This window comes from Silurus meridionalis, chromosome 7 (genome assembly GCF_014805685.1).
Source record: "Silurus meridionalis isolate SWU-2019-XX chromosome 7, ASM1480568v1, whole genome shotgun sequence".
Classification (NCBI taxonomy): domain Eukaryota; kingdom Metazoa; phylum Chordata; class Actinopteri; order Siluriformes; family Siluridae; genus Silurus; species Silurus meridionalis.
This window is the reverse complement of record NC_060890.1, coordinates 5,625,631-5,750,654: the sequence shown is the minus strand read 5'-3', so window position 1 is coordinate 5,750,654 and position 125,024 is coordinate 5,625,631. Positions and strand designations below refer to the sequence as shown.

The following is a 125,024-nucleotide window of genomic DNA, read 5'->3' as shown; positions in this document are numbered from 1 at the left end:
TACCACTCTGAAGAACAGAGGTTCAATGAAGTGTTTTCAATCAGGTATTGAAAACACCTGTGGATATCAGGGAGCAGCAATAAAGCCTAATAAGCACCAATTAGGCAGCTTTAAAATGACTGTGATACTCAGCTCCTTCTAGACATTTACTGGTGTGGTTACAAACATGGTGAGGTCAAGAGAATGGTCCAGGAAGACAAGAGAACAGGTGATTACTCTTCACAGGAAGGGCAATGGCTATAAGAAGATTGCAAAGATGTTAAACATACCAAGAGACACCATAGGAAGCATCATTCGCAAATTCAAGGCAAAGGGCACTGTTGAAACGCTACCTGGTCGTGGCAGAAAGAAGATGCTGACTTGACTGCTGTGCGCTACCTGAAGCGTAGAGTGGAGAAAAGTCCCTGTGTGACTGCTGAGGAACTGAGAAAAGATTTGTCAGATGTGGGTACTGAAGTTTCTGCTCAGACATTGCGCACCCTGCGTAATGAAGGCCCCCATGCCAGAACTCCCAGGCGCACCTTGCTGTCCCCAAAGAATAAGAAGAGTCGACTGCAGTATGCCAAAAGTCACGTGGACAAACCACAGAAGTTTTGGGATAGTGTTCTGTGGACTGATGAAACAAAATTAGAACTGTTTGGGCCCATGGATCAACGCTATGTTTGGAGGAGGAAGAACAAGGCCTATGAAGAAAAGAACACCTTGCCTACTGTGAAGCATGGCGGGGGGTCAATCATGCTTTGGGGCTGTTTTGCTTCTGCAGGTACTGGGAAGCTTCAGCGTGTGCAAGGTACCATGAATTCTCTTCAGTACCAGGAGATATTGGATGACAATGTGATGCAGTCCGTCACAAACCTGAGGCTTGGAAGACGTTGGACCTTTCAACAGGACAATGATCCCAAGCATACCTCCAAGTCCACTAGAGCATGGTTGCAGATTAAAGGCTGGAACATTTTGAAGTGGCCATCGCAGTCACCAGACTTAAATCCGATTGAGAACCTCTGGTGGGACTTAAAGAAAGCAGTTGCAGTGCGCAAGCCTAAGAATGTGACTGAACTGGAGGCCTTTGCCCATGATGAATGGGCGAAGATACCCGTAGATCGCTGCAAGACACTTGTGTCAAGCTATGCTTCACGTTTAAAAGCTGTTATAACTGTAAAAGGATGTTGTACTAAGTACTAAGATTGAATGTCACTTGGGGGTTGAATAAAACTGATAATGATGTGAGCTCAGAAAAGACATTTGTGGTTATTTCATTATAAATGTTGTTATATTTGTCTGACCTACACGTGCCTCTTTGATTTAATTGTAAGCAGGATGACTGAATGATCATAATCAATGTCAAACCGACCAAAACAATCAATTTCAGTGGGGGTTGAATAATTTTGAACACAACTGTGTGTGTGTGTGTGTGTGTGTGTGTGTGTGTGTGTGTGTGTGTGTGTATATATATAATATATACACACAGTACAGACCAAAAGTTTGGACACACCTTCTCATTCAAAGAGTTTTCTTTATTTTCATGACTATGAAAATTGTAGATTCACACTGAAAGCATCAAAACTATGAATTAACACATGGAATTATATACATAACAAAAAAAGTGTGAAACAACTGAAAATAAGTCATATTGTAGGTTTTTCAAAGTAGCCACCTTTTGCTTTGATTACTGCTTTGCACACTCTTGGCATTCTCTTGATGAGCTTCAAGAGGTAGTCACCTGAAATGGTCTTCCAACAGTCTTGAAGGAGTTCCCAGAGATGCTTGGCACTTGTTGGCCCTTTTGCCTTCACTCTGCGGTCCAGCTCACCCCAAACCATCTCGATTGGGTTCAGGTCCGGTGACTGTGGAGGCCAGGTCATCTGGCGCAGCACCCCATCACTCTCCTTCTTGGTCAAATAGCCCTTACACAGCCTGGAGGTGTGTTTGGGGTCATTGTCCTGTTGAAAAATAAATGATGGTCCAGCTAAACGCAAACCGGATGGAATAGCATGACGCTGCAAGATGCTGTGGTAGCCATGCTGGTTCAGTATGCCTTCAATTTTGAATAAATCCCCAACAGTGTCACCAGCAAAGCACCCCCACACCATCACACCTCCTCCTCCATGCTTCACGGTGGGAACCAGGCGTTTTCCCAATTTTTCGGACTGACTGACCTTCATTTCTTAAAGTAACGATGGCCACTCGTTTTTCTGTACTTTTTTCTTGCCATAATACAAATTCTAACAGTCTATTCAGTAGGACTATCATCTGTGTATCCACCTGACTTCTGCACAACACAACTGATGGTCCCAACCCCATTTATAAGGCAAGAAATCACACTTATTAAACCTGACAGGGCACACCTGTGAAGTGAAAACTATTTCAGGTGACTACCTCTTGAAGCTCATCAAGAGAATGCCAAAAGTGTGCAAAGCAGTAATCAAAGCAAAAGGTGGCTACTTTGAAGAACCTACAATATGACATTTTCAGTTGTTTCACACTTTTTTTGTTATGTATACAATTCCACGTGTTAATTCATAGTTTTGATGCCTTCAGTGTGACTCTACAATTTTCATAGTCATGAAAATAAAGAAAACTCTTTGAATGAGAAGGTGTGTCCAAACTTTTGGTCTGTACTGTATATACACACACATACATACATACATACATACATACATACATACATACATACATACAGTGGGGCAAAAAAGTATTTAGTTAGCCAGCAATTGTGCAAGTTCTCCCACTTAAAAAGATGAGAGAAGCCTGTAATTTTTATCATAGGTACACTTCAACTATGAGAGACAAAATGAGAAAAAAAATCCTGAAAATTACATTGTCTGATTTTTAAAGAATTTATTTGCAAATTATGGTGGAAAATAAGAATTTGGTCACCTACAAAAAAGCAAGATTTCTGGCTCTCACAGACCTGTAACAACTTCTGTAAGAGGCTCCTCTGTCCTCCACTTGTTACCTGTATTAATGGCACCTGTTTGAACTTATCAGTATAAAAGACACCTGTCCACAACCTCAAACAGTCAGACTCCAAACTCCACTATGGCCAAGACCAAAGACCTGTCAAAGGACACCAGAAACAAAATTGTAGACCTGCACCAGGCTGGGAAGACTGAATCTGCAATAGGTAAGCAGCTTGGTGTGAAGAAATCAACTGTGGAAGCAATTATTTGAAAATGGAAGACATACAAGTCTACTGATAATCTCCCTCGATCTGGGGCTCCACACAAGATCTCACCTCGTGGGGTCAAAATGATCACAAGAACGGTGAGCAAAAATCCCAGAAACACACAGGGGGACCCCTGTGTTTTGCTAGAGAGCATTTGAATGATCCAGAAGAGGATTGGGAGAATGTCATATGGTCAGATGAAACCAAAATAGAACTTTTTGTTAAAACTGTTTGGAGGAGAAAGAATGCCATACCGACTGTGAAGCATGGGGGTGGAAACATCATGCTTTGGAGCTGTTTTTCTGCAAAGGGACCAGGACTGTGCAAAGGAAAGAATGAATCGGGCCATGTAGATTTTGAGTAATTTTGTAATTTTTTTGTCATTTTGTCTCATAGTTGAAGTGTACCTATGATGAAAATTACAGGCGCCTCTCATCATTTTAAGTGGGAGAACTTGCACAATTGGTGGCTCACTAAATACTTTTTTTGCCCCACGGGGTGTGTGTGTGTGTATGTATGTGTGTGTATATACCACATACAAGTGGTCATAATGTTATGGCTGATTTGGTATATTTGTGTGCCACAATTATTTGGCACCCTTTTGAATTCATGTGTTTAAATTCTTTGTTAAAGTTCCATCATTGTTCAGGTTATCAGCTGTTTCCTGATGGACACTTCAGTGTGGAACTTTTTTAGGTTACAATTATCATGGAACCATTATCGCAATTAATTAGTCTAAATCCATTTTCATGGTTTCTTGAGTTTAACCATCTAGGAACCTCATAGATCTGTAAACTGTTCAGGTTGAACCATCATCAGCTGCAGGGAGAAAATGAAGATAGATCAATCCAGAGTCTGAAATGGTCTCAGGGAGTTTTTCACATTAAGATGTTAAATATGTCAATGTCTAGAAATGACATATTTCTGTCAAGCTGCTTTGTCCTTGATTCAACATGCTCTTCAAAGTCAAATAGATCTGAACTTAATTAAGAACAATCTAGAACTTTATCATCATTATGAAAAAAAAAAGAAATCACTTAAATCCAAAGCTCAATCTTTTTGGACATTTTGTTTATTTGTTGGTGTTTATTGAAGTTTTATTAGTACAGTGGTGGAGACATACTGAGACGGTTTACATTGGAAAGCTGTTTCAGTGGCCAAGCAGTACAAAAGCTTTTTGTCGCATCTATATAGTTCTTCCCCAGGAGAAAAAAAAAAGACAAAAACGGAACGAAGTTCAATTTCCTCATCAAAATAGAACACTCGTGTGCTCTGGCGAGATGCTATGGAATGGTGGGAATTCCTTCTCAGTCGTCTGGTTGGTTAGAAGTAGTGTATGTGTTGTAAGACTGAAAATGTGAATTTAGTACTGTAGAACATTAGGCAAAATAAAGTGGTCGGTCTTTTCGAGTTCACATGATAGGGATGTTCCTTTGGAATACATTGGATGGACATCTACGCTATATGGTCAAAAGCATCTGGTTTTGCCAGCTATATATGGTTCTTCCCCAAACTGTTGCCACACAGCTGGAGGCACACAATTGTATACAATGTCTTTGGATGCAGTAGCATTACATTTTTCCTTGAACTAGGAGACCCAAAGTTTTTCCAGCATGGCAGTGCCTCTGCACACAAAGCCAGCTCCATGAAGATATGCTTTACATGGGTTGGAGTGGAAGATATTGAGTGGCCTGTTATAGAGCTCTGATCTCGACCCTACTGGGATGGGCTGGAATGCTGACTGCACCCCAGGTCTTCTCGCCTTCACCTACCTGGCTTTTCTAAATCTCCACAAAGAAGAGTGGAGGTTATAACAGCAAATGAGGACTAAATGTGGAATGGGATGTTTAAAAAGCACATAAGAATCTTATGGTCAGTTATTCATATTGTGTTTTTTTTGTATTTATTTTTTGTATTTTTTTTTTTAATCCCATTCAGCAGGAAGATTTGGATCATGCCTAAACTGACCACAAAAGCAAAAATGATCCTAGTTCTGCTTTTTATTATTTTTTTTATTTTTTTAATCCCTGATGATAAGTAATTTGGATCTGTGAAACCAAATTAAATACACTACCATGAGGCCACAGTGTGAATACATTCAAACTTATCACTGTGCTGTCCAACTACATTCAAACATTGAAGAGATTATTTGGACAAGAAGAAAAATGAAGATATTGTGCAGCAATATAAATGGTGGAAATAGAGAACGTAGTGATCGTTGCTGTCTTAAGTCGTCCACCGATCCAATATATGACAAAAAATATCTATTTCAACGTCTTTGTACTCTGTTCACAGTTTAAAATGTTAGTGAACTCGTTTTTTTTTCCCCCTCCCACTAATCAGATAAACAAGGTTTTGAAAATAGTTTTTTGTGCACACACAAAATCCTGCTAAATTTAATAAAAAAGAAAAATGTCCACAGGTGTCTCGTCTCGGTTCAGCCCGCTGTGGGTGCAAATATTCACAGTAAAACAATACACAGTATATTACAATTAGTTCTGCACAACTGCTGGGAAAAATGGGCCATTTCTATGAACATTGTTGATGTATAAAAAAAGATATAAAAAAAAATCCATTTGTCAATGAGTTGCTTGAAATTGAATTTTAGTTTTGCAAAAAAAAAAAAAAAGTACAAAATGTTTTAACCGAACAAAACTGAAATTGTGCTGTTAGTGCAATCAAGGCAACTTGCTACATCACTGACGTAACCATGGAAGAGTAAATAAAGGGAAAAAAGAAACAAGTGACTCATTTTATCTATAGTGTATCTGTATGAAGCTTAAGTCTGGATGGAGAGGATCTGAAACTGAATGGAATATTTTTTTTTTTTTACAAATGAATTGTCAGCTGTATAGTCAATAAAAGTAAAAGAATAATAGTACAATATTAGAAAATATATTTTATGTATAAATATTATAAAATGCCTTTGGAATACATTGGATGGACATCTACGCTATATGGTCAAAAGCATCTGGTTTTGCCAGCTATATATGGTTCTTCCCCAAACTGTTGCCACACAGCTGGAGGCACACAATTGTATACAATGTCTTTGGATGCAGTAGCATTACATTTTTCCTTGAACTAGGAGACCCAAAGTTTTTCCAGCATGGCAGTGCCTCTGCACACAAAGCCAGCTCCATGAAGATATGCTTTACATGGGTTGGAGTGGAAGATATTGAGTGGCCTGTTATAGAGCTCTGATCTCGACCCTACTGGGATGGGCTGGAATGCTGACTGCACCCCAGGTCTTCTCGCCTTCACCTACCTGGCTTTTCTAAATCTCCACAAAGAAGAGTGGAGGTTATAACAGCAAATGAGGACTAAATGTGGAATGGGATGTTTAAAAAGCACATAAGAATCTTATGGTCAGTTATTCATATTGTGGTTTTTTTGTATTTATTTTTTGTATTTTTTATTTTTTTATCCCATTCAGCAGGAAGATTTGGATCATGCTCAAACTGACCACAAAAGCAAAAATGATCCTAGTTCTGCTTTTTTTTTTTTTTTTTTTTCTTTAATCCCTGATGATAAGTAATTTGGATCTGTGAAACCAAATTAAATACACTACCATGAGGCCACAGTGTGAATACATTCAAACTTATCACTGTGCTGTCCAACTACATTCAAACATTGAAGAGATTATTTGGACAAGAAGAAAAATGAAGATATTGTGCAGCAATATAAATGGTGGAAATAGAGAACGTAGTGATCGTTGCTGTCTTAAGTCGTCCACCGATCCAATATATGACAAAAAATATCTATTTCAACGTCTTTGTACTCTGTTCACAGTTTAAAATGTTAGTGAACTCGTTTTTTTTTCCCCCTCCCACTAATCAGATAAACAAGGTTTTGAAAATAGTTTTTGTGCACACAAAATCCTGCTAAATTTAATAAAAAGAAAAATGTCCACAGGTGTCTCGTCTCGGTTCAGCCCGCTGTGGGTGCAAATATTCACAGTAAAACAATACACAGTATATTACAATTAGTTCTGCACAACTGCTGGGAAAAATGGGCCATTTCTATGAACATTGTTGATGTATAAAAAAAGATATAAAAAAAAATCCATTTGTCAATGAGTTGCTTGAAATTGAATTTTAGTTTTGCAAAAAAAAAAAAAAAGTACAAAAATGTTTTAACCGAACAAAACTGAAATTGTGCTGTTAGTGCAATCAAGGCAACTTGCTACATCACTGACGTAACCATGGAAGAGTAAATAAAGGGGAAAAAAAGAAACAAGTGACTCATTTTTATCTATAGTGTATCTGTATGAAGCTTAAGTCTGGATGGAGAGGATCTGAAACTGAATGGAATATTTTTTTTTTTTTACAAATGAATTGTCAGCTGTATAGTCAATAAAAGTAAAAAGAATAATAGTACAATATTAGAAAATATATTTTATGTATAAATATTATAAAATGCCATTAGAAAAGAAGTTGTGCCATTCTAACTTCCGTTTTATTTGCCAATTAAAGCAATGCATTAAGGCATTTTGTGTGTGTGTGTGTGTGTGTGTGTGTGCTTTTGTTCCCACAAAACTAAAGCTGATCCATCACTTGAGCTCAAACTTCAGCATCATAATTTCACCATCGTATAAGGATTGTATGTCGCACCAGTATGACGTAGTGTCTTTTTTTTTTTTCTTTTCCCAAATATTTTCTTGCATAAAATATGTCCGGATCATTTTTAAGACACGGAAAATCTAAAGAGACGCGACGTAGTTATAAAGTATTGCAATTCTATAAAAAATAAAACCTCTGGATTGTAATTTTCCTAGGCTCAACCTTGATTTTCATGTGCCTCTTTCGGGCGGAAGGATATGCGTCTCCTTTATCCCTGTTCCTAAACAAAGGAATGTCTCATAAATATCTTCTGTATAAATACGTCTACGCAAATATTCAAATGTCCAAATAAATACATCTGCAATGTGACATCTTTGAAAGAAAGCAAAACGGGTCACGTGTCAATATTGTTAGTAGTATTCGGGGACAAAAATAAAACAGCCATGAAGATGGAAATTTTCATATAGGGGGCAGCAGTGAGTCAATTGTAAACTGAACAAATTTTTACACAGGGAAAGTATGTTGAATTATGCGCACCACATGACTATACATTTTTGTGGTCATTCGTTAAGGAAATAAAAAAGCAATGGTGACATGCTGAGACCTAAACTGAATGTAAAATTGTTTAGTAATTTAATTCATGGACTTGCAGCTAAGACATACTCTCACATTATAGACAATGATATATTCTGATACAACATTGTATCTTGATGGTCTAAATAAATTAAAATGTTTCTTTAAATAAAATGGGGATGAAAAACAGAACAATATGGTAAAAAAAAAAAAAAAGAGTAGAACAAAAGGCACTTGCATGCAGTCCAAAAAATATATATATATGGCAAGCCAAAGGTGACAAAACTATACTACTCAAGATGCTGTGTGAGCATTTATAAATATTTACAATAGCACATTTAGATACTATGACAGAGTTTTAGTGCCACGTGAAAAAAAAAAAAAATAACGAGGATAAAGTCGTCGCAGTACAAGAATAAAATATTTTGAGAATTAAGTCAAAATTACAAGCGTATAATATGAATCCATAAACCACAGCATGTTGGGATCTCAGACATTCGAGTGAGCCCATGTTTAACTCCTTCAGGGTTGATTTCACGTGAGAAACATCTCTTCGAATTTAATGTAGATGTAACCATCGATATTCTTGGAGTCAACCACTGGTCACCATACAAGTCTGCACAAAAGGCAATTTCCTCAATGTCTGTCTGATTTTTTACTTCTGAATAAATTAAGTTTCGCTCTGTTCACTAATTATAACTCCGAGCTCATGCGCCAAAAGACAAAGAATTTCCTAAAGTAGGATCTAACCAAATCCTCCACATCCAGTTAATGCGAAACGTTTCTCACAATTCTGTGATTTTTCTCAAAATATTACCACTTTAATATCGTAATGCTGCAACTTTATACTCAAAAATATTTCGGATTTATTTTTGCAATTTAGATTTTAGACTAAATTGCAAATTGCAAAAATTTGCAATTTAGACTTTATTCTCGTATAGCTACGGCTTTGTTCTCGTAATTTCAGCTTTATTCTCATATAACTACGGCTTTGTTCTCGTAATTTCAGCTTTATTCTCGTATAACTACGGCTTTGTTTTCGTAATTTCAGCTTTATTCTCGTATAACTACGTTTTTGTTCTCGTAATTTCAGCTTTATTCTCGGATAGCTACGGCTTTGTTCTCGTAATTTCAGCTTTATTCTCGTAATTTTGACGTTATTCTCAAAATATTTCGCCATTATTCTTGTATTGCTACGACTTTATTCTCATAAAAGATTTGTCTTTTTTTTTTTCTTTTTTTTACGTGGCACAATAAAACGCCGTCATGTGGTGGGGAGGTTTTTTGTGCGTGTGTGAGCACTTCAAGAGTGTTCACACCACGTGCTGAAAAGACATTTTTCTAAACAGTAGTGTAATATTTACAATTGAATTCGCTGTTGGATTTATTTTAGATGTTTCGTTTGAATGGATTCGGTTAGTTTGGTATCGGTTATTTCCAGTAATTCCTTCCCACATTCCTTCCCACGACATAAAGTTTCAAGTTTTGGACCAGAACAAGCATTTTTTTTTTTTTACTGTAGGAAGAACATATTGAGTGTTATTTGAGGAAGTCATCTTGGAGTTTTATTTGATCCTGTTGGCTGTGCGTCTTGTGGAAAACCACATCGTAGATAATTTTGGATGTGAAGTGCTTCATGTTCTTGCTCAATCTATACCTGGCTGTATGGTTTATCTAATAGGGCTCCCTGGTCAGCTTCACCAGTGCTCAAGGTGGAGGTCCATGGCTGAATTCAGTCCAATGTCACTCACATCCAGGAACTCTGTGTTGAAGATACTGGGTGCTGATGGAGCCATGCTGCTGCTGAATGCCGTGGCTGAGCTTGGAGGAGTTAAGTCCAACCACTCCATGCTTTCCCATGGTGATTCTGAGAACGTCATGCCGAGCCCTTGGTTGTCCGTGGGCACTGGTGAGACTTTGGTCGCCATAGGAGACAGAGGCGTGCCCATCATGTCCCTGTTGCTGAGCAACTTGTCGTCATGGTGATGACCTGCAAAGGAGTCTCCTATCTTCTCCAGCTGGCCCTCCTCTGTGCTCAACTTGACAGGCATAATGTCCCCATGGCGTATCAAGGGGCTCAGAAGCACCTCCAGGTGGCACTCGGTATGCCCCGTAGCATGCCCATATTGCACATCAGAGGGCGGAAGGTGGCTGAAGTGGCGATGAAACTTTGGAATGGGCGTTGCACTGGTGGCAGTGTTGCTGGCCGAAACTGTAAGGTGAGGCACAACTTTGGTTACAGGGGACCTCTCCTCTTTGGCGTTAGCTGGAATTTCTTGATGGGGGAGGGGAGATGGGGGCAGTGCGGGAAGAGGGGAAGGACATTACAGCATTTATCAGAGTAGGTTCGATTATGGATTGGGAGTAGGGAACTATAAGGGGCATTGTACTTTTATACATTGGATACTTACCTCCACTTTCAATTAGGACATCAAGGAGTTCGTCCATTTGCTGACTTCTGGTCATCTGCTGGAATAAAATAGTGCCCTGATGTAACTAATTAATCATGCAAACATTTGGTTTTAGGTTCTGTCATTTGGCACTTATAATTCATTATACACAGTTGGACACAGCTGTTATGCTAAGCCACAAAAATTTCGATTTTGAATATCTTTTTTTATTCTCATGGCAAGAATATTGTTAAATGAGGGGTGTTCAAGTCAAACCGGGACTTCAAAGAGTGGAAACTGCTTTTATTTTTCAACATACTCCTCTGCTAGATTTATACACTTATCCCAGCGTTTAGCTGACGTCTGGAACCTAAAACACCTAAACCATCCCAGGACAGCCTGCTTTACTTCATCATCCGGGAATATGGGCAGCCCTCTCATTTAGAACGACCCTCTGAACAATGCCAGAGACATATTTTTAAAATGTAGTTTTAAAAATGTTTTACTCATATCATATCTGTATTTGATATTTGGCTTTCAAATTCATACTTCCCTTAGTTATTAATAGAGGTCGAGGTAGGATTGGGTAGTGTTTGGAAAGGGGGGAGGTCAGCGACTACCCCATCGCCTGTGAGTAGTTCAGAGGGTTCAGTTTTAGTGGAATGTGGAGCGTCACGTTTTTGCCATCGACACTTCCGTTGTTACACAACATTTTAGTGATGTCTCTTCGCCCCAGATTTGTCTGTCTGCAATTTCTTTCTTTGGGGTTCTCCCTCAAATCAAAAGTCTACGTTCGAAAACCTTGTTCAGTAGACAAGCTGAAAGTTGGTTTTCGCGAAGAAATTGCAACTGTCCCAGAAGAATTGTTGGTAAGTGCGATGCAGAACTTTGAGGAGAGGCTCCGGTTGTGTGTACAGCAAGGATGTCATCTTTCTGATATATTCTTCTGTAATTAAATAATAAATGTATACCTATCAAAACTGGATTTATTACAGATTGTTTTGGTGGTTATAAAACATTTTTATGTTGAAAATCAACCGAGTTACACTTATTTAAAAAGCATGCGTTATTTTTTGCACCACCCTGTACCATAACCATACTGTTTTTCCGGCTTACGGCCCCCTGTAATTACGACAGTGGCCTCTAGAGGCGAATCTAATCCAAACTCATTTATAAATATATTTATTAATTCCTAGATGCATATTTATTTCCATTAGCAGATTGTCATGATTTAGTACTGGGTATTTTTTCATTATTTTTGTAATTAATTAAGTGTTATGATCTTTTTTTTTCAGTATTCATTTAAAAAAAAAAACTTTTGATTAATCTGGTTTCAGCAAGAACGATGCAACCAAGCTATCTATATCGATAAAATCCACTATTTGTCGACCTCAACTTATTAACATAGCCTAATTATTTGTAATTATTTTGATTTCAATTGCAATGTATATGACAAAATGTCATTATGATTGTAAGAATGCTCTTTCAATAGGCTATATATCTCATAACAAACAAATTTAGCATTAGGAGGCATAATAAATTCATATTAATTCCTAATAAAATCTCCACAATAATACTGGTAGTCACTCTGGCCTATGTAATTTTCTGTTACTGACTGACCGGGCCCCTGGGAACCCCTGTTTACGTCATTCAAATTTCTTACTGCGGCCGAGTGTCTCATCACCGTACTCTACTTGAATTCTTCTATATGTATCAGTGGGTTTTACGCCTATGTTCACAAGAAACACCACACGCTGTTCCCTGTATGCACTTTTGTCAGCTATTCTGATTAACAGTCTCTAGACTGCCCCACTGACATGTACGCTGCCTATCAGTAATAGGACACACTAGCTACTTACTTCTGTGTGTAGTACCTTCAAAGTAGCATAAATTTTTATACCTGTAAAATTAAAGGTCCCGGTGTGACTTAAGCGCCCCTCATAGTTTAAATCAAATTGCTTTTTTTTTTGACAATAGGTATACACTTTTTGGGTGTCATTTCTCTTGGTTGTTATTTTTAAGGCAAATACCAGCCAGGAAGCTCTCTAATCATACAGCACAGATGTTTCTGTATTAGGGTGCTGTTCATGCAATGTGAAAGAAGAGGAGTGTGCGATCGTGGGGGTGGCATAGAAGAGAAAAAAGTGTTTGTGATTTCTTTGTGGATGAGCAATGCCAGAAGCTGGAGTGATGTAGAAGGCATGAGGCTCAGCTGGTCTTGGGACTCCTTTACCTGCTTCACTGCATCCTCATAGCATGGGGGCTGTTTAATGGCAGATGCAGTAGAGTCTGAGCTACAGAAGGTAGTGGTGGAGGTGGCGCACGTTTGGTCAATGTGCCTGGGAGAGTGTAATATTGCCATCTATATGAGGAGATAGGGTGAAACGTTATACCTCAAATGTGGAAGAGGGACCAGATAAAGGCTGAGAAGTTTTCACAAGATCACGCTCGGGCGGAGCAGGCATTAAATGTGTTTGGCCATGAGAAGGGGTAAAAGGATCAATTGTTCAATGCTTTCCTCGCTTTCTGTCCTGGAATCATTCGTCAACATTGAATAATAGCAGGTAGCTGTGATTTGTCCTTTTATTTTGTGTGAGTTTGGCATGTGATATGACCACATGATCAGGTTCATGCACATGTGACTTGTAATGATCATTCAGTTCACTGATGTAAACATGTGACCAGTGTATTCACTGATGATTGTGGATACTTTTAAAAGTTACTGTATATATATGTATATATATATATATATATATATATATATATATATATATATATATATATATATATGTATATATATATATATATATATATATATATATATATATATATATATATATATATATATATATATATATATATATATACAGTGAGAAAAATAAGTATTTGAACACCCTGCTATTTTGCAATTTCTGCCACTTAGAAATCATGGAGGGGTCTGAAATTGTCATCGTAGGTGCATGTCCACTGTGAGAGACATAATCTAAAAAAGAAAATCCAGAAATCACAATATATGATTTTTAAACTATTTATTTGTATGATACAGCTGCAAATAAGTATTTGAACACCTGTCTATCAGCTAGAATTCTGACCCTGAAAGACCTGTTAGTCTGCCTTTAAAATGTCCACCTCTACTACATTTATTATCCTAAATTAGATGCACCAGTTTGAGGTCGTTAGCTGCATAAAGACACCTGTCCACCCCATACAATCAGTAAGAATCCAACTACTAACATGGCCAAGGCTGTCCAAAGACACTAGAGACAAAATTGTACACCTCCACAAGGCTGGAAAGGGCTACGGGAAATTGCCAAGCAGCTTGGTGAAAAAAGGTCCACTGTTGGAGCAATCATTAGAAAATGGAAGAAGCTAAACATGACTTTCAATCTCCCTTGGACTGGGGCTCCATGCAAGATCTCACCTCGTGGGGTCTCAATGATCCTAAGGAAGGTGAGAAATCAGCCCAGAACTACATGGGAGGAGCTGGTCAATGACCTGAAAAGAGCTGGGACCACCGTTTCCAAGGTTGGTAATACACTAAGACGTCATGGTTTAAAATCATGCATGGCACGGAAGGTTCCCCTGCTTAAACCAGCACATGTCCAGGCACGTCTTAAGTTTGCCAATGACCATTTGGATGATCCAGAGGAGTCATGGGAGAAAGTCATGTGGTCAGATGAGACCAAAATAGAACTTTTGGGTCATAATTCCACTAAACGTGTTTGGAGGAAGAAGAATGATGAGTACCATCCCAAGAACACCATCCCTACTGTGAAGCATGGGGTGGTAGCATCATGCTTTGGGGTGTTTTTCTGCACATGGGACAGGCGACTGCACTGTATTAAGGAGAGGATGACCGGGGCCATGTATTGCGAGATTTTGGGGAACAACCTCCTTCACTCAGTTAGAGCATTGAAGATGGGTCGAGGCTGGGTCTTCCAACATGACAATGACCCGAAGCACACACCCAGGATAACCAATGAGTGGCTCTGTAAGAAGCATATCAAGGTTCTGGCGTGGCCTAGCCAGTGTGCAGACCTAAACCCAATAGAGAATCTTTGGAGGGAGCTCAAACTCTGTGTTTCTCAGCGACAGGCCAGAAACCTGACTGATCTAGAGAAGATCTGTGTGGAGGAGGGCCAAAATCCCTCCTGCAGTGTGTGCAAACCTGGTGAAAAGCTACAGGAAACGTTTGACCTCTGCAATTGCAAACAAATGCTACTGTACCAAATATTAACATTGACTTTCTCAGGTGTTCAAATACTCATTTGCAGCTGTATCATACAAATAAATAGTTAAAAAAATCATACATTGTGATTTCTAAATTTTTTTTTTTTAGATTATGTCTCTCACAGTGGACATGCACCTACGATGACAATTTCAGACCCTCCATGATTTCTAAGTGTTCAAATACTTATTTTCCTCACTATATATATATATATATATATATATATATATATATATATATATATATATATATATATATATATATATAGTATCTTAAAAAAGTGAGTACACACCTCACATTTCAGCAAACATTGTAGTATATCTTCTGTGGGGACAATACTATAGAATTTACTGTCTTCTAAAAATAACTTAATATACAGCCATTATTGTCTGAATAACTTGCAACACCCTAAGTGATAACAGATGTACATCATGTAACCATGCAAAGCCACATGTCCTATTCATCATGTCCATGTTTTTGCATGCTTTACAGTACCATACATGTTTGTGTATCTTGTATTAGAGCAGTTACAGTACAGTGGCCAGGTGCATAAAGAGGTTTTTCCATAAGGGGTTCCACTTGAAACAGACCTCACAATGGTCGATTAAAGTAAATGAGTCCTCGTGCTGTGCATCAGGTGCAGAAGCTGGCTTAAAAAAAAAAAAAAGACGCATGAGTGCTGCCAGCATTACTGGATTACTAGAACTATGTCCTGTGGTCTGATGAGACTTAGATAAACTTGTTTGGTGTCCAGCATGTGTGGCAATGCCCTGGTGAGAAGGACCAAGAAAATTCTGTCTTGCCTAAAGTCAAGCATGGTCTGGGGCTGCATGAGTGCTGCTGGTACTGGGGAGCTGCAGTTCATTTAAGGAAACATTGATTCCAACATGTACTGTCCCATTTTGAAGCTTAACATACCCTCCCATCAGAAACTGGGCCGAACTTCAGTTTTCTAACATAATAATGACCCTCAGCAGACTGCTAAGATGACAACTGCCTTGCTGAGGAAGCAGAAGGTGATTAAGTTGTCAAGTACATCTTCAGACCTATACCCCTACTGTGCACCTGTGGGGCATCCTCAAGTGGAAGGTGGAGAAGCTATTTGTCTAACATGCAGCAGCTTCGTGATGTCATTATGGAGGAGTGGAAGAGGATCCCAGCAACAAACAATGCAGCTCTGGTGAATTCCATGCCCAGGAGAATTAAGGCAGTGCTAGAAACCAATGGTGCTCACACAAAACATGTTTTGACATGTTTTGACATGTTCACCTAGGGTGTACTCACTTTTGCTGCCAGTTATTTAGACAATAATGGCTGTAGGTTGAGTTAAATCTAGGACAGTAAATCTATACTGCTACACAAGCTGCACATTGGCTACTGTAAAATATATCCAATTTTCATTTCTATAGTATTTTTCCCTTGAAAGATGGTTGCTGAAATGTAATGTATGCTCACTTTTGTGAGATACTGTATAAATTACTGTAGAAAGATTGGCTTTGTGAGAAGAACAGTATTTGTGAAGGCCTTTTCAGGTAGGTCTTTTGCATGACTATAGTTAAGACTGGGATATAGTGGACTAATCTGGTCTCCTTACAAACCTTTTGCTGAATGTTTGGAGTTTTTCCCTTAGAAGACCCTCTGGGGTTTAGGTTGTTCTCGTTGCTTGAATAGACTTGCTGCAAACTTCTTTGGTCAGCTGAATAGGTGCAGCTCACAGATTGAGCAACATTTTTCCGCTGGAGCTGTCATAAGGGGCAACATTTTTAAAGTTAAAAGTCTTATAAATCTATAAATTTAACAGTTATATTCCATGTGCCTTGATGCCTTCATCAGAAAAAGATTTGTACAATGCATGTACCTGCATGGGATGTGATCTGGCGCCATTGTGGGGGCAGCTGTCCCTACCCAAGGGAGGTGTGAGCAGAAATGGATTACTAGGAGAGGAGGGAATGCTGTTGGGCTGTGGGCTGCTTGAGTTCTTGGTCACGGGTGAGTCTTGAGGAGAGCACTGAGGGCTTAGATAGGACGGGAGACCAGAAGGACTTCGAGACGAGGGTATGTCCAGGTTTTGAAGGCCACCACCTAGGCTACAGTGTCCCATTGGCTCCATGCAGCTGTTTGAAGGCCCATTCTTTGGCTGCTTGGAGGCCATTGGACAGCTGGAGGCCACATGCTCTTGCTTGATGGACACACCGAAGAAGTGCTGCATTTGGCTCGGGGGCTGCAAGTGTATTGGCTCCTGCAAGCCATGACTGTGCTTCCGTTTATGCAATTGCATCCGCAGCTCCTCCACCTGCCGTTGCTCCTGGTGTAACTTCCATGTCAGCTCCTCGATCACCTTCTGCTTCTCCACCAACATCTTGTCCTTCTCAGTGTCCAGGCCTGATTCACCATGCAGGCAGTTCCCCAAGTTCGGGTTGTCCTCTGCACTCAGTTGAGCCGGTGATGGCTGCAGGCCGAACTGCGGAGAAGACATAGTGACGTCGCTGAAACTGTCAGGAAGAGAGCCACTGACTGACAGATCAGAGGAGGCAGGAGAGATGGGTGGGGTGGATGTATTACTGCAAAATGGGTAATACCCCCCTACATGGGACAAAGTACCGGAAGAACTTGGGGATTGGTAGGAGGAGAGCGAGCCAGTGGGAGTCACTGGGAAAGTAACGGTTGTGATATCACCGGAGCTAGAGGGAGAAGCAGAGGTAGAGTCTTTATAGGGCCTCAGCCTTTCTATAAGGGCAGTCTTGGTGCCTGATACTGGAAGACCTCGTATTCTTAGCTGCTGCCGAAGCTCAGACACCTGTTGGCAGGAGAAAAAAAACACTGTATCACTGGTTTCAAGTTTTTTTTACTTTCTATTTACATCTGTAAAAACTGCACATAATAATGTCACATAGATTTGCAAATCTCTGTCACTTGTCTCCTGACAAATACCTTTAGGTCATCAAGGTTAGAGGGCAAAGGCCCTGGTCTGACTGAAGTTATGTTGGATGTGCTGCAGTATGTGGTCTTCACAGGAGATGAGGAGCTGATGCTGTCTGTACTGTTGGCACCACTGGAACTGCATTGCGTTTGCTGCTCGCCGGTCTGCCTAAGGAACATTTACTAAATCAGCTCAGACAAACCTTTAATTCCTAGCTAGAAGTCTGCATTTCGAATATCCTAAACCATATACATATTCTAAAGTGTCAAAAATATTTACGGTATAAGACTCACTTGGTTGACAAATGCTGGTGTACAGGCTGGTAGCTAAAGCTCTGGCTTTGTGGACACTGGGACTGGTGTGAATGGTTTTGCTGCTGATGCTTCTGCTGGCTGAGAATTTGCAGCTGCAGGAAGAGCTGCTGCTGCTGCAGTAGCCGGGCGTAGGCTGAGTCCATTGGAGGAGGAGACTTTTCCGCTTTCTGGTCTGGCGGAATGTACTGGTGGTACTTCAGCTTTTTCACTTTTGGCTTAACATCTTTGGGCTTCTTATTGCGATTTTTGTCTGTTGTTTTCGACTAGTTCATGGTCAAAGAGGGCAAATGAAATATACTGAGGTTTGTGGTTATTATAATTATGGTATCATTACATTTGTGTTTATAGGCATTAAATAATGACTATATTGAATAATTGTATATATACACTAATTACTGATATAACAGTTTTACTGGTATAATTGTTTGGCAGTAAAATGTAAACAATATTTTTTATTAATTATACAATGATGTATTTGCAGACAATATTTGGAGGAAAGGTTTGCCCTACCTTAATTATTGCAGGGACTGGAATGGGTGGAGCTGTCTGGTTGTTTGCCACAGGTAGACCTTCTTCTTTGTTTTGAACAGTTGACTCTCTGGTTTGTGACCCCTTAACAGCAAAGCTTGAGAACTTAGCAAGAGAACTGACAGTAATTAAAACATGTAAAAGCCATTACATTTATTTAATTGCCACAGAGGGCAGATTTCTTAATGTTATTTCAGACACTTAAGATGTATTGTGTGAATTTTTGTATTGGTGATTTGCAGTCTTATCCTAATAGTTTAATCAGTGTAGTGTGTATTATAGTATGTAAGTGTAATTTATCACCTGTGTAGGGCCTGTGGTCAGTGAGGGGGATGGAATACCACTGCTGGCCTTGCTCTCTGCCAAAGGCCCGGCTGAGCTCTGGGACTCGTCACTTAGGGGCTGTTCAGGAGACAGGCTCTCGCTGTTGCTGTCCTCCTCAAATGCATATGAGTCCTCCTGCTTCGGAAACTTCCCATGATTTACTAGAAACATAACACATGGACAAAACTGTACCAAAACACTGCAACTCATAAGAAGCAATAGAAAACGGTGAAATCAGGCCCACAAAATAAAAGCTAATTAAAGACAGAAAAACTAGCAAATAATTCTTAGATTGAAGTTATGACTGATATACTGTAAATCAAAACAAACGTTACTAAGAGGACTCTAAAGCATGTGTCTGTGTGAATATTTGGGAAAATGTCTTTTTCCATGTTTGGACCCAAAATCCTATTGTGCCTCATTTTTGTTCAATCATTGCTCAATAGTGCTATTTGTTTTTAATTTGCACCTAGTCAAAGCATTTGGCTGCCATAGTGCCATGATGTAGATGGAGCAGTTGGAGAGGACCACTTCATCCTAAAGGGGTACCTTGATAGTACTGAGCATCTCTTTCGTATCAAGAGAGGTCAGCCTTGGGGCTATGAGAGGGACAGTGTGTAGTGCCAGGGTGCTCTGAGATGGGTAATGGTGTGTGTGTGTGTGTGTGTGTGTGTGTGTGTGTGTGTGCTGACGCTTGTGACTCGTTCAGTATCTAAGCATGTGACCTGCCAAGAGTGTGGGCCCTGGTTTCAATCATGACAGACACTCTGCCTGCAGTGTGCTGGGTGCAAACACTTTGTACCCTCCCCCAAGACTAACTGCTGTCCAGCAACAGCCGAGAAAAGTGTCAGTGTTTTGTTTTCCTTTCACCTGTTGATGTTAGACCTGACTGGACATTGCAAATAGAGACGGCTGACCTCTATCTGTCTGCTTTGACCAAAGTGTTCAAAGTATTCTGCCCCATCTGATAAAAAAAAAAATATACGAGGGGATAAATGTACCAAATGTTGCTCCAAGAAATAGATAAATTGCACCAGAGTGTGTATATATACAAATACTGGAGACTTTTCAGATTACAGAGAGCTTGGGTTTACCCTACGGGGGAACATTGTAAAATCTCAGCGCTCCTTTGCTTATTTAAAAAGCCTGCAGGTCTAATAATCAAACCCGGAGAGTAGGTCACGCGAGTGTTACAGGATGGGGGTCTTAGTACTGTGGACAGCTGCAGAGCGGCACAGTCCCCCCTTAGACACCTTTGTAGGTGGCTTGGTGGAGCCACATAAATCATGATGAGTCAAAACAGTGCAGTGAAAGGCCACGTTCATTTGATCTTTAGAGAAAAGGGTGGGTCCAAATACAGCTGCTGTTTGTCTCAATAAAACATGCTCAACTATCCTGCAGAGGTAATGTAAACTAAAGGTCCTCTGCCTTATGGTCAGCTTATGCAATACATTTACAGACAAGTCAGAGAAGAAAACAGAGTGTTTACTGGGTATGTCTAAAAACACTGGCTGTAGCAGAGTCTGAACGGACAAAGTGCGGTTACGCTGCATAGTAAACACAACACCGAGTTAATGCTCGTGCGTTGGAGCCGATGGCCTCCTAAATCAAGTAGTGTTTGGTGAGGATTGTCAGGAATCTTGCTAAATATCGCTCGGTGGGAGTATTTTTTTTGGGGTCAGTGTGTCATCGCCAGAGCATGAAAATGGCTTGAAAATATTTTCCTTCACATTTCCTTTAGATTTCAGATAGAACGTGTGAACTGAATGCAAGGACTAGTTTGTAATATCCGCTAGTGTCAACCTAACACTTTTTGATACCTTTTAAAGCGGCCTCTTTAACTGTTGAATCGACGGGTATTATGTTCTTCTCGACCAATTCCAATGGACCTGGTCTCAGGGCGATTTTCTCGTTAAGGTTGTCAGCCAGTCGGGCACGCTTAAGTTTGCTCTGCGAGTCTTGAGCAGGACTTTCGCTGGCCATGTCTGCATGGTAACACAGCAATCATAAGCAGCGTTAATCTCGATACAAACCTTCCACTTGCATGCATACACCATGTAGCAAATGGTAGCGTTTTCTAGATAAACAGTTATTGTCTGGCCGTCCAAGTCAGGCCTCACCCATGATACTCATCGGTCATTGTGGATCAAGCAGCCGAAAAAGCATTGTTGTAGGAAGAGGACTGCCTATACAAACCATTGTGTTGTTTTTAAATAGTGTAAATAAGAATGGGGTAAACAATAAAGGTCCTACCTTGTAGAATGTGCATGTTAACCAGCTCTGACTTCTCCGGTCTACTTCGGATTTTATGCTTTAAATAATCTCCAGTCTGCGAAATAATCAACAATTAGTGCGTGAAGGAGAACAGAACTGATGCCATTATTTATTTAATTTGTGCACAACACCAGGCAATTTCTCTATTATCCTTATTTGTTCTCCAAATAGCATAGGAGTCTCCTCCTGGCAGACATGGCACGTGCCAAGGAGTAATGTTTAATTTTGCTTCCGAAAGATAAAGTAGCATTTTTTTTTCCTGACCTTGGAGCGTTCAAGACTTTTCCTCTGTTCATGGAATGCAGCTGGACTCTTCAGGGCTGGAAAAATAAATGAGAAAGAACTAAATAAATGAGTAGGAACTAGCTGCCTATGTCAGCAAGCCTGCCTGTGTCCTTGTTGTCAATAAATCTTAGATAAATAAGCTCTGTTTCCTCATCTGTCTACCTTTTGGACAAATTCATCGCCCTCAGTTACAGTGTTGATTGAAATGACTTGCCTGATCAACACTATTGAACAAATTATTGTAAATAGACTGATTCGTTCTTGCTAAAATGCTCAGGCAAAGCAATATGATGTCAGGATTTCCAGCCATATACAGTTGGAGAAGATACACCACAGGTATACTCCCAATGTTAACATATTGTTTCCCACCCATGTTATCTAATGGATGGACTCTGGAGAAGATAACTGCAATGTGGTTAAAGTGTTTAAACCTATTGTTAGAGCCCTGCCTGATTATGTAGCACTAACGATGCTGATTAGATTAGAATTGTTAGATTTCTGCTAAGCCTCACTCTAAGAGATCATCCAGACTTCTTGGCTTCTTAGGTTTTAAAGAATGAGGCCATAAAATGATCTTGTGAAATGCCAGTTATACAAAGTGGATTAATATTGGTTGAAGCTTGGTGGGCTTCGATATATTTAGACCAGTTCCATATAGCCAGGTAATATGTTTATTTATTTGTTTGTTTGTTTGTTACTATTATTATTATTATTATTCGGGGTTCATTTATTTATTTATTTGTTTATTTTTTACACATAATCAAGTTAGTATATTAAGTGGTCCAAGCACCAAAATCAGCTCAAACCTAATGTGATTATTTTTGTATTTAATTTACAGTTAAAGAGGTCCATGGCTACAAAACAAGTCAAATTGTCATTTCCTTTTGTATGTGCTTTTAACCATATGCAAAAAATGTTTCCCTGTGAAATTTGGTACAGCTGCAAATGCTTAGTTAAGCTCTAAAGTCAATACCCTGTTAATTTTGTATTTAATCTGTTAGATATAATGATTATAATTTACCAGTAATCCTTCTACCAGTAGAAAAAAAGCCACAATGATGTCATTTTAATGAAAGTTGATCATTTAAATGCATAATCAGGACCATTACTCTTGTCTTGTATTTTCTGGTTTGGAATTGGACTTTGTTTCCAGATTGTACTCACTATATCAAAATATGTATTTTGCAAAGTTGCCCATAGAAAAACTGCAGTTCATCTGAAATTGTTCATTGCCTTGGACCTAAATTGTAGGCAGTTATATGTTTATTTTTCCTCCTAATTTAAAGCGAGGCCTTTAAATTAAACTGCTGAGATTTCCGCTGAATGTAAAGCCATATTCCTGGACAGTTAGTTAAGATAGGGTGAAATAAGACTCATAAAAAGGCCGCAAGCTCCTCCCGGCCACACGCCAAACAGCCTCGAGAGGCCTGACTGCTGCTTTCAAGTGCCTAATAAACACCAGATGTTCACGGGAGATATATATATATATATATATATATATATATATATATATATATATATATATATATATATATATGGTCAGTATGTGTGTGTGTATGGGGTACATACTGACCATCCTTCCAGACAACCAAAGAGTATCTGAAATATTCTGTCCATAAAAGAATGTAGCAGATTTAGTCATTTCAGCCTCACTTATGCTCTGTGAAACATTAAGGTGCACTTTGGCAAGCTGGAACACACATGTGGAAAATTGTAATGCGGAGACGTTGTAAAGAGAAACCAACTTGGAAGAACGCTGACATTCTACAGTCAGATACTTATGATAAGAGTCGTCTATAGCTATATTGTTTAGCTACATTATTAATTGTAATTATATATATTTATAGATAGATAGATAGATAGATAGATAGATAGATAGATAGATAGATAGATGCCCATTTCACCTGGTTGCCTTGTTGATAGCAGCTGTGGTAAATGTCCAGCTACATTCACTTCTGGCCCGTAATCAATTGATAAACAGCCGCTGAAAATTCTTTTTAAAGGACTGCAGGCTGGCCAATTGTGATTTTGGGGGCATTTATCTTTGGCAGTCGCCCAGAGATTGATAGGGCTGGGCAGGCCTCTGGATTCCTTTCCTGTGCGCACTTACGCCAGTTATCTCCCCACTGGAGCCTTTCTGCCTGCTATACCATTCAGCAACATGTCTCTGTATATCAACATCAAGAGCAAAATACACTGCGAGCAAGCCGGGACTCCAGACTCTAACTGCGCTGCATGTGCCTGTATGTGTTTGCAGGTTATAAGAGTGTGACTAAGTAGGGATAGAGTTGACACATGAGGGGCAATTTTTATCCTTTTTGAGATTTACTTCATATCATTATTCTGATATACAAATAACCTGTACCTAATGCATGAAGGACGTCTGAACAGAGCGTAAATGTCAGCAAGCTCACTGACGCCTTACTGATATATATATTAAAGTCTGAAAATCTGATGAGCACGGGTGGCAAAACCCAGGCATGATTTCCACATAGCTGGTACACTCCTCAGCACTGCTCGTGGCCCCAGTGCTTCTTGAGCAAAGAGCATTCCACCGAAGTCAGCCTGTACCACAGAACGTGCACGAAAAAAATATGATTTATTTATTATAGCACTAAGATGTTTATCACTTGCACAGGCTGTAACTTTTTCATTCTTCCCTGGAAGACCTGGATGCCAAACATTGCTCTACATCCTCTGAAAAGCCTGACACTTCTGGCCAGGTGCACTCTTAACATCTGAGCTGTTTTTGATTCTCCACATTTATGGCATAATCTTCCACTTTTTTGTTTTTAACCACTTCTCTGTTTGCTTCCCAGTTAGAATGACGCATCTCAGGAATGGCACTTGGAAGAATGGAGTAGACAAGGGGGGGGTTGTGGCTTAGTGATGAGTGTGAAAAAAGAGGTGTTACTCACGAGGCATGATGCCCTGGTCTGCTAACTGCTCTCGCGTCCTCCTCTGCTGGAGCCTCAACTGCAGGACTGCGAGTAGAGGAAGGGTGGGAAAAACAAGAGAAGAGGCAGAGAGAAAAAGAGAGGCAGAGAGAGAGAGAGAGAGATATTGAACGTTTGACTAACCATGAAGCAAAACTAAAGAATGAACTGTAAATCTGTGTCTGGCCAAGGGAACACATCATTCCCTGCAGGCATGCAGAGATAGTGGAGTGTCTTTCCTCTGTCCTGCTCAAAGACCGGCATCACACACATACACAAAGCAGCAAACGAGCTAAGCGAGCAGTTCATGCGTTTACGACCCTCCTCTTCACTGGCCATCACGCCCACGAGGACCACACACTGTAGGGAGAGTTGTTTAAAAGCCAGGAGCCGTGTTTATCATAGACCTACATCCTGTTTTAAGAAATATTTGTGGCTCTGTTGCTTTCTTTGTTTTGGGTGGCGTGTCTCACATCGGGATAGCGGATTGTCAGCGTGTCAACTCCGGGTCACTACACAAGAAGTCAATATGAGATTATCGGTCGAGTAATATTAATATATTACTGTACAAAATGAAATTTATGCACTCGTGGATCACACGGTTGGCATCTTTTCATATTTGATTGTGGAGGACATGCTAAAACCACAGACACACTCACACACTCACACACATGAAAACAGTCTCCGTGCAGCACATCTGCTTCTCTTCTGAACACATTTTGGGCAAGATGAAACTAGGGCCCACTGCCAAGCACAGAAGAGTGGACTGTTAATGGGCAAAGAGGTGGACAGTGCAGGCTAAGCCTGGCTGATTTTTGGCACCAGAAATGATCCTCTCTCACCCAGAACATCCCTGGCAGTTCTCACAAGTCCAATACCTAGAAGCAGTTTTGGGCAGCTTTTTTTTTCTTTGTTACAAGCTTGTTTTGGAAGTCGTTTCAATGAATCTGGGTCATGAAATAAACATTTACGTTACAATCCACAACTCTCTTTTCCGAGGTCTGAAAAAAATTAGGGCAGCCTTACAATGAGTGCAACAGGTGAATTATATAAATATATAAATATACTGTGTATATATATATATATATATATATATATATATATATATATATATATATATATATATATATATATGCAGAGGTAGAAATATAGCTTTGAGCCTGCATCTGAGATTGCTTCCTGGCAGCATCAGGACTATTTGGCGATCTTTGTGTTTGGGGATTAGGGGTGGAGGAGAGGCTTGATGAAAAATGCCAAACCCCTTGATTGCCCTAAATAATTATACTCTACTCTATAAGAACCATCACAGGTTCACAGACACTCTGGATCGAATAACCTCAGCAATAAGAACCATATGAGCTGACTTAATAGCCAAAAATAGCTGCACCAGTTGTCTTGAGGGCATATATCTAAAATAAAAAAATAAAGATAACGCTCATTCCTAACTAACAGTTTTGCATAGGCATCTGTTGTTGAATTAATCATGTCCTGAAATCTTTCCCTGGTTTGTTACATGTTGTAGAATAATAAAAAAATTTTCCCAGTGCTGGGAAACACGGTGCAGTTCATCTGAGGAAGAATAAACAAATCCCGAGGCCTTTGATGTGAAACGCTCTTTCGGTAAATAGCAATAAGTTAGTAATCTTGACATGATGCAGATGGCTTGAAGATATTTGTATCCATATGATCAGCGTGCTTCTGTAGTGGATGACGTATCCCAGCCGTATAGTTCATGACACCGGTAACAACATACTTGGGTATGGGCAAGCCCAGCTGTTTGGCTTTTTGCATCAAGTCACGGTTGTCTTGTGGGCCACTGGCATCTTCTTCGCTCTCTCTTGTAGACCGAGAGCATTTCTATACGGTAGACTCGAGGTCAAATCAAGACCAAACCCCAGATAAGAGACTCAAGGTAAATGCAGTAGCTTGCAATAATCATGTTATTTATGCAAGTTAGGGGGGAAAAAGATCAGGGTGGGAGGATATGATAAACTCGCTTTGACTCACCAGAAGGCTCATGGAGTTATTAAGCTGTCAGTAATTTGAGAATACCACACACATGGCCAAGCACACAACCAACACATGCAGTTGAGCACAGTTTAACCCGGTGAAGGCTTTTTGTGGTCTTAATACTTAGTCTAATCCAAGTAGCGTAATTACTAATGGCAGTGCTTGTTTACTAGGAGCTGAAACCACACTGGAAACTATATATGGTCTACCTGATAAGTTCGCTTTCAATCAAATACCCAATATTTTCGATTGTAGATACAATGTCTACAGGAATCTATATAAAATTATAAAATGCTGTCTCAAAGAAGTCGAGCCAGTTAAAGAAGTCCACCGGTTAAAGGGACGCATGTATACTATCAGCTGATACGGACGATTAAACACCTTGAGAACCTACAAAAGAACCTAGTCACGTGACTGCACCCGGATAGTTTTCAGCTGGCCACCAATTCCTGCACCATTCACCTTTTAATCTCTCAGCATTTGGTACAGCACAGTGAATGTAATGGACAGTTATGTAATTAGGCAATTCCGCCCATCCCGTACAGCCACTAATGAAGTTCCTCAAAGGGGACCTCATTTGGACCACAAGGGACTCACTGGTCGATCTCTATCTACCCTGCTTTCTCTCACGCACACACACTCGCGCAAAACTAATGGCAGCCAGTGTGCATTTTGGAAGCAAAGAGCAAAAAACCTATATCTTCTTGTAAACAGTGCAACATCTGTATAGCATTATAGCACTAATACAAGCTGGTCAAAATAAGCCTTTTTTTGCCACTCTGTAAACCCAAGATATTACATCTACCCTTCCTCTGGACTCAAGGGTCATTTCCTTTGTGTCACTGCTTTAAACAACAGGAGGGAAACGCTCAATTTTGGCTGTAATTTTGGGTGAGCAAAAAATGTAAAGCAGGCTGTTGAAAAAAAAACAAAACAATAAAAAGCCTCAGAAAGCGAAGTGCAATTGACCCTTCAGTTGCTTTTGTCAACAAGTTGTCTATGTAGCGTCTTTTAATATTTGTCACAGACAAAACTATGCCTGTGTCAGTAACATTGATGTCAGAGAGGTGGCAGTATTGTTCACAACAGATGCGTTTTCTAGACCAGATTCCAGGATTCTTCCGAGAGAAGTGCTGCAAGCCGACTACTATATAAACACGAGTGCAAAAGAGAAACTTCTCAGTTCTTGAAAAGAATGACAAGGGAGGCAGATATAAATGGAATACCGAGCAAAAAACAATACAAAAATATGGTCTGCATTTTCAGCAGCACTTCAACCAGCCCTTGAGACATGGTAAGGTCATGTCAAACTGCCATCTTTGTCATTTGGATAACCTTTGACCCCGGTCTCACATCACTTCATACTACTGGAAGGCAACCATCACCATCAACCACAATCTGCAGTACTAAAAACTACATACATAAAACGCATAATTACGGAAAAAAAATAAAAATAAAATCTTTTTACGTTTTACAAATTCATAGCTTTTAATATTTTTTTTTAAAAAGAATTCCATTCTCAAATGTTATCAATATTTAATGTGTATAAATGTAATGAACAACAACATTTTAGACTTCCAAAGAAAGCAACGGGCTGGAAATGTCTTACCTGATCTAAATTTGCTGCGAATCAGTACGGAGTGTTCAGATCCCAGCAGGGTCATTCTGGTCACAGTAAGATTCCAGTGTCAGCGCATTAACCGAGCAGTAAGCTTACTTCTGTCCAGTTGGAGAGAGTGTCATTAACGGTGTGCCCCCCCCCCCTTTCCCGACAGACCGAGCAAGCAGAGAAGTGTCAAACTTGTAACACGTGTAAAAGCTGAGCGCAAGATGACCGCAAAGTGTCAGCCAGGCTGCTTGACTCTTCAGAGTGGCTACGGTTCCATGTAGCAGTGGGGGCTCCACTCCATGAGAGAGGAACTGATAGGACTGTGCTGCTGGGAGGGTCTTAAACCAGAGGAGAGTGCACTGAGCCCTCCTCCAGCTCCACTACTGAGTTCTTCCTCGGCATGGACAGGGCTGCCCCTACTGTTCATCAGCATGCAAGACCACCACACACACATAAACATACACACATCAAAACACATACACCCACAGGGATCAGCAGGTGTCGATGCTGAGAATTAAGATGTTCCTCAGTAAAACCGCCTTCTTTTTGTTCAAATCGGCTCTGAAATGCGCGCCATCCTGCCGTCTGGGATTCGTTTGAAATTAATGTCATAATACATTTTCCTCCTCAGAAAATCATCACAACCAATACAAAAATATAAACCCTGTGTCTGGCGCTGAAACCCGAGGCAGTCGGTGTGTATTATGTCTTATCTAAAGCCTCTGCACTCTGACAGCCTTCCCTCCAGCTCCCACGATCCACAACAAATGTCAGGCTCTCCTGGAGTCCGACTTTTACTTGTCCCGGTAGACCTGCCGTTTCACTCCAAGCAAAGCGCATGAAAGCAGTGGGAGACGGCTACAATTAGAGCCTTGTGCATTAAATATATATTAAGTAAACGCTTGCAAACCCAAGCAGCTGATCGTTTACTGATTGCTTACACCTTGTAGGAATCCTCATCATGGATAAGAATTTAGAAAATATTCAGTACTGTAGTGATGTCATTGCAGAGCGTCGCTCCCACTTCTGTGTTCCTCACATCTCTTTTTCAAAGCTTTTGTTTCTTTTTTTCCCTCCCTCAGACGAGGCACTTGGCCCGCCGTTTTAAAGCACTTTAGATTTTAAATGAATCCAAAGGGCTTAAACTCGCTAATGGCACCCAAACAATCTGTCCACTCCCTTCGCCACGCGTAACGCTCTGCAGTCCAATATACAAGCGCAGTCAAATATTTACATTAGTACATCTTGAGTTGTAAGCGGGCTGTTTTTTTTTTTGTTTTTTTTTCTTTTTGGTAGGGGGATGGTGTGGGGGGCGTCTGGCCGCACACAGTTCCCCTTGACTGGAGCTTGGAAGGCTTAATTAGCAGGTGAAAGTGCTTAAAGGGAGGTTGTGGCAGCAGCCGAGTCTGAGCATCCTTGTGAAATTCCTCAGAGGGTCACTGAGTCCTGTCCTAATCCCTCCCTTTAATTGGGCCTTGTGTCTCTCGAGGAGACATGTTTCATTTGAGCAGGCTCCTCGATTGCGCCTCAGTGTGACACTTCATGACTCACACAGACACGAATCACAGCTCTGTGTTTATGATAAATGGATGTTTACAATCATATAGAATCTTCCTGAGCAGACACACACATACACACACACACATGTTCCACAGCATAGAATCTGACTCCAGGCTATGTTATGGCTGTGCAGTAATATAGCTTTATGACCTCTGGAGTTGTAAGTGCTTCTTGGAAAACCTGCGCTTAACACCATATTGAATTCATCAGTAATATTACCATCGTCCGAGATGTGTTTATTGGCAGCCTGAAAGGAGGTCTTTATTAAAAACCTTTGCTTCGAGAGTATCGTTAACATTTGCGTTCGAGTTTTATTAGCACCAATATGGTGCACTTTGTATAATTCGGTGTGTTCATGAATCACAAATAGCATTTATCAGTTTTGCACTGGGAAAACAGGCCTTAAAATTGAAGGATCCTTCATATTTTTTTTCCGGTTACTGTAGTATAATACCTGACAATGTTTCTACAACGTTCACGCCACTGCCTAAAGACAGAAGACGTGAATTTATTCAGGATTGCAAACAGACCCCCACCTGTTTCATGTTCAGTGATCAATGCGAATGTACGTCGTGCAGTAATGTGCACGGCTCGGCTCAATGTAATGTAAGTATCTCTGTCACTACTGATTTAGACAGTCTGAAGGCAGAGCCGAAAAAAAAAAAAAAAAAACGGGGAACGGAGGAGTGGAGCTTGTCATGCTCTTGGCTGTATCTCAGAACACATCAGACAGACAGCGTCTCGCACACGCAGACGGTCAGGGGAGGAGCCGCAGCCTGCCGAGTTTTGAGTGGAGCCAGCAGGACTGAAGAGTGAAAAGACAGAGAGACATAGGGAGAGAGATGAAATACATCGAAGAGACAGAATGAGTGAGTTAGAATAGAGAGTTAGGGTTAAGACGGAGTTGGAGTATAAAAAATAATGCGGGCAAGTGAAGGCAGAGAAAGAGTCGGCTGAAAAAAACCTGAAGCAGCACACACAGCTGGCTCTTATCTGTCCAAAACTCACTGGTCTCCTTTTCAACATTGCTTTAATGACAATTCTCTGCTTACTGTCGCTGCTGCCTTTGCCTTAGAGCGATGACTACGGCTGCAGGTAAACACTCCCAAATGGGACGCCCAGAGAGTCCGTCTCCTGAGAAACAGCCAAAAGATCGTGCAGATTTGTCCACTTTCGGGAATGTGCAAGAGCCCTTTATTTCATTTGTTTAGATCCCTCGACATTCTTCTGGGTTATGATTATCCTTTGTGCTCGTAGTTTTTCAAAGAGTACAGCCAGTTTTCCTCAGATCCACTTTTTTAAAACATAGATCACAATGAAATAGAACAGAACAGAAGATCCAGGTGTGAACAAATGTCTTTTTGCATTTTATTCACACAGCCTTGATTTTAAGGGTTAAATGGGGAGAAGAAAAGCCTATCGAGAGCGGTCCAATAAGCCCGTACTGGGATCGTATTAGATAGGTAAACGCGAAAGAAGAGCTAGGGCCAAAGCCTACTGAATCTGAGAAGACGTGAGAAGTATTTTCTTTGGTGTCAATGAATAAGGGATCAGCAGTGTTGGCAAGAGACGACGTACCTGGAAAAAAAGAAAAGATTATGCTGGACCTGAGCTCTGAGCATCAGCACTTAATCTGGACCGCATTTTGTTCAGAGCTCTTTCTAATGAATTCGGTGAGAAAAGAAAGAAAATGTGCATGAATGATTGCAGCGCGAGGGCACGTGGAGCTTGCGCATCGCTTCGGATTAATGCTAACTCCCTGTTATTAGTTCGATTGAGAGCAACCTCTAAGCAAGTATGGACCTGACTGCGCTTTTAAAATCCAGTTTGACTTTCTCTAAGTTTGATTTTTCGCTTAATCGAAAAGCCATGATGAACACCATGTTAAGAGCACGTATCAAAAATAACGTTCGAAAGATTTTTCTTTGCTCTGAAACAACAGAACGGATTGGTTTCTGTCAGGTAAACTAGGATCTGTTTTCCTAGTTTGATTTATGCGTGGAACGGAATGTTTGCGTATGTTTTGATCAAATGTCTCTGAACTACACGTAACACTCATCACTGTTTAGTCTAAGGACTACTGTGTATGTTGAAGAGCATGTTGGGTGTATAAGTCATTGTCATTGTAGTCTCGTGAGCCTAAAGTAAAGCATTTTGGCCCAGTTTTACAGTGTGGAGTGCGCACTATTTGCAAGGCTGTGTATTGTGAAAATGTCAAAAAGACGCTGAACAGTAAAACAGCAGGATTTCCAGCTGCTCAGAAATTAAATACCAATAGGTATAGCCTATTGTATAACAACAACAATGATGAAATTACAATGAAAAGATATTTGATATTACCCAGATGAAGATGGATTCCCTTTTGAGACTTCTTTCTTTCAATGGTTCTTTTTGATATCATTTCAGGGTTTTTTTCCTCACCATCTTTACCATTGGCTTGTTCATTACAGATAAAAGATATTTATAAATATCAGTATTGTAAAAGTGCTATACAAATAAAATGGAACTGAATTGAATTCAAAATGGTGACTCAGATGCTTCAATGATGAGCCTATTACACCAATAAACCTTGATCCAGTTTTCCAGTTTAGGTTTTTCCAGTTTAAGTTTAACAGGTTGTTTCCATGGGTTATCTATCTATCTATCTATCTATCTATCTATCTATCTATCTATCTATCTATCTATCTATCTATCTATCTATCTATCTATCTATCTATCTATACTATAATATAATATACTGTACTATTCTATACTTCTATTCTCTTATATACAGCACTGTTTTCTCACAGTAAGTTGGCCAGCTACATCAACCTGAACCTGCATGTCTAACTTTCAGTCTCCTGCCATGTCTATGACCTACCAGTCATTAAAATCTACCCCCCAGCCTGCTACCAATGCACCAAAAAGGGTATCTCATGACGTGTGCTAATATTTGTCTTGACGTGTTGAACCACTGAACCAAATACTTTCATGCTGGTTGGCTGAAACATGCTGTCAGAGAGCACATTTCCCTTCCAGATGGGGAAAGCCGAAAGTCCGTGTTTTTGTTGGTGTAAGCCAGTTGATGTTAGACCACACATCATAATCGGCCTCGTGTTGGCTTAATGAAGATGAAATGTATTTGATCAGGGTCTTCTCTGGATAACACACATTTATCTCTAGTACTTTTTCCCACTTTTTCCCCCACAAGTGTTAATTAGAAATCATAGCACGATAGCACTTTTCGCCGTTCAACCTAAACACCACACACGGCATCCACGTAGAAATGTTGTAAAACCAAGGCCTCGTCACTCTGCAGGGCGGCTGTGCTACACTGCGTTTGCAGTATTTCTGTTGCGACTGGTGATTTGTTACAGAAAGATGTGCTTTCTTTACCGAATAAAAAGTTAGAAAAACACTTAGAGGCAAATGCTTGATTTTTAGCACATATGAGAAAATTCATACGAGGCACATCCAACAAGCACTGCTAAATAATTTACTCACATTGGCAGCTGTTAAGCGCAAGAAAAAGGGGAGAGTAAGCGGTTGGTCATGATTTTCAACTGCTACTACTGGGCCCTTGAGCAAGGCCTTTATCTTTTCAAGTGCTCTTTTTTCCGGTTACTATAGTATAATGTCAGTGTAAGAGGTAGAGATTCCTGTCACTGTCAATCATGTTGAACTGGGAGAAACGATACATGATGTAGTAGTAAAAATCAGAATAATGGTATATGCAACACTGGAGCGTTTCATAGATGATATACATCTACATCTGTTTCTGAATTCTACTCAATCTAGGACTGGGGACGTTATCCAAGAAAAAGTTAAACAAATGGAATCAGACATGGCATGCTGGATTTTTGCAGACTATAAAGGTCAACTCTAGATAATCTGAACTGTAGATTATCCTGCACCACAAGTCTCAGACATAGGCATTGATTTTTAACTCCAGTTGTTACAAAACTCAGACCGAGACAAATTATCTTTATTTGTAGATCTTTTTATCTGATGCAGTTGAAATTGACTTGCTATAAACATCATGAAAGTCCTAGCCAGTATGGAAATGGGATTTATTCTTTCATACTGTTCATTATCCATTCCTTCAAAACCTTTACATCAGTTTATGTAGGACAGATCTGTCTTACCTCTGTTTCATATGTGACTATTATATACACTACATTTCCAAAAGTATTGGGTCACCTGGTGATTTTTGAGCGTTGCATTCCACATTTAGTCCCAATTTGCTCTTATATTTCGCTCCACTCTTCTAGGAAGATGTTCCACTAGACTTTGGAGTGTGCCTATGGATATTTGTGTTATTCAGCCACAAGCGTATTATGAAAGGTAGGTATTGATGTAGGTGAGGAGTCCTGGGGTGCAGTCAGCATTCCAATTCATCCCAAAGGTGTTCAGTAGGGATGAGATCAGAGCTCTATAGCAGGCCACTGGAGATCTTCCTGTCCAAAGCATCTAAACCATATCTTCAAGGAGCTCATTTTGAGCACACATAAATACATCCTATATATTTGAGTGCCTCCAGCTTTGTGGTAACAGTTTGGAAAAGAGCCACATATAGCAGGAAAGGGCAGGTGACCCAATACTTTTGGAAATATAGTGTATGTTCATCCCTATGATGATTAAAACTTTCAATTCCCTTATGAAATATCAAAGATTTCTTGATGTTATTGACTTTTTAAATTGATGTTATTGACTTTTTAAACCTAAAATCCATTGAAATAGACATAGAGAGAGAAATTTGTGAATCTTACTGCCATATTTTCTACTGCTCAATATTGGAGGGTGAGTATGCGGTATGCTGTAAAACCCTGTGTGGTGACAAATTAATCACATGTGAAACACATAAAAATACAATAATGATCATGTTTTTTGTCTTTATTAAGTCAGGAGCCTAACACGTCCTTTCTGTCTCTTAGTTACTCATCATGGTTGCTATCTCAGGACGTTCTACTTTTGTTCTGTGGGCCATGAAAGTCTATTGCTCAGTAAACTTTACTGTTGGACATACAATATATAAAAATCTAAAATCATGTAGCATGAACACAAGGTCACGCTATGGATCTTACTTTACACAATTGTGGATATGAAACATGATGATCAGATTACTGCCATCCAGTATATATTATATTTACTCTATCTATCTATCTATCTATCTATCTATCTATCTATCTATCTATCTATCTATCTATCTATCTATCTATCTATCTATCTATCTATCTATCTATGTGCACTTAAAATAAGTTGTATAGTACTACAAATCTCTACAAACTCTCAAACCAAAATACTTAATATCAAATGTAATCTTGGCTTTGTTATAAAGAAGCAAAGTCTTGGGCAGTGACTGAAAAAAAAGACTGGTTTGGTTTGTGGTTTGCAAGGAATACAAGACTTGGCTTAGCTTTTGGGTCAATTACCACAATGCAGTCATACTTATCGTAACTTCCACACAAGAGCACAAATCATATTCAAGGCATCCTGGCTGGAATGTTCTGAAAGGAGATGTTTTTTGGCAGGCAGTGCAGCTCCAATGTTTGGCCTCATGTGTTCTTGGGTTAGTCAGGTAGCCAGAAGACCATGAATACCAGAAGTACCAAAACATTGCTGGGTCACAGCTATTTTTAAGGTACTCAAGGTTGGTAAATTGAAAAGCAATTCCACAAATCATGCTCACTAAATCTGCGATCTGAGTCTTTTTTAAATGCACCTCGTGTTAGTAATTGAAGACACGGTCTGTGTACGTTGCAAACCCTTTCGGGAGCGCCGCACGTTCTCAGATAGGCTTGGCGAAGGTGGTCACTGTGGTGAAATTTCAATATTAAGAGGTATTACGTTGTTTGTGTTTGAGCTGATTCCCAGAGCTGCTGGTATGTCAGCTGAAACCTTTAAAAAAATATGACCCCATCCTTCAGTGTTTTACTTGGCCTTTGGGAACGACAGCTTTCAAAAGAAATTTTGAGCACCATTTGATTGATTCCCCAGCATTACACTTTAATGAATACCACATCCCAGTACAGAGAGTGCAGCTTCCTGCTTATCTTATGACTTTTAGCACTATTTGAGTTGATAGAAATTGCTCGCTGATTAGCTCTGCCTTATGTCGACAAATAGGTTGACAGATATGACATACATAGCAACATGATATACAGCATGGAGGCTTAGGAGTTAGAAGAGCTTCCTGAACTGTGTGATGGCACCCGTGGTTAGTTTTTGCTGTTGTATCTTTTTAAATGATGACTAATATGAACAATTTTAGAAATGACAAGAAATCACTAAGATTAATGCTATATCACTAAGTGCCTCCACATAGTACAGTTAGCTAATGAGCTGTCATTCATCTCACCTCATACCACACTATCAGCAATGTCAGATTTTATATTTTGTACATGATTGGAGGCCAATAGCCAGAAACCTCACCTGGGCATTGTCTTTTTCCAAACTGCCAAAATGTTCTTTAAAGCACATTTATTAGATAATTACAGGCACTGTTGTAATTAACTAAATGGAGCTCTACCAAAACATTCACCAAGGTAACATTATGTTCTGCCAGGTATGTGTGATGCCAAATGAGCATATAAATATAGCACAAAAAACTTTGCCCACAATTTTGGAAACTTCCATGGAGACTATATTGACCATAATACTATTACTCCAGTTTCCAAAAAAAATATACACTCACTGTCCACTTGCCTGAAACAAAAATTTACCTCACACAAAAATCCATATCTAACTAAAAGATATACTTCATGCAAATTGGCCAGACAGAATGCACAAATTCATGAAAATACTGGTTAAGGACTTCAGATAATGTTCAAGTTAAACTTGTTTGAGCTGACAGGCAGGCTAAGTTACCTCAGAAAACCACTCTTTACAATTGGACTGAGTAGAACAGCATCTCAGAAGGCACCAAAAACAACTATCTGAGGCAGAAAGGTTAGAGTAGAAAACCATGCCAGGTTCTATTCATGTCAACCCTAAATTGAAATAGAGTCTGAGGTAACAGCGGGATATAGTTAATCATGGAAAAAATGAATAAGACAATACTTTAATTTTCTTATTCGGTTATTTCATTATTGTATTACAAAATTAGGATAAAAGTATTGAGTAAATATGAAAAATAAGTTCAATCTGTGTTACACATCTAAAAGTCAACAGTGTTTAATTTTAATTTAATTTGCATTTACTCAAAAAGACTACCCTACATCTACTGCTTTTCCATTTTACTTGTTAATGCCCTAAAATGTAACCCAAATCACAGGTCAAATGCGTGTTATTAACCCATGTGTTTGCTGAAACAAACAAAAAAAACATTTTAGACAAACTTTAGACATAGAATCAACAACCTGAGGACAAAATAAAGAGTAGACAATATAACTTTTATAGTCTGCAGTTACAGGATGTTAGAAAAGATATATAGTTATCATGCTAGCAATGTCATCAAATCTGGAATTTTATGTAAGTTTGTGTTTGTGTGTTTGTGTGCATTTTAAATGGTTCAAATCCCTGACCCTAATGACATGCTCTCACACAACAAAATTGGTAAGAAATGCTGAAAAAGACAGCAGTGGACTCCTTCCAACCAAGTAATTAGACACATAATTCCAGTTTGAGAACCTTAGGAATCCTCTACACTGATTGTGGAATTACTTTAATGTGCAACTGTTGGATTGAAAAAGTCTTGCCAATTATGCAAACTGCATAGTGTATTTGTAATAATATACTGACAAAAGTATTGGAACATTTTTCCAGCTATACAGTATGTGGTTCCTCCCCAAATGTTGGGGGCACACAAATGTATGTTTATATGTTTAATTTCATTCACTTAAACTAGAAGACCCAGACTTGTCCCAGCATGCAGTGGTGGACAGTAACTAAGTAAAAATAATTAGTTACTGTAAGTAAGTAGTTTTTTCGCGTATCTGTACTTTAAGTATTTCCATTTGAGGAGACTTTTACTTTAACTTCACTACATTTCAAAGTCAAATATTTTTGACTACATTTGGTAAAATCAGTAGTTCCTTTTTTTTATTTATGAGTGGATAAAAACTTAACTGCTCAAGCACGCAGCAAGTCACCAATCAGGGAAGAGCACGTGCTCTGTTTGGAACTTGTTTTGATTGCCGCTTGGCAGAGGTGGATTTAATGCTGTGTGTAGTGTTTACTTTTCTAGAAAAAAATTATTATTTAATAATTACAATTTTAGGTCACCCAGATAAGGAATGGTTCCCTTTTGTGTCTCTTTCCTCTCAAGGTTTCCTGTTTATCCAATTAAATTTTATTTGTATATGTTTAATTGTATTTGTGTATGTTTGAATTTTTTTTGAGAATTTGTGATGCTTTTCTGCTTAACACAGGATTAAATTAGAAACCTGGAAAATACTAGTATTTTTTTTAAATAAATGTTTTATAAATGCATTAAATACAGCACAGTATTTATTTTTTATTAATACATTAAAATAAATGTTTATTTGAATAGCTTATTTTTCATGTAAATATATAGTATTTTCAAATACATTTTCCAATAATGTTTAATTAGGCAATTCAATTTGTTAATATATACTGTGTAATATATACAGTATATAGTGTAATTGCCTGAAATGGACAAAGAAACTTTATCAGAATCAGAATACTTTATTGATCTCATATGGAAATTGTTTGGTTGCAGTTGCACACAGTAAAAAAAAATTTTAAATATTAAAGTAATAATAAAAATAAGAAATATGAATAAATATACATATTAAGGTATATGATAAGACATATGAAATGTGTAGCAGCATGAAATGGAAAGCCTGGATGACTAAAGCACTGCATTACTAGATGTCTCACCTGACCCCAGAAAAGCAGTCCTGGTAATACAAAAAAATGTCTAATTAACAATGTTGGAAATAGAAAAGGAAAAAAACAATAGACTTTAAGTTCTACCTATCACAGTTAATTTCAGTGAGAAGACACACATCACCTTTGCATCATAGGAATTCATAAATACTTACATCATCAAGCTGGTTCACTAGACATACCGTCCATTAGCCAGTCCAAACTATGTCATGACATACCGAATGCATTACAGGCAGTGGGTATTTATAGCGCTGATTTAAGTGTTCTGTTTATCAGGAGTGTTCTGTGATAGGGTTTCAGGGCTTGTGTAAGAGAGAGCTTCAAATGAAGCGTCGAGCCATTTTTCTTTTATTAAAACTAGAACCTTTGGCTCGAAGAGGTGAAAACATCTCTGGCTGTGACTACTGGACTTAATTAATCAAAAACATGGCTTCAGGGTAGAAATAAAATGATCCAGGCAGGTAAAATAAAGATGACATTTGCTTGTTTTTTGTTGTGCAGGAAACTGTAAAAAAAAAAAAAAAAGAAAAAAAGATTATATTGTTCTTTTATTGAATAATAAAGTCGGCCATTGTTTGGAGAATGCGAGCTGGCAGGGAGATGAATTAGGATGTTGAGTAAAACAACTCTGCAAGTGTTGCACCGAAAGCATATGGTATTATGACGTGAACCTGTTCTGTATTAATGTTCCGAGTTGTTGTTTTTTGCTTTAAACGAGTATGTTTTTCTACCTGGCTCACCATGTTTGGGCGCATTCCTGTCGTCAATGTTAAGCGAGCCTCTAATCACAGCCAGGTGCTTTCTACTGAAATTAACATGTGGTTCTAACTTACCTCCTCTGCACAATGACACATACCTGAGTTGCTAGTGCGAATAACTTCAAATGAATTCTCTGCTGCTTTTTTTACATTTTATTTCCCAGAACATGCAAAAGGTCAGAGAAGGTCAAAAGCAAATGTTAAGTAATATCACTTACAATGGTATCCTTCAGCTGAGGTGAGAAAAGTGAAAGCAGTCGTTTCCCACTGGTTTTAACGTCATCACTGAGTTTTTTTTTTCCTCAAGGAACTTGTTTGCTATTATTACCAAAGCTTAATACTAGACTGAAATGGCACTTGCTTGATGAATGATGCACATTCTGACCCTTTCATCTCTAGTCGGCAGATCCAGACTTCCTTTTTCTTTCAGTAAGTACATCCCTGCCCTATTAGTTTTAATAGAGACGTTTGGTAGTTTAAAAAAATATGCTTGGAAATTAACTAAGAAATAACCGAGGCTCTAACACAGAGTTCCCAAACTTTTTTTGGCCAAAACTACTTCAAACGGACATAATACATTTTCTGTGACTTCAATCTTTGGCATTTAGAATTCTCCTCCTTATTTACCATCACGCTTCTGAGTCCATATTTAGTCAGTCTTCTTGCATTCATTTTCTTGACTTCTGTTTTTCCACTGAGTCACTTGATGTTGTCAATGTTTCGAGGAACTAGAATAATTAGATAAAGATCTAATTATAAAAAAAAAGGTTAAGGAAGAAGAATAAGAAATTAGTCCAGCATTTTTAAATTGATGAACTCCTCTGTTAATGCAGTGTGTTGTATAATAAACAATGGGCTTAAATGATTAAAGTTAATAGTGTACAGCCCCAATTTCTAAAAAGTTGAGACACTGTGCAAAATGTAAATAAAAACAAAATGCAATGATGTCATGCTAATCTGATGAGTCCATATACTATTCACAATAAAACAAAAAAAATGTTTAAACTACGAATATATACCACTTTAAAAATTCATTTTGAATTTGATGGCTGTAACAGGTCTCAAAAAAGTTGTAAGGTGGCCATGTATACCACTGTTTAGTGTCCGTATACATCTGCGAACTGATGGCATCAGTCGCTGAAGTTTTTGGAGAGAAATGTTGTCCCATACTATATGTGTCTGAATAAGGATTCTAGCTGCACCATTCTGGGTGTCATTTGTTGTATTTTTTGTTTCATGATGCACCAAATGTTTTCAAAAGGTGAAAGGTCTAGACTGCAGGCAGGCCAGTTCAGTACCCGGACTCTTTTACTATGAAGTCATGCTACTGTAATAGATTCAGTATGCAGTTAGCATTGTCTTGTTGAAATATGCAAGGCGTTCCCTATCAAAGACATTTTCTGGATGTTAGCATTTATTTACCGTTCAACATTAATGGAGCCTTCCCGAATGTGTAAGCTGCCTATTCCACAGTCTAAGTGCTGATAACAAGCCAAATAGTCCCTCTCCTCTTTAGTCCAGAGGTCATGGTGTCAGTGGCTTTTGTTTTATTAATTAGCCCATGCAGTAATTTCCATTACAGAATCAGGACTGCTTTAAATGCAGGATGTCTTGAAGATCACCTGCATCCAATATTAATTTTCGTCCTTGTTCTTTGCGCACAGAGATTTTTCCAGATTGTTTGAAACTTTCGATGAAATGTACTGTAAATGAATTGATATTAAACTGTTCAGCAATTTAATGTTGAGGAAGTTCATTTTGAAATTGTTCCACAATTTTTAGACACAGTCTTTCACTAATTGGTGAAGCTCTGCCCATCTTTACTTCTAAAAGGTCGGGAACCGGGAGTAAAACAAGGTGGCGTTTATTGATCTTAAATAGGCAAAACACAAGAGAGTAAGAAACGGCAATGCAGGAAACGATAAACTTAACTGAGGCGCTTCACCTTGAAGTGTAGCTAGGAGCGTAGGCAACTATAGTATGATAGTATGTTAACTGTAGATCGGACGGCGAGTGAAGGGGAAGCGGGACCTTATATAGGGGATGAGTAAATGGCGGACAGGTGTAGGTGATTAGTAGGAGGGAGAGGCTGAGCGAGAGTGTTGAGCATTGGAAGGAGGCGTGTCTGGTGGCCCTTTGACAGGTACACTGTTTATACACAATTATCTTACTGACCTGTTGTCAATTAACCTAATGTTTCTCCAACTGTTTAATGTAATAACACTTACCGGTACTTTTTCCAGACATTTGTTGCTGCATCCCAATGTGTTTAAAACGTGGTGCAGTCATCCAATTTAAAATTACCTTATTTTTATTTTCCATAAAATGGAATTATTAAAATGATTGATTTAAATTGATTAAAAATTTCCTTAGTTTATTTATATTAGGTTAAACATTTGATGTTTTTTATGTTTTCTCTGACCATCCAATCAAAGGACGTGAAAATGCCTACGGATTCTATGTGGCCTCAGAGACTCCAGCTTGCAATCTTCGTTCTTAAAACCGCAGCTCTAAGCAACTTAGATTTTGAAGGATGACAGATTTTGATGCGTGATGTGACGAATGAAATATGAAAGAATAGAAACTCATCTATAAACAGACACTACAGAAAGCAGCGCAAGAGAGAGAAACACTATAAAGAGAATAGACTACTGGGAATAATTTATTATGTATTTATGGAAAATAATTATTAAATGTAAGTCAGAATCAAATAGATTTTGAGCCAGCTGAGAAGGGCTTGCTGGCCCTAATGGCCTGCCAGTGGATGGATTTTGGAATTACGCTTTAAGGTTGAAATTTTCAAAATGACTTTTCGAAGTAGAATTGCTCAGCACTTCGTTTTTTTCTTTTTCTTCAGCTGTACTGGATCAGGCCGCTATATTGTGTTTCTGTTTTCATTTCCAAAGCAAGGATTTCTTGCTTGGTAAAATTCAAGGACCAAATCTCTTGTATCCACAGTACAACACCTGGAAAAAGAATGCTTTCATTAATCTTTGCTCCTCAGGCACATGCATCACCGATCTCGACTCCACGACACGACTCTTCTGTTGTTTCAGAAAAACTGTGTGGGCTGCTTTTCAGGTCACTGTGGCCGAGTGCTTTCTTAATTGACTCTCTGTACACTTTTGTTTAATACGCAGCCGTTAAATCGAGTGCTATAAATAGAGCGCTGCATGTAATGAGCTCATGGTTTCACTCCTGAGAGTCCCGGCAGGATGTTTCATAGCCGATGCGCCTTATCATGCTCTGTTTTGAGTGATAAATGAATTAAGATAGGCTATGTCTTTACAGTTTAGTGTGGATGTCACCGATATAAAGTAAATATTGTTACTCAGATGGTTCGAGTCACACTGGTACACGTAGAGTACAAAGCATTTGAAGTAAAGTGAGCCTGGTGCTCGTCCAAATGCGCAATAAGTGTAGCATGTGTCATTGTATTTACCCTCTTATATACTAATATACACTGGCTGTCAATGTTTTAGACACATTAGATTACACAATTAAATATACTGTATAGGTTTCACTGTCTTATAGTTTGAAGACAAATATAAATAGTGAAGTTAATGGCCATGTACATGTTGATTTCTGTACGAATTTATTTATAATTAAATTATATTTCTATATACTTTTAATGTTTTGGAATATATGGAAAAAGTATTTGAACATATTTTCCAGTCATATGCAGTTCGTCCCCAATCTGTTACCATAAAATTGGAGGCACACAACTGTACAGGACGTCTTTGGATGCGATAACATGAAATCTTCCCTTCACTTGAACTAGGAGACCAAACCTGTTCCAGCATGACATGTCCTCGTGCACAAAGCCAGCTCTATTAAGATAGGGGTTGGATTGGAAGATCTTGATTGGCTTGCTATAGATCTCTGACCTCACCCTATTGATCAGCTTTGGGATAAATTGGAATGCAGACTGCACCCCAGGGTTCCAAGATATTACACATGTTAGAGTTCATATGAATTATGCTATAACATGCTATAACAATGAATAAATACAATGAATTTCAGTTCAATTTCATATTCATATGGATATTGTCACAAAGCAGCTTTACAGAAATAAATAGATTAAGAATATACATTTAAAATTCATAAACTTGCCCCTTAAGAAGTTTTAGGTGACAGTGGTGAGAAAAAACTCCCTGATATGATCTTAGAAAGAAACCCTGAGAACAAGCAGACTGAAAAGGAAACCCATCTGCCATTTAATTGTAGTTCTATCATTAGTGACGTTATTAGCTGTTTACTGAAGGGCACTTGAGAGCAAAACTGTCCTAAGCCACTGTCATTCATTTATTTTTTTTATTGTATAGCACTTTAAACAATAGACACTGACTCAAAGGACAGAGTTAAAACGGTAATAAATGTATAAAAAAATACGTACGTTTATTGCTTATAAGTTTGTTCCTTATAATTGTAAGTTTATCCATAGTGAGCGAGTCAGTGGCGACTGTGGCAAGGAAAAACTCCCTGAGATGGCATGAGGAGGAAACTGTGAGAGGAACCAGACTCAAAAGGAAACCCATCCACATTTAAGTGTCAGAAAATGTCCATTCAATACTGCAACAAACTATTTATATTAATTACAACCCAAATCCTTTTTTTATTCTTCCTACGTTCTATAGACTTATAGCAAAGCACTGCACAACTTTATAGTGTAAAAGCAAATTGTTTCTATCAACTGTGAACCTATTTCAACTGTAAATTCCTACTAGGTGAACAGCTCCTTGGCCATGGAAATGAATATTTTGAGCTTACCATGAAATCACCTATCAATGTTCAGTCAACAGAACATATGCCATATGCGCTGCAACGAAAGTAATGATGCCTTATTTATGCTTTTGAGCTCATAACTTTGCAATTTTAAATAACATTCTACCATAACACAGCCCAATATGAGACCAATTATAATGTTCCCAGGAGGCAGCAGAAATGTGGCCTTCAACATTTTTCACTCACTTTTAAAATTCAGAGTTTGTTTGTTTTCTCCCCCCCACCGTCTTCGTTTCATTTCATTTCCCAATGTTCTGGGCCATAAATACCTATTTATATTTACAGACCTGAGGGTTAGGTACCGATACCCCGAATACACGATCCATCAACTAATCCTCATTACCAGCTCGCTTCAAAGCCTCGAATCAGAACGTTGGATGTACATGTGAGTAATTTCATGGATGAACTGAAACTGCAGAACAACAGCAAGCATAATACATTACTGCACATTCCACCTGTTGCTTAATGAGAAAACCCTGGACTTGAGATTTTGTTTTGATTTTTGTTCTGCTGATTGTATCTACAGTGTGCTTTGGCAAAGTATCGCTCCCTCTTTCTTTCGCCTTTTCCTTTTTTTTTTTTTATCTTTTCTTTTCCATAGCTGATAAATGATGCGAGACTTTTTTCGGCGTAAACAAAGGCGATTTTGGAACGTCAACTAGATTCAATGCGCATATATCAGGTATCAACTCCAAACATTTATAAATGTTAGAAAATGAGATCAAAAGGAACCACGCGAGGATTTTCACCTGCGGTCCACCGATGACGTTTGCCGAGCTCGAACGAGAACTTAAAAAGATCTCGTCGTCCCAAACAGCTCGTTGAAATTTATACCAATGACTTTATCTCCCGTCTTGGTTTCAACAGCTTGTATCACACATACTCCATTCAGACTAGATGTAGTTTTGTTTCTCCATAACCCTGGAGATCAAGTGATCCTTTTTTTTGCCTGCCTCACTAAACAATTTTAAACACATGGGTGCAATCTCTCACCCAGAGTCACCGAAAAAACCAGCATGGACTTCACACAAAGGAGCCCAGAGCAGAATCGGCCTTTGCCAGGCAGTAAAGGGTTTTCATGGCAGGTGTTGGTTTGAATGGACGAGCCAAAGATTGTTTTGTCACAGCCTCCTTTTGTTAGCACTATTTCCCTTTTCACGATAGGATCAGGTAACAATTTAGTTTGAAATGGCAATAAAACAAAGTGGGGGAAAAAAAAAGGCAAATTATATTAGTTCCATGTGGGAGCCTTATCACAGTTAAAATATAAATATTCAAGATCTTTTGAGGTCTACCCAGCTGTATTGTCTGCATGTTCATTGGTGAACATTACTGCATAATGGAATTAATCAAATCCGGCCGTTTTTTTTATACAATCTTGAAAAATAAAATAAAATATGACACTGCCTTCAAAAAGAAAGACCTCAAAATATACTGACTATAATGGACAAAGGTTTGTGGACACCTGATCATCAGATTCATATCCTTAATCCATGAGCCATATATTCTTTCCTGTTCTAAGAAGGATTTCCACCTGATTTTGTAATGTTACTATTAGATTGTGTGATACAAGAGCACAAGGAGGTGGTTGTCATAACATTGGATTTTGCCTCATAAGTTTTTAATTGTGAATTTAAATCCCAGCATCACCAAGCTCCACTGCTGGGCCATTTAAACCCCTCAATTTTAATTCTCTGAATTATATCATCCATTTAAACAATGGCTGTAAAGTATTGTTGAGATGAGAAGGTTCTGATGTTGAGAATCCTGAGTGTGCTACACTGACTCAGGACTACAGTTTGCATTTGATCACCATCACTGCACACCTCAACATCATTTAGTTGTAATACATGGACATTCGGTGCCACCCAGCTGAGGATGGGTTACCTCTTGAGTTAGGTTCCTCTCGAGGTTTCTTCCTTATGCAAAAAAAAAAAAATCTTATTCATTCTTTCTTTTCTTTTCTTTTCTTTTCTTGAGCTATTTTATGAGTTGCTCAGTAGCTCCTGGTTCCACAACATCAACCGATTGCATAAGACTGTAAAAAGGACAATACTCATAATTACATTCCAGTACTCATGGAAGTTCTCACTCTCCAGTTTTTGTATTGTTTGAAGATTTATAATCACACCCTTGATATCCAAATGATGATGGGTTTCCTTTTTGAGTTTGGTTCCTCTCAAGGTTTCTTCCTCATTTATCTAGGAAGTTTTTCCTTGCTACAGTCACGCCAGTCTCCCCAGGCTACTCATCAGGGATAAATACACACAATTCACTTTAATTCTTAAGTTCTGTAAAGCTGCTGTGAGACAATATCCATTGTGAAAAGTGCTATACAACTAAAAACGAATGAATTGAATGAAATTCATCCCAAAAATTTTCACAGGATCGGTTTCTGTAAAGAGAAAGCTTAATGTTACAACATATGAAGATATCCTCCATCTTTTAGTGTCGGTTTGATGGTCCTACTTTTAGTGTAGGTGATGGCAGCAGAGTTCCTCCAGCAGACAGAAACCATCTATTTAAGCTTATTGTTCTTATCCAGAGCAATTAATGTGGCCTTCATCATTCTGTACATTCAGAATCCCCACCTTGGTTTACAGTTGCTTAACAACCTCATCCCACTGACGATAATGCGAACAAATAATTGAGCTCTGCAGGTCTGAAATCTGCTTGGAAAAACTGCAAATCACTCGAAAGTCAGGGGCATTTAGTTCTGATCTGAAACACATGTTTGCTGTGCGATGAACTGAATCGGAATCGAAACAGAATTTGAATTAGATGAAAGGGCTAAAACGAAATGCCATGCGCGTGGAATCAGTCAAAGAATTATCTCATTTTACAGGCAGGTGCATGTTTGCAGCAAAAAATGACACAATGTCACACAAATGCAGGCATGAATGAATGGTGGTCTCTGTTGTGTGAATGATGCCATCATGTGGACTCTTTAAACACCATCAGGTAACAAATACTTCTCACGCTTAGTGTAGCACTTGTAAAATCACAACAAATCACTAATTTACCTCAGATCAGTAGGCTGGGGTTTGTATGGACTGTCACAATATAACCCTATTGAGAGCCCTGTCGAATTCTCGATTCTGATTGGTCGAAAGGTGTTGATTAAAACAGCAGCCCTTTCAATTGTTTTGTCCATAAGGCAAATCATAGATTTGCATTCATTTGAATAACAATTTGGTGAAATGCTCATCATAAACAGTGGATTTCATTTTGTAATTGTCAGTGTGGTACAGTTTTCAGTGAGGATTGGTTCATATTGAAGTTTCGGAAGGCGTCTCCAGTGTCAGGTAACAGTCAGAGGTGAAGCTGTTTTGTGACATGGGGGAAATCTTTCTGAGGGGCGTTGTGGGTCAATCAGAACATACAGATTTTCATTGTTTACATTTTCATGAATCACTGGTTCAACTGCATATCCACAAACAAGGTAAATAAATATATCATAAATGAAGGCCTTTAAATTCAATCCTGGTTTTACTGAGAATGTACAGATTTTCAAGTCAAGTCAAGAAGCTTTTATTGTCATTTCTACCGTATATTGCTGACCCAGTACACAGTGAAATGAGACATTGTTCTTCCAGAACCCTGGTGCTACATTTAACAACATAGAGCTACATCACACAACATAAAGCTACATAACAGAACACTGAGCAAGGACTAAAGTAAATCAAATTTTCTATCATTTCTATAGATTATAGATTATAAAGGATTTTCTGAACTTTTAGACCATTTGTAATGTCTTTTACTCCTATTGTTTTATTTTTTTAAACTATATCAACACACCAATTCAAAGTCAAATTGTGTATGTAGGCCAGTAGGACGAGAGCCGAGCCACTTTTCTTCACAATACAAGAAAAGAAGTTCCTTCAATTACCAGACAGTTTACATAACATGAACCGAGCAAGACTGTGACTGCGAAGGGCCTTATCTTCAATTTACGTTGAGGCTTTAGAGTTTTGGCAACAGCACAAACTACATGGTCAAAGTCTTGACCGATTAGGCTCATTTGCAGAGATAAAAATAATATATATAAAAAAAAAAACCTGAATGAAAAGAACATTGAGGCTTGTATTCATTCTTCTCCTTAGTTCCTTTCACCCAAGCACCACACATGACATCATGGAAAACTGAGGCAGCTTTTAAAGTGAAGTGGGAAATGTTGTATTTCTCACAGTGTTAGGTCGAGAGTCAGGAGAGCCTTCACTCTAGAAGTACAATTCGCATCACCGGATTCCACAAATACCTTCAACCTCATAAAAACCTTGTGATTTGAGTGGCATTTAGGTGGAGTCGATTTTAAATTCATGATAGACTGAGACTTTAGCATGGATTACTTTATCAGATGGTTCTAATAAAATACCATTAAAACCATTTTTTTATTTGGGCTACTCACCTAGTTTGTATGTCTGGAAAATATAGTTAATTTAAAAAAATAAATAAATAAAAACAAGAGTAATTTTAGTCTGCTACAGAAAAACAATCACAAGATTTTAATCATCTGAATACAGACTAAAGCTCGAAATCTCATCTCTTTGGAACACTATTTGTTCTTAAAGGAAAGCAAGTATTACCAGTCATTGCCCTTACACGTGTGTGTAAAACAGCTTTGATAAGCTACTAGTTTTCTGGTGAACTATTAAAGCAACGCTAAGTGCTTTTAGTCGTTCTTGCTAACTCTTGCTAACTCCAGCCAAACATCCACTAAAAGAATCCAATTCCTTGCTGCTATTCAAAGCCATTCGTCCAAACCTCACTCCGAAACACTTTTCTCCCGAATCCCGACCCTAAAGACATGCTCGCACACAACAAATTGGTAAGAAACGATGGAAAAACAGCAGCAGTGGGCTTGTTCCAACCAAGTTATTAGACGCATAATTCCAGATTGAGAACCTTAGCAGTCCTCTACACTGATTGTGGAAATTAGTTCAGTGTGCAGCTGCTTGGTTGGAAAAATCTGGCTAATTATGCAAACTGTATAGTGTATTTATGGGCTATATTTCAAGCAAACCAAGTGTTGTTTACGAACAAAAGTATTAGGACACCTGACTTTTCCAGACAGATGTGGTTCTTCCCCAAACTGCTAACACAAATTCAAAGGGACACAAATATCATGTAAAGGTAATAGAGGTTTTTTTACTTAAACTAAGAAACCCAAACCTGCTACCGCATGACAATGCCCATGTGCACAAAGTCAGCTCCATAAAGATATGCTTTACATGGGTTGGCATGGAAGATCTCGAGTGGCCCGCTCTAGAGATCAGACCTCAACCCTACTGAACAACTTTGGGATGAATGGAACGCACCCCAGGCCTCCTCACCTCACTACATTAGTACTTGACTTCACAAACACCCTTGTTGCTGAATGAGCAACCGTCTCCACAAGCGCACTCCAAAATCTAGTGAAACATCAGACGATGTTATCAAGGGTACAGCTTTCGTGCATTTAGACCTTTATTAAAACGAATTCAAATGCTGTAAATGCTAAGAAAAAATACAACACACTCCTTCCCAGGTGCAACTTACATTACTAAAGGTACCAAAATTGATAGTACATTGATAGTACTACCCGAGCAATGAGGGAAAGTTAACCCTTAAGTTTTACCCTTATTTCTGTACAAATCTTTCCTGTAGAGATTTATCTATCAGCAGAAGCACTGTAGAAAACTAATAGAAATCTGTCCTGCATTGAAACTGAAAAAGATGAGCTTTTTTCAATCTGTTGTGAGATACTAGCGCCTCTACTCACCATTGTTGTTCTGAGCTTGAACCGACGCTTTGGGCCCGACCTGCCTGGTGGAATTACCCACGCTTGTTGAGCTCTTCTCTGCACTGGGGTTGGGATTCAAAATGCTTTTGGACCCTCGTTCAGCACCAGAGTTCTGGCTTCCTGTGTTCCTTGAGCCCCTCTCAGTATTAGTGTTGCAGTTGCTGCCCATGTGCTTGGAACCCCTTTGAGCACTGCTGTTTGACTTGCCCAGGAGCCTAGAGCTGGGATTGGTGCTGTTGTTGGGGTTTAATGTGCTCCTGGAGCTTAAAGTACTGGTTTTGCAGTTGGAAGTGTTCCTGGAGCCACACTGGGTATTGGCAATTGGGTTTCCAATGTTCCTGAAACCAGGCTCAGTGCTGGAACGGCTCTGTCCGAGCCTCGGCTCAGTGCTCTTCACGGCATTCATTGCCTTAGTCCCGTGCTCCTCTTCTCTTCAGATCACCCACAGCTTGTCCCCCTGCCAAAACACACTTGTCAGCATAGTCGCAAAAGCAGCAGTGTGTCATTTCACATTTGCTTGATGACAGCATGACAGTAAATCATACCTGATGTACAGTATTTTCCACTGAATCAACATTAAATCGATGTCAGATTAAGGCTAAACCTTAAAACTCTTGTACATAGACCTTCATTTCCAAGCGCATCGGAGAACATGGCTTAGCTATAGGCGAGCGCTTTGTTGATTTTGATTAAAATCCACTTAAGCCGGAAGACATTCAGCAGCAACTAGAGTGTCTCTGTTTATTTATGAAGCATAAGCTCACTTCGAGTCCACAAACGTTTCGCCCCACTAGTGCACCAGCCAATTTATTAATTTACAAAATGTACAGAGTACAGACCTTGCTAAAGGCCTCCTCTTTTGGATAGAACCCCTTACACACACACACACACACACACACACACACACACACACACACACACGCACAAACACAGGATTCAGTAGCTTTGAGAGCCCCCTCAATGTGTCCCGGTGAAAAACGAGGCCCTCTCTCTGTCTCTCTTGGTCTTTCTCTTCCACAAGCCAAGAACTCTGCATGTATAGTAGATCATCTACAGAATCGAACAGCACGAGGCATTACAAACAGACGCCTCTGTTTTCTTTAATATGCTGTATTTTGGAAGCCATTTACATGACTGAAAATCATTCATTCACCCCGACAAAAATGGCGCAGACTGTAAATATATTCATGCAAGCAAAGTGAATTTATGGCACATCCGGGAAGCTCAATTCACTTCAATTCATTTTTAACAATGAACATAATCTCAAAGCAGCTTTACACAGATAATGTGGTGATAAAAATGACTAAGATGTTCTTTATAAGTGTAAGTTTGTCTCTGATAAGCAAACCGGTGGTGACTGTGGCAAGGAAAAATTCCCAGAAGCTCAGTAACCTAATGATAATGTAGAAGATAGGGATTCTGGTGAATAATGGAAGAATCAAACTAGAAACTAATTTCAATGAATGTATGTATCCGCATAAGCAGCGTTCTTTCACCATCCAGTATGTTTTCCATCTAAGTCAATATTTTCGGATTATTACCACAGGAACAATTGAAATAAGTACTATATGTATGCTGAGTGTATACTTTAATTACACTTATAATAAAATGAATGTAAACACTAAGCCGTGGAGATATGTTCAATCTGGCAATAGTGCGATAAGGACAAGACAAAGGCACACCTTTGGTATGAATTTGAATGTTGATAACACCTCACCCTACATTAGTACCTGACTTTACAAACACCCTGATTGTTAGAAGAGCACAAATCACAACAAGCACTTATTCGATTAGATTAGATTGCATTAGATTTAACTTTATTGTGATTGTGCAAAGTGCATGTACAGAGGCAATGAAATGCAGTTAGCATCTAACCAGAAGTGCATAAATGACTTATTTACAATAAATAGCAATATGGTAAATGAGGGTATGGGGCCATATATACAAGGGTGAGAGTAATTAATGTACAGAAGGTGCAGTAAATAATAAGATATGGCCAGGGGTCGACGAAGCAATTTTGAGACACAAGTTAAAATATTAGTTCAGTAAAAGTGCTTCCTTTGCACTTTTACTTGAGTAAAAGTACAAAACTTTTTGCGGTGAAATTGACTTAATTATTCAAAGTACTATGATTTTTTATGGCTATAATGGTCCTATTATTATTTTTCTCTACAAAGACTCTAATGTTACTCTCAGCACACCAATATATTACTAGAATGATATTGATAAACCAAACACTGATTGCTATTTATTCAAACTATCATGAGCCCTAAACTTTCTTTTCAACTATTTAAAAAATAATTGTGTAAATTAAGCCACTGTTGTTGTGACGAGTTCGAGTCAGGAGTTTCTTCCATCATTTATTCCTCTCTAAATCTTCTGCTTGCTGTTGAACTGATGCCGAACTGTATGCTAATGCTAATTAGATGCCACAGAGTGGCAGGTTTTGAACTTGTTTTGATTAAAAATTTGATTGGCAGCATCCTGAGTGCTTGACCAGTTAGGTATTTATACACTCATAAATGAAAACAAAATCGACTGATTTTACTAAATGTATTGGCTAAAAAGATAAAGAGCTATTTGACTTTGAAATGTAGTGAAGTTAAAGTAAAAGTCTCTCCCAATGTAAATACTTGAGTAAAGCACAGATTAGGGCTGTAAAGATTCCTCGAGTAACTTCAGTAATTCGAGTTAAAAACATTTATTTGTCTCGATGCTTCATTTAGCCACACACGAAACATTGTGTTTCCCACAGACCATTATTACTGATGATTTTCTCTCTCTTATTTAGTATTGCTCTTTAATAAAGAAAAAAACAAATGACATTTGCTTTGTCAAGATGTCAAGAAGATAACATGCCCAAATAACATTATATATATATATCTCAGAAAAGTAAGTACACCTCTCACATTTCAGCAACCGTTTTAGTTTTTCTTCTCAAGGGACAACACTATAGAAATGAAACTTGGATATATTTTAGAGTACTCAATGTGCAGCAGACCTCCACTTCTGCAATGTTTATCTGTCTGTTTTTTTTAAGTTGAGCTTCTGTACTTGACACACAGCACGAGAACTTCTTTGATGGACCCTTGCAAGGCCTGTTCTGAGGGAACCTGTCTTTAAAAAACTCTGTATAACCCTGGCCACTGTACTGTAACTCAGTTTCAGGGTGTTACCAATCTTCAGATAGCCTCTGCATCTTTGTGTGGGGAAAACATTTTTAATTCTCAAATCCTCAGAGAGGATGTTATACATCCAGTGGTCAGTATGAGAGAATTGTCCCCAAAGCACCACATTTTAACTGCTTTAATACAAGATACACAATTTTGTATGGTCCTTTGAAGCAGACAAAAACATAAACATGATGAATAGGACATGTGGCTTTGAATGGTTACATGACATACAGCTGTTATCACTGAGGGGGTACTCACTTTGTTTACCAGGTTTATTAAAATTTTTCCAGAAGACAAATCTATACTGCTACACAATCTGCTTATCGACTACTCTAAAAGTTCCATTTCTATAGTATTGTCCCTTCAGAAGATATACTACAATAGTTGCTGAAATGTGACGGGTGTACTCACTTTTGGGCGATCCTGTATATGAATGTCTGTATGAATTTATTAGATTAGATTCAGCTTTATTGTGCAATGCCTTGAATGAAATGAAATGATAGTATACTATATATATACTGTATAATATATAGTATACTATATATTATACAGTATATACAAAATAAATATGGGTTGAATATACAGTACTGCAAAGATAAACATAACTAATGGTTGGTGCCAAGATGCATAGTGGATGAAGCAGTGCAATATAGACAGAAAGTGACAGTACAGTACAGCTGTTCAGCTGTTCAGTGCAGTAACAGCCACAGGATAAAAGCTATTTTTAATATCTGTTCATACCTTCAGGCTTTGAGGCACCTGAATGCCTCTTGCCCTTTGCAGACAGCATCTCATCCACTGATCATTCCACTGATCACAGACCAGTAATAAAACAACCCAGTATAGGTACAGTAAACTAATTTTTGTTCCATGGAGGCCCCTGCCACTATAGAGACAACAAGATTAGAATCAGATGACAAACCTTGTCTTTTTGTTTCTGGAACGAGTCTTTAATGAGGCCTTAACTGATGGGCAGGACTTGAAAAAAAAAACCTTTCTCAGATGGAATCCTGGCAATTTATATTCTAGCAACAAGTTAGGACTTTGTCGATTAAGCGTACCAGATGAATGGCAAAGCGTGGAACATGTCAGATCTGTGGGCTAAGACATGATGCCATTCCGATTACTTGCAGCAGAGGAGGCATCTTCAAAGCCTGGATAGATAACATCAATATAATATGCGCTCGTGCACATAATTTGCGATTTAGGATGGAACGGTTCAATGGAATTCATGAGTAAGCTTATTACAGTATCCATAATGTCATCACTGTAGATTGTGGTCGGGAAAAAAAAAAAAAAACGCAGATCTCAACTTGTGGCTTTTGTTTGAGCGAGCAACTGATTTAATCACGCTTCAACTTTCCAGGGTGGTCTGCTCCAGAACGGAATAGTAAAAAGTAATTAGGTTTACAACAAAGCCGCTCCAAGCGGCCGTTGTCAGCAGGAGGCCGCTTTCATTGATAAATTATTTCGGTGGGCAGGCTCATGTGCTGTGTTTTCTTTCCTCCTGTCAGTTTTAATCATCTTTCCTTTCTCTCACTTTGCACATTTTTTTCCTTTTCTCCCCTCTTGGTCTTGCTGACCACCAGTTGAGTTGAGCCATGGCCAAAGTTATGGGAGGTTTTCATTGCTTTCCTTATTTATGTTGGGGTTATTCCAGGACTTCCAGGATAACTTACACTACTAACAAGGAATTAACACCAGGAACTTTTCACCAATTATTACAAAGCCATCCTGAACTGCCACCCACAGCAGCAACAATTTTTTATATGGTCATGGTGCATACAAAAAAAAAATGATGCCATGTCTTAAACATGAAGAACATTTAGTTTGAAAGAAACGTCTCCGGGAAAAAACAAAGGAGCGGGTTGAACCGAGCTCGACGACAGGTGATAATCAAGCGGAATGTAAACGTGAAAATTTGCTCGGCGACGTCTTTAACAAATGAGGTGCAAATGCACTAATCAAAGGTTTTTACGAAGAGCAGAGGTGAAATGTAAAAGCACGCCGGCGATGGTTTGTGCGATAAGTTCCAACAGTCATGCATCACCGTGTTTTAGCATCTAACATACAGTAAATAGACCCCCGCGTGAGCAAAAAAGGTGCCGGCAGTACAAAACAGCGCACGTCGCTCCACGACAAGCTGTTATTCAAATGACATTTATTTAAATCGAAAAATAGGATTTGGCAAGATTTAAAGCTTTTGCCATTCTATAATAAACAATGGCATGGCTATATTGAAAATATTTACTTAATTCTCTAAAGTGACTTATGGCAACATTGGCTACTAAACAGAATGTCATGAGTGTTATGGCGTCAGGTGCCATAGACTGTATAAATATTCCCTGTACACTTGTTTATAAGAAAACCCCATCTGGTTTTGGCGAGCAGAGGCAGACATAGCGGTGACCCCAGGTTTTTCTAATGGAAAATATAACACAAGTGTTTGCTAAGCTGGGGCTAAGCCGAGAGAACTACAGCAGTCAACTGTCAAGTGACAGACAAGACAACGTTGTAAAAGACTACAGGCTTCAGATTTAAAGGTCAGCATTTTTTTTATGCGTTGTAAATAGCATGTTGATACCTGCAACTTTTTAACTATGGTTCCTTGCATAACCGAGCTGGACTTGATGCACCTGATATCCATGGCTGTATCTATGATTGGGGTATATTTGGAAAAATAAAAGGAATGAAATAAAAATTTAATTTTTAAAATCGATTTTGTTTTTTTTTCAGAAAAAAATAATTGAAGGAAAATTTTATATATATAATACGTTTGTTGACAGCGGAACATCCCATTCAACTCTTCAGGGGAAGACGTTCCACTAGATTTTGAAGAGTCATAGAGATTTGTGCTTATTCAGCCACAAGTGTGTTTGTAAATTCAGATACAGATGTAGGTGAGGTAAGGAGGCCTGGGGTGCAGGCAGCGTTCCACTTTATCCCAAATGTGTTCAGTTGGGTTGAGTTCGGAGCTCAATAGCAGGCCACTTAAGATCTACCACACACTTCCAACCCATAATATGTATATGTAACATTGTATGGACAAATGTATTGGGACACCTGAATTTTCCAGCCATATGTAATTATATGTAGGCTATAAGAAGTTCAGTAACACCCTGAAACTCAGTTACAGTACAGTGGAAAGGGTCATACAGAGGTTTTCCAGGACGGTTCCATTTGGAACAGGCCTCACAAGGGTCGATCAAAGAGTCATGAGTGCTGCCTGCATTGCTTTAAAGGTTGCAGAAGCAGAAGGTCTGCTTGTCAGTGCTCAGACCATATGCCACACTGCAAGAAGTCAGATTGCATATCCATCATCCCAAAAGGAAGCCTTGTTTTAAGCTGGCTCACAAGAAATCTGGCTCAGATGGTGTCCAGCTTGTGTGGTGACACCCTGGTGAGAAGTCCAAGTATGTCTCCAGATCAAAACCCTATTGCGCACCTATGGGGTATCCTCAAGGGGAAGGTGGAGAAATGTCATGTGCTTAACATCCAGCAGCTCTATGATGTCATTATGGAGAAGTGGAAGAGAATCCCAGCAACAACCTGCGCAGCTCTGGTGAATTCCATACTGAGAAGGCAGTGCTGGATAAACAGTGGTGCTCACACAAAATATTGTCACTTTGGACACAGTTTTGACATGTTTACTAAGGGCATACTCACTTTTGTTGCCAGCTATTTTAAAAATAATGGCTGTATGTTGAATTATTTTCAAAAGAGAGTAAACCTGTACTGCTGTACAAACTGCACATCACGCTTACAATCTAATCTAACTTTAATATACAGACATATTTTCACTATTGGCAACACCATCTGCTATTCCAAATCTCATCACTTTACCCAATACCATCATCTGTCATACTTCTAACCTTCTGCACCACACGCAGACGCTTTTTTTTAGGACATGTACCCTATTTATAATTAATATGATTTCGTTTGCTGAGCTTCTATCAGCCGTGGATGACGAATGCAGACAGATTAAAGCTGATGTGTGGAAGATTAGTTATGTAAACGGATGTCTAATAGATGATTGGATATGCGTCTAAACAAATACAAAGAAAAAGGCAGGGAGGGTGTTCCATGTTCATGAATTTGTTTAATAACTTTTGATGATTGTTTGATTTTTGGACTTTTGTTTAATCACACTTTCAAAGTTTGGGCTGAAAAAGCATAAGGCATTCTTCATTTCTTGACACCCTGATAAACCCCAAACAAATGAAACACCAAACTAAAGCAAACCAAAGCAAAGTGCATCCAACCAAAACAACCCACACCACATCAAACCACATTACACCAACCTAAACAATGCCAAACCAAACTCTCCAGAGTCCCATTAGAAAATTAATTATTCAGCAGTGCAAGCAGCCATTCACCGAAACTGAGGTGATTGTAAAGGATAAGTGACTTGATCCTATTTTATGAATTCTTTTAATACTAGTGTTGTATTAAGATGATCAGAAGTTAAAGAGGCTAAGAGAAAGCTAAAGAGAAAATTTTCTAACCCTAACCCTAACCCTTTTCTGCTATTCATTGTACAAACAAAACAGCGTTCTCTCTCTCAGTCATATATCTTGGGTGGATCAGTCAAAAAGTTAAACAAACTCAAGGGGAAAAATGTCAACATTCACTTGTTCCTTTAGAAAAACCTAGGAAGGTTAAAACATGAGGTAACAGTTGAAGTACAGTTTATATGACAATATATTTTGTCACAAACGTCCTATTTTAACCTATTCAATATTAAGTATGATGGCTTTCTTTCAAAAATACTGGTACCAGTATTGGACAAAAGTTGTTTTCTCGTGATCACGAATTAATTTTCTCATGATTTTGACACGTTTTCTTGACATACCAAAAGTTGATTTCTCGCTATTACAACTTAATTTTCCCGTGATCTCAACATAAACATTGTTTTTTTTCTGATCAGTGCTTATTTTTTCAGTGTATTCGACATATGAGACTGTATTAGAGCAGGGTTCATCAACATGGTGCCCGCAAGGACCACATGAGTAGCCCGCGGGCCTTTTCTAAAAATAGCTGTTTCCTACTTTGTTAAATCATTGTTGATAATTATTGTGAGACATCATTAACATGATCAGTGTCTTCACATAGATGAATATCATTAGTTATTAATAATAACATATAATAAAAGGTAAATTGAGCAAATTTGTTATTTCAGATCCAACTGACAACTGTGTGTATCAAACTGGTAGCACTTCACATTAATGGGTACCCAAAAAGTAGCTTTCAGTTTCAAAAAAGTTGGTGACCCCTGTTCTAGAGGCATCATTGCAGCATCATGGATGACCGAATTCGCTTTTACTTTGATCAGGGACTCGCACCAACTAGAGATAAAGTCCAAATTTGCTGCAGGAAATTATTAACTTTAGCATAGAGTTTTAGACGTTAACCTGTTTTCCATGATATCCACCAAAAACATTTACAAGGCGCAAGATTCTCTTGCGATACAATGAGAAGACGGGTTTTTACGTTGTGATCACTAGAAAACTAAGTCGTGATAATGAGAAAACATCTGTAATGCCAAGGTCACAAGAAAATTAAGTCATGATAATATGAAAACTAATTTTATAGCAAGTAAATTATTATCATGATCACAAAAAACAAGATTGAAAAAAAAATAATTACAAAGCATGGCCTCTTAGGACTTCCGTAACATTTTTATAACCAACTACTAAAAGTACTTGATAAGAAAATATGTGATATCACAAGGCCCTAGTAATACCAAGGTTATATTTTATAGGTTAAAATCTCCTTTTATCTTTTTTTTAATAACAGATACATAATGCATACAAAATGCATTGAGAACACACCTTTATTTTTATTCTCTATTAAATTCAGTAACTATATAAATCCATTCAAAGTGAACTGACCTGACTGTAAGCATCATAAACTGCCAAGCGTTCCAGTTTTCTTCTTTGATTGACGTCATGCGGACATTACAGTCCTCTTTAGCCAACACACATTTAAAAACACAGCTGAACTACTTGTGCAGGAGGAAAATATTTAACACTATTTAATAATCAGCACCCACATCCTTTGGAAAGAGTCATTGAACTTGGACACTTCCTCGATTCTTGGTTCGGAAAGAAAGAAAAAAAGAATGAAGAAAATTTTGAGTCTACTTGTGCTTACTTTCGTCAGAAAAATAGCTCCAGTTCCCCAGATTTGAAAGAAAAAAAAAACAGCAGAGCAGAGATGCCAAGAAAGATTTGAATATTAGCTGAAAGAAGAATCAGGGAGTTTCAAGCAGCTCACCAGATCCAGGGGTCCAAATCCAAAAAGACATCAAGTTTGAATGCTCTGTGCTGTAGCCAGTCTGTAGATATTAATGTTGGTGATTCACAAAGGATGGATTGATGGTGAGTGAGCCAGCAGGTCTGCCTTTTGAAGATATATGAAGACGTCAATACAAGGTTTCATTTTCAGCATTGGATTATTTGATCTTAATAAATGTATGAATGCAGGGTATTTGGGGACTTTTGTGGACCCTGGTGGCTCAGTGCCTCCAATGGATGTCTGATAAACAGTAATGGCAGGTAATGAAGTACAAATACTTTGTTACTGTACTGTAGATTTTTCTGGTATCGGTACTTCATTTCACTCTTTCTTTTTCAGACAACTTTTTACTTTCGCTGATTACATTTTTTTACACAAATATCTGTACTTTCTACTTCTTACATTTGAAAAAACAGCCTAGTTACTTTATTTTTAATCTTTTTGGTGAGATGATCAATATTTTTTCTTCTCATTGAACGCGGTTTTCAGCCCATCAACCTGTTTCCTGTCAATGTGTGGCTTTTTCAACCGACCACTTGTAAATCATTTCCTGGATTTCACACACCACAGACGTTCTGATCACCTGATCATCATCTCTGCTTGTGTTCCATATGGTGGATGTTCAGCCTGGATACATTCATTCGGTAAAAAAAATTGAGATTTTTTTGCATTCAAATATTATTATAATGTGAGGTCCAGTTACCAGCGTAAAACTAAAACAGGTTGTAGTAAAGGCTACTTTTAACTTAAGACATGTCAGACCCAAATTTCTTTACTTTAACTTGAGTAAAAAGTCAGTTTTTTCTAAAGTCTTTTAAAACACGAGTGAAGGATGTGTGTACTTTTGCAATCTCTGCTGATAAATACATTTATGGCATTTCGGCAGATGCCCTTATTCAGAGCAACTCACGTTTATCTCATTCATACAACAGAGCAGATATGGGGTTAAGGGCCTTGCAGAGGGGCCTTGAAGGGGCAGCTTGGTGTAGCTGGGATTTGAACTTCTGATTTGACATTCAGGTCCAAAGTCCAATGTCTTGACCGCTAAGCTACCATCTCCTTGTAATAAACAGCAAGGTATGGAAAATTGAGATTTTTCTGTGTAATGAACATGAATAAAGTGGATTATTCACATGCATGAATACAGAGCTAGCATAACAAGCCTAACTAGCTTGAGTTGTGTGCAATAGTTTGCCCTGCATCATTCTTATTACATCATCAGTAAGATCGTATAATATAACATATTGCTCAACTCGAATCGTTTCATTACCAAACTATTTAGGGATATCAGATTTTCCGATTCCTATCCGATATCACCAGCATTCATCACTGGACCCAATGGAATGCCGAAGCGTTCCTCATTAATCAATAAAGACTTCAGTGCTAGTATAAATAGATGTAAGGACACCGAGGTCTGGACCTCAGTAGTTTTTGGAAGGTTTTGGATTTTTTTGGCACATACACTGTATACAGCGTGACCACTTTCAGGAAATAAACTGCCGCTTGTCTGTTTTAGTTAAAGCATAGACACTAAAACAGTTTATATGCACACGTTCTTATTAATTACTGTATGTAACACTTTTTTTTTTTCCCTGGAATAGAATGTTTGTTTGCTTGACAAAAAACATGATCTCAGTTCAATAATATATTAACATGTTGAAACTGGATAAAATAGATAAGTTGTTGATGGTAAGATGTTTTTTATGGTGTTTATTTTGGAAAAATGTGCAAGGTTAAAATAAGAACTAGCCTACTTTATATGGACAAAAGTATCGGGACACCTGACTTTTCCAGCCATATGTGGTTCTTTCTAAAAACTGATACCACAAAGTTGAAGGCCCACAATTGTAGAAGATGTCTTTGGATGCTTTAGCATGAAATGTTCTGTTCACTTGCAATAGAAGACTCAAATTTGTTCCAGCATCGCAATGGTTTGCATAGGTTGGAAGTTTGCAGGAAATTCTTGAGTGGCCTGCTATAGAGTTCTGACCTCAACCCCATTATACAACTGTGGGATGAAATGAAAAGATGATTGCAGCCCACCGTTTGTCTCCCCACCCTACATCAATGTTTACCAATACCCTTTGTAGCTGAATTAACCCCAAATCTCCACAAGAACACCCTGAAAATGTAGTGGAAGATCTTTCCAGAAGTGTAGAGGTCATTAAAACAGTAAATGTGAACTAAATATGGAATAAGATGTTCACAAAGCAAACAAATTTTATTGTCAGGTGTACACAATACACAGTGGGGCAAACAAGTATTTAGTCAGCCACCAATTGTGCAAGTTCTCCCACTTAAAAAGATGAGAGAGGCCTGTAATTTTCATCATAGGTACACTTCAACTATGAGAGACAAAATGCACATTGTCTGATTTTTAAAGAATTTATTTGCAAATTATGGTGGAAAATAAGTATTTGGTCATCTACAAAAAAAGCTCACAGACCTGTAACAACTTCTGTAAGAGGCTCCTCTGTCCTCCACTTGTTACCTGTATTAATGGCACCTGTTTGAACTCATTATCAGTATAAAAGACACCTGTCCACAACCTCAAACAGTCAGACTCCAAATGCCACTATGGCCAAGACCAAAGAGCTGTCAAAGGACACCAGAAACAAAATTGTAGACCTGCACCAGGCTGGGAAGACTGAATCTGCAATAGGTAAGCATCTTGGTGTGAAGAAATCAACTGTGGGAGCTTATTAGAAAATGGAAGACATACAAGATAATCTCCCTCGATCTGGGTGTGATTTTCTGGATTTGTTTTTTTTAATTTTATAGTTGAAGTTGAAGTGTACCTATGATGAAAATTACAGGCCTCTCTCATCGTTTTAAGTGGGAGAACTTGCACAATTAGTGGCTGACTAAATACTTTTTTGCCCCACTGTATGTATGGAGGTTTATGGAGGAAATTAATTATACCATACTGGGGATGAAAAATGAGCACTGGATGTGCCAGATATGAGGGGTAAAACATGATCATTTTGTAGTAGTATGTAGGCATTTCTAATGAATCTGGACTTCACAAACTCTACATTAGTTAACTCAAGTAAGCCCGGAAATCTGTGAGTCTAACATTACTAACAGTACTTCTATTTGGTTTATAAAGCAGGTTTTGTACACTTTAGCAGTGAAATCAGTAAGCTGCCCGAGAGTGCTGCCATTGTGTACATTTTGTTCTTTAGCATTTCCAGTTTCCATTTTAATCCTGAGGAAATGTCTCTCAGCACTTTACCTAAGCAGCGGGAAAAACGCAAGTGCTGAGTGTCAATTAATTCGAGCACTCAGTTCAACAAGGTTCTAAAGGCCATGCCAGCAAGCGCATCAAGCCTGGAATGTTTGTCCTCAATCTGTGCCAGTCCAATCAGTTATGCTTTTTTTTTTTTTTAACAACACTGGGAGGTGTGCTCAGTTCCTCACGCTGTGTGGTGAGATCAACATGAAATTGTGCTTGTGACCATGGCCTCAGCTACCTTGTGCTTCACATTGAGAAATATACGTCAATATACATCAATATACCGTCTCGATTTGTCCCATAAGAAATGTAAATGTCACACTACAGTGTTTTGTCCGATTTTAACCCCGAAGTGGCACAGCCGTCGTCACACGCTACCTCTGAATGTCTACCAATCATCCTGGTACACTACAGGTTCCCCTCCTTGGCCATGAATAATACTGTGTGTGTTTAACTTGGAAAATAAAGAGAAGGCTGTGTAATCTAAATACATAAGGTAATATAAATACAAAGAAACCATATAATCTCCAGCGAGGCTGGTGAGCAGCATGCGAGCGGGTGCGCGTATGTGCTTGACATTTTTCGCTGAAGCTCCCTGGTCCGGCTCTAGCTCTCTGGGCTGGCACAGGCAGTGTTTAAAAAGCTCCTGGAAAGTTTATAGTGGGTGTACTTCTCCTCAGGTTTGTGTGACAACCTTTAACGCACCATACCCGTCACAAGCAAAACACAGGGGACCTCCCTGGAATCTTTCGCATGAATTTCCATTCATGCATTTCCACACGTTTGCTAGGCTTCCGTTCCTTTCCTCTCGACACGTCGTTCATCGATTGTTGTTGTTTTTTTTTTTTTTTAAGTGTAAATCCTCTTGTAAAAACTGTATTTTGCATGTTGTGTATCATTTGATAAAAACTTTCATTTTTCAGCAGCAGTTAAGCCACAGTCCACTGATGACCACTGACTTAGAGATTCAACTCAGTTTTTTTATTTTTTTTTTATTATTATTTGGAGCAATACAATCAACACAAAGTTAAACAATACACGAGTATGCATTTTTGTAAACATTTTTATTTACGGCTATGTGCCTTGTCTTATTACAGGAAGTACTCAGGGCTGCCTCAATCTTAGCGTTAGACCAGGATTTTTGACAGAGCACACCTGCGGAGGCTTGGACAAATCCAAACACCTGCCTAAAACATTTAGGCCATTGAAGGTTTTTTTTTTTTTTTTTTTTGAGGAAGGGCTGATGGTAGGAGTTTAGACATTTGTCGGAGCCAAAGAAAAATTACACTTTGCTAGGTTTAGAGACAGCTTGATCCTTTAGATATAGTTAGTGTTCTCTAGTTTCATTCATCCCCCTCATTTATCTCCGGTAGCTGCTTAATACTGGTCAAGGTTGCAGTGAATCCGGAGCCTATTTCATGAATAAGGATTGTGCTTGTAAAGCAAGAATACCCTCTGTCTAACACACCAGTCCAATGCAGAATACCAGAGAGGCTTAGCCTATGTAATGGGAGGCTTGGTGGAAATCTTAATTTACACCATTTGGCAGAAGCCATTATCTCTACTTACTATTATCTTATTTTTACTTTAATGAGCAGATAATGGTTAAGGGCCTTGCTCAAGAGCCCAAAAATAGCTACTTGGTGGTATTGGGACTTGAACTCATGACCTTCCAATCCAAAATCCAGCATTTTGAAGAGTGAGTATCCACTTCAAGAAAAGCACATGGACAGAGCATTTGCTTTTTGACAAACTACGTGCGACGAGTTCCATCCTGATAGTGTAAAAGTGTAAATGGCTGGAAGTTTGGCATTGGTGATGCACTATGCCGTCTTCATTTCCCTCTGCAACACTCTTTTAGTCAGATGTTGAGCAGTTTCCATTCCAGATAGTGATAAATACGCAAACCATGTACTTAAGTTAAAGTAGAGATACACTGGGCAAAATATTACTCCAGTAAAAGTGCTTCCTTTAAACTTTCACTTGAGTAAAAGTACAAAAGTGTTTGCTTTCAAAGTTCTAGAATTTATTATGACTATAATGTTCCTAGGATCCTAGTAGCCACAAGACTCTTTGCTTATCAACTCAATTTATGTTACTCTCAGCACACCGATCTATTAAAAGAATATGAGTTAAATTAAGATCGATATCCATTAAAATGATCATGACCCCAAAACATTGAAACTACTTCAAAAAAATTCCACAAATAAGGCCACGGTGTTGTTGCACGTTAGTCAGGAGTTCAATCATTTCATTGCTTATAAAAAATTCTGCTTGTTGTTGAACTGATGCTGAACTGTATATTCGTACAAAGTAGATACCACAAAGCAGGGATCAAAACTTCTTTTTTGCCTTTTGGCTGCTCCCATTAGGGGTCGCCACAGCAGATCATCAGTCTCCATACTGCTCTGTCCTTTGCATCTGCCTCTCTTAAACCAACTACCTGCATGTCTTCCCTCACCACATCCATTAACCTCCTTCTTGGCTTTCCACTTTTCCTCCTTCCTGGTGGCTCCATCCTCAGCATTCTTCTACTGATATACCCCATGTTACTCCTCTGCACATGCCCGCGCATAACAAAATGGTTTCTAATCCTGTCCATTGTCGTTACTCCCAGTGAAAATCTCAACATCTTCAGCTCTGCTACCTCCAGCTCCACCTCCTGTCTTTTATTCTATGCTACTGTCTCTAATCCATACAACATCGCAGGTCTCACCAAAGTCCTATAAACTTTCCCTTTCACTCCTGCAGATACTCTTCTATCACAAATCACTTCTGCCACTCTTCTCCACACACTCCACCCTGCCTGCACTCTTCTTCACTTCTCTAACACACTTTCCATTACTTTGCACTGTTGACCCCAGGTACCTGAACTCCTTCATCCTTTTCACCTCTTCTCCCTGCAACCGCACCACTCCACTGCCCTCCCTCTCAATCAGACACATGTACTCTGTCTTACTTCTACTGACTTTCATTCCTCTTCTCTCCAGCATATTCCTCCACCTCTCCAGGCTCTTCTGAACATGCTTCCTACTCTCACCACAAATAACAATATCATCCGCAAACATCATAGTCCACAGAGAATCCTGTCTGACCTTGTCAACCTGTCCATCACCACTGCAAACAGGATAGGGCTCATAGGCGATCCTTGATGCAGTCCAACCTCCACCTTAAACCAGTCTGTCATTCCTACTGCACACTTCACTGCTGTTACACTGTCCTGATACACCACCCTCACAAACTTCTCTCTCACACCTAACTTCCTAATACAATACCACAGCTCCTCTCTCGGCACCCTGTTGTACGCTTTCTCTAAATCCCTGATTGGTGGCTTCCTGCGTTCTTGACCTGTTAAGTTTTTAATCCACTCATAAATTGAAAGGAACGACTGATTTTGATAGTTAAGTAACAATGAAGATTTTTGACTTTGAAATGTCAGTAAAGTACAGATACGTGAAGAAGTACAGTAACAAATTAAGTTTTCTTTGTTAATGTCCACCACTGCTGGTAAATCGGCTCTTAATGACACATCTGTAGAAACCAGTGAGGATGGAAGGGGTCATGCTGTCTCTCTTCATCCTCAAGAAAGCAGTGTTTAGTGACTATGTCAGGCCATTGGAGATGTGCAGGCTGAAGAAGTTCTGTATTTTAACATCTGCTGCATTAGAAATGTCTTGACATTTAATGAGGGATCAGTATCTAGAAAGATATTTTTTAATACCACTGTTTGAGATGGAAATGTGATTGTGCATCATAGCTTTCGTGCTAAGCTATAGTTTCATAGCCTTATAACTCGAACATAGCTGAAAGCTTATGAAGGGAACCCGGTATCCTTATGTTTACTTGCCTGTATTAGCTTTGGCTTATTTACAGTAGGAGCTCAAGAAGGGAGTTACGCTAGTAAATTTGGACAGCCTCGCTGGTCGTGGCTGCAAGCCTGTCGAACTGACCTTTTATTGAAGATAATAATTTATCCTCTTTGTAAGGCAAATGATAAATATTACGCTACAAAAGAGCCTGTAAGTGCATGACTCATGTGCGTCCGCCGTCTTGTGAGTCACCGAGCCCTCAGCCTTGCGTCTCTCGCCTGATGAACTAATCTACCTTTGCTTCTAATGTACTTGGAATCAGTAGAGTGGAACGGTTTAAGGAAATGGCAGCAGCGTGAGCGTAATGGCAAGCGGCACCGAATACATTCCCTGTCCTTAAAGGCTCACTTCTCCTGTGTATCTGACGTCGCTCCAAGCCTTCCTGCATGACCTCAGCTTGAAACTGGTTACTAAACTCTGGGTCGTTCTAGAAAAGTGACTGTAACAAGCCTTGAATAAGCTAAGCACAAAAATATCCCTGATGCTAATCGGTTCATTCATTCAACATCGATTTATGGAGGGGGTTGGAACATGCGTGGATTTACTAGCATGAGGAGAGGGAAAGGTTTGAAGCGAGAAGAAATTTTTCAAAAAATTTTAAAGCATTGGGAACCTATGTTTGACAGACACTAAAACAGTTAATTAAAACTTTCTATTAGAGAGTAAAACTTGGCTGCATTGTGTAAGTGAGTGCGGCGAGAGAGAGAAAAAGAGAGAGAGAAAGATACTGTGTGTGCCCGTGTGTGATTAAGCTGTATACACAAACACTTTCCATGAGCAAGGTAATTAGCCAGATGAAGCATCAGTGAGAAATAGCACACTTCAGATGACCTTTCGCAAGCGGCAAAAATGGAAAAGCACAGGCGATGCGCTGATGCACAGCAGCACATTCCAGCAGACAAACATTTATATGACACAATACAGGAGTGCATTTCTGAAGACTTCAGCTAGGCCTGTGACAAGGACCATGACTGGAAACATCAGTGTAATTTCACTATCGGCTTCCCCATGTAAATAACAATAGCCGGAGTAAAGAATCACGAACCTGAGACCAAAGACGCCGCTGACCTTTGAAGACTCTCGAATTCTGGCGTCTTTGTCAGTTCTGAAGGCCGCTGCGAAATGTGACTTGTGCATGCTTATCTTAGAAAAAGATTCATTGGATGTGTTTGTTTATAACACCCTGCTTCTACACACACACCGTATGGATGTGGCTGTCTGGAAAACTTTTCACATGGTCAAGATTTGATATTTTGTTCTGTCGGTTCTTGTTTCTGAACTGAAATGCATTTCTCTTGTTCATGCAATTCAACCACAAAGAAAAATCTCGCATTTTAAAGTCTGGTTCCTCTGAAGGGAAAAAAAAATAATTTAAAGATTTTGTTCCGCTGAAAGAACAAATGCCATTATCAATTACTTGGCTGCTTAATTTGCAAGTTAGCACAAGATGGCAGCAGGGAAAAGTGTGTCCCAAGTCATCGTGGCATGAGAGCATTTTATATTTAACGCAACAAAGAAAACTGTACCTGCAAGTTATGCAACGTGGAGCTTGTGTGAGATGGAAGTACCACAGTGATGCACAAGCATGTGAAAAGCAAACACGCTGGTGTCACGGATGAAAGCGAAACATCAGTATGGTGAGCAAAAACTGTATAATCCCCATCATGTGAAAATGGTAGAGTTTAATGAAATGCTAGTTGTTGGGTTTTTTTTTTTTCACACGTTAGCTTGCTTTGTTTCTCTGTTCCATTCTCTTTATATAGTATTTGTCTACTACAACAGTAACTTCTGTTTTCAAACGCGATTTACTGCGGCTTTAAGTTTAAATGCTTGTTTTAATGTGTTTATATTTAATGTATGCATATATATAATTTAATTATTCTACAAAATGACAATTATATCTATTCTAGATGCTTAAATATTTAAAATTAACCAAAATGTCTGAATTTCTTTAAACAAAAATTGTCAAAAAAATGTGGTATTATATTTTAGATTACTTTTTTTTAAGCATAATTGTCCACTTGCCATCTGCACAATACAATAAAAATAATAATAAAAACCTTTTTATATTCAAATGATGTTTTTTTTTGGGGGGGGGTTTCCCCCAGAAAGAAACAAACCAGCATGAGGGTATTGTTCAAGGAGAAATCCCTTATGCACTTCACAACAAGCAGCCTCTATAAGCTTTATGTCTAAATGAAAGATGATTAAACTCACTTTTGCATTTTTTTTAAATATGCTTTTATACATAAAAACCCTGAATTATGGTTTAATATAATTATAATAGGCAAAACATCTAATTAAAAAAATCTTAATCGATATCCGACTAAGAAAATAAAATTGTCTGATTAATTTAATTATTAAAAAAATCATTAATTGCAGCCCTACACTATATGGACAAAAGTATTAGGCCACCTGACTTTTCCAGCCATTTGGTTCTTCTACAAACTGTTACCACACATTGAAGGCAGACAATAGTGTAGGGTGTCTTTGGATTCTTTCTCACTCAATTTTGCTGTTCCAGCATGACAATGCCCCTGTGCAGAAAGCCAGCTCCATGAAGATTTACTATACATAGGTTGGAGTAAAAGCTCTAGAGTGAGCTGCTATAGATCGGTCAACGTTTAATGGAAAAGAGAACTTTTTACACATCATCCACATCAGACCCCGTTTCATTTAATTTCATCTTATAATTGTCCTGCATCCTATTCAACACATGGTTGAAGGGAACCTATGCCATGGGATTTAAGCACTGCAATAACCATCACACATCATTTTACGGGAATGCCAATCAGCCTGCATTGCAAATCTTTGAGGAAGTGTTTCCGGAGGAAACCCCAGAAGCACTGGAACATAACCGTAAGTAATTTCTCTTTTCTTTTCTCTATTTAAACACCTTGTAAAAGACTGTGTAAAAGATTTTCAAAATTTTATTAATAAGGGCACAAGATATAAAATTAGATATTTAAAACGGAGACAATTAGAACTAGACCAAATCGGGCCTTTTGTTTCAATGGGTTCCTTTGTTGGTAGATGTCAATGCAAGTTTCTAAGGTGGCTTTTGAGTTTTAAAAAGAAAAAAGTGTGCTGAAATTCTTTTTTTCATCACTTCTAGTCAGATCGATCACCTAATTCCAAATCTGAGCATAATCATAACATCATATATCAGATGTCTCTGTAAGTAGTTTTTTTTCCTGAAATGCATGCAAACAAATTTGAAACGTAATCCAAATGTGAAAGTCTAATGAGTTAAACAACACCAAGTTTCCAATCAGGAAAACAACGTATTCCGGGGAATCGAGAGACAAGAAGCAATGAACATTGCAAAAAATATAGATGCAAACTCAAAAACAAGGCTGTGTGTGTGTTTAGGGGAAATGTACAGTAGTCCATGGTAGCTATGTCTGTATGCTGTGTGGGTTGCTGGGAGTCCTCCATAGATGTCTCACTTAATCTCAGCAATAGTTTAAACAAAAACAAAACACAACTTTTAAAATAAGCATTTTACTTGACCAGGTCCTGACAAAGTAGATCACAATGTTTTCCTGTAAAGCCAGAACAATTTGGTCTTAACTAGTCACAAAAACAAATAAACACACACACACACAAATTCACAAAATGGTCTTAGTTACCTCCTGAGGACCTCTTATTAACATAGCAGTTAATTTCTATTTAAAAATTCATTATTTATTTATTTATTATTATTGCACATATAAAGCAAAATGTCCCCTCTATTATAGTGAGGAATTGTGCTCCCCGTTATTGTATAAAAACACGTCCCACCACACACACTTTTCAACTATGACCCTTATATCTGGGTTTGTTTAGAATTCTTCACCGTTGTACACATTAAAACGTTTGCCCAAGTCTGTAATGCTCGATTTTTCACAGAACTCTTTGTGTTTGCACGTTAAATATTCTTCATTCATTATATACCTCATTTTCGCTGATTGTTGGTTGAAATGTTTTGCTTGTGTGCTGATAGACTTCGCTGAAGTTTGAAGGGTCGTGATAATTCGAGCGTGTTGTTCCAAGCATATCGTACTGACCGAATGGAGCAATTTCAAAAAAGACTAAATATCCCACTGATATGGTCGGTTTGTTTTGTTCAAATTGGCAAAAAGGTTGTGATTAGTAAACAGTAAAAAAATAAACGAAATAACTAAAAAAATCCAAAGATCATTGTTGTCTTTATTTTGTTTAAACACTGAGGTAAAAGTGCCTTTAAACTCGAGATTATTCCACGTTTGATAGCAAGCAGGCTAGTTCCACAACAACACTCGTGAAAATGTGCACTTCCTTATAAGCATAAAGCCTTATAGATTTACGTAAGTTCCAAAACGCTTATCGTTTCAGTCAAGTCAAACAAATAGAGAACACTGAGTACAAGCGTGACCCAGGAACACAACTTAGATTGTATTTTGTGGATGTGTGGAGTTATAGACACACAGACCTCAGGAAAGAGGTTGTCACACATGGTTCAGCGTCTCGGTGTGGAAATGAAAAGAACATTCTGACGTGTGTAGAGTCATCTTATCTGCCCTGGTCTTCTTGCTTGATTTGTGCTCAACCTCCAACACAAGCAAAACTCTCGCCAGTGGAATTCGGTTGGACTCCGAGCCTCGTGGGGATTTAGCACCCTAGAACCTTTTGCAGCTTTGAGAAGCTGGAGTTCTGCATGTCAGACTGAGGACAAAGTGCTCTGCAAAACAACAAAACACAGCGGGGCCTTTGGCAAACCTAACGCTCTGACTAGCAGACTAGCATGTGCTTTACACGTTAGCCTGACTTTATTGTGGTAAAGCTAAGAACCCATAAGAACTGTTTGACTGGTAGTTAATTTACACGATATAAAATTAGATATTTAAACGGAGACAATTAGAACTAGACCAAATCGGGCCTTTTGTTTCAATGGGTTCCTTTGTTGGTAGATGTCAATGCAAGTTTCTAAGGTGGCTTTTGAGTTTTAAAAAGAAAAAAGTGTGCTGAAATTCTTTTTTTCATCACTTCTAGTCAGATCGATCACCTAATTCCAAATCTGAGCATAATCATAACATCATATATCAGATGTCTCTGTAAGTAGTTTTTTTTCCTGAAATGCATGCAAACAAATTTGAAACGTAATCCAAATGTGAAAGTCTAATGAGTTAAACAACACCAAGTTTCCAATCAGGAAAACAACGTATTCCGGGGAATCGAGAGACAAGAAGCAATGAACATTGCAAAAAATATAGATGCAAACTCAAAAACAAGGCTGTGTGTGTGTTTAGGGGAAATGTACAGTAGTCCATGGTAGCTATGTCTGTATGCTGTGTGGGTTGCTGGGAGTCCTCCATAGATGTCTCACTTAATCTCAGCAATAGTTTAAACAAAAACAAAACACAACTTTTAAAATAAGCATTTTACTTGACCAGGTCCTGACAAAGTAGATCACAATGTTTTCCTGTAAAGCCAGAACAATTTGGTCTTAACTAGTCACAAAAACAAATAAACACACACACACACAAATTCACAAAATGGTCTTAGTTACCTCCTGAGGACCTCTTATTAACATAGCAGTTAATTTCTATTTAAAAATTCATTATTTATTTATTTATTATTATTGCACATATAAAGCAAAATGTCCCCTCTATTATAGTGAGGAATTGTGCTCCCCGTTATTGTATAAAAACACGTCCCACCACACACACTTTTCAACTATGACCCTTATATCTGGGTTTGTTTAGAATTCTTCACCGTTGTACACATTAAAACGTTTCGGCCCAAGTCTGTAATGCTCGATTTTTCACAGAACTCTTTGTGTTTGCACGTTAAATATTCTTCATTCATTATATACCTCATTTTCGCTGATTGTTGGTTGAAATGTTTTGCTTGTGTGCTGATAGACTTCGCTGAAGTTTGAAGGGTCGTGATAATTCGAGCGTGTTGTTCCAAGCATATCGTACTGACCGAATGGAGCAATTTCAAAAAAGACTAAATATCCCACTGATATGGTCGGTTTGTTTTGTTCAAATTGGCAAAAAGGTTGTGATTAGTAAACAGTAAAAAAATAAACGAAATAACTAAAAAAATCCAAAGATCATTGTTGTCTTTATTTTGTTTAAACACTGAGGTAAAAGTGCCTTTAAACTCGAGATTATTCCACGTTTGATAGCAAGCAGGCTAGTTCCACAACAACACTCATGAAAATGTGCACTTCCTTATAAGCATAAAGCCTTATAGATTTACGTAAGTTCCAAAACGCTTATCGTTTCAGTCAAGTCAAACAAATAGAGAACACTGAGTACAAGCGTGACCCAGGAACACAACTTAGATTGTATTTTGTGGATGTGTGGAGTTATAGACACACAGACCTCAGGAAAGAGGTTGTCACACATGGTTCAGCGTCTCGGTGTGGAAATGAAAAGAACATTCTGACGTGTGTAGAGTCATCTTATCTGCCCTGGTCTTCTTGCTTGATTTGTGCTCAACCTCCAACACAAGCAAAACTCTCGCCAGTGGAATTCGGTTGGACTCCGAGCCTCGTGGGGATTTAGCACCCTAGAACCTTTTGCAGCTTTGAGAAGCTGGAGTTCTGCATGTCAGACTGAGGACAAAGTGCTCTGCAAAACAACAAAACACAGCGGGGCCTTTGGCAAACCTAACGCTCTGACTAGCAGACTAGCATGTGCTTTACACGTTAGCCTGACTTTATTGTGGTAAAGCTAAGAACCCATAAGAACTGTTTGACTGGTAGTTAATTTACACGATATAAACAGAAATTTGTGAACCCTGACCATAAGATTTGTGCTTTTTGAGTTAGTGTTTGTAGTCTAAATAACTTCATTTCTTCTAGGAAGATGCTCCACTAGATTTAGCCACAAGGGTGTCGGGTACTTATGTACTGGGTGAGGAGACCTTAAATGTAATCAGTGTTACAATTCATCCCAAGTGTTTAAACCATTCAAGATCTTCCACACCAACCAATGTAAACTACAGCATATTTTCATTGTGCTTTGTGCACAGGGGCATTGTCATGCTGGAACAGGTTTGGGTCTTCAAGTTCATGTAAAGGGAAATTTTAATGATATCATATCCAAAGACATTCTGTACAATTGTGTCTCCAACTTTGTGGTAACAGTTTGGGGAAGAACCACATATTGCTGGAAAAGTCGAGTGTTCCAAAACTTTTTCCATATAGTATGTATTTTCTTAGACAAAATAGTTTGAAAAAGTGTCTAAATCTAAAATACATTTGTATACAAAAGTTTAGGAACCCCCTGACAATGTCCATGATTTTCATTTTTAAATATTTGGCTGTTTGGATCAGCAATTTCTTTTTGATCTATCAAATAACTGAAGGACACAATAATATTTCAGTAGTGAAATGAGGTTTATTGGATTAACAGAAAATGCGCAATATGCACCAAAAGGAAATTAGACCGGTGCGTAAATTTGGGCACCCTTGTCATTTTCTTGATTTGAATACCTGTAACTACTTAGCACTGATTAATTGAAACACACAATTGGTTTGGTGAGGTCATTATGCCTTGAACTTCAGACAGGTAAATCCCATCATGAGAAAAGGTATTTGAGGTGGCCAATTGCAAGTTGTCGTTCTCTTTGACTCTCCTCTGAAGATTGGCAACATGGGGGTCTCAAAACAACTCTCAAATGACCTGGAAACAAAGATTGTTCAACATTATAGTTTAGGGGAAGGCTACAAAAAGTTAGTGCAGAGATATAAGCTGTTAGTGTCCACTGTGAGGAACAAAGTGAGGAAATGGAAGACCACAGGCACAGTTCTTGTTAAGGCCAGAAGTGGCAGGCCACATAAAATATTGGAGAGGCAAAGGCGAAGGATGGGGAGAATGGTCAAAAACAGCCCACAGACCTCCTCTAAACGGAGTCGCTTGAGGTATGCAAACGCACATTTGGACAATCCAGCTTCATTTTAGAATAAGGTGCTGTGGACTGATGAAACAAAGATTGAGTTATTTGGTCATAACAAGGGGCGTTATGCATGGCGGCAAAAGAACACAGCATTCCAAGAAAAACACTTTTACCCACAGTAAATTTGGGTGAGGTTCCATCATGCTGTGGGGCTGTGTGGCCAGTGCCGGTACTGGGAATCTGGTTAAAGTTAAGGGGCTCATGAATTCCACTCAATATCAGCAGATTCTTGAAAATAATGTTGAGGAATCAGTCACAAAGTTGAAGTTATGCCAGTAACCCAAAACACTGCTCAAAATCTACTCCGGCATTTATGCAGAGGAACAAGAACAATGTTCTGGAATAGCCATCCCAGTCCCCAGACCTGAATGTCATTGAACATCTGTGGGGTGATTTGAAGCGGGCTGTCCATGCTCGCCAACCATCAAGGTGGAATGGTCCCAAATACATTCATCCAGAATCCAGACACTCATTACATGCTATAGGAAGCATCTATAGGCTGTTATTTTTGCTAAAGGAGGCTCTACTAAATTTTGATGTAAATTTTCTGTTGGGGTGCCCAAATTTATGCACCTGTCTAATTCAATTTTGATGCATATTGCGCATTTTCTGTTAATCCAATAAACCTCATTTCACTACTGAAATATTACTGTGTCCTTCAATTATTTGATGGATCAAAATGAAATTGCTGATCCAAACAGCCAAATATTTATAAATGAAAATCATGGACATTGTCAGGGGTTCCTAAACTTTTGCATACAACTGTAATTGTGGTTTGTTTTAAACTACTCCATATAACTGTTTTCTGAGTTTATACGTACAGTATTGACACGATGCAAATTGACAATGTTTGCCAAGTAGTATGTTTCTGCAGGACAGTGTGGAACATCATTGTGACAGTGAGAAATTTACATGTTTTGATATGTATGTACATAAGAAATTTTTATACTTGATCTATTTAGATTGATATATATTTCTCATTTGTGTTAAGCAATGCAATGAGGAAAAGCAATATTGTTAACCCAGTTACCACACCTAAATCTTAGTGAACTGCTCTGGGATGAACTGGAGATCACAAGGTCAGAAAGAAATGTTCAACTAGCGAAGAACACCTTTGGCATGGCATTGCCGATGAACATTTGGAGAAATGGCCTGTCCAGAGGCAAAGTGTGTGTAAAGCTGTGATTTTTTTTCAATAAAAATAAAGTTCTACGTTTATGGAAATTTGTATATTTTTTGGTCGAAGTAGATCTTTATACTAGTAAATGACCTAGTTTGTGGCATAAAAACAAAAGTTACATACTAGCTGTTTCCAAACTTTTGACAGACACTGTACCTTATGAAAAATGGTATCATAGAAATGTGAGAAACGTTTCCCAAAAAAGGTATTAAGTCTGTTTAAATTGTTTATTACAGTTACATTTGTAGTGTTTGGTAGGCACACTTATCTGGAACGACTTATAGAAGTACTCTATCTCTAGCAATAAATATATCTTGACACTAGGTCACAGACTAGGAATACTATCAGTTAAAAAAATCTGTTGAGGAGGTAATATAGTTAAAAAAGCAAAGACAATTGTTCTCATCTTAAATTTGCAATGTGTAAAAACAAAGGCAGGATGTCTGGTATGAAATAATCTGTACAGTGACTATATTAGAATTGCCCTTATTTTCAGGTCTTCTTTGTGTAATTGGTGGCCTTGTTACATAAACCAACCTGGTGCATGTTAAAGCACTTGAAAAAAAACGCTTTAATTCCTTTTAACTGCTTTACACAGTTTTGGTATACTGTGCCAGATTTGCAGTGGTAGATCAGGTCAGAGAATTCCCACTCACGTTACATATGCTGCAATGTAGGTATTAGACGTACTGCCCGAGGTTCGTTATTATAAAAAGCAGGTGTGTGTGTGTGTGCAGCCAGACCCGCTGATCCATATCACATCATATCGGAACAGAAACATGAGATGCTGTACACAGTGTTTCCACCAACCAAACAAATATAGCTTCGACCAAATCACTGTGGCTTTAGCAAACAGTGACATTTCTGGCAATACCAACATAATAAATACTGCAGGATCTTGAAGGTTGCAGTCTGATTGGCTCTTGGCATTTCTAGTGTATGTGTACTTCCAGGTACAACCCTTATTCAAAAAAGTTGGGATGCTATGTAAAATGCTATTAAAATCAGAATGCAATGATTTGCAAATCTCGTATACCCGTATATTATTCAAAATAGTTTAAAGAAAACATAAGAAATGTGGGATTCATCGGGAAACTAGCGGATGATACGGCGTCGAAAACCACCATCAGAACGTTTCCCAACTAGAAGCCGTGGGTGGATAAAACCATCCACGACGCTCTGAGATCCCGCTCCGCTGCCTACAACACGGGGCTCGCCATTGGGGACATGGACGATTACAAGGCTGCGTCTTCCAGTGTTCGCAGAGCGGTAAGGGATGCAAAGCAGAGCTACGGGAGGAAACTAGAGTCACAGTTCCAGGCTTTAGGAGCCTGTGGCATTCTCTGGCAGACAAGCTAAACATCTTTTATGCTCGCTTCGAGGCTGCAGCTAACCACGCTAGCGGCGCTAGCAACACAAACAGCATGCATGTTGGAAGAGAGCCGGAGAGGTAAACACGTTCACTATCTCGGAGCATGACGTGAGGAGGGCATTCAAGAGAGTGAATATCAGGAAGTATTCTGGACTAAAGAGGAGTGGGACCATCTGAAAAGTCCAGGTGCTGAACTGGCTTGCCTGCAGTCTAGACCTTTCACCATTTGAAAACATTTGACGCATCATGAAAAGAGAATACAACAAAGGCCGCCCAGAACTGTTGAGCAACATATAATTATTATGCAGACACATATGGGACAACATTCCTCTCCCAAAACTTTAGCAACTGCTCTCCTCAGCTCTCAGATGTATATGGTCAGAAGACACGATGCTACACAGTTGTAAACAATGCCCTGTTCCATTTTTTTTAAAACCTGTTGTAGACCTTAAATTCTAAATTACCTTCTTTCCTTAAAATAGTATATATTCTAATTTTAAACATTTTGTTTTATTGTGAATAAAATATGGTATTATGAAATTTGCAAACCATTGCATCCTTTTTTTTTTTACACTTTACTTTTTATTATACTTTTTTGGAACTGGGTTGCAATCTTCTGAACATTGTTTAAAAACTTTACAATCTAACTTTCCTGAAGGGTAATAGAGCATATTGTATAAAGCAATTAGCATCACAAAACTCCAATTTTGTCTATAAGAAAAGTGTTTGGTTGTAATTTAACATGTGGCTTTTAACTGTAAAAGTAGGTGCTTCTTGTCTGCATTTAGTGCCGAAAAGTACCAGACACTCTGGTTTCTGTGACTCTAATGTGGATTCAAAGCTGAGCTAGTCTGCAGTTTGATGGCAAGCAGGCGGTTTTAGCACCATTTGTAAGACAACACTTCCTTATAAGCATAAGGCGTTATAGATTTCTGTATTCTTCTTATCTCAGAGAAGAACTGTGATCTCATTATTGACTCCTCTTCTGAAGAACTCCAGTGACAGATAAACATGTAAAAAAATAGAGGCTAAACTAGTACAATGCACTGCTGTGTTAGAAAAAGGCTATGGTAGCTGATGAATGCAAAACACATGAATAGTAAATCCAAAATACATGACAGCAAAACGTAACACGAAAATTTAAAACGGTTATTACTGAACATCAGCTTGTTGCTGATTGGTTTAGAGGATCCGTGTGAGGAACTATGAGTCTACACCGATCAGGCATTACATGACATTATAACATTATGATAAACATTATCTCTTCATCATAGCAACTGTTAGTTGGTGAAATATATTAGGCATCAAGTGAATATTTTGTCCTCGAATTTGATGTGTTAGAAGCAGAAAAATAGGCAAGCGTAAGGACGAGTTTGACAAGGACCAAATTGTGATGGCTGGACGACTGGGTCAGAGCATCGCCAAAACTGCAGAACTCTTGTTGGGTGTTCCCGGTGGTCAGTATCTATCAAAAGTGGTCCAAGGTGCTCTCATAAAAGGGTCATGGTCGGCTAAGGAACATTGATGCATGTGGGGAGCAAAGGCTGGCCTGTGTGGTCCGATCCAACAGACAAGCAACTGTAGCTCAAATTGCTGAAGAAGTTAATGTTTTTCAAGATCTCCAGGTCAATATCTCTGAAAAACTATTTGTGTCCACACACAGGTGCCCAGGTGCTTGTTCAGACTGACTACTGCAACTGGTACCACCTTCTCTCAGGATAAGAGGTAAGTATACTTCAGTTTGGCAGATTTGTTTTAAGTTTGTAATCTAGAGTACTAGTGAAGATTTATTCATTTCTAGAGACTCAAAGCACTTTTGTTTGTCGTTTTGAACATGGGCGTTTCCTAAATACCACAAATGTAAATGTAATGCTTGATGGGTCAGAGGTGTTTTGGCAGCAAAAGGGGACCAACACAATATTAGGCAGGTGGTCATAATGTTATGTCTGGTTGGCGTACTACATTTACCAAAGTTTTTTTGTGCGTATTTTCATTCAGGCCTTTCATATGATATTTTATAGTATACAACAATCAGCAAATCAACTTTTTATATTGTGAAGGTGCCACAAAAACTGCTCTGACCCACGGACTCCACAAGACATCTTAAGGTTTACCGTCCGTGAAACAAACCTATTTGTTCAAAACATTCCACAGAAGTATGAACATAAAATGTTAGCATTTCTACAGAAAGTGTTCGCAAATTTGGATTCTCTGGATTATCTGGATAATCTAGTTGGAGAACCAACTGACCAAGGATTGTGACAGTCCATATGACAATTGAATTGTCCCATTCTCTGTGAACTTTGACTCCTGCTGTTTTGGAGATGCTCTGACCCATTCTGTAGCCATCCAGTTTTGGTTTTCATCTCCAAGTGACTTCTACTTATTCACAAAGAAACATCTAGAACTTAAATATTCAACTTCTAGGTCACTATACACTACCAGTTTTATCACTTCTACTGGAAGATATGTTGTTTTGAACAGAAGCATTTTCACTTGTGACCTAAAACTTTTAGTTTGACCATACTCATTTAATTTATACGTAATATTGCTAGTGTTGCTGAGGCTACACTAATCCAGATACATTTCAAAATGGTCCACACTATTGTTTCAAATCATTTATCATAAGTTGCTCATCCACACTGAAACGTCTGAAAATGCTTTCGTCCCTGTACTGCACAAGAACAAAATGTAAGACGCTTAAAACTGGGTCATTTCCATCTGGCATTTACTTTCCGGCTCATTGAAACCGTGTTTTACAGCTTATTAGCCACGCTGACACTATGCTACGATGCGAAGAATAGTGCATACTGAGCCGTTTCTCGAATGTTGTTCTTCGCCTGATTGTGCACCGACCGTGCTATTGTTTATGACAACCGTTTTTTTTTCTTTCCTTTGTGACTTATCGGACTTGTTTGCCTCATGGATTGCTTTCATTGTGTCCTGGAATATCGCATATAGTGTGTGACCATGATACCATGTAGCATAAGAAGCATATCACAGGTTCTTATTCACCTGTTATGTTTATTTGGTAATTGGAAAAAAAAAACAGTTATGAATTCCCTGTGGTCTGGAACGAAGGCCAGAATTAACACTATATACCCATTTACTGCTTTCAACACCAAGTTCTGTATTGACCTAACACCTTATACAGTACTCCACCAGATCTGCTCAAATCTACTAGAAAAGAAGCCAGTGGTTTTGTGTGGCCTAGCATAGGTTTACACAGGGCACATAATTTAAACAAATGTAAGGCGGAGAAGGAAGGATCATTATTTTCATTCGGATCACTGCTGGCAAACTTGTAAAATGAGATGTTGTGGATTTTACGGGCTTTCCATACACGAGCTAAAAGGCCGGCTATAGACCACTCATGCGCTGATTTATTACGTTGTTCCACGTTCAACAAACAGAGGAGGTGACAGCTGACCTACGATGTCCTCCTGAAGCCTCCTATCAAAGTCTGTTTTCATTACAAGTTTCGTTTGTATACACCGTTTTGTGTCACGACTTTCACGGCTGAACTTCGCTGTGTAACCTGGCTATTAAAGTGATTTTATACCTCACCTTATGATTTACATAAAAAATAACACACTCGCGCACGCACACACACACCAAAACAGCATTCTGGAAAGAGGTCTTGTTTTCTTATAAATATTAGTTTTGACATGTTTTCAATTGAATTTTGAGTCAATCGTGTGAGCTGCTGTGATTCACTGGAACCTGTATAAAGCATTCTTTCATTGTAAGCCATATTGGTTTCCCTACTCTTTTGTGTTTGCTCCTAATTCATGTCGTTTCTAGTGCTGGCTCACCAAATGCCTATACCGTTTATTACAGGATTCTTTCTCCTGTGGGCTAACGAATCCCCTAGGACCTCGTATTATCTGCTGAGAGTCTGTAGGCTGAAGGGATATGGGACACTGACTGCAAAACATAGTTATTTTTCCTTGGTAAATTCTTTGTCATTCATTTTCTTTGATTCGGCAGAACTGAACTAACACAATTACTATATTTTTGGCCCGAGAGAAACGTGAGTCCAAAATAAAGATTAATCACAGCGCTGGCTCGGCTGCAGATGCGATAATGTGGTACATCTGTATTTGATCACAAAAGCGATCTGGAATATTCCAGAAGCTTTTTGAATGACTACATCATTGCTAAAAACCTAAACAATAGCTCTAAATACTACTTCAATTTTTTTTTTTGTTTTTACAAATTAAATCTTTGAAAATTGCTCTGATAAGACAATTAGGATTAGATTGACTATAATAATGTGATTGAAATACAGAATATATATAAATAAATAAAATAAAATAAAACAGACTTTTTGGAGTTTCAGTACAAGTCAAGAAAATAGAAATGTTTCTATTGGAAACCAATAGACCAATTTCCAAAGCAACTAATAGTGCTTTTTTTGGGCAATCTCGGACAATGTGATCATTCACCGTACAGGACACGGTGTCTTCAAAACATATTTAAATACCACGTTCTAATTCTCCTCAATCAGTTAAAGCTGGAACATCCCACGAACTTGTAGTTTAATGTTTCTGGGTTGCAGAACTGCCAGAAAATAAGGACAGCACACCTTTACTCCCTTTTTTTTTTATAATCCAACAAATCCTAGGGAAGACAGCAGCACCGGTGAGGTCATGTATCATGAAGTCAGAGCTGTAAAAAAAAAAAAAAAAAAACATGACTCATCCTGCTTCTTTGGCGGTTCACGAGTGTCCACAGCAGAGACTTCTGACGCGGATGTTTTATTCTGTCACTCATGCTGGAAGTCCTAGACATGTCTCAAATCAGACCAGATGCCATGGACTAGGCATATGAATCGTATTTGGAACCTTATGCACATATAGTACTGAATTCAGGAGAACTTTATTTCATGAATTCAACTGAAGAGTACTTGGCTGATGTCTTTTCAAAACTGTGTGGTCTGAGCTGAATATTCTGTCGCTGATGCTGGAATTCCTGGACATTAGGACAGGAACAAGTCTAATATCAGACTTTCTTTTGGCTTCTTCCATTAGGGGTTGCCACAGCGGACCATCCAAATGTTTGATTTGGCACATGTTTTTCGCTGGATGCCCTTCCTAACGCAACCCTAAGTCTAAACCTAAGTCTAAAATCAGACTATATGCATAAAACTAGCCCTCCAAATCCTACCTTGAACCTAAACCACTTGTTGTACTGATTCTAGGAGAACTTTATTTCTTGAATTCAACAGCAAAGTATTCGGCTGAGGGTTTTTTTCTTCATACCTTTTGTGGTTCAAGCTAAATATTCTGTCACTTACGCTGTAATGACTAGACATAAGGACAATGAGATGTCGCTAATCAGACCAGATGCCATAGATTAGATATCTATATCACCATCTATAAGATCATATATAACACCAGAGTACTTGGATGAGGTTTTTATAGCTTTGTTGTTTGAGCAAAATTGTTATTGGATTCCTTTCTCACACTGAAAGAGCTCATTTGATGGATGCTGTGGATCTGAAGCTTATCCCTGAACACTGGGTACAAGGAATAAAGTACATTCTGGGCATCACATGCACATTCTCACAACTCGGATAAATTTAGCAATAGCCAATTCACGGACATGAAGTGCGGTTGTAAGTGCTAGAGTGCTTGTTTAATGAATTATTCCAAATGTACTCTTAAAATAACTTCCAAATGGATAGGTGCAAACACCAGAAAAAGTATGTAAAATTGTGTTAGATATTTATAATATTTTATATTTATATAATTCCTGCATGTTTGAGCTTGATATCCATGGGCTATCAATAAAACACTTCTGGTGTTCATATCCACAGTTTGTCCTATTTCTGCACCACTATGAAGTGTTCAAATTTCCCAGGAAAGACACCTGCTCTGTGGATTCAGAGCTATGATTCATGCAGTGCTAGAAACGTCTATATCCTCAAAAATACATTTTATAGGATACTATAAAGCTGTAAACCAACACAACCTGCTGTATAACTGCAAAACTCCCAGTCAAAAGCATTCAATACTTGAAGTTCATGGTCTCTGGACCTGCCTCTTACTTTCTGATGCTCTTGTTGTATGATGATGGATTTGGACTAGAACTCATATGAACAGCTACAATGATTAGACCCACTGTTGCCAAGAACAGTTTTGGATTCAAGTGTTCATCAGTGATCACCTCAACAATTTTGGAATTATAATGAATGGACATTCGGTGTTAATGAGATGAGGATGGGTTCGCTTTTGAGTCTGGTTCTTCTCAAAGTTTCTTCCTCATACCATCTCAGAGTTTTTCCTCGCTACCTTCAGTCATTCGGTAAACATATATGGATGTATTAGTGAATTGAAAACATATATTCAACTGTTTAATACCCTAAAAATGCTTAGGGACAATGTTCATGGTTAAAAGCAATATACAAATAAAACGTAACAAACTGAATGAAATTGAATTGAATACACAGATTTGAGGTTAACACTTTAACATAATGCTTTGCTGTATTTATACGTGATTAGGTTTAGTTTAGAATTGGAAGAAGCTACAAAAACAAATATCCAAGTAGTTCCCAGGTGCATACTGTTTTTTATTTATTTCAATGATGTTATGAATAAACAAAATGCGTTAATTTATTAATTTATTCATAGCTAGAGGCTGTTTATATACACGATATAGCCAAAGATTTGTGGACACCTTAGTTTAAGATTCCTATGTTGTTTTTGAACCTCCTATTTCACATTTAGTCTCCATTTGCTCTTATAATAACTTCTGCTCTTATTGATGTTCCACTAGATTTTGAAATGTGATTGTAGAGATTTGTGCTCATTTAGCTGTGGTATCCCTGAACACTGGGTACAAGGAATAAAGTACATTCTGGGCATCACATGCACATTCTCACAACTCGGATAAATTTAGCAATAGCCAATTCACGGACATGAAGTGCGGTTGTAAGTGCTAGAGTGCTTGTTTAATGAATTATTCCAAATGTACTCTTAAAATAACTTCCAAATGGATAGGTGCAAACACCAGAAAAAGTATGTAAAATTGTGTTAGATATTTATAATATTTTATATTTATATAATTCCTGCATGTTTGAGCTTGATATCCATGGGCTATCAATAAAACACTTCTGGTGTTCATATCCACAGTTTGTCCTATTTCTGCACCACTATGAAGTGTTCAAATTTCCCAGGAAAGACACCTGCTCTGTGGATTCAGAGCTATGATTCATGCAGTGCTAGAAACGTCTATATCCTCAAAAATACATTTTATAGGATACTATAAAGCTGTAAACCAACACAACCTGCTGTATAACTGCAAAACTCCCAGTCAAAAGCATTCAATACTTGAAGTTCATGGTCTCTGGACCTGCCTCTTACTTTCTGATGCTCTTGTTGTATGATGATGGATTTGGACTAGAACTCATATGAACAGCTACAATGATTAGACCCACTGTTGCCAAGAACAGTTTTGGATTCAAGTGTTCATCAGTGATCACCTCAACAATTTTGGAATTATAATGAATGGACATTCGGTGTTAATGAGATGAGGATGGGTTCGCTTTTGAGTCTGGTTCTTCTCAAAGTTTCTTCCTCATACCATCTCAGAGTTTTTCCTCGCTACCTTCAGTCATTCGCGGTAAACATATATGGATGTATTAGTGAATTGAAAACATATATTCAACTGTTTAATACCCTAAAAATGCTTAGGGACAATGTTCATGGTTAAAAGCAATATACAAATAAAACGTAACAAACTGAATGAAATTGAATTGAATACACAGATTTGAGGTTAACACTTTAACATAATGCTTTGCTGTATTTATACGTGATTAGGTTTAGTTTAGAATTGGAAGAAGCTACAAAAACAAATATCCAAGTAGTTCCCAGGTGCATACTGTTTTTTTTTATTTATTTCAATGATGTTATGAATAAACAAAATGCGTTAATTTATTAATTTATTCATAGCTAGAGGCTGTTTATATACACGATATAGCCAAAGATTTGTGGACACCTTAGTTTAAGATTCCTATGTTGTTTTTGAACCTCCTATTTCACATTTAGTCTCCATTTGCTCTTATAATAACTTCTGCTCTTATTGATGTTCCACTAGATTTTGAAATGTGATTGTAGAGATTTGTGCTCATTTAGCTGTGGTGTTCATGAAGTCAGGTACTAATGATCATCCCAAAGGTGTTCAATTGGGTTGAGGTCAGAGCTCTATAGCAGACCACTGAAGATCTTCCAAATCATATCTTAATGGAGCTGGGTTTGTAAACAGATGCATTGTAATGCTGGAATAGGTTTGCGTGTCCTAGGTCAAGTTTGGGGAGAATTTTAAATCCAGCGCATCCAAAGATGTTCTCCAATGTTTGACAGTTTGGAAAAGATCCACATATGCCTGGAAAAGTAAGGTGTCCCAATACTTATGTCCATAGAGTGTATATGCATCATTATTTTCTGATTTGCTGAAAATGGGTGCATGTACTAATTTATAATTAATTAATAATGAACTTATATGTTGCTTATTTATCGATTTTAAAGTAAAGGGTGTTATAGAGAAAGGAATATATTAGGAATGACAGGTTGGAAAACAACTTCTTTAGGACCAATAATGTTTGTCACAGTCCTATTGATGACTCATCTGATGGTTGCTGCCTCATAATCCTCAAAGTAGCTTCATTCACTGCAAGCTGCAGCTTTCTGAGGCCTTGACTAATAGCTTTCTTTTCAAATGACTGCTTTGGTACACTACTTCAGAGGGGAGGCCCAAGCATGAAATTCAATTATGAAGCACACGCTGGGCCAGAAGCTGAATTTGTTAATCCTCTCCATGCCTGCAGGATTTTCAACACACACCTCAACGCCCCTCCGTCAACCCCACCCCCAAGTCCAAGTCCACCACCACCCCCATCGGAGGCCCAGAGGCCCAGAATAAGAGATGGGCAAACTGTTTTTGCACAAAAGGGCATGGATTAGATGTTTGTCTTTTTTTCCTGGTGGAAAAACACACAATCTTAACAATAAAATGGCCATAACTTTGTAGAGGTGAAAAGGACTTTAACAGTGGACCTCCTGGAGTTGTGTTGAATCGCAAAGCAAACACAGGTCTTTGGGGAATCTGTTCAGGACTATGTGGTTAATGATGCAAGGAAGATGTGCAGAAATGGTGCGGGGGTAATGAAATATAAACAAAAGCTTAAATGTCAAAAGGAGGTTACACTGTTAACAGGTTAATTATTAGGTTATTTTGTTTCTAACGTTTCTTTTATGGCACATTTGTTGAAATGTTTCTTTCATGGCAGAATATTTTTTAAGGAGGAGTTGTACTTCTAAAGTTTGGTGGGGAAGAACCACATATGGAGGAAATATTTAGCCCTAATACTTTTGTGATGACACACTTATACGTTGCTTTATATGGCTGGAAAATGCAGGTGTCCCAATACTTTTGCCCATACAATGTATCTTGTTAGCTTGCTATTTTAACTGATTTGATTGAACTTTGGAATCGAATGATGCAAAGTTCAACATGTTGTTACATCTTAGGTGTATCCAGCTTAGGTTATTTCTCCATTTTGTAAAATCACTTTTATTGTCGTTTGTTTTGTCATTTTTTTCCACTTAAGATGATTGTATTCATAGTGACAACAAAATTGGCCAAAGATTGGACTACTTCATTCCAGTGTGTTTTTTTTTCAAAGCACTAAATGTGGATGCAAACAGGGCCTTGGGTGAGCATGGCTACTCATTCCTTTCTTCCAGGTATATGAGATGCTTTCAGGACATCTTGATCTTTCTATAATTTTATATTCTTTTTAAAAGTAGTTTAATGTCCTTTTAAACTGCAGTGCAAAAGACAATAGAATTTAGATGGTATCACATGCATTGGTCAAGACAATCCATTCAAACTAAATACTTTCCTTCTGTCCCTAAAACTATTATCTCAATGTTTGAGACACACAATTGTTGATTGGAATGCTAACTGCACCTCAGGCCTCCTCACTATACCTTAGTATCTGACTTAACTAACACCCTTGTGACTGAATGAGCACAAATCTAAAGGAACATCTTCCCAGAAGAGCGGAGGTTATTATAACAGCAAATGGTGACTAAATATGAAATTGAATGTAGGAATCTTATAGTCAGGTGTCTAAAAACATTTGTCCAATTACTGTACCATTATAAATACTGTATAAGGCTAGGTGTTAACTTAGCTAGACAGCTGACTAGTCATTTTGCTGGTGATATCTCTTTGACCCGAATAACTGTCAAGTTTTGAGGACAAGTTTAGCACATCACATGGCAATGGACAAAAATGAAAGACAGGTCCATCATTGTTAGACATTGAGAGGGTCTAAAAGACTAGTTAGTATAGACAATAAACAGAGTCAATAATAGCATAGGACAGGACCAGGGTGTTTTCGAAAAACATAGTAGTAGCTAATCATATTTCTGTTTACATTACTAGCTAGAATAGCATTAGCAGTGTTTTACTGTTGACACTATTGTGACACAACATGAACATAAAAACATATGCAGGTTATTAAAAAAAAAGTATTCACTTGTGTTAGCATAAAACCTGATGTTACATGATAGTTAGCTTGCTTGTTTATTGAAAGTTAGCTAGTAAAGGAGTGGAAGAGGTTAATTCTAATGTGTAACATTAGTCTAACATTTATGCTAAGTGAAAGTTTACAGTCTATAGATTGGGGTCTGAAATCTTTTTCTCCACATTTCTGTTGACTAGTTATCAAAGTCCAGCTTTATCTAAGACCCACACAATTTCTAAAATCTGGCAAAAGTTAAGGAAGAATTCAAGCAACTGGACCAGATCAATGAAAAATGATATACATTAGCAAAATTAGTTTGCTAGGTCCAACTTGGTGGACCTCATTATGTGTTAATGGAAAACATTTTTTCCTGAGTCTCAAGAACAGTTTAGTATTGCTGGGATTTGAGCTCAAAACGTGTTTAGCTGAAGTTCAATGCTATCCACTAAGCTATCGCTCCCCCTTCATATTAGTCTGTAGTGCATTGGCGTCTTTTGCAGCATAAGTTGAAACATTAAACAGATCGATTTTTACATTTGTTAACCAAAAGAGCCTTCTTTTTCTCGGCAGAAATAGAATCCGTTTTATATGAAATCAAAGCCTTGAGCTAATCAGTGCTTCTGCAACCTTTTTATGGATGAACACTGGCTACAATCCCTTTGCACTAGTAATTGGCCCACAGTGATTGCTGTTTTAGACAAACTGAGTGAAAACAGCATCCAGGTCAGTCCCTGCTGTCAGAGTCTGGCCATTTCTACTGCACTCCGAGGGTCAAAGCGAGACATGGGGCTGCATGGACCGCCAAGAAATGCAGGGGAGGCTTCCTTCCCCTGATCCTGAGTGGGAACACGCTCTCCTGCTTTCTTCCACAAATGAGGCTCAGAGACAAACGAGACAAAGTTTTATTTTTTTTTATTTCTTTTGTACCCACATGGATGCTAACTATTCGGGGGCCAAGCTGAATGTTGCATACAGATCCTGGGAGTCTGGCTTGTTGTCGAGCGCTGTGATTGTTATGACATGATGAGCCTTTGTTGGAGATTTATGTCACCATCTCTGTCAGTAACAACATGTTTCCAAACTGCTTGTAGCCGTTCCCCTGCTTTATTGGGTGCAGAAGGAACATAATTTTTTGGTACGCCATGCAAAGGCATCTGTCATTGGAGACATTTAGGGACAATGAGCATGCCTCTGAAATATATAGAAATAAACCAGGAGGACTTATTGGCTTCCAAGTGGGCTTTTTTGAACGTATGGGAATTTTGATCATTGTGTTTCAATAGGGAGGAGAATTATTTGACATGGAGTTTGACAAATCACTGCTTACATATATATACATTTGTAACAAATCTGATAATAAACGAACGCAAAGTTCATTTATAACTCCCGAACTGCGTGACTAGTCTTATTTTTGAATCAAAGCTTGGCTGAAAAACAAACAGCGAATGGAAGCTGGCTAGGATAGTCTTCAGGGGATTGGAGCAAGGGGGAAACCCCTTTAGGTTGCAAATAGCACTGGGTGGTAAAGGGCTGTAGACAGCACAGAACCTCCCCAGTGTCTGAGAGTAAAATGGCAGCTGGGAAACAAGCAGGGTCACTGTTCACTGGTGCTCCTGTGGGAGTTTAGAACCCAGATGTGCCTCTTCAGAGCAGAGAGTATCAGAGTGCCAGGGCCGGTGCATCAGATCGGCCCTGAGAGACAGAATGCCTGAGACAGTGCTGGCCAGCAGAACTGTACGACTTTATCATTTCATCAGATGTAGCCAGTGTTAGCAGGACCCAGAATTAGAGTGATGTTTACAGTCTCGCGGGAAAAATAAACCCCGTTTCACACATCCACATTCTCAGGGAAATGCCAAACAAAGTTTCCAGTTCAGTGTACGCTCTTGTGTGATCTTTGGAACTGACCTAATACCGTCAAAAATGAAAGTATTTGATCTTTTATATTTCTGTGAGAAGTCCATATGAGTCCATATAACCCCTTAAGAAGAACAGCCTACGAACTTCCTGACCTCTCTATAGTTTACAGGGAAAAGTTTAGGTTAGCTATCTGTCTTTTGCCATGGGTAAATGTTAACTTGATAAACAAACATGCAGCCTATCCCTGAGCTATAAGTTAGACACGAGTTCATTTGAAAAATGAAAACCCACTCATCTGAAAGTGAGGCAATGCAGATTAAAGCCCACGTCATGACAGTTTGTGTGGGAAAAACAAAAAGGGGCAGGGATTGTCACATGGGTCGCCCAGCTCCCAGAGGCTCTATCCACTCATTCACTCACCCAATCTATCTCTGCCTTTTTTCTGTATCTCTCCTTCTTTGTCTCAGTCTCCGGGATCATAACTGCATATTTAATACTATAAACACAGAGGTTCAATAACCACAATTCTTTGTCTGACAGTTACATATTCCAGTTGGGAATAGATATTTGATTTCCAGTGAATGATTTTGCAAACACTCTGAAATACTGAATCATTTTGGGTACAAACTATAGACAAAACAGACATCTCATTGCTACATACAGGTTTCAACATATTAAAAATTTTAGCCCAAGCAAGACTGTTCAAGATGTGATTTCCCTGCAAATACAAAAAAAAAAAAAAAAAACACGTCTGTGCAAGGAACATTTTAATCAGCCTTCAATTACCGGCGAGAAATATTCAAAACAAAAGAAAAGGGAAAAAAAAAAAACATATTTTTAGCACCACTTGACCACAATGTCCCTTTGTAGGGAATCTATTTCCATGTGTGTTTATTTAATATGCTATTTTTAGCTCATTGTGCCTTTGCACCTGTTAATAAACAACTGGCAGTATTTTCAGTGTCAGAGGAACAAGTCCTGAAATAGCTTTCCCATGAGTTTAGTGTTTTAAAATAAATGACTGGCAGGACACGCCCAGACTGCTGGAATGGGCTCCGTCATGGGAACCTTTTCAAAACTGTCAAGTATGGCTTGAACTTTTGAAAGAAAATTGGGGGGCACGTGTAAATATCTATTTTGTCTGTGCTCGTTATAGCAACAGATCCCTTGTGGGAATACGATTGCAATAAAACATGCCTTAGGTATCCGAACTTTCAAGGTCCGAGCTATGAGTAGTACAGACAGCATCATGATCGTTTTCCATAGATATAGATACTTTTTTTTTTAAAGTTTAAATAATTGACAAAAAAACATTTATGAGCTTTGCATAATGAAAATGAAGAAATAATTCAGTATATGGACAAAACATTTTTGACACCTGACCATAAGATCTGTATGTACTTTTTGAACAATCCATTCCACATTTAGTCCATTTGCTAATATAATATAATATAATTCCACTCTTCTGGGAAGATGTTTGTTGTGATTTGTGCTACTCATGATTCTTCCCAAAGCTTTTCAATAGGGTTGAGGTCAGAGCTTTAGTAGATCTGGCTTTGTGCACAAGGGCATTGTCATGATGAAACAGGTTTTGGTGTCATAGTTCAAATAAAGGGGAAAATTTCATGCATTGGCAACCAAAGACATTGCTTACAATTGTGTGGTAACAGTTTGTGGAAGAACCACATCTGTCCCAATAATTTCGTCCAAATAGTGTATGTAGTTTCAGAGAACAACATCAGAGCGACATTGCATCAGAAGCTAAGCAACAAATTTGATAAACATTAGGCACCAGTGCACCTTCTTGTGCGTTTGGAAAAGGGAAGCTGTTCAGCATGGAATGGGGCTGTATCAGTTGGCCACAAGTGCTTTTTTCCACTGCTGAGTTAGTTATTCATAATCGCCCAATAACTCATTGTTGTGCCTCGCGTTTGGAGTCTACAGCCCCAGGGGTTAAGATGTGAACGCTTTAGGTATCTGCAGTAATAAGTTTCCAGGCTCGCTCTAAAAGGGAGTGTATTTACTTTTTGAGGTTGCATAAGATATGAAGCGAGACAAGAGTCCCAGGTTGTCATTGCAAGCAAAGACAACTTGGGTGGGCAGGTCTTGCCCATATCCAAAGAGGCTGATAAGATTGGAGAGCAAAAAAAAGAAGAATTCATGACAGAATTTATGCCAAATCTTCTCTTTAATGGTCAGGCATGCTTTTAACCTTGCTGGGTCATGCCTTTATGTATTTTTTACGCAAGGTCAAAATTAAAACATGAAGATAATACGAGATATGATGAGAAACATTCAGGCAAATACCAAGAAAAACGCTTTCCAGTTCCAAAAGGGGTGACATTACAGAGAAGCTAAACCATAGCCCTTGTTGGAAGGCATGGAAATGCTTCAATTGTATTCCTCAGCCTTTTGTTCTTATCTACTTTAAGCTTTTGTGCAGGTAGCAGGATTTGTATTTTTTATTTTTTTTTATCTCCAGGTTGCTCATCCAACTTTCATCAGTGCTACAATGGAGTACAGGGTGTTTCTCCTTCCTTTTTGTCAGGCTCTTTCCCATGGATCTGAGCTACGGTTTCAACCCCCCCACCTTGTGCACCACCTGAAACCCATTACTCTTCTGCAGCACTTACTGCTGAACACCTGAACTTTATTTTTTTGATGCAGTTCCATAATACGGCTACGGGGCCGAGCACAGACATTCAGATTTAATTTGTTTTCATTGACACTATATATATATATATATATATATATATATATATATATATATATATATATATATATATATATATGTATATATATATTCCACCTGTCATTATGTTATTGCGCTATAGGTCTGCTCCGATTGGACTTTACAAGACATGCAGCGAAGCCGAATCTGGAATCTACACTTTCTTGCCATGAACCTTTTTTCCGAAAATGCGCCATGTGCATCAAAGAAGCAGAAAAGCTACAAATCACACTCCTGTTAAATCCAGTGCAGACATTACCTGACACGTCCAAAGACACTCTCCGTCTTCGGTTAAGCAGAGAGGAATGTTCCACCAGCTTATTCTGTTTCTCTTACTATAAACCACTGTGGAGGAATGGTTTTCTTCTCTGGACAACAAAGCTGAATATTGTACACTGTGTATGTGTGTTTAGATTACTGTCAGGCTCTTTATGATTACTGGAAAAGTTTGAGGAATCTAAACTTGTTTTTTTCTTTCCTCCCCCACCTCTCCGATTCGATCTTGTCTTTCCTACACTGTCGGCTTTTGTCATAAATAACAAGTGAGAAATGGAGATTTGTTCGTTGAAACACCATATTCATGATGTACTTTATTAAAAGTGATGCATAAAGAGTTGCACATACGATGCACTTTTTTAAATTTGTGTATTAGACAGTCAGAAATAATTGATAAATATACTATAGCGTCCCACGCTAATTTTTTAACCTTCAAACCCCAAGATGTTCAAATTGCACATATACATTTGCGGCATTTTGCGGCCGCCCTTACTAATGTGCTTTAAATCTCTAGCAATGAATACATTTACACTGGTATGCTAGATAACAATTTAGGACAAATACAATTTAAATTCAATTTTTTATAAATAATTATGAATTAAATACAATTTTAATTATTAATTTTTATAAAAACAAAAATTTTAATTTTGTTATATTTTAAACAGCAACTTTACTTAGTGAATAATGTATTAAATAACCAAGTAATATCCTAAAACTAAATATACACTATATGGATAAAAGTTCATGGACATTTACAAAAAAAATTGAGTGCTTTTTGAAGAGGCCATTTCACATTTAATCCCATTTACAGTTATAATAAACTCCACTCTTCTGTGAAGATGTTCCACAAGATTTCTGGGTCAATATTTGTGCTCATTTAACACAAGTTAAGTCAGAAACTGATGTAGGTGAGGTGAGGAAGCCTGGAGTGCAGTCAGCGTTCCAATTCATCCCAAAGGTGTTCAATTGGGTTAAGGTCAGTGCTCTAGCGCAGACTGCTCACTCATGTGTAACATATCTTCATGGAATTGGCTTTGTGCACAAGGGGCATGGTCAAGCTGGAACAGGTTCAAGTGAAGGGAAGATTTTATGCTACTGCATCCAAAGACATCCTGTACATGTGTCTTTATTTTTATGGTAACACTTTGAAAATAACTACATATGGCTGGAGAAGTCAGGTGTCCCAATACTTTTGTCTAAATAAAAGTTTGAATTGTGTGTGCAGATGAACAGTCACCTATTCCTTTATTTCATGTGGTGTAACACTGCAATGTTCAGTGTTCTAACCAAACCAGTAGTTTCAGTTCTAGGAATCCAAAAGGTACACTACTAAACCAAAACAGACCCCAGCCTGAGCGGAGAGTTTTAATCAGCGATATGAAGCTGCTGATGCCGAGGAGGTTAAAAGCTTTCTGGAGCGCAGACATGGCCAAAGCCAACTCGCGCCTTGACGAGGAGCTGAGAGACGAACACAAGAGCCGAGAAAGTCGTACTGGAAAGCTGGAATGCGAGATGTCATTTTTCATATCTCCTGTTTTGACACGAAAAGCTTAAACATGGAAACACAATTGAAAAAAAGATCAGAAAAACCTAAATATTAATTCAAGTTAAACGCACGAGGCGCGAATTCGACTTTGTTTGTATAAATCCGGTTGCCATGTGCGTGTGCATATACGATGCGGTCGATGGAACAACAAATGTTTAAGGAATAAAGCACGACCTTGGATGCTGTTATGTGCAAATATATTCGGGTGCAGAATCAGGGTTCCTAATCAAATTAATTAGTTTAATCTTTTCCCATAAATGCACATCCTGGAGCTTTTTATTTTATTTTACTACGGAGTCTTACTAACAATTTACAAAAAAAGAGAATGTATATAAAAAAAAAGGCTTCTATTGTAGAAATATTGTAATAAAATAGAATATGAATGTTTACTTATACTACAGAGTCTTACCAACAATTTACAAAAAAATTAAATTTATAAAAAAAGTCTTCTATTGTAGAAATATTGTAATAAAATAGAATAGGAATAAATAAAAATAGAAATGCAGTATCAACTGAATAATTTATGCAATATTGTTATTTGCCGCAGTGGCATGTATAATATTTCTTTGGTTTTACTTTTGCCTTCTCTCTTTCTTCCTTCTTGCTATCTACAATTACAGGTATTGCTTTCCTTCATTAGTGCACGATCTGACGTCACCAGAGAGGCGGGACTTCCCACATTGTAGCGCCATACACATATAAACTTATATTTAGCAGCATTTGCATGCACGTGTTTCTGCAAATTAGATTTTTGCACAATAAAGTCACACAACAATCGCATTGCACGAGTCTCTGATTGGAATCACAGTTTCTGCTTCAGGAAATTAATGAGCATCATCTCGACCAATCGAAATCAAGAAGCCGAGGGCGCTCTGATATAATTACAAATAATATTGTGATTCTGATAATGCAGCGTGATTACAGAGTGTTCACACAACTCATTTCAGAGTCACGGGCCAAGAGAAACATTCAGCTCTTTGGTAAGCTGGAGAAGCCATCACCTCGGATTAGCGTTTTTCCAGGCGACTTATGCAGCACGAAGTCTTATTTTGACGCTGTGAAAGAGAAACATGTGAATAGTGAGTGGGAAACCATGCGTTTCGAAGCGGGTCACTTTCTACGACGATGATCCGAATTAGTGGTCACCGATTTTTGTGTATTTAACACTTGTTCTAGTGGTGCAGTTTCCACGCAGTGCGATTCAACGCTTTGTTATGTTAAGAGGCTGATCGAAAGTTCTGTCATTGGCCATTTTGTTTTCTTCACCCGAGTGCTAACAGGAAAAAGAATTCTTGGCAAAGTCAAAAAATGTTTGTAGTAGTTTAGTTTTCTTCTTCGAACGCCGCTTAGATCCACATTACATTTGTCTGTAGCGTAGAAGTGATGGTGCTGCCCTTTTTCGGACTGATGTCATCAGATAAGCACGCTTGTTCCCATGTGATAAGAGGCTCTTTAAAACAGTTCTGGGGAAATTACTGCAAAGCAACACTGTTTGGCTACACTTTTCTTTAATTGCAGCATTTGTTTACTAAAGCTTTAGAATGTAACTAGGAGCGAGGAGGCAATAATACATCAATTTCACACAGCTTTCATTCGAATGTAATCCTAATCAGCTGTACAGAGACCTCAAACCCCCGTCTGTAACCTCGCACTTAATCAGTGTTTCTTCTTTTTCATATGAATCTTTACATATGAATTTCTCACAGATTTAAGTGTAACCATATAAAGCGATGCTACTGTTGATTCGGATTTTGGATTTGGGCTCGCAACTCATGATTTTCTGACCTCCGACTTCATCAATTGTACATGAAATAAAAATTCCCCAAGAATCTTGCAATGATTTCCTCGACCGCGAGTTCAGCAGGTGACGTCAAACCGACATCTGTCGTGTAGTTAATAAACAAAGCACCACTTTAAAAACTTTTAAACGTGGCAGCTAAGTGCTTAGCTAAGTGCTAAGTCTCTGGATTACTGATCAGAAGGTTGCCGGTTCAAGCGCCAGTTTACCCAAACTGCCACTTGCTGCCACAAGCTGAACCTACGCGACGAGTAAAACGTGTCTTTACTTTGAAATGATGCTAACCTTTTTAGCATTTGGTTTAGATCAGACCTGATATTAGACATTATGATTTTATGAATTTAGGATGGTTTTTCTTTATGATTAGATTATGATTTTAACATGAAAAAGCAAATCCATAAACATCCTGTCTTAGCAAATCATCAGTACATCTTTTGTTGACAACTATTTTAGCTGTTCTTTAGAACTCATACTGGGTGGTTATCAGTCACTGTCTGCTTCATCTCTGCCACCCAGTTGGACCAGTGCTGACTTCAGAGCGCAGCACTTGGACCATCCTGCCCTTCCTCCAGGACTAGTACACATCCCGTGTCAGGAAAAGGGCTGGGAGGATTATAATGGACCCCTCACCCCCAAAGCATACTGGGTGTTCTGTTCTGACTTCTTCCCTCTGGCAGCCAATACAGACTGATAAAAACAAGAACTATCAGACTCCAGAATAGATTTTTTTTCCAGCAACCACAAAGAGTTTAAACACCCCCTCAAAACTATACTGGATTTCTACTACTCTCCATTTCTTGTACTATCTGCAATATCATACACATGCAATCGTTTTCTTGTACAGGCTAATGTACACTGTAATGAAGGCTTGGTTTTATGTTTGTATTAGTCTTGTATATGTCTTGTTCAGTTCAGTAGTGCTGCACTAAACCAGAAACAAATTCCTTGTATACCCAGGCATGCTTGGCCAATTAGGCTGATTCTACTGTCTTCTACAGTGAATGGCGAAAATGAAAAAGTAAAAATACCAAAATCACAGCTTTTAAAGTGTGACTATATTTCGGAGACTATTTAAAAAAATATATGAAGCATCAATTAAACGAGGGGTGTTCAAGTCGAACTGGGACTTTTGAGAAAAGTGGAAACTGCCTTTATTTTTCGACATGCTCCCCAGCTATATTTATACACTTATCCCATCATTTAACTAATGCCTGGAAAGATTCAGCATAGAAACATTTGTCAGTAAGCCTGCTTCACTTCGTCACCTGGAAACCACCACGACTGGGATCTTCACTGATAGGTGTTCCTTCAGTGCCTTCGTTCACAAGAAATTTCACCTCACTGTTCCACTAATACTGTTGTCTGCCATCTTGTTTAATTGTCTCTGGACTGGTCCATGACATGTGCACCCCCTATCAGTAATTGATAGTGCTCGAATTGAGGCAAGTCTTATGGGGGTCCCCTGTTGTTGTGTAATTCATATATTTTTAACTAAAATAATTTTGGGGACCCCCCCCTAAGTCTATTTTTTACTTGTCATGGAGGAGTCGTCCCCCCAGTTCGAGCACTGGTAATAGAACATGTTAGCCACTCACTACTGCGTGTAGTATTACCCCGGTAGCATCCAATTTTATACCTGCAACATTAAAAGTCCCGGTTTGACCTGAACGCCGCTCATGCATATTTCATCATTGAATTTTTCATAGCATTTCTCAAGTAGTATTTTTTCACTCTATATTACCTTTCTCAATTAGGTGTTTGCTTTGTATGCTGGTTCTTTTCACTTCTTCACTTCACTCCTGCCAAAGCACACTTTTGATTTCACTGCATGTTTCAGGGACATTTTCATCTTTTGCTCTCGTCCTCGTTTCCTGTTAAATAAAATATCACTCACGAGACGGCGAGACAAACGATTAGCTTTCGCCGTCACAAGAAAATCTTGACCGTTTAAAAGAGAAAAGAAGAGATTTGTTTGCATAACGATACGAAAGCACACTTTCTGGCCAAGAAAGAACCGAGGGCTTGTTTTATCCAATTCCGTTGGTTCTCCTGAAATGACCGTCTTGTGTATATAAATCGTTTTTATTTCATATGCGGCTCATTTAATAGAGATGAAAATACACTGAAATCGAAGCCGACACTCGACGTCACAACATCATATTGGATCCGTCATGGTCTCATGTCAGATGCGATGTTTACAGACAGATTGCCAGAGCTGCTTTTTTTTTTTTTTTGCCTTAAAACCAGACAGACTCTTTTTATTTTTTTTCCAAACTTGGAAGAAAAGCCATTTGGAAGACACACAGAGAGCTCGCAGGTGCATGGTTCGGATGTCTGAAATGCTTTGAAGCAGCTATACTGTGTGTGAATCAGTGTATCATACAAGTATTGGCATTTCACAAAGGATGTCAATCAACAGGGGTTTACAACAGGAGCAATATCTCAGCAATATATATATACATTTTTTATCAGTGTATCAGCATAAGGTTTAAATAAATGTCAGGGTCAAAGTGCATAAAAAACTTGAACATGAAAACTACAACCTGAGCAAGAAGCTGAAGTCTGTGAAGGACATGAAGGACAAACGTTAAACAAACTGTATACTGCAAAATGAGACTTAAATGCACTATGTGGACAAATGTTTGTGGACATCTGTCCATAAGATTCATATGTGCTTTTTGAATGTTCCATTCCACATTAAGTCTCCATTTGCTGTTATAATAACCTTCACTCCTCTGGGATGCTTGTGGAGAGTCAAGTACTAATGTAGGTGAGTTGGGGAGGCCTGGGGTTCAGTCAGCAATCTAATTTTTCCCGAAGGCATTCAATAGGGATGAGGTCAGACCCCTACAGCAGGAGATCTTCCACTCCAACCCATGTAAACCATATAGTCATGTAGCTTGCTTTGTGCACAGGGGCATTGTCATGCTGGAACAGGTTCTGGTCTCCTAGTTTGAGTCAAGGAAACATTTTCTTGCATCCAGAGACATCCTATACAATTGTGTGCCTTTAACTTTCTGGTTAGAACCACATATGGCTGGAAATGTCAGGTGTCCCAATACTTTTAATTCTTATAGTGTACAAATCAAGAGTAAGAAGATGTGACTTCCAGGGGCTTACTTGTAAAATAATCCGGATGTTTTAGGAATAATCCTGGCAATAAGCATAAACAAAAACATTAAAACCACTAAGATTATAATAACACGCTTAGCTTGCAACATCTGTATGGCTAATTAAGGGGCGGTGGTCCAATTCAAATTACATTTTAAAACCTGATGAGCTGGAATGTAATACAATATATGGAGTTTGTGGACACGTGAGCTTCGGATTTGTGATTTTTTACCATCTTATTTCACATTTAGTCCCCATTTGCGAGTTATAATAACCTTCACTCTTCTGGGAAGATGTTTCACTAGATTTTGGAGTGTGCTTGCGGAGCTTTGGGTAGTAATAATGTAATAAACTAATAAACTAATGTAGGTAAGGTAAGGAGGTCTAGGGTGCAGTCAGAGTTCCAAAATTGAATCCAAAGGTGATCATAAAGGTCCTATAAGAGCTCTATAGCAGGCCTCTCAAGATCTTCTACCATATCCAACCCATGTAAAGCATCATCTTCAAGATGGCTTTGTGCACAGGGACAGTATTGTCATGTTGGAACATATCTGGGTGTATAAATATATATTTGTCCATATCGTGTATCTAGTATATATTATCAATATTTGAGAAGTGGTAGTTCAGTGGTTGCGGCCTGGATAATTCTTAGATAATTCTAAGGTGTTCTGGAAAAGGGTCCCTGCCAAATGCCTGATTATACATGTGGATTGACAGGAATGTAAGATGTTCTGTCAAAATGTACATTTTGCAGGACAAATTGTGATTTATTTTTAAACTTCGAGCAGGCGGATGGGTTTTTAACTATTGAGAACATTCCATCTTCATCCCTTGGTCCATTATGTGACCTGTTATTGTGGATTATAGCTTTGAACCAAACTCCCATGAATTCATACAGCTAAGAAGCTATGGGATTAGGGCCCAGGAATGGCTTGGGATTTCATGAATTTAGGATCCAAACTCCAATGCCTTAACCACTAAGCAACCACCTTCCACTCCTTATGGTCATGCCAGTGGTGGACAAATAACACAAACCATGTTTTCCTGGTGTTAAAGTCGAGATACAGTAGGTAAAATATTACTCCAGTAAAAGTGCTCCCTTTAAACTATTTACTTGAGGGAAATTAGAAGAGTATTTGACTTGAAATGTACATAATTTCCAAAGTACTATGATTTTTTTTATGGTTTTAATGTAATTTTGGTCACAAGACTCTTTGCTTATTCAACTCAGTTTATGTGAAAAGACTCCAATGTTACTTTCAGCACAATAATCTATTAATAGAATGATAATAATGAGTCAAACGCTGATGGATATCTATTGAAATTATCATAAGCCAAAACCTTCTTTTTAACTTTTTCAAAAAAATCGCTTGAATAAGGCCACGGGTGTTGTGGCGAGTTCGAATCAGGAGTTTCTTCCATTATTAATTCCTCTCTAAATATTCTACTTGCTGTTGAACTGAGGCTGAACTGTATGTTGGTGAGTAGATACACCAAGCGGCAATCAAAACAAGCGAGCGCTCTACACTGATTGGTGGCTTCCTGGGTGCTTGACCTGTTAAGTTTTTATCCGCTCAAAAATAAAATAAAAAGAAACGACTGATTTCGCAAATTTGAAGTAAAAATTACGATATTTGACTTTGAAATGTAGTGAAGTTTAAGTAAAAATCTCCCCAAATGGAAATACTTAAGTAAAATACAGATACGATAAAAAAAACACAGTAACGAATTACATTTACTTCGTTAATGTCCACCATTGGGTCACGCTCAGTTGAAGTTTGCATTTAAAGTTCAATATCTTTTCCTGCATCCTCCATTGCTTCTATTACATGACAGTGATGAGCAGCATGAATTCGCTTTTCAGCTATCATCCTGCATTACTTCACTAGCATTTAAAACGAAGTCACACAGAACAGGAAATACAAGCAATGAACCATGAGGTCATTTGTTGCCGCAACAGTTTATTAATCCGTCCGAGCGACCACTGAATGGACATTCCCCTTAAACAGAAGAATGATGGCCAAAACATTGTTAAAAAAAAATTTTGAAAAAGGTTAAATGAGTCATAGACAGCAGAGGCGCCTGGGGCAATCAAAGTAGCACCTTTTTTTTATTTTTATGTAGCTGACATAAAAAAGATGCTGGGATGACTAACGCATGATCTCACCCCCCAGTGATGAAAGCTCTTATCTCTATGAACAACTCATTTGCTATTTATATCTTAATACTAATAATGTTTTTACATGCAAATGTCAAATGTGGCTTTCTGTGTAGAACCGTGTCAAAGTGGACAAATGAACTGTGTTTAACTGATCTGGATGAGTGTACAGGCTTTTTTTTTTTTTTTTTGCTAAATTTAGTTAATACGTTGGACTTGTGATTGAAAGGTTGTGAGTTCAAATCCGAAAAAAGAACAGCCAAAATTTATCTGCAGGGCCCTTTAGCAAGGCCCTTAACACTCAACTACTTAGCTGTTTTAAAAACTTTACCAAATAGTGTAAATGTAAAAAACTATGAGATTTCTTTTTTCAGTCAAGTCAGGCCATTTTCATTTAAATAGCATGTTTAAAAATGAACACATCCTGACTACACATACAAACAAAGCATTTGTATTATGACAGACAATTTAAATATTCATTCACTTCATTAAAATGCTTGATTAAACACTCTTTATGATTGAATGGATTAAGGCATACTTCACAACTCCAGTGTGTCAGTTTAGGTATTCCTCAGGGTTCTCTGGTTTCCTCCAACTGCACATAAAACATGCAGGAAGGTACACAGGCTCTGGTGTGTGAAAGACGCATTGTAATTGCCTGGTGTCTTATCCAGGGTTTATTTGCAGCTTGATGTGTTCCTTGAGTAGGCTTTTGGATCTACCATAAACCTGATCCGGACAAATAGTCGCTACTACAGATGAATGAATGAAGAAAGAACAAACAAACGTTAAATAGATTTTAAAATGTTCGTTATACATCTAGAGCTGAATATTGTAATCAAAATATTTCAACCAATGTGTTAATAGTAGAGTACAAATAAACTCAATGGCTACTTATGATATCGTAATAGGAGTGAGATAAAAGTGTGCCCAAACAACTTATTTTAAGTAATCACGTTTATAAAGTATATCAAGTGTAACTATATTGACAGAAATGACCTGGACACCAGACCATCACACCCATCAGCGGTTAAGGCGCTGGGTTACTGATCGGAAGGTCGGGGGTTCAAGCCCCGGTATCGCCAAGCTGCCACTCTTGGGTCCTTGAGCAAGGCCCTTAACCCTCTATGCTCCAGGGGCGGTGTATCATGGCTGACCTTGCGTTCTGACCCCAGCTTCTAAGCAAGCTGGGATATGCGAAGAACAAAATTTCACTGTGCTGTAATGTATATGTGACAAATAAACGCTATTCAATTCAATTCAATCAGTAGTACAGGATGTAAAACTACAAGTTGCCTTCACTGAAACTAAAAGATCAAGGCTCATGAAGAAAAGACAAATGAAGCAAGGCCCATGAAACCAAGAACCACGAAGACAAGTGTCAAGAATGCAAGGCTCATGAAGAGAAGACAAATTAAACAAGGCCAATGGAGAAGAGGTCCATGCAAACAAGGCCCATAATTACAAGAACAATGAAGAAAAGTCCCGTGAATCCAAGGCCCATGAGCAGAAGGCTGGAAATTACATTGCCCATTAAGACAAGGATCGAGAAGTAAAGTCCTGTGAATACGAAGACCGAGCTGATGAAGGCAAAGCCCATGGATATAAGGCTCAAGAAAAGAAGGACCATGTAGACAAGGCTTGGGAACTGACACAAATATTTCAGAAGGGCTTAATCGCCAAACCTGCTGTTTTTCCCTTAATAATTGGTTTGAAAGAGGCAGATGTAGAGGACAGGGGGGTATGGAGACGGATGATCCACTGTGGCGACCCAATGAATAATAGTCACTAATAGAAAAACTCTTTACCAATCAGAAAATGCTTGTAATGTCTGTTTTGGACCAAGCCATAAAGGAAATGAACTTATCTGATTGCATGTGCCTACATTTTTGACAATCGGAGTTTGTTCATATGCACATATTCCAGACTATTTTTTTCTGGATGTTGATGGGGTACTAAACTTCCTGACAGTAATCAAGCCAAATATCAAGCTTGATAACAATTAACATTCTTACAGGCATTACTGCTATAGGCAAACCAAATTCTGTAAAACTGCATTCTAGTGCCACTTTACGTACCAACTCGGTTAGTTCTCATCAGTGTTTAAGAGTTCCGATAATGCTTCATTACTGTCGCTATCGAAACATCTAGAAGTTACACGATTGCATACGCGTTTTCAGCTCGGCAACGACGGCAGCTAATTTTGTAACTATGTGAGGAGCGAGCCAACAGCACTACACATGTTTGTGCTCAGTGGCCACCGGATTGTAACTCACCAGGAAGGCTGTAGAAGCATGCATTTTAAATTGTAAAAAAAAATACGAAAGGGTTATGTAAATGCAATTAGCTGACTAACACCTCTCACGGCAACTGCAGGAGATACAGAACATCTGCTTATGCGAAATAAATAGTATGCTGAAAAAAAGTCTGACTGAGTATTGTTGTGAAAAGCAAACGTTAGACATTTTGCTGATATATTTTTCCACTTTTCTAAATTTTTCATATATACATCTATACATATCTATCTATCTATCTATCTATCTATCTATCTATCTATCTATCTATCTATCTATCTATCTATCTATCTATCTATCTATCTATCTATCTATCTAACGGCACAAATTTTATTCATGCACGATTAATGTAGCATGCATTTCAGTTTGACCATTATTATTACAAATATAAATAAATAAATATAAAAAGCCTTCAATGCAACACACATTAATTCACGACGTCCCCTCTTTACTCAGACATAAAAAAAATAAAAAATCTTTGTATTTGTTTTACTGATGCACTTAGTCTCAACATAAGCACCAAAATTCTCCACGGTGCACACATCCGGCAATTAATACCGTCCGTGTGGAAACAAAGCCTGATGATTAACGTAATTTAGAACAATACAATTACTTCAAAACGTTGACAATAATTTTTTTTTACTTAAAACTTGAAAATGTATTAATTTAAGGTACATTTAGAACAGATAAAAATATGCATGTGAGTGTGCGTGTGTGTATATATATAGGCATAACATTATAGCATTATGACCATCATGACTGAATAACACTGATTATCTCTTCTCAATGGCACCTAAAATAAACATTTTCTCATCAAAGTCAATGTATAAGAAGCAGAAAAAATGGGCAAGTGTAAAGATTTGAGCGAGTTTAAAAAGATGGCTAGACTACTGGGTCAGAGCATCTACAAAACTGCAGCTCTTGTGGGATGTTCCTGGGATGTTCCTGGTCTGCAGTGGTCAGTATCTATCAAAAGTGAAAGGAACAGTTGGGAACCAGGCAAAAAGGGTCATGGGCGGCATTTTTTGCTCCGAAGTCTGTATATATTTTTCAGAATTGATAGATCTTTTCCCCTTTCTAACCCGGATGGATCCTTGCCTCTTTTTTTCATTCTGCAGGATCTACAGAATTTCAAATTTCCATTCGTCTGACCCATTTTCCACTTTTCCACAGTCTATTTTAAATAAGCTATAGCCCACAGAAGACGCCACCGCTTCTGGATCATGTTCACACATGCCTTCTTCTTTGCATGATGAAGTTTAACCTGCATTTAAGGAGGACATGGCAAACTGTGTTCACAATGATTTCTGGAGGTGTTTCTGAGCCCATGCAGTGATTTCCATTACAGAATCATACCAGTTGTTAATGCAGTGCTACGCGAGAGCCCGAATATAACAGGCATCCAATACTGATTTTTGTCTTGCACACAGAGATTTCTCCAGATTCTTTGAATCCGTTGATATTGTTATGAACTGTAGATGATAAGAGATTCAAAGTCTTCTTAATATTATGTCGAGGAATTTGTAGGTGGTTTTTTATAGATCAGTGAGCCTCTGTCTGTCTTTACTTCTAAGAGACTCTGCCTCTCTAAGACATGTTACTGACCTGTTGCCAGGTAACCTAATTAGTTGCAAAATGTTCCTCCAGCTGTTTGTTTAGTATCATATACTTTTCCAACCTTCCAGCCTTTTTATTTCAAAATCAAATACAAAATGACCTTATTTTTTTCCTTTAAAATGGTACATTTACTCAGTTTCAACGTTACATTTGTTTTCTGATTTATTGTGAATAAAGTATGGATTTATACGATTTTCAAATCACGGCATTCGGTTTTATTTACATTTGACATTTTTCCCAACTTTTTTGTAATTGTGGTTGCATTGAGAATTGTGTAGCATAAGTGAAAATAGTGAAATAGGTTTGCATGTAACTCTAAATGAATACAAAAAAAAACGTGATTTAAAAAAGAAATAAAGGAAAATTGCTTAAAAATGTAACACAAACAAATCTTAAATAAACTTATTTGCAGTCAACACATCCCCCAGTTTTGCTAATTATCTATAGCAGTCAACCAAATGGTGATCGATTTCTCTATTGAAAGCTCTTCATACATGAGGAATTTGTTGTAGCAACAGAATAAGATGAAATGTAGGTGATGTAGGTGTCATACCTGGGAAATTTCAGCAAAGCTTCTTGGCACTGCGGGTCATGGCTTAGACGGCTGCTCGGTATGTGTTGCTCTTCAGCTGAGAAGGAGAACGCAGTCTGGAGCTGATGTGTTTAGGCTTTTTTTTGCTTCTTCTTCTGCCAGTCTTTCAGTGTTCCTAAGAATCCCAGTTCTCCAAAAATGACAAATTTCTTCACAAGCTTCAACTGTCTTAGGATTACTGCCATGTCACAGCATCACAAAGTCTGCATTGTCAGGTCAAAAAGGTTGAACGGACAAAAAGACATTTCTGCAGAGACAGCAAAAAAAAAACAAAAGATTTTAGGAGCTCTGGAAATGCATAATAGTGATGGATTCTTTAAAAAGTACTTTCAATAAATAAAAACGATGATTATTTATCTGCACATGGGAATGCAGATGTTTTGCCAACGAGTCTGCATCATCGTCTGCGTAAGTGAAACCTGACTTCATCAACACGTCAAATTTGTCATTGTGTGAAATATGTCATAACCACAGACAGAAGCATTAAAAAAAAACAAAAAGCACATTAATGCTATGAAACTCTGAAATGAATAAATAAAGCAGAGCATAGCAACTTACGAAGCAAGAAAACGTCCACTGCATTGGTGCTTCCTTATCTCAGCTGGCCTGTTTGTGCGAGTGCGTGTGTGCGTGAATGTGTGTTGCATTTCGCGTGTATGATAAAGAGGAAATGTTTGACACTATGCAAGGGAAGTGGTAACAGCATGTTCATTGCTGTCAACTTACAAGACATCTCTGACTAAAGAATTAACAAACACTACATGACATTCTACGTCTATTTATTCAGGACATTCGGATTTTTAGCTCAGTTGGGGCTTCCACATGATGCAGAACTTTAACCTGTTTACTAATGATACTGTATCTATCAGAGGACATACTGTAGCATTGTCCAAAGTTTGAAAAAAAATCTTTAAACATTTTGCTATTCTTTTTTTTAACACACACAAAAAATGTTTAATAAACATTATTACAATAATACATTTATATTAATTTACTGTATATTTTTTATTTATCCATGCATTTATTTATTTATTTATAGCAATCTTATATGTTAGAATTGACCTTTTCTATTTTAATTTCTATTTTTCTATTTTTATAATACAAACACTACATGGACAAACGTATTCGGACCCCTGACTTTTCCAGCCATATGTGCTTTTGCCCCCATCTTGTTTGGAGGCAGTGTGGGGCAGAATTAGAGGCACACAACTGTACAGAATGTCTTTGGATGCTGTAGAATGAAATTTCTTTTCCCGTCACTTGAACTAGGAGACCCAAACCTGTTCTAGCATGACAAAGCGCCTGTGCACAAAGACAGCTCCATGAAAATATTTTGTGGACATGGATTAGACTGGAAGATCAAGCTTTGACCTCAACCCTAATGAACACCTTTGGGATGAATTGAAACATTGACTGCACCCCAGACCTCCTCACTCTACATTAGTGTCTGACCTCACTAATGCCCTTAAGGCTAAATAAGCACAAAAGGAAGCAAATGTTTTGAAATGAAAACTTTTTGAACACTTTTCCTAGATTTTTAAATACGGTCAGAATGTGTTGGTCTTTTACCTGTAAAACAGCTCTGACTGCAAAACACAAATAGCAGGTTTATGTAAATTGCGCTCGCTTTAATACGCTCTTCTTTCTGGCGTGCAAGCTTTTTCACATGTATTTTTATGTGACAAATATTTGCTGACATGGTAAAGAATTTTGTTTGCCCTTGTAAATTTATGGTTTACAAGGGTTGGATATGGTAGAAGATCTTGAGAGGCCTGGTATAGAGCTCTGACCTCAACCCTATTGAACAGCTTTGGAATACATTGGAATGCTGACTGCACCCCAGGTGTCCTCACCACACATTAGTGCATGATTTTTACTAATCATCTTATGGATGAATGAGCACAAATCTAAACAAGCACAGCTTCCTAGAAGCTGTTATTCTAATAGCAAATGAAGGCGTATTATTCAAAAGGAACTTACCGTAATTTCCGGACTATTAAGCGCACCCACTGAATTTTACAAATATTTTGTCTGTCTATAAGCCGCAGGTGTCTACACTAATGAACTTTAAACAAGCTTTAACGAAAGACACGTTACACACGGTGTAACGGGTGAAATATGACGCGCTTCCTTTAGGAGCATAGCGGTATTTTGGGAATATCCTGCCACTGCATTCTTCCGCTATTACTGCGTGTGTTCAAGACGAGGATTATGTCCTTAATATTTTCTGATGCTCATTTCTAAGTTTCTTTGACTAACCCGTAACGCTGTTGCAAAGAAAAATAAAAAAGCACGAGTTTTGGAAACCTGTCTGTGCTTATATGATTTCTGTTGCAACTGGAGTTAGCGAGCTCTCCCTTCACCCAGACTCAACGCGTTACAACGGCTTGTATCTAAACAGTAGCCTACCCAGAAAGTCATTGTTCATTGTCTTCCTCCTTCCTTTCACAACTATTTCTCTCGGGAGTTTATCTTTTGGCATCGTCGTGCGTTAAAAAAAAAGTTTTTTCTCCCGATGCCGTGCAGCTCAGAAAACAGGTGAGGTGCGTTTTTTCGTTTCCGTTCGGAAATTTCATTGGTCTAACGTTATGTCGCTCAGTTTTTTGGCTTGAAGTTTGTGAAACCGGGAAAAACCCAGGAAAAATTCATAAATTAGCCACTTTGTTGTTTAAGCCGCGGGGTTCAAAACGTAGGAAAAAAGTAGCGGCTTATAGTCCGAAAAATACGGTACGTTTTTTTTACATAACTGCTGCAAATACTTATGTACATGTGATGTGTCAGGTTTTATTTTTATTGGAAAAAAAGTGCAAACATTTCTAGAATTCCGTTTTCACTTTGTCATTATAGGGTATGAGTGAAGATGTATTAGAAAACAAATCTGTGGTATGAGGCAGCAACCTTCAAAAAGAAGAAAAGTGATGGGGGGTCTGCATGCTTTCCGAATGCACCCTATATTACTGAAAATAAATGAGCATTTGGCTCCAAACTCTTTGCTGACATCATCAGAGCTTCGTATCTAATTGACCTGTCGGCCTATAAACATCCTCTCAGAGCAACCGAAGCAGGTCATTTAAGTTAAAAGTGAAGATGAGTCCTCCTCCTTTTTGTGGCCTAATGGATCAACGTTAAACTGATACCCACCGTGGACTAAACCTCCCCGAGCCTTAATTCTGAGATTTTCACTGAAATCAGAGACAAAACATGATTGTTACTTCAACTCATAGGAATTTATGGGCAATAACTCAACAACGCGGAGGACCCCGGAGGCTCGGCAAGGTCCCCGGAGACTCCGCGAAACAGCGATAGAGCAACAAACAAGCTGAAGACTCGCACATATCCTGCTCTTCTGCTCTCTGAGTCAGCGCTAAAGTGACACTTGCATTCCTTATGCTTTTCACACACACAGCACTCAAGTGACGTGTACATGCATTTATATTATTAGCTCTGGAATGAACCTGATTTGATAACTTGACTCATTCCGGTAGCTTATTATGCATTTAACTTTGGCTCTGTATGGTTCGTAGTGTCCATGTAATGTTCTGAGGAACTCCCTCATTCTCATTAAAGACGCATCATCAGGCATCAGCTTGAGGAAATATGTGAGTATGTTTAGAATAGGGAAGTGGTTCGCTATAAGGACGTTGTTCGCACTGAACCGATCATTTATAAACAGTTATCATACAGATTAGGTGGAAATGTTATTGGCTTTTTTTTTTGTTTCTGTCTTTGTTTCTTTCTTTGTTTCTTTCTTCCTTTTTAATCCCCTGATTCTTATATTTTCTCTATCTTTTTATTAATTTCTAACTTACACCCACTTTTCCTTTCTTTCCTTCCATTTAACTACCTACCTTTCATCCATCCATCCATCCATCCATCCATGCATCCATTTATCTATCCTTTCTTCCTTATTTTCTTTTCTTTCTTCCTTTCTCCCTCACTTTCTTTCTTCCTCCTTTTAGATCCCCTTTCCTTTCTAATTCCCACCCACTTTTTCCCTTCCTTTGATTTAACTGCCTACTTTTCTTTTATCCATCCATCCATCCATACATACATCCATCCATCCATCCATCTATTGTCTTCCTCCTTCTAGATTCCTATTTCAGTTCCTTTCCTTTCTTTACATTAATTCCTTTATAACCTTCACCCACTATTTTTTTTCCTTTCTTTTCATCTAACTTCCTACTATCCATCCATCCATCCATCCATCCATCCATCCATCCATCCATCCATCCATCCATCCATCCATCCATCCGTTTCCTTTATTCATTCCATTTCCTTTATTCATTCATTCCATCCCTCCTCCCCTCCACCCTTCTTTTAAATACCATTTTCCTTCATGAGAAAGAAACCCTAAAAAGAATCAGACTCAAAAGGGAACCCGTCCTCATCTGGTTGCCACCAAAAACCCATTCATTACAGTTCCATCATTGTTGAGGTGAACTGTTCATTGATGGGTGTTTAAATGCAGAATTGTTCATGAAAACCATAATGTTCAAAGTTCATATGTACTTTTTGAACATCCCATTTCACATTTGGTCCCCTTTGCTGTTAGAATCCCCATTCTCCTGGGAAGATGTTCCACAGTGTTTTGGAGATTTGTGCTCATACAGCCACAAGGGTATTAGTAAATTCAAGTACTGAGGAAAGTGAGGTGAAGAATTCTGGGGTGTAGTCAACATTCACATTTATCCCAAAGGTGTTCAATGGGCTTAAGGTCAGTGCTCTTTAGCAGGTCATTCAAACTGTACAATCATATCTAACCCATGTCCCAAGACTTTAAATGTGTGATACGTTAATATTCAAGTGAATCACTTTTTTTCTAGTGTAATTTTTTTTTTTTATTTGTATTCTACATCTGTGGTGTGTTAGAGCCAGGAAATGATACACCAGTGGGAAATGGAAAAAGCCACGCAATGACAAGAAATAGGTTGATGGGCTAAAAACAGCATGCAATAAGAAAAAATATAAAAATTTTAGTTGTATACAAATTTTAATGAGTGAAAGTAAGAAGTTGTCTGAAAAATAAATTGTGAACTTTGTTACTGCACTTAAGTAGATTTTTCTGCTATCAGTAAAATCTACTCAAGTCCAATAACATTTATACCTTTTATACCACACTATACCGCACACGGGCACTTTACACCTCACCATACCGCACACAGGCACTTTACACCTCACCATACCGCACACGGGCACTTTACACCTAGCTAGCTAGCTATGTGAAGCATATATTCATGTAGCTGGACTCCTAGTGAAGAAGATTTCATGCTATCACATCCAAAGACTTCCGATACAATTGTGTGCCTCCAACTTTGTGTTAACAGTTTGGGGAAGAACCACATATGGTTGGAAAAGTCAAATATCCCAATATATTTTGCTATATAGTGTACATATAAGCAGGATCCTTGATAGAACATGATGTCGTATAGGACATGATAAAGTATCTTCTTGATACTTGTGAACAGAGGTGGGATGTAATGTAGTCCAAATACTTTTTTACTGTACTGTAGTAGATTTTTCTGGTATCATTATTTTACTTCATTTTTAACTTTCATTCATTCATTTTTTTGACACAAATATCTGTATTTTCTACTTCTTACATTTTTAAAACCAGCCTCGTTAGTTTAGTTTTAATCTATTTGGTGACATGACCAATATTTTTTCTTTTCATTCTGCACCGTGTTCAGCCCATCAACCTATTTCTCGTCATTGCGCGGCTTTTTCAACCTACCACTGGTGTATCATTTCCTGGCTCTCACACACCCCAGATGTAGGCTAGCCTACAAAGCTAACAACGAGGCTAGCGTGGATGAGATTTGTCAGCGATGTAAACATGACCGAGAACAGACAAATTCATGATCACCTGATCATCATTATCTTTTCTTTGCTTGTGTTCTATATGGTGGTTGTTCAGCCTGGATACATTTATTAGATAACAATATTTTTAATTTATTTGTATATTAATATAATGTGAGGTCCAGTTACCAGTGACACTAAAACAGGTAGTAGTAATGGCTACTTTTTATTTAGGTTCATGTCAGAGTAACTTCTTTATTTTAACTTGAGTGAAAAAGTGTAGTCGGTACTTTTACCAGAGTCTTTTAAAACATAATTATCAGTACTTCTACTTGAGTGAAGGATTGTGAATGATTTAACTACTTGGAATGTCATGCTGGGACAGTTTAAATAGAAGGGAACATTTCATGCTACAGTACCATATCCAAAGACATTCTGTGGTAACAAATTGGGGAAGAGCCACATCCAAAAGCAAAACGCAGATGTTCCGATACTTTTGAAAGAACCCTTTGTAGTATCGATTGCGTTCGTGAAATGACCTCACGGCAATAATCCGCTATTTAAAAGCGACCCCTGCAATCCGCTTTGTGCTCGCAAGGAACAAAATGTCGGCAGAACAGCAAACACGTGTAACGTCATCACATACTTCCGATGAGTCATAAAAGCTGGAATGAAAACACACGGTGTGACCTGATCATGTAGCAATTCAATATCGTTTTTTTTTTGTTTTGTTTAGTTTTTTTTGTTTCCTTCTTTCTAAAAATAATTTGTGCGGCTGACCAAAAATAGTCCAAAACCTATTTTGACTGCTTGTTACGATTGGACGAATGCTCTGTACCCTGTGATGTGTGCATGTGAGAGAGGAATGTGTTTTGTGTTGTTTTTTTTTTTCGCTTCTTCGCTCGTTCTCTGTTGCTCGATCGGTTATGACTCATCACCTCGGTATAGGTCTGACAGACTTCTGCGTAGTGCAGCCGTGCTTCTATTTTCCAAAATAGCAGGTTGAGTATCCACGAGCTAATTTTAGCTTTAACAGACTTCCTTATAAAAAAACCACATGAACTAATATATTCCATTTTTTTAAACAAATCAGACATTACAAGCAAATGCAGTCATGTGTAAGGTAACAGATATCATTAATATATTTAATTTAGTCATTCACAAGTACCAAGAAGATTAATGCAATACCTCCTGAAACAATTTAGCCCTCAGTGTAGTCCACATCATGTTCTATCAAGGATACTAAGGTGCTGCTTTTTCCAGCCATACAATCTGTGGTTATTTTTCACTAAGTTGGAGGTACACAATAGTACAGTAAATAATGTCTTTGGATGCTGTAGCCTTACATTTTCTTCACTTGAACTAGACTCAAACCTGTTCTGCTATGGCAATGCCCCTGTGCACAAAGCCAGCTCCATGAAGATATGCTTTTGGATATGCTGGAAGATCTTTAGTGGCCTGCTATAAAGCTCTGATCTTAACCCTATTGAACACCTTTAGAATGAAATGGAATGCCGACTACACCCCAGGCCTCCACACCTCACCATAATCACACTTAAAAATCTATTTGAACATCTGCCCAGAATAGTGGAGGCTACTAGAGCAGCAAACAGGGACCAAATGCAAAACAGGATGCTCTAAAAGCACATGCGGTCAGGTGTCCACAAACCTTTGTCCATACACTGTATTATATTTTAAACAAAATAAAAAAACTGCTTTGATTTATAGGATGAATTTCAACCCATTTCCAAGTCCATTTATGTTCCTATACATCAACCCAATATAATGTGAGGTCCAGTTACCAGTGACACTAAAACAGGTAGTAGTAATGGCTACTTTTTATTTAGGTTCATGTCAGAGTAACTTCTTTATTTTAACTTGAGTGAAAAAGTGTAGTCGGTACTTTTACCAGAGTCTTTTAAAACATAATTATCAGTACTTCTACTTGAGTGAAGGATTGTGAATGATTTAACTACTTGGAATGTCATGCTGGGACAGTTTAAATAGAAGGGAACATTTCATGCTACAGTACCATATCCAAAGACATTCTGTGGTAACAAATTGGGGAAGAGCCACATCCAAAAGCAAAACGCAGATGTTCCGATACTTTTGAAAGAACCCTTTGTAGTATCGATTGCGTTCGTGAAATGACCTCACGGCAATAATCCGCTATTTAAAAGCGACCCCTGCAATCCGCTTTGTGCTCGCAAGGAACAAAATGTCGGCAGAACAGCAAACACGTGTAACGTCATCACATACTTCCGATGAGTCATAAAAGCTGGAATGAAAACACACGGTGTGACCTGATCATGTAGCAATTCAATATCGTTTTTTTTTTGTTTTGTTTAGTTTTTTTTGTTTCCTTCTTTCTAAAAATAATTTGTGCGGCTGACCAAAAATAGTCCAAAACCTATTTTGACTGCTTGTTACGATTGGACGAATGCTCTGTACCCTGTGATGTGTGCATGTGAGAGGAATGTGTTTTGTGTTGTTTTTTTTTTTCGCTTCTTCGCTCGTTCTCTGTTGCTCGATCGGTTATGACTCATCACCTCGGTATAGGTCTGACAGACTTCTGCGTAGTGCAGCCGTGCTTCTATTTTCCAAAATAGCAGGTTGAGTATCCACGAGCTAATTTTAGCTTTAACAGACTTCCTTATAAAAAAACCACATGAACTAATATATTCCATTTTTTTAAACAAATCAGACATTACAAGCAAATGCAGTCATGTGTAAGGTAACAGATATCATTAATATATTTAATTTAGTCATTCACAAGTACCAAGAAGATTAATGCAATACCTCCTGAAACAATTTAGCCCTCAGTGTAGTCCACATCATGTTCTATCAAGGATACTAAGGTGCTGCTTTTTCCAGCCATACAATCTGTGGTTATTTTTCACTAAGTTGGAGGTACACAATAGTACAGTAAATAATGTCTTTGGATGCTGTAGCCTTACATTTTCTTCACTTGAACTAGACTCAAACCTGTTCTGCCATGGCAATGCCCCTGTGCACAAAGCCAGCTCCATGAAGATATGCTTTTGGATATGCTGGAAGATCTTTAGTGGCCTGCTATAAAGCTCTGATCTTAACCCTATTGAACACCTTTAGAATGAAATGGAATGCCGACTACACCCCAGGCCTCCACACCTCACCATAATCACACTTAAAAATCTATTTGAACATCTGCCCAGAATAGTGGAGGCTACTAGAGCAGCAAACAGGGACCAAATGCAAAACAGGATGCTCTAAAAGCACATCCGGTCAGGTGTCCACAAACCTTTGTCCATACACTGTATTATATTTTAAACAAAATAAAAAACCTGCATTGATTTATAGGATGAATTTCAACCCATTTCCAAGTCCATTTATGTTCCCTATACATCAACCCAATATTCTGTGCAGTCAGTTGAAGATCTCAAAGTCATTGTCTGTTCCTCTATTTACCAGGAGCATCTGTTTCAAATCCCACTACAGTAGTAGGAGACGTTCAACAAATCAACCGCTGATGATATATCACACTCCAGCCCAACCAGTGCAAAACTAAATGCTCGCTACTATTCTATTTCAGTATACAATGTATGGTAGGTTTGGAGAGCTCAGTAATGTTGGTACCAAAAACGTTTTAAATATTTCAGAAAAGTCTGATCTATGATTTTCACAAGCAAAAATCTCTAGAGTTTACACAGAATGGGGTGAAAAACAAAAAAACTAACCATCCTGCATGTTGGTAATCAGTAAACTGAAACCTCTTGCTTTTGAGAGAGGTCAGAGGAGGAAAGACCAGACTTCACTGAGCTGACAGGAAGTCTATAGTAACTCAAATAAGCGCTATTTACAACTATTAGAAAAAAATTTGCTCAGAACACACATCAAAACATAAGGTGGAGGGTTGACACTAAAAAAAATGTCCCACACCTGTCAAAGCAAGTACAAGAACCTGAAGATACCAAGGGCACAGACTCTCCCATCTACATTCACATTTATGACATTTATTAAATCCCCTTTTTCAGAGGGACTTATCATGGTCTTACTTATACACTGAGCAGTTGAGGGTAAAGGGCCTTTCTCAAGGGTGGTGCTGGGATTTGAACTTACCCATGCTAGAAAGACTAAAACATAACTTTGATAAATCTTTGGTGAATTACTTTATATCAGTGGTGGACGAAGTACACAAACCACGTACTTACTTTAAAGTAGAGATGTGCAGATTAAAATATGAGTTCAGTTGAGTAAATGTGCTCCCTTTAAACTTTCATTTGAGTAAACGTACAAAATTATTCGTCTTCAAATGTACTTAAGAATCCAAAGTAAAATTATTTATTAAGGCTATAATGTTTCAATTATCATTTTTGTCACATGACCCTTTTCTTAATCAACTCAGTTTATGTGAAAAGACTCTGTTACACTCAGAACACTGATCTATTAATAGAATGTTATTAATGAGTCAAACGCTGATTGAGATCTATTCATATTATCATGAGGCCAAAAATTCAACTACTTAAAAAAAAGAATCAAGCAAATAAAGTCACGGGTGTAGTGGCGAGTTTGAGTTAGGATTTTCTTCCATCATTTATTTCTCTCAGAATGTTCTGCTGTTAAACTGGTGCTAAACTGTATGTTGGTGATAAGTACATACCACCAAGTGACAATCAAAACAAGTTCAAATCAGAGTGAGAGCTCTACACTGATTGGTGACTTGCTGTGTGTTTGACCTGTTCACTAATAAATAAAAAGTGACTGATTTTGCAAAATGTAGTTGAGTAAAAAGGAAGATATTTAATTTTGAAGTACTTTTTTTTAAGTAAAAGTTTCCCCTAATGGAAACACTTCAGTAAAGTACAGATATGTGAAAAAGCTACTTAAGTACAGTAACGAATTATGAATTACTTCGTTACTGTCCACCACTGCTTTATATCCCACCAACTATCCAGATTTAATGGACCTGAGGCCATGATCTTGCTTTTAAAACCAGTCTGAATATTTTACTCTGATCTCGCTTATGAACACTTACCGATCTGTCGACGCTGTCCTGTGAGAACTTTCAAAGCGGTTTGTGTGTGAAATTACAGGTTTCTGAAATACTTTCAAGAGCCCATTTAGCACCAACATTCATGGTAAAGTTAAAGTCACATTTCCTCTTAATTCTGACGCAAGCAGTTTAAAGCTCTGAACTTCTGTATCTGTATAATATTATAGATTTTACTGCGGCCACATTCAGTTTGATTGGATTCGACTGAATTTGATTTGATTCGATTTAATTCAACTCAACTCAACTCAATTCAATTCAATTTAATTGTATTTGTATCACTTTTAACAATGAGAATTGTCCCAAAGCAGCTTTACACAAATAAATACCAATTGTAGCATCATAAATTGCTCCCTATAAGTGTATCCATAATGAGCAGCCAGTGGTGATGGTGACAAGGTAAAACTCCCGAGATGATATGAGGAAAAAGTCCTGAGCATCATCTAGGTCAGTGGTCCCCAACCCCCGGTCAATTGGTACCGGGCCTTACAGAAAGAATACATAGCTTACAATATTTCTGTTTTATTTATTATCTGATTCAGAACGATGTTTTATTTTGAAAAATTACCAGTTTCTTTCCGCCACATTTGTCTATGACTCACTCTTGATGCATGTCATGATGCCTAGATCACATGCCTCCATCCAGGGGCGTAGATTACGCAGGGGATGCGGAGGACATGTCCCCCGCACTTTTTATAAAAAGTTAATTCGTCCCCCTCACTTTTTTTAGTGGATGGGGAAAAAAACAGGTAACACTACACATTTCGTCCCCCCCACTTTTGAAATGATGGCTACGTTCCTGCCTCCATCCGCTACCTTCTTAAAGGGGCTGCTCCGGCCAGTAACACATAATACATTACCGCTAAATTCAAACCCCCAAGCTAGCAAAATGAACAAGAAACAACACAGTGGATTCACGTTTATTATTATATTTAGAAAATACCAGTTTTTATGCCGGTCGTATTATTTTATTTTGTTGGATTTATCCGCCACACCTTAAAGGCCGGTCCGTGAAAATATTGTCTGACATTAAATCGGTCCGTGGCGCAAAAAAGGTTGGGGATCGCTGATCTAGGTGACACTGAATGTCCCTTCTTTATAGTTCATTTACTGTTGAGGTCATTATCTGTTACCAGAAGAATACAGACATGAAAATGTTCAGGCAATTTTAACTGTTTATATTAATCACAGTCAAAATGTATTTTCATTGTTCTTAAATTTTTGACCTTTGATTTCAAAGTAACTTGCTGTATATATGGTGCCATTTTCAGTTGCAGTAAATGATTCCCAGTTCTTATACCCAGATTTTAGGCATCAGAATGAATCAGGGAGATCCGGAAAGAAGATAAATTCACATGATTGCTTGATTGGATAACTGCATAAATGTGAAGCGGTACATGTGAACAGTTTCTATTCAAGTGCACAATGAGTGCATGAACTAATACATACCAGAAATTGTGAATTCATCTCTAATGTCTTTACTGAGCAACTAAAAATTTGGATGGTTTGTTTAGATAGGATATTACAGAACTACCCACAGCTAAACACATTCTGTATGTTTGAAATGCGAATAGTAGTGAGCAGTTTGTTTTGCATTGGTTGGGCTGGAGTGTGTTATATCAGCGGTTGATTTGTTAGAAGTAACTGCTTTCAGGATGTCTCCTACTTCTGCAGCGGGATTTAAAACAGATGCTTCTGGTAAATAGAGAACGTTTTTAAGATCTTCAACCATTTGCATGTACAGTATATTGGGTTGATGTATGGACTTATTTGATCTGATATATTATAGTGGGAATTTATGTTATAAACCAATGCAAGTTGTATTATTTTATTCAATATAAAATATTAAATGTAGACTATTGCTATGTAAATCAAACACAAGCAAACAGGTGCAGAGGAATTCACATAATTTGTGTGCGTGTGCAGCATGTGTATGTGCGTGTGTGTGTATATATATATATATATATATATATATATATATATATATATATATATATATATATATATATATATATATATATATATGTATGTAATATTGGAGTGTTATATATAATTATTGTTGTCTAAGTCTGGCTCAGGCTACACACTCATTAGGGGAAGACTTCTGACTTGAAAGTTGTCCAGAAGATGATCATTGACACCCTGCACATGGAGGGTAAGACACAAAAGGTCACAAAAGGAAGCTGCTGTTCACAGAATGCTGTATCCAAGCACATTAATGGAAAGTTGAATGGAAGGAAAAAATGTGGTAGAAAAAGGTGAAACAAAGCCCATTCAAGAATTTGGGGGAGATTCACAAAGAGTGGACTGCAGCTGGAGTCAGTGCTTTAAGAGCCACCACACACAGATGTATCCATGGGCTACAACTGATGCATTCCTTGTGTGAAGTCACTCCTGAACCAAAGACAACGTCAGAGGTGTCTTACCTGGGCAAAGGACAAAAAGGACTGGACTGTTGCTCAGTGGGCCAAAGTCAACTTTTCAGATAAAAGGAAAGAAAATTTCATGCATTTTATTTGGAAATCGAGGTCCCAGTGTCTGAAGAAGAGAGGAGAGGCACAGAATCCAAGTTGCTTGAGGTCCAGTGTAAAGTTTGCAAAGTCAGTGGTGGTTTGGGGAGTCATGTCATCTGCTGGTGTTGGTCCACTGTGTTTTATCAGGTCTAAGGTCAGCATAGCCATCTTCCAGGAAGTTGTAGAGCACTTCATGCTTTCCTCTGCTGACCAGCTTTATGGAGATTCTGATTTTATTTTCCAGCAGGATTTGGCACCTGCCCACACTGCCAAAAGCACCAAACATTGGTTGATTGACCATGGTGGTGTTGTGCTTGTCTGTCCAGCAAACTCACCAGATCTGAACCCCATAGAGAATCTATGTGGTATTGTTAAGAGGAAAATATGAAACAAGAGACCAAAAAATGCAAATGAGCTGAAGGCCACTGTCAAAGAAACGTGGTCTTCCATACCACCTCAGTAGTGCCACATATCATAACCTTGTGCTCCAGAACATCTGATCACATGCACATTATCAACTTGTGCTGTTAATATCATGAACAGCAGCTACGCTAATTCCTCTCCACTGCTTCTCTTTTTTTCCCCATCCCGAGACACCCTGAGGTTTGGCCAGCTCCAGTCACCTCCCACCATCTTGATGATTACGGACCTTTGAAGAAGTAGATGCCGAACTCACAAACATCCCAAACCATCTAGAGACGTACCAGTGCCATTTGGATCCCGCTACATGTGTGGAGTTTGACATTGGACCTCCTGGAGTGTTTAAAGGCTCTGGCATGGAGAAGCTGATGCTGGATCTGTGATGATCACAAATGCTGAGCTCATAAAACTAGGAGCTACTAACCATATAGACTGTATAAGACTGTAGAAAGAACATCACTTATAATCTTATACTCCAGTAATCATGTTAGTTCTCACTCTCCAGTGTTCTGTATTGTTGAAAGATTTATGATCAAACTCTTGATGTCACCCAAATGAGGATGGGTTCCCCTTTTGAGTCTGGTTCCTCTCAAGGTTTCTTCCTCATAACATCTAAGGGAGTTTTTCCTTGCCACAGTCGCCACGGCTGCTCATCAGGGACAAATTCACACCATTCACCTTAACTGTTGATTTGTGTAAAGCTGCTTTGAGACAATGTCTGTTGTGAAAAGCGCTATACAAATAAACCTGTCTTGACTTGACTTGACTTGCCACAGACTGGTCACCTCCATGCCATGCTGAATTGAGGCAGTAATTAAAGCAAAAGGAGCCCCTACCAAGTATTGAGTACATATACAGTAAATGAACATACTTTCCAGAAGACCAACAATTCACTAAAAATGTTTTTTTTATTGGTCTTATGAAGTATTCAAATTTTTGGACAAAGTGAATTGGTGGGTTTTGTAAAATGTGAGCTAAAATCATCCCAATTAAAATAAATAAAGACTTGAAATATATCAGTCTGTGTGTGATCAATCTATATAATATACGAGTTTCACTTTTTGTATTAAATTGCTAAAATAAAGCACATTTTAATGATATTCTAATGTATTGAGATGCACCTGTATGTATGTTTAAACAAAAGTATTAGGACACCTAACCTTTCTCAGCCATATGTGCTTCTTTCTCAAATATTTACCCCAAATTTGGATGCACACAATTGTATAGGATGTGAAATTTCCCTTCACTCAAGCCATAAATCAATCTCTCTCTCTCTCTCTCTCTCTCTCTCTCTCTCTCTCTCTCTCTCTACTTTAGATAGATAGATAGATAGATAGATAGATAGATAGATAGATAGATAGATAGATAGATAGATAGAGAGAGAGAGAGAGAGAGAGAGAGAGAGAGAGAGAGAGAGAGAGATTGATTGATTTATGGCTTGTTTGACAAATTAACCTGTACTAGCATGATAAAAGATTGAACTTTTTTTTAAAGTAGTTAAGTAACTTAAGTTAGGAAAGGAGTCAGCTCGTAAAAGAATAGATTCTTTGCTGTTCTTGTTGTTGTTATTATTATTGTTATTATTATTATAATTTTTTTATTAAAAAAAGTACGTATAAAGAAGACAACGTTGGCTTGTATGTGTTCCACAACTGTAACATAAAAAAAGGAAACATTAGTATTTTTTATGTATTACACCACACTGTTATTTATCATTTTCTGGGTATATATTTTTTTATTTATTAGAGAGAGAAAAAGAGAGAGCGAGAGAGAGAGAGAGAGAGAGAGAGAGAGTATCAAGGTCACCAAGAGTTCAGTAGAAGTCTTCCCCCCCAGTACAAACTGTATATTTCTAACCTCTCAGCTTTTGTGAGTGAATCGGTTAGAATGAGTGAATTGTGTCCATGTATATGGAATGTATATTTTGCTTTCGCACCAGATCTCAAAGTGTCTCAGTGTCTAAAATTGGCTCCGTGCCCGTAACAGACCTCATCCGCAGGGCGCAGTGACAGCAGAGCTTACACACAGTACATGGTGAATTAGAACCCATGTATCTAGAGAGCGGAGGTTTATGGATGACATAGTGCCTCCGTAGTCCGTTATGTGCACCAGCTGGAGTCTGGGACCAATGATCGCCTTCCACTCCACAAGTGTCACTTTAAGAAGAGGATTTAGATTATGATTATTTTATAACATTCTTTTTGGACATTTAAGCGAGAGCACAGAAGGTCGATTGGAATATATCTTAAATATGCTATAGAAGATACCTAATATAGAGAAATGATTGACGGCTCGACTGACCTTCAATAAGCCCTTCTTAAAGAGGAAAAAGTAAAAGACTCTGAATGGACAGTCTGGATAATGTCCACATTCTTGCAACAATATTCTCCAAGATCAAATATCTGTATGGAAACTGGACGGAAGAGCTTGGCAGATCATCTTGTGCTGCTCATAATCTATTCCTATCTATCATGTCCGAGGATTCATTAGACTTGTGGGGGTTTACGCCGGTAGCACTCGAGCAGTCTTTGTGGTCTTACCCTTTTTTTTAGTTTATGGCAATTGTTTGGGCAGGAACGCTAGCTGACTTCACCCTGCTGCCCCTTTGTAATGAAATAGTGCCGTCATGAAGCATTCCCGAGATTATTTAGTCTAACGTGAATGAGAAATATTGACTCAAATAGAGCATGCCAAGAACATTAACGAAGATAAAGCTCAAAACTCACTTTGAAATAGTATTCTGTCAATCATGTAGATTAAAATAATTTTTTCCAGGAAACATGATGCTTTTGTTTATTGTTGATGAGATCGCTGTATTCTTGCTAATGATTGCCGAATTAGAATTCCAGGTGGTGGGGTGGTGTGGTGGGGTGTTACACGATCCACATTTTTTTATTTGGTTCTGATCACCTGCTTATTCATTTAAACCCAATCAATGAGAAAAAGAAAGAGTGCAAAGACCCCCCTTTAATGTTGCATGATGTAATGTTTCTTGCGGGCTTTTCTTTTTTAAGATGTTTGCCCAGATAGGCCACGAACTACAATCCATAAATTCACACATACACACTTTAAAGAGGATACACCACTGAGTGAAAAAAAAAACCAATTTGCCAAGCTTCATATAGAGATGTTGTGCTGCACTATAGTGATTTTTACCCATTTGGTTCTAATTAGGCCTGGCTCCTGGGATCAGCCCTGAAGATATGTTCCTTCTGAACATTTCAACTTCTATAAACAACCAATCGTCTCGTTTCCAAGCTGACGGCTTTCAGGCACCGACTTGCTCGCCTCTGCCAAGAGGTCTGCGCCTAACCCCCATCTCCCCCCCGTCCCAACCCCTAAATGTTCTGCTTTTTTGACTAATAATCCTATTTCCAATATTCATTTACATCACCCAAGAAAAATCCCGCACGGCCACGGCATGCCAAAAGACATCTAAACACATCGTGTGAGTGTGAGCGCACAGCCCCGGACCCGAACATCACTTCGTCACCATGTTGGAGCAGAGTGTGTGAAAGCATTTCTGTTAATGTGATCTTGGTGAGCGACTTTCCCGAACCTTTTCCCTGATAACGCTCACCTCTGTGATGGCTAAATTGTCATCCTGACTTAATGTCCGATGACTACTTCTGTTACATGCTAGGCTTATTAGGAATAGTTTCGAAACAGCATAGTGAGAAATTAGTGTATAGAAATATATATTTCTATACACTTCCAAATCCCATCTGATTGCACACACACGCATACAAAGCAGCTCAACACACATTCTTTTCTCTTTCAACATGCCTGTAAATAAAAGGGAATAAAATGCCTTGGTTCTTTCAGAGATTTGTCAGTCAAACATCCTTCTTTCTTTGCTGTCGATCCATCGCGCCTATTGCACAAACTGACCTGGAAAATGTTCAAGGGCTTATCACAGGAAGGCCTCATAAATTTAGGACGCAACGAACACTGAGATAAATTTTGCCCGGTATCCAGTGTGAACAGAGTCTTAAATTCAAAGCGTGTCTTTTTTTTTTTTTTGTGGCAGAAGCACAACAGGCCAGGCTGCACGAGCGCTAAGGTATGAAGGACAGGTAAGGATTTCGAGTACTCACTGCACGTGTGTCAGAGGACGAGGTGAAGACGAGGCTCGCCCTGGTAAGACCCTGACTTCCTGCAGCACACACTCACCGAGGAGTGAAGGAGCACAGACTTCTCTCCTCCCCACTCTCCAAACTGCGACTACTCTTTACTGCCATCACTTTATTAAGCAGGGGGAATACGCAGAGGGAGACTATTACCTCAGCTTTGCAGGGAGCACCCCACCAATTACTGATATCACTACTTATCTATCTATCTGTCTGTCTATCTGTCTGTCTGTTGTCTATCTATCTATCTGTCTGTCTCTCTGTCTGTCTGTCTGTCTGTCTGTCTGTCTGTCTGTCGTCTATCTATCTATCTGTCTGTCTGTCTGTCTGTCTGTCTGTCTGTCGTCTATCTATCGTCTATCTGTCTGTCTGTCTGTCTGTCATCTGTCTGTCTGTCTGTCTGTCTGTCTGTCTGTCGTCTATCTATCGCTATCTGTCTGTCTGTCGTCTATCTCTCATCTATCTATCATCTATCTATCTATCTATCTATCTATCTATCTATCTATCTATCTATCTATCTATCTATCTATCTATCTATCTATCTGTCTGTCTGTCTGTCTGTCTGTCTGTCGTCTATCTATCTGTCTGTCTGTCTGTCTGTCTGTCTGTCTGTCTGTCATCTATCTATCTATCATCTATCTATCTATCTATCATCTATCTATCTATCTATCTGTCTGTCTGTCTGTCTGTCTGTCTGTCTGTCTGTCTGTCTGTCTGTCTGTCTGTCGTCTGTCCGTCTGTCGTCTATCTCTCATCTATCTATCATCTGTCATCTATCTATCTATCTATCTATCTATCTATCTATCTATCTATCTATCTATCTATCTATCTATCTGTCTGTCTGTCTGTCTGTCTGTCTGTCTGTCTGTCTGTCTGTCTGTCCAAACATACATACATACTTGCATACATACATACATAAATATGTATCCTGCATGATTTAAGTCATTAAGTACACAAAATTAGTGTTCCTTTTGACATGTTCACACTGATATTTCATTTTGATTTATTATAGCCTTCATTTCCGAGAAGACGTTATCCAAGGAGCGTACCTCATTTACATATTGAAGTCTTCAGAATCAAAAACAGTCCTTTTTTTCTATTTAATTTATTTATTTATTTATTTTATTTAAAAAAAAATTTTAGAAAGGTTTTCCCGCCAATCCCGAAGCCAACACGGACGCTTATTGACGTGTGCATGTATCACGATTTAGCCTGAACGTATACAGTAGGTCATACGTCGACACGAAAAGCGAACCACGAACTCGCTCCGGCGAAAGGAATTTCCAAGGCAACCCATTACAGCTGTTTTAATTTAGAATGATGGATTTCTAGTTCTACCTCGTGTTGAAAGGTCATTCGTAGACATCAAATGGAAACGTTTGGACAGATCGTTTTGGCGAAACTAGTCCTAAAAGAATTAAGCGCACCCAGGCCAATTGAAATGCATGCACTTTTTTTTTCTTACTTCTCACAGAGGTATTTTCAGTGCAGTGTGGTATTCACTGGCTGTTGCAACTGTTTTACTGTTTGAAGGAGATTTGAAGATGCATGAATCTGCTTGAATAACATCATCATTTAACATACTTACTCATAATTGACCTACTAGACACTTTCACAGTCAAGAGCACGCTGTTTAACGTCCATTAACGACTATATATATTCACTTTATTGCTATTGAACAGCATCCCATTTTGTGTGTACTTGGTTAAACTCTTAATCACTGGACAT

At 38.4% G+C, this 125,024-nt stretch overlaps 1 protein-coding gene across 13 annotated transcripts; it reads right to left on the bottom strand.

Annotated features, from left to right (window-relative positions):
* Positions 1-7,272: 7,272 nt before the first annotated feature.
* myocd (myocardin) lies at positions 7,273-123,366 on the bottom strand. Of its 13 annotated transcripts, none has more exons than XM_046854278.1 (16): positions 123,264-123,366; positions 105,370-105,655; positions 49,810-50,287; positions 24,480-24,545; positions 21,541-21,596; positions 21,256-21,331; positions 20,823-20,987; positions 18,982-19,163; positions 18,661-18,783; positions 18,130-18,413; positions 17,848-18,004; positions 16,775-17,713; positions 16,515-16,658; positions 12,922-13,050; positions 10,710-10,767; positions 7,273-10,573 (listed from the first exon to the last, which is right to left on the bottom strand). In XM_046854278.1, the coding sequence occupies exons 3-16, from the start codon at positions 50,234-50,236 to the stop codon at positions 9,996-9,998; spliced, it is 3,384 nt and encodes a 1,127-aa protein (XP_046710234.1). In that variant the 5' UTR covers positions 50,237-50,287; positions 105,370-105,655; positions 123,264-123,366; the 3' UTR covers positions 7,273-9,995. The 13 variants fall into 13 exon arrangements, with proteins under 13 accessions (XP_046710234.1, XP_046710238.1, XP_046710236.1 ...); XM_046854282.1 differs by having other exon boundaries at positions 7,273-10,510; XM_046854280.1 differs by having other exon boundaries at positions 10,710-10,764.
* Positions 123,367-125,024: the final 1,658 nt, after the last annotated feature.

Coding starts and splice junctions, on each gene's coding strand:
- myocd (XM_046854278.1), bottom strand. CDS start 50,236: ATGAATGCCGTGAAGAGCACTGAGCCGAGGCTCGGACAGAGCCGTTCC. Junction 18,784..18,981: donor TGACCACAGGCCCTACACAG/GTGATAAATTAC, acceptor TCTCTTGCTAAG/TTCTCAAGCTTTGCTGTTAA. Junction 18,414..18,660: donor CAGTCCCTGCAATAATTAAG/GTAGGGCAAACC, acceptor ACCATGAACTAG/TCGAAAACAACAGACAAAAA.